The sequence below is a fragment of the Dipteris shenzhenensis genome, chromosome 22 (assembly GCF_047967505.1).
Source record: "Dipteris shenzhenensis isolate YYH24624 ecotype China chromosome 22, Dip_SZ_1.0, whole genome shotgun sequence".
NCBI classification, from domain to species: Eukaryota; Viridiplantae; Streptophyta; class Polypodiopsida; order Gleicheniales; family Dipteridaceae; genus Dipteris; species Dipteris shenzhenensis.
In genome coordinates, this window is record NC_141617.1 from 47,987,910 (window position 1) to 48,132,088 (window position 144,179).

General features: G+C 42.0%; 1 protein-coding gene across 7 annotated transcripts; it reads right to left on the reverse strand.

The window, feature by feature from the left end:
* Positions 1-11,154: 11,154 nt before the first annotated feature.
* On the reverse strand, positions 11,155-109,048 carry LOC147888209 (uncharacterized). Of its 7 annotated transcripts, none has more exons than XM_087393321.1 (13): positions 108,491-109,046; positions 108,076-108,426; positions 107,552-107,660; positions 107,291-107,384; positions 75,472-75,576; positions 71,135-71,222; positions 70,951-71,034; positions 25,475-25,571; positions 25,259-25,346; positions 24,413-24,518; positions 24,219-24,311; positions 12,074-12,479; positions 11,155-11,856 (listed from the first exon to the last, which is right to left on the reverse strand). In XM_087393321.1, exons 1-12 carry the CDS (start codon positions 108,623-108,625, stop codon positions 12,087-12,089), a joined length of 1,743 nt encoding a protein of 580 aa, XP_087249447.1. In that variant the 5' UTR covers positions 108,626-109,046; the 3' UTR covers positions 11,155-11,856; positions 12,074-12,086. The 7 variants fall into 7 exon arrangements, with proteins under 7 accessions (XP_087249447.1, XP_087249446.1, XP_087249445.1 ...); XM_087393320.1 differs by having other exon boundaries at positions 11,158-11,912; XM_087393319.1 differs by having other exon boundaries at positions 11,160-11,944.
* Between the last annotated feature and the right edge of the window lie 35,131 nt (positions 109,049-144,179).

Sequence of the window (144,179 nt, forward strand, 5' to 3'; positions counted from 1 at the left end):
TTTCTCACATACACAATGGGGGAATACACACAAAGGTGGAGGTTGAAAACTGTTTTCCTCTTCTTAGTTGTGAAAGCCAAAAGAACTCTAGTATAAAGAAATAGAAGAACCCTATATGTGGGTCTCAAACCAAACTCAGCTAACTAAGGTGGTATACTAATTGCGCCACGAACTAGAGTATATAAGGATAGCTGTCATCCAGCTATTATTCATGGGCAGTGTACCAACCGCATCTGCAGCTAACAAGTCGGTAACATAAATGCACAACGGTCACCCTGGCATATCACGAGTGGAGCTCGATATCTCTATAGTCCTTGCACACCCTAATATCATAGGGATCCCCAAGGGGGGGGGGGGGGGGCCAAGAGGAGGAGTATTATAGGACTCCTAGTAGCCCACTAGTGAACCCGGTGGTCCTTGCATATCCTAGTATCATCAATTAGGTGCTCCCATTTTTCCAATAATAAGGTATACATGGTGTTCCTTCCAACCCTCATTTCCATGGTGGAAAATGTCAATAATACTACCAAGGGTCATCAAAGTGTTGATGATCAACCACCAAGGGTCCCCATGAGAAGTCTAATTGGATGTCAATTTACATACGCATCTCTAGACTACAAGGATCTCCAAGGGGTGGAGTGTGTGTGTGTGTGTGTGTGTATGTGTGTGTGTGTGTGTGTGTGTGTGTGTGTGTGTGTGTATGCGCACGTGCGTGCGTGTGTGTGCATGTGCACGTGTGCATGTGCAAGCGGACACAAATGGACTCCACACTAGGGCTAGTGGAGTGAATACTTCTTCCACCATGCTTTCAATATATAGATAGAAGAGAGTAACCTCTATGCCATATGTCAAACAATGAAAGCCTCCATGGATTCCAACCAATAGTATGTGGAAGTGGATCTAATCCTCCTACCCTATGGTCCAAACTATATGAATTATGCACACCTACATGTAATAGGAATGTAGTGCAAAACATGGACATATACCTAGCTGGAATCTTACATGGATGGCAAATATGTTAACCTTGGAAATGGGTTAACACATGGTCCTTTCACTCAAAGGGGGAGATTGAATCTAAGGAGTAGATGAAACCCTATAAGAGGAGGAAACTAGTGTAGAACTCCTATAATAATAGGCAACTACGATTATTGTAGAATCCCAAGATGTTGGGAATTGAATGTAGGAATAAGCAGAGAGACTTAGCCAATAACCCTCATCAACATAGCCAATAACCCTCATCAACATAAAGGCAATCAGTAGAGACAATTTGATAATGCCTATGACGAGGATAAATCTCAAAGCTTGTAACCCTCATCAACATAAAGGCAATCACTAGAGATAATCTATGATTATGCCTATGAGGAAGATAAACCTCAAGATTATTATAAACACAAGATCCTTATCTCATAGCATGCTCTTTTCAAGAAGCCACCAACCCAAAGTCAAACTGTCGACACATGGTGGTTTAACTATGGTGTGCAAGCAACCACATGACACCAGAGAGGGAATGGTTCTCATAACTTCACCCTAATAGAAATTCTAGAGAGAACGTTCTGATAGACACAGGACATAAGATAGAAGGGATTGGGAACTTATGTTTGCATAGTGATGCAAGCACCCTTAAGAGAATAAGAGATGCATTCTATGTACCCACAATTGCATGAAATTGACATGAAGGTTGTCTTCAACAATTTTGAATACAAAAATGTGGAAATTTGAAATCTCAACTTCACTACCAAAAATTTAAAAAATATGTAACTTCATGTGCAAGCATCCATTTCACGTACATTTACAATATAATTTTGCATTGTTTAATTTCAACAACAATGGCAGACGACACAAAATTTGCAAAACACATTAAAAAAATATGTATTGCGCTTGGAACATTCTGGTACATACGCTTCAAGGGGCTAGAAACAAAAAGCATTTGTAGTATATTGAGTCTGCGTCAAAGTCTCAACATAGTATCAGCCCAAACAGCTCACAAAATATGGATTGCATTTCGATTGCGTGTTGCATCAACAAGAGGCAAGAACTAGGGAAGCCTCAGCACGGTAGAGATCGTAGATGGAGTCCGTTACAACATGTTCTCTAGCTCTTTTCCAAGGCTATGTGCTGGCTGGCAGTGTGAGCTCTGCACGCTCTCGGTGATTGCATGCGCGTCAGACATTTTGGGGGCCATATTCTCCTTGTTAGGAACTTGCCGCTGGCTGGACTACTAACTCTCCACACTTTTCAGCATAGGACTTTCACTATAGAGAAGCACATCATTGGCATTTTTGTGGCAGTGTTAATCGAAGTACCTTGACAAACGTTCCAGAAGACCTTTGATATGCCTATCGACATGTGGACGGCTTACCTTTTCAGTACTACCGAAGAAAATCAGACTACCATCAGCAGGCGTGATAGATGAAGGCGAGACCATCACCTTCCAAAGGCACTCGGTTCGACTGATCTCCATTCCCTTGCCTTGAAACGGGATGACCCATGTAGCTAAGGGATAGTAGCTCCCAGTTTGGAGCATGTTCAGAAGGCACTTGCTAAGGGTGGCATCGTATCTACACCTGAGTTTGAACTTCCAAAACATAAAAGCACGATCAAAAACATTAGCACTCGTTATGCAAACCCGATGCTTCATCTCATCTGCACCGTATCTAATATAAAGCTCAATCGTTGGTTGCATCTCCTCACGAGAGACACCTTTCACCACGCTCTTGAAATGTGGTTGACCATAATCGTTCATACAATACCCAATCATACCTTCGTAAGTGATCTCTAAGTGATGCAGATTCTTCTGCTTCAACATGCGATACATGATGACTCCTCCGAGAGGCAGATCCACGTCCCACCCGATGTAACTCTGGGTGAGCAAATTCACACTCTGTATGGTGCGTGCAACTATGCAGACAACCATTTGAAAGGGCAAGTGATACAGTGCGCCTCCCCTCTCCACACCATAGTAGCCGGATACGCAAGCGCCTTGAAGAAACTGGTCGAGTTTAGAAAGCAGCCTATCGACTTCCACATCTGCGCCTCCTACACCTACCGTTACACTCAACTCCAAAAGCCTCGAACCATGGTTCCTCTTCATTAGAGTCTTCTGAGGTCTCCCACGCTTCTTATTAATACTACCACAAGCAAGAAACACATTACAACATCAAAAACAACATCAAAGGGACCAAAAAACTATTCTACGCTTACTCTCCGCAGTCCACAGCATCATCCATCATTGTTCCACACCACGTTTCTCCTCGCAGACCGCCTCACACAGAGAACCACGAGCTCTCGCCTTTCTCTTCCCCTTCATGGCATCGACCTTCCTATTCGTTTGACACCCTCGCATACATTGACACCCATCGAAGGACAATGAGATTTAACCGCCTCCAAGCCATCCAGGGAGCTCGTTGTAATGATGCGCAGTATTAACTCTCCACAGAAGCCTTTCGATGCGCCTCTGCTTGTTGATAATTTTACCTCTCTACCTAATAATAAAGGCCCTTGAATGTAACATGTGGCCATGCAGTGCCGCCCATGAGCGTGGCCATGCGTCACATGCATGGGCCTCCATGCATGGCGCCCCCCAACCCACCCCTCCCCCCCAAAAAAAGGACCCCCAAAACATCCAATGCCCTAATGCATTTCTTCATATCATAGCCGCCCGCCCTATTGGTCAAGGTGTCAAAATTGAGAATATGTTAAACTATCTCCACCAATAGTTTTAATCTAGAGAGCCCTAGCATCTCGTCATCAAAAAGGGGATGCTTATCTGAGTACACTGCTAGCATAAGAGGTATGGACACATCAACTTTGAATGGTCTAATATCCTTGAAATTTCCAAATATGTTATAGGGACTTCCATAGATATACTTTCAGAGAAATGTTGGTGAGTCTTGTTACATGGGAAAGCAACGTAGACAACCATTTCCAACATCTTAGTATCAAAATATAGATGTCCTCCAAGTCATACATTCACATATGGAGTTACGCTTCCATATTAAAAAAATTATGTTTCTTCACATTTATGAATGAATACTCAGGAAGACTTGGAGCTACTTCTTGAAACAAAAGTTTGACACACTAAGTGTCTTCAAACACTTCAAAGCCTGGGTAGGAAAGAAAATTGGCAAGCACATCAAGGTCCCCCATTTTAGCAATAGGGGGAATACAAGTCCACAAAGTTCAATGCCCTTTGCACATTGTATGGGTTATGGGATTAAACCAAACATGCATTAAAAATGGAGTCTTTCAATGAAAAAATAGTCATTGTAGTCAACCAGATGTATTCTCAACAAGAAGAACATCTCGAGGAAGTATTGGAAACACAACTATATATCTAGTTAACTGAAGACCCACATCTCTGAGCAAAACATGATTCCAGAAAAGGCATTCATTGGAATCATCCATCTTTCAATTTCTTGAGAGAATTTGTCTCTCTTGCATAGGCACATGTTCCAGATCTGCTAAGGAATAAGCTCGACATCAAGTCAATCAAGTATGTCTTCAGAGGCTATGCAAAAGAATCAAAGGCATACATGTTATATGAACCAATCAAGCGGCGATTGATCATATGTACAGATGTAATCATTCATGAGTCTTTATTGTATTTTGATAATCCTACCACAGTTTTTGTGCAGACTCAACCCTCAATTTAAATGCAAAGAAGGATTTATTTGCCTCTACACCATCAGATATTGCACAATCTATCGTGACCACTTAGAGTAAATGGTCATCACTAACATCCCAGAGAGTCCACCACAAAGATCTACTAGAGATGGAAAGGAACCCAAAAGTTGGACATAAACTTTGCATTCATGGGAAAAGTGATCGAATTCAAGAACCAGCCTCTTTCTAAGAAGTAGTGCAACTTTTAGTGTGGAAAAATGCAATGTATGAAGAGTACAATGCTCTTCTCCTAGACTAGACTTGGACTTTGACAAATCTATCTACACAGAAATAGCCCATAGATTGCAAATGGGTTTACAAAGTCAAGCTTAGCTCAGATGAAGAAGTTGATAACAAAGCCCGATTGGTTGCCACAGGATATGCCCAAGAGCAAGGCATAGATTATCAAAACACATTTGCACCATTGCAAAGATGACCACCATTAGGATAGCCATAGCTCTTGCTTCACACTTTGATTAGCCCATCCATCAGATGGAGGTGATGGATTTTTGGATGAGGAAATTTACATAACATAATCTCCAGGGTATGTTGTCATTCGGATGGAAAAGAAAATGTGTAAGCAGCAAAAACCTCTTTATGGTTTGCCTATTACCTCTTTATGGTTTGAAATAGACACCTCCATTCATGGAATGCAAGGATTTACCATCATTTCCTAGCATCTTTGATTCCACCGCCAAATTCAAACCTTCCCCTCTACAACAAGAAAACTATAGATGACATCCTTCTTGTAGTGCTTTATGATAATGACTTGATCATTACTGCCTCTCATGGACATCTCATTAAAACTTCATTCCACCTCAGAGCTTGACATGAAGTATATGGGAGAAATCCATGATTTTCTTGGGATAGAAATATAAAGAGATCACACAAGCATCATACTTTCTTAGGGGAAAAACACACGGAGGGTACTCAAGCTATTTTATATACATGAATGACAACAAGATACTTCGAAGTCCTATGGAAAGCAATGTCAAATTCTCAATACTTGACATTCCCCATCTTTTCAGATCCTCGTCAATATAGTTGCAAAGTAGTCATAGATTAAATCCACTTTGACCACCCTAATAACATTTAACATTTTAGGACAGCTATGGCTCAAAGGAATGCCACCCTTATAACATTTAACATTTTAGGTCAGCTATGGCTCAAAGGAATGCTACCCAAACTTGTAATTCTAACTCTCGCAACTCTAATACAAATAGCCTAATTTTCAATAAGAAGACCACATTTTTAAATTAGCCTTTCTTTTCTTGGAATCTCTATTTCATGGGATGTAAACCTCATCCATGCCATCCTCAACCTTGGGTTCGCTTCCCCTACTAATATTGGGCCAGCCTTGTCTCAATCCTAACCATTGCCCATCCCTAGGTTAGATCATACCTAAACCTAGATCTATCTAGGTATTAGATTTCAATAACCTTTACCCTAGGTCTTCCAATCAAGGTTGATATTTCATTAGTCCCATCAAGGATGCAATATTCTCTCCTCCTTGTATCAGATTTATGTACTCATAAATTAAGATAAAGAAATAATGCATTGTCAAATTTTATTTGATATTTTCTAGCCATAATCCTCTAAATCAACTAGTATTCTCCTATGCCCTCTCTCTCTCTCTCTCTCTCTCTCTCTCTCTCTCTCTCTCTCTCTCTCTCTCTCTATCTCTCTCTCTCTGGGGAAGAAGATTAGGGTATCCTTGACATGTATAAAATTGTACACAAACTAGCTTTTAAAGAGTGAGAACATTTCTATGAAATATATTCAAGATATACTCTCTTGACCACACCATGTCCATTTGACACATGTCATGTCTATATTCAAAATCTACTCTCACATATGTTAGTTGATAATCGGGTAATATTAAGTCAGTCTGAACATGTGAATAGCCATGGAAGTATATTTTTTATACTATGTTAGCCACATGAAACTAACCACTTTGATCAAACATGGTCTTACATGGCAGTAATCTCAATACATGAAAGCAAGTCTCCTCGCTTCTTATGAAAGTTCCTCTAATGACTATCTCCAAACATCCATTGGATTATATAATGATTCTAGAAGCACATAAATACCATAAAATAAAATTTTCCTTCCACTCATTATTAACATGATACAAGCAACCTTGTACTATGTTTAAATCCACTTGAAAAGCAAGATTCAACTATTATGTACCAAAACCGTTCAAAGAAACAAAATAGGCATTCAAGCTCAAAAGAGAATTTAATTTGTCAAGGAAAAAAACAAAGAGGACAAGCGGCGTAAACAAAAGTAGACTATGCTCATAACAAAATATTGGTTAGACCCAAATGTAGGCATCAAAAGCGTCGCGAAATTTGGTTTGGATGATTGTCAGGATGAAACAAATTTTATTTCACCCAATGACATTATAATGTCATCAAAAATGAATTTTTAAGGACTCGATCGTATGTTCACTTGTATCACTAAGCATAATTTGGTTGTTTCCCAAAACTTTAGTATATAAATAAGCTATTTCTAACAATGATTTAAGAAACTACGAGAAGATGAACTAAAAAAGATGCTAGCAAAGAGTTGTGATCAACTACAAAAAATCAAGTCTACATAAGCTATGATAAAAGTTAAAAATGAACAATGATCTCTACTAGAGTATGCCCAATATTGATGATTTCTAGTATAGGAGGCTAACAAAAAAAAACGATAATTTTTGGGCGGATTATATTTTGAACTCTGAAAAGGTCACAGGCCAACAACAATTGAAGCTCCAAAGCTTGTTTGGTGAGCAAAGCTAGCTACTCTACACCAAATGAATAGCCTCCCTATTTCAAGCTAAAAGCTTATAGCTTCTTAATATTATTTAAAAGCTCTAAAAGAAACTTGACGGTATGATAGAATTTCGTTCGCCTAAAAAGCAAGTCGTCCAATGGATTTAGCTCGTGCTGCTAAATGCCCATAACCTAGTTTTGCCTTTTCATAAGAAGCATTTGCAAATTCAGCTTTTTTCAACCAAATCAAGGCACCCGCTTTTCAAAACCAACCTCCCTAGAGCCAATTATGCACCGGCTATATTGTGATTTCATGATTTCACATAGTGTAAGGCATCCAAGGAGATCAAGGTTTCCCTAATTGAGTGGTTGTGGAAGTATGTTGGCTTCCTTAAAAAGATGCAAGTGTTGCAAAAATAGCTCTCACTCTGTGTTAGAAGGTCCAATTGCACTCGTACTCACTAAGCTTGTTTGAACCTGAACACAAGTTTCCCAACATCCAACATTGGTATGAGATGCCAGTGATTCAACTCTCTATGCCTATGCAAACAATTACCAAGATAACAATCGTTCCTATTCAAGATTAATTGTATACTTATGCACAATAGCCATATTATAGAAAAGTCTCAGATTATTAAACAATCTTGATATTGAGAATGAATCACAATCTCCGCTATTAATATATTCCCTCATTACTCCCACCAAAAACACATTGTTATTTGATTTGCCTAAACAATTGCCACCAACCACAACTATGGCCTAGAAGAGCCGCACTTTCTATAAGATCCATAGTTCGATCTTCTTTTCTTTACTATCACATGTACACTAGCATGCCAAAATACTTCCACCAACCTAGGTAGACTTCCTTTCCTATTGCAATCCTAAATACTACATAAACAATTCCTCCTACCAACACAATTCTTTCATAACAAAATTGCTCCGAGTACCAACTTGCTACTCAAATAGCAATTTTTTGACTTACGCGTCAAATTCAATTATTTGGTTAGCATGCTTCTTGGCCTATTTCAAGTCAAATAAGAATTCTCACTCTACTCCATTTTCAAACAATCTAGAGATTAAAACCCAAATTATTTTTGGTACACCCTGACTATCAAACAATTCAAGAAAACAAGAGTCTCATACAATATTAGGCCCCAAATTATTTTTTATACAACCTGACTATCGAACAATTCAAGTAAACAAGAGTCTCATACAAATATCAGTGATCGTGTGCGCCTATTCAATTAATTACTGAACTTATGTTTCTCCATGGAGGCTTAATTAACCTATGTTTCTCTATGGCTTAGTTTATTTATGAATTAATTAACCTATGTTTCTCTATGGCTTAATTTATTTATGCATTAATTAACCTATGTTTCTCTATGGCTTAATTTATTTACGAATTAATTAACCTATGTTTCTCTATGGCTTAATTTATTTATGCATTAATTAACCTATGTTTCTCCATGGCTTTATTTATTTATGCATTAATTGACCTATGCCTAAGAGGGGCTTCCCCAAATGTTCAAGAAAAGATTCCAACCCAAAACCTTGTTTATCCCACGCATGAGCCCTGCCACTAAGCTATAGAGTGCTATAAGGGCTCCCTTTTGTTATAATAGTATTGTAAATGCTCTCTCATCCCCCTCCCCCTTGGGATGTCGTTTCCTCTTTAATTGCCTTCCCCCTCCCCAATCTCAAGTCCCACTCTCTTTAATGCCCCTCCCCCCTTTACTTAATTTAAACTCTCCCCCTCCTCTCATAAGAGAATAATTAATGTGCCTCCCCCTCCCCCCTTTATCCCTAATATTTTTCCATATACCACTCCCCCCCCACCACACGAGACTAATTAATTAATAGGTGCTTTTTATCGACTAGGGGGCCCTATTTAGGCCCCATACCCAGAGCTATTGAATTGTTGGATCCACCAAAATATAATGAATAGCACACAAACATAGGTAACAAAGTCCGTCAGAGTGCACCAATGAACTCACATCATAGAGGAAGGCCTTGTACCTTGAACTACCATGAGCCTAACGTCTAGACCACTAAGGAACCTAGTCCACAAGGTGGTCAACCACCAAATGTCCTTTTTATCAAGCTACTACTGTCACGGAATAGGTCCATATTAGAGAGCTGCCTCTCCCAAGGTGTCTAGACAATGAGCCCTAGCTCGGCTATCTTAAGCATCTACAAGAGTTATGCCCTAGTACCATACTTTTTTGTAAAAGCCGCATTTTTCCTAAATTGCCCTTGCTTTTCTCCAACTCGTTCCATAAGGTCTAAATCTTATCCACCTTAACTCCAACCCTTCTTCTCTTGGAATACCTCTTTCCATAAAAAGCTAAATTAGCCTACTCTTTGGTCTAATCCCCCTTAGCTCCATCCTTACCCTTAGCCTATTCCTAGCCCTCAATTAGATTGTACCTTAACCCTCACCCTCTACCAATACTAGGGCTCAACCTTTTCTCTTGAAATAACACTTTCCATAATATCCTGGTCTAATCCCCTTAGCTCCATCCTTAACCTTAGGCTATTCCTAGCCCTCGATTAGATTGCGCCTTAACCCTCACCCTTACCAATACTAGGGTAGCCATGTCTCAACCTTGGCTATTGCCAATCCCCAAGTTTAGAGAGTTAGCAAAGTCTATATTTAGACCTTGAATTTCGCTAGTTGAGCCTTGTTTAGTCCCATCGCGGACATAGCAACAAGAATGTGAGAGCAAAGGTGGAGACATGTCAAATGAAGAGTTCGAATTTCCTTGCTCATTTTCCTTCCTTAAAATGAGATGGCCATATCAACTATGCCTTCTATCCAACATAGACATGCATAGGTGTATTTAATCACAGATTTAAAATCCTGATAATTTAATTGTGTGGTGTGGACATGAAAACTCAATTGTTTATTGGTGGTCGGTGACAATGGGTTGTTTCAAAAGGAGCATGTTGGTTGGTGAAGAGTTGTCAAAAAGATTTGGTTGTTCGTTAATTGGGTTATGTCTCAATAAAGAATGACTTGTCATCATGCCCATGCCACACACAATGAAATTTGTATGCAAGGTAGAGAAATGGAGAGGGCATTAACAACTTTCCATATTATCGATTTGTAAATATCCATATACCATCCAACCCATATTCGAAACAACAATTGTAAGTGAAAAGCAAGCCAAACTATACAAGAATAATTGTGACTTCTAAGGAAAATTGAACTCTCTAGGAAAAATAATCTTCATAATCTTTAAAACTATGATACACCTAACTAAAGCTAAAACACTGTAGAAAAGAGCAGGTGTCATGGGCATCTTCAATGCTCATGCAAGCAAAGACCTATGGGAGATTTCTTGTTGGCCCAAGGTGCTGGGACAAACGATCCCCAACAAGACCTTCAAAGAAATCTATGCTAGCCTTCTTTAATATAACATTAATACAAACTTTATAAACCAGTTCACCAGACATGTATTTATAAATTGAGACCTTTGGAACATCTAGATCACGAAGTAATAGATTACAGGAAATTACTGCAAGCACTATGGGCACTAGGAAAAAACAGTCATGGACTGACAGGCATGATGAAGTCCGGCATTTATTGACTCTATAATATTTTTAACTGAACATACTCTATCGAAAAGCTTCATCTAGATTTTGACTGCTGTTTCCAGATTACTACTTTATCATACACGTCATAACTGATCAGAAAATTGGTCGTCGTTCTTTTCTGAGAATTGCATTTTCATATGACCACAGCTGAAAGGGACAAAAGGATATGCATTGTTGTCAAAAAGGCGTCAAAGAATATGCATAGGATTTCGCTAGAAGAGCTGTGCTTGACACAGCAGAACACCAGAAAAAAGTCGATTAAAAATAGGTTCACTACAGCCGTGAGTAAGCGTTTCCCATCACATCTCCAGCAACTGATTTTATGTCATTGAGCATTGCAAACTCAAAAATACCTCAGACTCTTGAGCACAAACATTTACTTGAGTTGTTTTTTATATGGCTCAAACTTCATTGCAAGACACAGAACCTGTCTATTTGTACACATGTTACTATTCCTCTTAAGCTCCTTTTGATTGTTCATGACTTGTGCCGTCTCCTATAAGTGAATAAATTACCAATCCAGAAAATTGGTGAGGAGATGCCCTTTACAACTGGCTGTTCTTTAATGAAACTAACATTTACCTCATCAATTAGAGCAATAAATGCCCGCTCCCACAACACAGTGAGAATTGAAGATATAAAAGTGAGCACATTACATCACTTTCTCAACCTTAACTTCTGGAACAAAAGTTCTCTCGAAACATCTCTGTAGTACTGCCATTCCGTTTGTAAAGAAAACTAAAGCGGACTGTCTCCAATGATAGAGAAGATTGGCACCTGCATCTGAGATGCAGCAGGCTCAATCACACAGGAGTAGCCCGATGAACTGCCAAAAGATCTGGACCACAAGCCCGCTTGTCAAATGTATCTCCATTGTCTGTGGGACAGGTATCCCTATGTCACAACAACAGCAAGAGAGCCGTACCCTGAAAAAGTGCTTACAATTGGAAATGTGTGAGATCGAGCAAGAAAGCCAAACAAAGTAATAAAAAAAAGATTGGTATTGAATGCCACCCTAATTTAGCGTGCAAGCAGGCGATTGGCAACACTCATACCTAGGAACATAGATCATTGTTTTTGATGGCTGCTGCCCATCTTGTGGCTGATCAGAAAGTCGTCTTTAGTATTGCCAACAACTTTATCTTGAATTCTTGTGGGGCTCTCTGGTCTCACCCAAACCTTGACATGCCCTTCATGACAAACAGTTAGGATCGCATCCTTTGTAAAGAGTAATCCTGACAATGGTTCCACATGCACACGATGAGACACAACTGGAGCCAACTTTGGAACTTCACGTCTTACAGGAGCCCCTTGCAGGGCTCCCACTGAATGTGCAGTGTCCCATCGAGCAGACTGCCCACTTCCACTGCTGAATGTGGGTGAACCCCCTAAAGGAGCTAACCTTCTTAGCGGCATGACCACTTCATCCATTGACAGGTCCCATAGAAGCAGTTGTGTATCCTGATCAATGAAAGAATAACCCAATAATGTGGATTATAACCTTATTTGCCTGCTTATTTTATATCGACCCAGTAAAAACATCTAGAACAAAGAACATATATAACAGGTAGGAATGAAATAATCAGACAAAGGCACTCCAGCAATGGGATGGAATTCCCAACATGAGGATGGATGTCTAAAGTGCACTTAAAAGGCGTATCTTCATGTCAAGACCCCTCAGAGAATTGGTAGTAGTTGTAAAAATCCTTCCCAACTCTCATAGAAAAGGCAAAAGGAGGGGGTACTACAACAGGTTACAGCACAGAAGCTGGGTAGATAATCAAGCTGCACTACTCTTAGGCTTCCCAAACATTGCTAGAAGAAACAATGTTCAATTATCAAAGCAGGATGGTTGGGTGTTGTGGATTGTGTAACATGGGAGGCACAAAACAACATAAATGGTGTTGACCATCAGTGTGTTCAGAATTGTATCAACTACAAATTAAACAGGCATCATGCCTAAGATTTCAAGAGGCTGGAAGCCCTTGTACAACTTTATGGCTCCATGAAAGCAAACTTAGATGTGAACCAATGCTTTAACCTACAAAAATAATGATGGCATCTATGATTGTGTTGCTTTAAGGGAGCCTGGGGTGCGAAAAAATCCATGGAAATGTCAGCTTCCATCAAAACAAATTTCATACTAGAACTTTTTGGTCCACAAATATTGCTTTAAGACAAAAGGACATTTTAGCATTAAATGTATGTTTGCCAATTGGGAGACAATAACTAGACTTATTTGAGTAAAGTACTCTAGATTGATGGACTATCAATATCAAGAAACACATTTATATTTAACGACTATTAGTTTCTAGGAGTCAATGGTCTAATGCTTGACATATGAGCATATCTTCCAGTGTTCATAAAGTAGCTTATGCAACCAAGCTACCTCACATGTCGACTGATAGCGTCGGCAACGGGGTTGTTTTTACCAAAAACGTACTCGATCATTCCTCTCAACTACTAGAATATCTAGCTCCACCGTTGCTACCGATTGCTCCATTGTGAACGAGGCATTGTCTGAAGCCACTTAAGGGCTTAGTGATCTAGCTTAACCGTGAAAGTCCGTCCGTATAGGAAAGGCTTCCAATGTTTTAATGCTTGGATGACATCGAGGAACTCTTTATCATAAACTGAATAGTTCTTTTCGGAATCGTTAAGCTTTCTATTGTAATATGCCATGGGCCTATCTTCTTACTATAAAATTGCCCCGATGGCGACATTGCTAGCGTCTGTGATTACCAGAAATGGATCATCCCAAGAGGCGATCTTCATAACTGGTGCTGTCGTGGTCAGCCGTTGCAAGGAGGCCTGCAAAGCTCTACCTATGACTTGAACTTTTTGTCTGCGTTTCTTTACCCCCTTAAGGGATGTCAACTTCAAAAATCCGAACTTGATGGCAGCCACTCTTGAGGTCAATCTTTGAGAAAAAATTTGCACCATTGAGTCGTTCCAAGATGTACTCGATGCGGGGCATAGGAAACTTGTTGCTTACTATAAGCTTGTTGAGTGCTATGTAGTCAACACATAGTCGTGCGGACTTACCCTTCTTTGCCACAAGTAGAATGGGTGCAGCAAAAGGCGAAGAAGAAGGTCTAATAAACCTTGCGCGCAGTAATTGAGATAACTGTTGCTCTAACCCCCCTCCATAGACTTGGAAAGTCGATACGGGAACTTAATTGGAGGTGTCGAGTCCGGAAGTAGATCATTGCGATGGTCTTCTGGTCGGTTGGGAGGAAGCTGGGGTGACAGATCATCGCGGAGCATGATGTCTTGGAACTCTTGGAGTAGATCCACCCTTGCTTGCTCCATCGGAGGAGCGGCTTGAACTACAGCGATTTGGCACTCTTGCGGATGGCGCAACTTGCTTGAATATGCGAGATTAACAAAATCTCTGGTATGCTCCGATCACCACGTACTACTGTGGGCTCATGTAAACCTTCCATAATAGTGAAAGTGTCCTTTCGCCAATCATGCGTCGGAACATGCTCATGGAACCACTGAATCCCGAGGATCATGTCGCACCCCATCAAGGGAGTCAAAATAAAATCCCGCGTAAACATGGCGTTTTGAACTAAAAAAGTGAAATGGATGGCTTTATGCATGATGTGTGTGCGCAAGCCGGACGTGAACCCGTCCACTGCTAGCTCGTGAGGCACCAAGGTCCACCCCATTGTCTTGGCAAGTTGGGAGAGATGGCATCTTCAAAACTTCCCATATCGAACAAGACAATATATTGATGCCCATTAGTTGTACCGTACGCCCGAATGAGCGCCTTCTTTTAATCTAACATGTCACCCTCCTTACCTTGAAAGACCACCATGGGAACGGCGTTCAAAGCAAGGAAGACGACATTCGTAGCTCAGGATGGAGGCGGGACTAGAAGAGCCAATACATTGGCGACGGACGACGTAGGCGATTTCGCAGCCTTTTCGGCAAGCCAATTCGGACAATCCTTCTTGCCATGACCAGCAATGTAATGGCAATGAAAGCTGCGATGTTCTTGGTGGTACCACTTCAGCTCCTCGGACTATAGACAGCCTCCCGTAATACCAACTTTAGCCTTCTCATCCGGAGTTATCTTTGGCTTCGACTCCTCACCAGAAGCCTGGCCATCTTTCTTTTGAAACTGGTTGTCCTTCTTATCCTTACCCACTCTGTTGTTTGATTGCTGCAGGGCTTTGGAATCTTTCTACACCTACTTGGGCTTTCTCCCATTTAGCATCATCTCCTGATTCTGTGTGAGAGTCAGCACCCACTGGTAATCCGACGGGTCGAAGTTCGGAATGGTATAACAGATATTGGTGTCCAATCCTCGGATGAATTGCTTCATCTTGGCATTGTCCGTCGCGCCCAACTGCTATGCCAACGTGATGACCTTGTTATTGTATGTCAACACAGGCAAGCCATTCTCGGAGAGACGAGAAAACTCATCCTCCAGGTTAAGCATATATTGAGGTAGGAGAAAATGAGCTTTGAGGTCGGCCACAAACGTTGCCCAAACGATATTTGTCTTAAACGTTGTTGGATCAGTATGCTTACTAGCCCAATGTTGCCACCAGGTCACTGCCTCACACGTAAGATGAGGGGTTGCCAGGTGGACTTTGTCTTGCTCATCTTGAATCTACGCTAACGGAAAATGAGCTACAAACTGATGAATAAATTGCAAAATTGCTGAATGGTCACACTTACCATCATACTTAACGAAATTTGAACTGGACCGAGTGAGTGGTGTTACCTTTATGGATGACAAAGCTGTGGCAGTGACGGCTACTACGCTCAAACTTCTATATAGCGGCTAGTATTTGTTTGTGTTGAAGAAGCATCACCTCTCGATCTAGCTTTTGTTGCCTCTCTGCCTAGGCGAGCTCTGCATGTCACAGTGCCTCCTCATTTTTGTATTCCTCACACATCGACAAGAGCAGTTTTTCTAAATCTCTGGTTTCTCTTTCTTCCAGTGGCTTTTCTACTTCTTTTTCCTTCAGACGTTGTTTTGTGTGGTCCAGCTGTCTTCTGCTTTCTTCTAGCTGGGATGAATGTTCTTCCAGTTCCTGTAGGAGGACCCGATTTTGCTCTAGAAGGTTCGCCATCACTTCTTCAGCACTTGCCGGAAGCGGATCTTGTTGGTAGTTTTTCTCCTCTTCAAAGTCTTCAAGGGTGACTCCTTTTTCTGACCCTTCCATGGCGCTTGATCGTGTGACCTCTCCGGATATCGACGCAATCATACACTCGCAGTAGTCACACTGGATAGAGACCGAAGCTCTGATACCAATGTAACATGCAACGGTAATCTAATCGTGTAATTCACAGCAAGACCTTTAAACCTTTAGCGAGAAATTAGTGTAATCCACCATAGAGGGAGATGAGGGTAGAGAGAGAATAGAGTCGACAACCGATTGGGTCCATGTACTCACTGATGGTCCCCTCCCCCAATCAAGGGAGAATTTGCTTTATACTTGGAGAACTGAGAAATACAAAGAACACTCTTCAAGAGAGCATGGAAAACGCGCTTCTAAAGAGCTCACTGTGCACACGTATAGAAGACCCAAAGACCTGAGAGGCAACACCGACCAATACCGAGACTTGATGCTGTCCACACTAACGATGTAAGATGCTTCTGCAAGGCAAGGGAGAGGTTTATGCTAGCCTCGCCATTGCTTGTTAGCCACAACCAGCCTTGCAATAGGCCTTCCAATTCACAATCCTACTTACCAATCGCGCCATCTGTTGTACCATTGCGCCAACCATCTCGAGGTGCATCAAACATGCAAGTAAAAGCCGACGACCAGGACAAACCATTCTGACCTGCCAGCCCAGCCCAACCCAGATGATCTCGGATCTGTACCTGGAGATCCGCCGCGACGCCCATGAGCCCGCCGCCCCACCTACATCGTCGTCGTAAGTCCTTGGATGTAACATGCAACGGTAATTTGATTGTGTAATTCACAGCAAGACCTTCTTTAAACCTTTAGCGAGAAATTAGCGTACCATAGAGAGAGAAAGGAGATGAGGGTTGAGAGAGAATAGAGTCGACAACCAATTGGGTCCCTGTACCCACTGAGGGCCCCCTCCCCCAATCAAGGGAGAATTTGCTTTATACTTGGAGAACTGAGAAATACAAAGAACACTCTTCGAGAGAGCACGAAAGCGTGCTTCTGAAGAGCTCACTGTGCACACATGTATCTGAAGAGCTCACTGTGCACAAGTATAGAAGACCCAAAGACCTGAGAGGCAACGCCGACCAATACCGAGACCTTAAAACTGTCCACACTGACGATGTAGGACACTTCTGCAAAGCAGGGAGAGGTTTGTGCTGTCCACCGGAATGCAGGGTTACTACATGAGTGAGAGAGTGAAATATAGGAGTAATAGATCCTAAAAGAGAGCTGAGAGATGAATGAAGTATAGAGCTGAGAGTGAGCTGTGTAAGACTGAATAAGATAACTGAAAAGAGCTGCTGAAACAGACCCCAAACCTTACTCCGCTCGCTGTCCCGACTCCCCAGCCGTCCGATGCGCTGTGTGAACTGATGCCAAAGGATGAGGCTGGTCAAAGGGCCACTGTGGGTGAGTGTCAAGCTGTCCAGAGGGGGCTGAGGAGGAGCTGTAGGAGGCTGAAGATATGAGGGAGCTGAATGAGGAAGGAGGGAAGGGGCTCCCCCTTAAATAGGGGGCTGGGGCTGAGCCAACCTCATATATTGTTACTGTTTCCAAGTAGTGTGAACCTCTTCTTGGGATTGCTTTGGAAAGAACTCTACTAAGATAGATTCCATTCGCTGCACAAGTGCTCCCAATTCTCAAGGTCTTCTTCCTACCAAACACTTACCGTGCTGGTCAGACATAAACTAACTTTCCAAAAGGATATATAACTGACAGATAACTGTAAAACTATGTCAATTTAGCCATAATAATCCATGAGAAACCGTAAGAATTCTTGTATAGAACAAATCCCAATGGAAATTATTGAATAACAAAATCCTGAATAAACTACTGGGTCAATAATGACCATAAAATGCTGCCATATTGAGAGCTGGTACTTGAGCATGTCATGCTCTATAAGAAAACAACAAAACTGAATATCATAACTGAAACTCCTCTGGAACTGAGATAATATAACTTGAAACTGAAATACTTGGTCAATAATGACCACATGGAATTCTGCCAGGATACTTGATCATCTCATCCTCCATAAGAACATAACTGATTATCATGACTAGTTATCATAACTCAATTCCCTAGTTGAAGATCATAAAATCAGGTGCATGACTATCAACTTGCCAACTTTGAACATACTATCCTCAAATAGGGTCTGATCTTGAATCTGTCATCGATCTAAGTCTTCAATTCATAAAAGATGTACAAGTAGTCTCTCACACTTCCCCTCTTTGGCATAAGCTGCTCAAACCCATAAACTGGATATAATAACTTTGAGAGTCTTATGTCCTAGTACTATGTATACAAAAGTCTGATGAGACCAAACAAATAGTCCATAGCCTAGACCACATATAGGTCACAGAAAATTGGTTCCATTATAGAGACTATATCACTCGTGTACAATAACTTGGAATCCTCCAAAACTGAAATATAACTCTAAATAACTAGCTTGTCCCATCAAGGAATATTTTAGGACCACATATGTATGTATAAGAAATTATGTGTGCTTTTGATTCCTGAAACAATCAAGGAAACAACACACTTCTTTCCTTGTAATAATATACAAGGGTTAGATCTTTAAATAAAGATAAATCAAACTTCAAAATCATGAAAGAAATACTTAGCTTTAGATTTCCCATAACATCTCTGAAAGCACTTAATCCAACGACAAGCTTTCACTAAGAAGTGTTCTTTCTTGCTTTTGCCCATTCAGCCAATAGTTCTCGATAGGAATCCTCCCCTTCATGTTGCAATCTTGCTTAGGCGCTTGTACTTGTGAGGGCTGAGAGGCCGCGACCATGTTGAGAAAAACGAATAGCAACTGCTGCTTTTCATTGCTTTTTTTTTCTTTTACTACTTTTACGCCGTTTTGCATAAAAGAAGGCCGCGTGTGCACAAAAAGTGGTTGCTTTTTGTGAAAAGCGGGTGCTTTTTTGGGAGAAACATATGCTTTTTTTTTGCTAGGAGAATGTTGAGCAAGAGATTGGAAGCACATCACCAAAGATGACGATAGGATGAACGCCTTTCCCACTTGATAGATCACAAAAAAGAGAACAGCCCAAGAGATAGGGCGATAGAGAGAGAAGAGACATCTGGCGGCCAAGACGAATTTGTGCCTCCTGAAAGATGCACCTCAGCTCCTCCTAGTGTCACAACGAGCCTCCAAACACGAGTGCCCCACGTTCCTCAATGTGTATTACTTCACAAACAAGAGCGCCCCACCTTCTCAAGCAAGAATCAGGGCACAATTGGTGCACCTCACCTTGATTCACAGCTCTGTGCTAGCCTTGGACGTTTCCAGCAAGGAACGTGAAAATCGTATGCTCTAATACCACTATAACCAAAGTTTAAGATAATTGAAAATACTTTAGCAATAAAATCACTGCTAATGACACTTTTGAGCAGTTTGCAACACACAACAGCTTCTAGAACAAATCGCAATATGACTCTACTCCCTGGAATAGCTTGTAGAGGATCCCCCCTAGACCAAATCGCAGCAGTGCTAGGCTCCTTGGAATCAATTCGCAGCGGGTCTGGGTGCTTTGGAGTCAATTCGCAGCATCTTTGGGCACCACGTAGGCCTGGAAACCCTAATCGCAGCAAGTAGATGATCTTCCAGAAGGGCTGGGAACTGGATTGCTGCAGCTGCACTCTTTCCAGGCACTTGTACGCCTCAGAGAGTGGAAGATATGATGCTGGAATGAATCGCAACTCAGCCTAGGAGGAGTGAAACTGAATCGCAGCAATAGAAAGAGGGGTCTGGGAGAGAGAAAGAATACAAGACACCACACTAGGGCCCAGAAATAAGGGCTGGACCCCCCGAAGGTCTTTATTGCAATAGAATAATCTTTGTACAACTGTCTCATGAAAGAGCATCAAAGTACAATCTTGAATGAAACTGGGAGGTCAGGGGCCTTTCTTTTATAGACTAGGCCTAGCAAAAAGCTAGAGCCTGCTTTCTAAAAGCTACTTTCACCAAAAAAAAACCAAGCTTTTAGGATTTCTTTTTTAAATCCGGTGCTTTTGGTGCCTTTTTAATCTCGTGGGCCCTCCTTTCAAAGAGGCGCCCCCCTTGTCTGCTTTTAGGCCTTATGGGACCTGCTTTTTGTGCTTTTCTCCCCACTCTTGGTTTCTTTTTGCACTCTCTTAGGTCCTACACATTGCACAAACAAGTTCCAACACTTTAACACATTAGAGGTTAGCAAAATGCATGCATTCCTAGTTCTTGGACTAATCCTAGTCCCTTGTGGGCGTCCCCACAGTTCTCTTTTACCAATGCAAAGCAAAAGTAAAAACAGTAAACTTATTCTAGTTAACCAAAGTCAACTTTCTTGACCATCGCCAATGCAATAAAGATTCCTCTTTATGTCTTGGGAGAAGTACCAATTTGGTGATACCTCTCCATCACTTTTTCAGCTGTGAGAAAGGCAGGAATTGACAGAAATTCAAATCACGTGCATGCATTTGGCACAATGGGACAGCAAGAAAGCTTTATCACTATCCCGTATGGAGCTTGCTCTAACGGTTTTCTTTAATACTTAATAGAAGTCTCTTTTTGGAAAAAAAAAAAAGAAAGCTTTATCACATACCATGGGTGAGTCAAATGCATATGGAGGAAGTTTTGGGCAGCTTACTCTACAGGTTGCAAAAGGCATAGGGCACTTGTAGGATGATTCATAGCCAAATGGAATACTTTTGATAACCAACCACAATATGTTGTACCCCATTACATTGGATGTGTTGCATCATGTATTCTCTCCTTTTGGGCATCAGATTTGCCTCGCAGGCTAGTGCATTGCAAGCACAAAACACCTTGCATAGTCAGGATATATGTGACGGTGGTTCTACCTTACATATTCAACCGTTAGAACTGAAAGAGATGGGAAGCCATCAAGTTGAAATGCACTTTGCCTCACAGGCTAGTGCATTGCAAGCACAAAACACCTTGCATAGTCAGGATATATGTGACGGTGGTTTTACCTTACATATTCAACCGTTAGAACTGAAAGAGATGGGAAGCCATCACGCAGCCAACTACTGTTAAAGCTATGATGCCTAGAGCAATTATGAGACACTCAGAAGGCCTATGAAAATATATGCCAAACTACCAAGGAAAATGCATTTCTACCAATACTTGTAAGGAAGTCCAGCCATGTTATGCCACTCCCTGGAATGTAGCCAAACCATGCTTCAGAGCCATTGATGATGCCTTTGGATGCAGGACCATATTTTTGTGGTTGCCTAGTGATTCCATCTACAACTAGGATGATTCTCCTACACACTAGCCACCCTGTGTTTTCTCAATTCCTATAGAAGGCCAATAGCATTTGCCAACCAACCCCATCCCTTGGTTGTGAGTAATTCCCATGGACAACATGAGATTCTGGCCGGTGGACAACATGAGATTCTGGCCACCTTATAGTAGCAATACATCACGGCACCAAGGGGAGGCGTTGAGAGTTGTGGTGCCATAAGCACAAGAATAGATCCAAGGCATGAGTAAAGGTATGAAGAAAGAGCATGCAGCCACATGACAAGGAGAAAAGCAATGCAGTTATGTACTCCATTCCTATAACAGGGAAGGGAAGTCATTTTCATGCAATAAAAAGCAAGTCTCTTTATGAGTATAAGTCTAAATCTTGTAACCTAATCCACAATGACCAAAAAATGTGTGTTTCGTCAGATTGAAACACAACAAAACATTTATAGCAAACAAGTTTCTATGAAACGTGAGAAATGTGGCACTTCCAGAAAAAATGTTAGTTACAACATGCATTCTTTGTGTGTGTGCTGTGTTTCGTCAGATCAAAACGCAACAAAACATGACTATGAAACATGCAAATGTGGCACTTCTAGACAAAACGTCATTTTTGTAATTTAAAAACATGCATTTTTCTATAGGCTTTTCTTTGTTGGCTTTTTGTTTCGTTCGTTCGTTCGTGCGTGCGTGCATGCGCGCGCGCGCGCGTGTGTGTGTGTGAGTGCTGTGTTTTCCTCTCCCCTTGCTGTTCAACATCCCATCAAAGCTTACAATCTTATGAAAATGGGTATCCGGTTCATTGATGACGTGGTAGATATGCAAGGAAATCTCCCTTTTCCAGTAGCATGTCGACAATACAATCTGGGCATGCATCATAGACCCATTTGGAAAGCTATTGCTGATCTCTTACTCCCTCTGGTTCCGATTCCGACATTGAATGTCAGAGACAGGCTTCAAGATTGGCACCTTCAGTCTTCAAATACAAGCATATCCTCAAGGCCTTTGCATTTATTGACTTCTATACAGGCTTATCGATTGATATTACCTCCTCCCTGGATTGCCCATCATGCTAATTCTCTATGGCATATGAACAAGTCATTAGCCTGGTGGAAAGGAAAAGTGCAATTGATATGGAAGTTGAAAATGCCATTGAAGCAACAACTCTTTTTATGGAGATGTCTTGTTGGTATTCTTCCAATAGGGGTGAAATTGGCTCAAAGACGGATAGCTTCACCAATTTGTCCAAGATGTCACCTTTCATCTGAGAGTATTCCGCATTTACTGTGGTTTTGTTCATATTCCAGAGACCTTCTAGACAAAATCTCCTATTTCTTATCTCTCAGATTTCCAGCACACAGATTCTACAGGTTTTTCTGGATGCATGGCAAACTATCAGCTTCTTTGTCACAGTATTCTCTTTTCTTCCACTGGATCAGATACTAGGCCTTATGGACCCTCTGGCTGCAGCGCAATCAAGCATATCTGAATTCTCCCCTTCAGCATCCATATGAGTTCTTCCGAGCCTCATTGCGGCAGTCTTTATATGATGCCTTACATGAGGAAGATTTGGATGTTTCTTCTATTCAGCTTTTCTTTTACTGCTTCTGATGGATAGGGCTTTGGCTCTCTTTTGAGCTCTGCCCAGATGTAAATGAATGTTTCATAATATAAGTATATTGGTTTCACCAAAAAAAAAAAAGTGTGTGTGTGAGAGAGAGAGAGGGATCTATTTTTCATGTGGGTTTGTTATTGGTCACTCTGCACTATATGGAAGGACAGAAACCATGCAATCTTTCAAGAGTCTCCTTCTATGTTTTGCTTTTTCCGGATGTCACTTAGGCAATCTTTTTATGATTGCATGTCTTGGATTATACTGTCTATTTGTCCTATAATGAAATTTTCTCATCTTGTAATTGCTGTTCTCCATTTATGTATCAAATATTTTATGTACTTTATATATTAAGTATTTTCAATATATGACTAGAGTGTGTTTCTAGGCGAACCTGGAATCTAAATCTTGAAACACTTCTAAATAAAACGTACCAAATGCGTTTCTCAAACCGTTTCTGGTAACACTGACCTAATTGAACTTGAGTTTATGCTTATCTAGTCTAGCTCTTCATCATGTGTGCACTTAGGATTCATCCACCATGATTAGTCTAAGCATTCTATAGATACATTTCAAATGGAACGAAGTGCCTAAGAATTCACAGTTACATAGACCTTTTATGTACTTAGCATAGTGTAGGCTAATGTGCCATAAATGCCACACATCTTCGTGTCACTAGATTTTTTCTTAACAAACTACAAAGGATGTTTTCTTTGTCTTTACTTATTCCACATTTGGGAATAAAAAGAATACACTTGCCACATACTATTTCTAGGATTTCATGGTCTAACTCTAAAAGATAAATTTACAGATAGATAGTCCCACTAGATAGCCCCATCCCTATCAATCAAAGTTGAAAGGTCCAACATTACAATGGAAAGTAACTTTCTAGGATAGCTTTGACCTGTCCCATAAATCATAATGGGCAACCATATAGGAAGCTGAAGATCCACGTTTTGTGTTCATTCCAACAATTGGACATTAAGCAATTCAATGGAGCACTCTTCCATCTCAACTTGTGCTGTATAATTTTAGGGCTTTTTTAATCCAAACTAAACACTTAGTGAACGTAAAATTTAGTGCATGATCATTTCAATGCTTCACTAAAAAATATGCTTAGTGTTTCTTCTAGTTTCTAGCACACTATATTGCATCAATAACATTGAATCACCCAATACCTGTCCAACAGATCCAAATCGATATGTTACAGTGTCTCCAGTGTCGTCCGAAGTAGGAGGCATCCAAAAAGGATCAAATGCAACGCCACTTACCTGCCATAAACAAAACGTTGAATGCTCATATTTTTTAGCATTCAAAGAAACTATATATGAGCATTCAGGTTGTACAAATAAAAAGCTGGCAGAATTCTCACCCAAGAATTATGCCCTTCACCCCATGCTACAACCGCACGATCCTCCATACTCCAAACTTGGACAAGGTCATCCTCACCTCCAGTCAAGACATATTTACTGTCCGGACTGAACAAACAAATCCATGAAAACCATTTGAGTCGTGAGCATGAAACAATTTGCAAATCTCTACTTTCTTACCAAAAAAAAAAAGGCAAACCACCATGTTTTCCCCCATCTCAAAGAGGGTTACCAATGCAAATGAAAGGAGTATCCCAATGTTAAAAAAATGGTGTTAATCTTGTTTTGATTCAAACTCTATATGGGCTAAGAAATAGCAATAGTAGAATAGATCGTTTTGCAATTCATCTTGCACTGCACTTAATAAAGTTGTCCACAATTAGAGAACTATGAATATGGATATTTAAACCATTGGATACTTGAACATGTGACATCACTTATCTTTCAAAGTTTCTCAACACCGGTCAAATGTTTGCACCAAAACTTATAAAAGGTATGCTCTCATCATATGTGCATGTGTTCGAGTACATGCAAGTGCGTGTGTGTGTGCGTCCGTGCCTGTGTGCGCACACGCACGCGCGCGCGCGTGTGTGTGTTATGCCTACGTGCGTCTGTGTGTTATGCCTGCATGTGCTATACATGATCAGAGTTCTCAAACTTGCTATTGCGTATTGCCAAAGTTGATTGAGTCACATTTTCAGAAACTAGAGAATCCTTGACCTATATGAGCTTCTCAAAAATGTATGTGCATGCATGCACATGTTTGCATGTATGCATGTGTGCAATGTTATACAACTTAAGAGATGTTGCTAAGAAGCATCAAAACTATAGAAGAAAGAAAAACATACCTCCATGAACAACAAAGAAGAGCACCAAAGTAGCTTTTGCCTCCACAGATCAGTTGTTCACTTTTGAAGTCAAAAATCCTGAGATAACCTATCAAATTGAAAGCAGTCAAAGATGTTATTCCTCTTCTCTTAATGCATCCGTCCCATACAAAAGCCCAAAAAATTATCTCTAATAGCCAAGAAGTAATGAGCATAAACATTAGATAGCCCCCCCACCATCCCTTCCAACAGTTGCAAGGTATAATCCATCCATCGAAAAGGCAAGGCCATTGATAGAGCCTTGACATATATGCCACCTTGCCAAAGGATTACTCTGCATCAAAAGGATTTCTTCAAAGTTATTAAGCACCATTGGAAGAAGCTGCAATTTTGCCAAAAAGACAACTCATTTTCCTTAATATATATTGCAGTCGTATAGCGAATCCTCCCCCCCCCCCCCCCCCCTCTCTCTCTCTCTCTCTCTCTCTCTCTCTCTCTCTCTCTCTCTCAACAGGTATGAAATGCAGAAATACCTTGGGGATGATATATCACTGTTGAAAAGGCATTTAATGAAATCTTTCTTGAACTAAGGCACAGCTTCAATATTCAATTCACAGCAAATCTGAGCACTTAGCACTTCAACATATGGGCAAGCATGCAGGGATCCTCCAAAGCAGCCACTGCCAAGAGAAATACTTTTTTCAGAGTTTGGAGAGGATCTCCTTTCTTCTCTGAGTCTCCCTCAGGGTTGAGGTGGCATTTTCAGCCTCCGCCTTGGTTTTTATCAGCTCCTTTTGAGCTGTTTTTTTCCTCGTGCATTGCATGATGTACTCCTGCATTTGAGCTTGCTCTCGCGGTTTCCATTCATACTTAATGATGTAATTTTCTTGTGGGGAAAAAAAAAACAGCTTCGAATTCTGGCTGGAAACTCTGTACAGCAAGAAAAACTTAACAATGGGGCTGGGACTTGAATAGAAATAGACAGGATGTATTATTGCCTCTACAGGAGGCCTCGCGGGCCGATGAGCAATCCTAGAGATAACTATACAAGCCATTATGGGCTGACGCTAAGGGCTCGCTAAGGCCCTTGCTAGATGCGATGCTACAAAAACTCAAACTCAAAAACTAGTACTCCAAGCTAGTACTTAGAAACTAGTGCTCAAAAAGTAGTACTCAAAACTAGTACTTAAAAGATATAACCAAGTGTGTGCCATGGTGGCTCTCCTATGGGCTGCGAAATGTCCTGAATCTGTGTCTGTCGGGTTGCCTCTCGCTGTGGTCTCCATGGGCCATGTCAAGAGTGACACCTCAGCTTAGAAGGTCCCCTCTGAGTAGGGCTGGACCTCCATCATGCTTGCTTTGGTCGACCTCTGCATCATGTGTGGCTTTGTAAGTCCCTTGCTCTACTACTCCACACTAGGGGCAAAAAATAAGGGCTTCCCTCCCCCCAACCAAAAAAAAAAAAAAGTCTTTATTGCAATAGAAAAACTGTCACAAAGCTTGCTCACAGGAGAGCATGAATCTGTCACAACTTGAATTCTCATCCATCCAAAGAGCAAGATTGCTCTCTAATTTATAAGCTTGGCACGCAACCACTAAGCTAGGCTTTCCCAAAAAGTTCGGGCCTGCTGCTTTTAGCCAAATAGGCCGACTTATCCTAGAAAGCAATAGCATTCTTCTTCAAATAGTGATTTCCTTGCTTTTAGCCCAGTAATCCCTCTTTAGGCTGCTCACCCCCTTGTCATGTCCTTTCTCCCCAAAATTGGGCGCCTTCTTTTCTCTTGCAAGGCATGCTTCTTATGATTTTCTTATTAAAACAAGGGCCTTTTTGCACTCTCCAAGGTCCTACCAAAAATAAAACAATTTTCAACACACCTTAACCCATTAGAGGTCAACTAATGCATGCATTCTAGTTCTTGGACCAATCCTAGTCCCTTGTGGGCATCCCCGCTGAGCTTACGAACCAATGTAAAACAAAGGAAAGTAAACTTGCTCTCGTTTACCAAAGTCAATTTTCCTTGACCGGAGTCATTAATAAAAAGATTTCTCTTTATTTCTTGGGAGAAGTGTGATTTATAGGCATCCCCTCAACTTCTAATCATTTGTCCTCAACTGAAAACATTCTTGCCTATAAAACTCCTCATCCACCTTCTAGTGCCAAGTAGTTCTTGAGCTTGAACAAGGTACATGCTGCTAACCTCGTCTCTGAGCTCTTTCTTCTCTATGTTGTACAAAGTCTGTTCTTTCTTGGTAAATCCATGGCCTTCTTTCTTGGGAAATCCATACTTTTCTTTCTTGACAAATGCATGCCTTTCTCCTTGGCAAATATATGCCCTTCTTTTTCTTTCCTATGGAGTTGACTGCTGCTTCTTTGGCTTACACAAGCCTTGCCTCTTGCAATTATGCAATTATCTATACCCTGATCACCAATTGCACATTAGACAGCGCACTACAACCGTAATTGTTGGTTTCACTTTGGATAGATTCTGATAATTCTAGCTCAAGTTATAGACTTAGCAAGCCTAGGGTACAATTAAGGCCTTATTGTGCATGGGTAGAGGGATCATGGGGTAAATTTGTCACGGGGGCGTGAAATTCTAAGTACTTTAATGTACTACAAGACCGTGACAACTTTGGTTTTAAAAGTCCAAGCGTGGGCTTAATAATGTGTAATTAAACCCGGCATGGTGCCTAGCACATAAGCGTAATTAATCCCTAGGCCCAAAGGCATTCCAAGGAATTAAAAGAGTGGTTGTTGGGAAATGATGATGTGGCATTTTTGATGGGCCCCCTAGAGGGCCATGTACCTTCAGTGGCCCCCCTAGAGTTCCAGGTGGCTCTAGTGCCTTCTACATGCTCCTTTGCCATTCCTGGACCTTCCTGGGCCTTCTAAACTTTACATGTGTGGTTTTCTCTCTCATCTTCTCCCTTTGTTGAGATTTTGGACTGGTTTTTCAGCCTCCTTCAGCTGAATTCCGTTTTTCTTCATAACTCCTCACCCGTTTGGATTCCTCGACTTCCGTTTGGCCCGATGGCTTCCCCTCTGCCTCCCCTTCGTAGTGATATGCTTTTCCCTCCGTGCGTTTGGTAGAACGGGCAGAGCTAAGCACTTCTTTTGCTGGTCGAATTTGCAAAAGTGGCTTTTTCTGGACCTTTTTTCTTCTACCGCCTCCTGGGCCTCTCCTCTTGCAAAGCTACAGCTTTCTGTTGAATTTCGAGTGGTCCGACGCGCTGGTTGACTGGTTTTTCTCAGTTTTGGAGGACTTTCCAGCGATGAAACTTCTCCAAAACCTTCTCAATGCATTCCTCTCTGAAGCACGCTTCTTTTGAGCCCAAGAACTCCCACTTCTTCGCGACAGAAGTGCTTCTTTTCGCATTTTTCAGTGGAATTCTTGCTGGTCCGCTCTTGTAAATGCTCTTTCTTCATGCCTTTGCACTCCTCTTTGGCTGAGAATGCAATTGGGCATTGGCTACTATGTCCTCTTGGCGATTGAGGACTTGGTTCGAGTTTTCAGGGCTTGGTGAGTTGTGATTTTGCTACTGCAATTTCTTTTTGCCATAAGCTATTGGTTGGCCTCGTGTGCCGCCTCTTTCTTGGCTCACAGGTGCCCAGGCAGTGCTACATGAGTCATTCTTTGGTTGGGTACTTTGCTGACTTTATTTTGGAGCTTTGAAAAGCTTTGTGAATGCCATCTGGAAACCACTCAAAGAGAGTGCAGCTGGGGTGCAGTGTGATTGCATCTGGACAGCCAATGGAATTGCACTCGGAAAAGAGAATGCCTTTGGGTTGAGCCTATGGGTTAAGTGCACTTATGTGATGGTGTTCTATGCTTGAAAGCCTTGCGAAGGCTTAGTGAATTGGGGCTGCGTGCTCAGTTGCAGGAAAGGTCTCCCACATGCAACTTGTAATCATTTCACTGTGAAATATAAAGAAATACCGAAAGGGGCGCCACGGTGTTTGGGGCCAATCGGGTGCACTTGTCTATGTCGTTGAGCAGGGGCATTCTAGCCTCCATCCCTTTTTCAGTGGTTTTGTTTGTGAATAAATGGGTAAATGCCAAATGGTGATCATGCAATGGTTAATGGTTGTGATATATGCTTTGTGAGCTGTAAATAAGTGCTGAAGTGATTAAAGGTTTAGTTCCACTGCCCTCTGAGTGATTAGAGGCCGGTTTCATTGGTTCCGTTGCCGGGACACCACACACTCTTTCTCAAGAGGTGGGCCTCGGTAGTTTGGTGGAAGGATATCTTTGCTGCACTTTTTGACAGCTGAATATTACAACCATAAACATGGTGAGTACCCATGAGCAAGAGAGCTCCACAACTCCTCAAAGGAGAAGGCAGGAAAGCCTTAATGATCCACCTAGTGTACAGCTGCAGGGAGCACAACAAATGCCTTTTGAGCAGGCCACACATGAAGCTACAACTGAGCTCAACGGTGATACTAGTTCTAGCAGTGAGTCAGATGATGCTACTATGTTGAATGCACAGCTTGCAAGTGCAGTGATTGCTTTGACTCAGCTGGCTCAAAATTTGGCTCAGATTGCTTCTCATGGCGGACCGCACACTCATGCATCAGTTTTCCATGAGGGACAGCCATCAAAAATGACTCAGAAAGTGACTTCCAAGAGAGATGAATCTCCCAAAAGAGCACTTGAGAAAGAGGTACAAAAAGTACATCCAGTGCAACAGTATGAGCAGCCAGCACAAGGCCTTGGTTTGGGTATTTCTACTCCTCAAAATAATAATGTGCAGTCCATAAATGTGGCTCAACCACCTCAGCCATATTTGAGGCAGCAACCTGAATATTTTGGTACAGATTCTATCTTTGATGCTATGTTGATTTCACCGCCAATTGGGCATAGAAAGCAAGCCATGTATGACAATGTGGGAATGCAGCCAGGCATGCAAGCCACAGCATATGCTCCCATGCCTAATGTTCAGCCAAGCATGGCTCTCCCTAGTGAAGGGAATGCTGCAAATATACAGCCATCTTTGGGACAGCCAATATCAAATGTATATAAAGAATTTAAGGATGGTGGTTCTCATGTCAAGTTTGATACATATAATGGAGTACAGGACAGGTACAAAGCCCTCACATTCCTTCAACAATTTGATGCTGCATTTCTTGGGGGTTTGTTTACATAAGCATCCAAGATGAGGAAGGTTGCCACATTTTTGAAAGGCAATGCACTTAAGTGGTACACTAACCTTATGCTTCATGGAGATGCACCTGCTACTTGACTGGAATTTAAGCAAGTGTTCTCTTCTACTTGGCTTACTCCAACTTTTGAAGTTGAAGTACTTTCACACTGGCATGACTTGTCATACAAACTTTGCAAGAATCTTGATTATTACACCCAGAGGTTTTGGGATGTTTTGCTGCCATTGAGCTCTTACAGGCATGTTTCTTTGAAAGAGCAAATAGAGAGGTACTGTTGTGGATTGCCTAGTGATCTACGTGATTATTGCATCAAAACCAAGGTGGGTTCTATGACTCAATTAATTGAGAATGCAAGGACAGCATATGCATGGATGCAAAAGAAGAATTTGGGCTTTATGGACAGCAAGAAAGAAGACAACAAACGGGCTGCCAATCTGAAAATAAAAATTATGGCAAACGACCGTTTCAAAAGGGAGGAAAAGCCCACTTCAAAGCTGGTCAAAGGGTGGACAGCCTAATAAACAGCCCCGTACCAAGTTATCTAATGAAGAGAAAAAGTCACTCATGGAGCAAAACAAATGTTTTATATGCAAAGGAGAGGGACACCGCTCTTATGATTGCCCATTCAAGAAAAGAGACAGGTCAGATGATGATAAGAATGGTGATAAACAGGCTGATCGGAAGGGCAAAAAGCCTAAACCTTCTGCAGGACTTCTTCCAGATGTGACTGGGAGTTTGCCACATGCACATGATGAAGAGGAAATGAAAAAGACTGAGATGTGCAGAGCATGGGGAAAAATCAGAAATCAGAATTGTTTGTTTTCCTTTGATTCGGGGCAAAGGCAAATTTCATAACTCCTGATATGGCAGGAAGGCTTGGCATCGAGCCTGGGGAAATGGGGCCATCCGGCATGTGTGATATGGCCAACCCTGAACTCAACACACCTGTCACTCCTATCATTGGCAAGTTGAGGATGCATATCCAGGGATATCAGGATGCAGAGGACTTCTACATTATGCCACCTGATGCGAAATGGATGGAGGAAGATGAACTGGCAGATTCACCTGGGATATTGCAGCTTTACCTTGATGCTTTCCAATTAGAGCCGACTGCGGTCCAGGCTCCTACAGGCAGTTCAGCAGAGCGAGCGTCTGGAGCATTACCTAATGTTCGAGAGGGGCGTAGCACCTCCACTCCCTCAGTAGAGACGGGCTCACTGTGATTTCATAAGGTCGCTTGATGACACTGTATGTTTCATCCGAGATACTGAGCTGACAGTATTTCTGCTGTGAGACTTCATGATATTGATGCATCTTGACTATTGATCGCCGAGGATCGCATAGATTTTGAGCAGTATATATGGATGGATGCATGCCTCTCCTAGCCATATTTTCAGTGTCTCTGTATACTATAGCTGCGGCTTTCTTGTATACTCTTTTATGCTATATTTCATGCTCGCTCCTGTGTTTTGGGGCAGCAAACTCTGGTTTGCTGTTTCAAGAGAGGAGTATGTCACGGGGGCGTGAAATTCTAAGTACTTTAATGTACTACAAGACCGTGACAACTTTGGTTTTAAAAGTCCAAGCGTGGGCTTAATAATGTGCAATTAAACGCGGCATGATGCCTAGCACATAAGCGTAATTAATCCCTAGGCCCAAAGGCATTCCAAGGAATTAAAAGAGTGGTTGTTGGAAAATGATGATGTGGCATTTTTAATGGACCCCCTAGAGGGCCATGTACCTTCAGTGGCCCCCCTAGAGTTCCAGGTGGCTCTAGTGCCTTCTACATGCTCCTTTGCCATTCCTGGACCTTCCTGGGCCTTCTAAACTTCACATGTGTGGTTTTCTCTCTCATCTTCTCCCTTTGTTGAGATTTTGGACTGGTTTTTCAGCCTCCTTCAGCTGAATTCCGTTTTTCTTCATAACTCCTCACCCGTTTGGATTCCTCGACTTCCGTTTGGCCCGATGGCTTCCCCTCTGCCTCCCCTTCGTAGTGATATGCTTTTCCCTCCGTGCGTTTGGTAGAACGGGCAGAGCTGAGCACTTCTTTTGCTGGTCGAATTTGCAAAAGTGGCTTTTTCTGGACCTTTTTTCTTCTACCGCCTCCTGGGCCTCTCCTCTTGCAAAGCTACAGCTTTCTGTTGAATTTCGAGTGGTCCGACGCGCTGGTTGACTGGTTTTTCTCAGTTTTGGAGGACTTTCCGGCGATGAAACTTCTCCAAAACCTTCTCAATGCATTCCTCTCTGAAGCACGCTTCTTTTGAGCCCAAGAACTCCCACTTCTTCGCGACAGAAGTGCTTCTTTTCGCATTTTTCAGTGGAATTCTTGCTGGTCCGCTCTTGTAAATGCTCTTTCTTCATGCCTTTGCACTCCTCTTTGGCTGAGAATGCAATTGGGCATTGGCTACTATGTCCTCTTGGCGATTGAGGACTTGGTTCGAGTTTTCAGGGCTTGGTGAGTTGTGATTTTGCTACTGCAATTTCTTTTTTCCATAAGCTATTGGTTGGCCTCGTGTGCCGCCTCTTTCTTGGCTCACAGGTGCCCAGGCAGTGCTACATGAGTCATTCTTTGGTTGGGTACTTTGCTGATTTTATTTTGGAGCTTTGAAAAGCTTTGTGAATGCCATCTGGAAACCACTCAAAGAGAGTGCAGCTGGGGTGCAGTGTGATTGCATCTGGACAGCCAATGGAATTGCACTCGGAAAAGAGAATGCCTTTGGGTTGAGCCTATGGGTTAAGTGCACTTATGTGATGGTGTTCTATGCTTGAAAGCCTTGCGAAGGCTTAGTGAATTGGGGCTGCGTGCTCAGTTGCAGGGAAGGTCTCCCACATGCAACTTGTAATCATTTCACTGTGAAATATAAAGAAATACCGAAAGGGGCGCCACGGTGTTTGGGGCCAATCGAGTGCACTTGTCTATGTCTGTCGAGCAGGGGCATTCTAGCCTCCATCCCTTTTTCAGTGGTTTTGTTTGTGAATAAATGGGTAAATGCCAAATGGTGATCATGCAATGGTTAATGGTTGTGATATATGCTTTGTGAGCTGTAAATAAGTGCTGAAGTGATTAAAGGTTTAGTTCCACTGCCCTCTGAGTGATTAGAGGCCGGTTTCAAAAACATCTATTTGACTACATTATTAGAGATATTTCCCACTATTTAGATTAGGAATATTTGGTTGAATTAATGTATTTATATTTAAATTGACCTATATAGTTTCATTTTTTAGCTGCTTTTTAACAAATTTTTATCAGTTTTAAGAGTTAGAACCAGCCATATGAAGCGTCAGTTGCTTTTCTTGCCTTATTGTTGCATTGCTTGCTGTTGAGATCTTGGTTTTGAAGCTGCTGCACCAAAACAGCAAACTTGCTTTGAATTCCAGCTTCCTGCTTACCTCTTGGCTCTAGTGTCCTAACCTAGGCATCTCTATGGTTGAATTTCTAGCCTTTTACTGCTGTTTGGTGCCTGAATTCACCACAAACTGGAAGCAAACTTGTTGGACCTTGCCTGCATGCTGAAAGCCTGCTCCAGCGCAGATTGCAATTCGATCTAGGAGCTTCTTTGGTTGCCAATTCTTCAAATTCTACACTTTCCATGTTTCCTATTCCAGGTTAGGATCTTTCACGCAATTCGGAATCAATTCGCTTTTGTTTTTGACACCCGGAAAAGGAAAACTGAGACCCGGAATCAATTTCTCTTTTGTTTTTGACACCTGGAAAAGGAAAACTGAGACTCCAACCGATTGCCAAGCACCTAGCGCTTCCTTTAGGCACGAAATTCACAGAAATAGCATTTGGGAAGATTGTGATTTGCTAGAGATACACCCACCCAAATCAATTGTGATTTGAACCAAGGCTCTGTTTCTCATTTCTGATCAATTCCAAGCTCCATCTGGTGTTGCGATTTGGCAGATTCCACCTTTTTGATTGACGTTTTTCACTTTCGAGAGAGAGATTGATGTTCCTAAGTTGACGATTTTATGTTGGAACACTTTCTGGGCTAGTGTCACAAGAAACATTTCTAGGTTTTGACAAGCGTTTCGCCTAAAAACGTTGTAGAAAATGCATTTTTTTGTAACTTATATATATTGTATAAATATTTACCTCCAGATTCTCTCTCTCTCTCTCAAAAGCGCTTTCAAATACACTGTTACAGCCTACAAGTGACAGGTGGAGGCCTACAGTCTACTCAGTGCTGCCTACATCCTACAACGCCATACTACATAGGCCAAGAGGGTTTAAAATTTAAAGTTTAAACAGCCTATGCATAATTTATATAATTTAAGCTTTAAACTTTATAATTCAAGAATCAAAATCAAGATTCATCATTCAAGAATTTTCAATCAACTTTAAATTTTAATATTCAATGCCCATGAATGAGATGCAATGACTCAAGACTCAAGAGTCAATCATCGATTCAAAAGAGAACAAAATGAAATACATGTCATAATATTCCACTAGTTAGTGACTCAGTGCCCAGTCACAAGTGGTAACTGCATACATAATCCATGATCCATGAAACAATCTAGTCTCTAGTGACTAGTCTGTAGAGCTAGAGCCTAGGGCCCTGGCCCCTCTCCAAGATCCTCCGCCTCATCACAGTGATCACCTAATGAATGTGCATCCTCTAAAGAGGAAGAGGAAGTACCACCCTCAAGCCAACCCATTCCTCGCAGCTGATCTGAGTCCTATAAGTCTGTAGTGTATGCCAATGTCTCCTCCTCCTGCTCTAGTTCATCTCTGCCTCAACGTCCTCGGGATGAAGATGCAGTAGCAGTAACAGATACACGTGATCCCCCTCATGAGGCTCCGGCTCGTGCTCAACGCTGATAACCACGCATCTGAGGAGAGGCCTATTGTGACAATCCCAAGCCCATGGCAGGTGTCATTGTATCCTCTGTAGCAACAGTAGGTAGTCGTGGTGTCCGAGCTCGAGTCTGCAAACGTGTCTGACGTCCAAATCGGAGCATATTCAATAGTAGGAAGTCGTGGACATCATTGTTCTCTCGACTTTGCTGAATGATTGACATATCGATAGCAGGCTTCAACTTTATTTTATCAAGATCGACTTGCTTTGGCGTCCACTCAATGCTACCAGTAGCATATTTCAGACCTGTACTTCTCAAGCAGGTGTAGGTTGGCATTTACATATATCAACCTCTTGAGCTACTCCACGCTCAACTTGACACAACTTATAAATATAAAGAAGTCAATTCTCACATCTGAAGAATTATTTTTTGAAATGTCATAAGCTATACATAACTTATAAGTTATACAATATATTTACTCCCTAAGTAGCTAAAACTTAAGAACTTACTTGTTTCTCTTCCTGGTGTGTATGTCTGCACATATACTCTGTATCCTCTCAGCCGGACCCGATGTGCAATCTTGGGAGAGGATGCGAAGAGCTATGAGGGATTTAAAATCTCAAATTTCTTCCACCAAGTAAGAGCCAACAGCCTGTTGTCTCTTTCCTTGGCAATTGCACGGGAGAAAAGACCCATGTCATTGCAAAACTCCACTATGTCCTCTTCAATTCTATTGCATTTTGCAAATTGCAATACAAAAAAGACAATATAAACAATTAGACATTAATAAACATTAAATATAAAGCAATTAGCTGTGAGCGGGCTGCATTAATTTACTCTATGACCTCACCTATTCTGGACCGATGAGTCCTAAACTTTCTCCAAGTACTAGGTCCATCCGCTCACAAGCATTTGATCATTCCATTTAGCAGGGTCTTTCCATAGGGGATGGAGCATATGTGCCACGGTGTGGATTGGCCTACCAATCCCATCTCTTCCTCCAAATTCCTAGTATGTCATCTTTTTAGAAAATTTATCAAAAGGAATCGACTTTCAAATTAGAGCTAAGACTTAAGAGCACTTAGTATACATAATACAATATACTATATTACAACTTGCAAGTTGGAACTTGAAACTTGCGAGTTACAAGACTTTTATTCATACCCTCTCTACTCCAATATAGATTGTGGGCAATCCTCCGTTGCTTTCCGAAGCTTCAGCATAAACTCATAGAGCAGGCCCATAGTACAACCCTCATGATCAAAGTGTTGAAGCACAAAGTACAAGGGCTCTATGGCCATCTGGATGGAAAGCTTCATACCCTCTCTACTCCAGTATAGATTGTGGGCAATCCTTCATTGCTTTCCGAAGCTAGCATAAACTCATAGAGCAGGCCCATAGTACAACCCTCATGATCAAAGTGTCGAAGCACAAAGTACAAGGGCTCTATGGCCATCTGGATGGAAAGCGCTTCCTGCCAAAAGTGATTGTCGAAGACAATCCCCTCAACATTTTGTCCAGCAGGTAATGGGGATCCCAATGGGATTTGATGTCACAATGAAACAGAGGTGGGACTGGGGATTGGACAGATTCCAGAAGAGAAAGCCTCCAGTGGATCATTTCAGAGTTTTTGGTTGTGTTGCATATGCGCATGTGTCTGTGGAGTTTAGACACAAATTGTCAGATAAGGCACTTAAATGCATTTTTGTGGGTTATAGTTCACAAAGCAAAGGCTATCGTCTCTACAATTCTGCTTCACGTAAGATTTTTGTGAGTAGAGATGTTATATTCTCTGAAAATTCAGCACATACACATGCTGAATTTTAGATTCCAGCTTCTTCTGATGATGTTTTTGAGTGGATGTTTCCTATAGCATTTGGTTCCCCCGCTGAGGTTCATGCTGAAAATCAGAATTTACAGCAACCTCCTCCTAATCCACATGCCCCGATTCAGCCACTGGTTGATTTTGTATCTCCACAGGGTATAGATGAAGTTGTCAGGCAAGAGATTCAAGAGACACACGCAGCCAAAACAGTCCCGAATTGGTTGCTACAGACTCTCAGGAAGAGTAGGCTTGCCTGGCAGGACTCATAGTGCAGTAAGGCACGTAGGGGGGGCTCTTTTAATCAAGTCATTCCAGTCCAACCAATCTGAACTGGTCATCATGCGATGGAGGCTTTCTTTGGTCTTAACCAGCCTATGAGAATGAAGCGGCAAGCCCTTCATGAGTACATGGACAAGAGAAACATTCCAAGAGAGAAAAGATAAACAAATTCAAACAATTAATAATTCGATGAATCATGAATTAAATGATGAATCATGATTCTTGAATCTTACCTGCTACGAACCAAGAAAATGTAGCCAAACCATGTCTTCGATGGTCTCACAAGCTCCCACTTGCACACCCTTCTAAACAGGGCCAGTGCATGTGGCTTACGAGTGATATAAGTCACTAATTGCATGGCTTTATCAACCACATCAGACACCCAAGGAAACTTCCCAATATCCTTAATCATTAGGTCAAGAGAGTGTGAAGCACAAGGGGTCCACACTATCTTAGGATACTTCTCCTAAAGGAGACTTTCCATTCTTTTGCAATTGGAGCAATTGTCAGTGATGACCTACACCACATTCTCTTCACCAACCTCCTTGATGGTTGCCTCAATATGGCTCCATATCCAATCTCCGATGATGTGAAGACCACCATGTGAAGCATCAACCACCTTGAGGAAGATACTTCTAACACAAGAACTAACGAAGATGTTAATCATGTGTCTCCTCTTCGTGTCACTCCATCCATCGGAGACTATAGTGCATCCATACCGACTCCAAGCTTCCTTGAGTGCCTCCATGTCTTTCTTGATTAATCCCACCTGCTTCTTCAATTTTGTGGTGCGGAAAGTCTCAAAACTAGCAGGTGAAAGGGATGATGCTCCTGCTCTACCAACTGCTACAAGTGTAAGGTAAAACTTTTTGTAGGCACAAGTCCTTGCAACATTGAAGGGAATATTGCAAGAGTAGAAAAATTGCTCCTCTACAATTTCTGCCTCTTGCCTCAAGCGTAGTGCCCAAGCAGCCTATATAGGAGTAACTCTCAGAGTGACAGCTGCCGGACCACTACATTGGCTTGGCAAGGACCTCTACATTGGCTTTCCTCCCATAAAAAATGTGCTGGTCGGATCCCGTCACTGTCTAACCACAAAACTTGCATACTAACCTCCTTGTGCCAGATGACCCATATCTCTTTATAAAAAAGGTATCCTGCCTTGGAATCACACCGGCACCACGACTCAAGGCCATGGTATAGATAATGGGAATCGGGATGAAGAAGAGCTTAGAAGTGTTGAAGAGGGAAGGCAAGTGCAAGGGATTGGCAAGGCTATAGGCTAGAGCAAGGGTTGGAGAGGATACAGAGAAATAGAGAGGCTGGAGAGGGTAGAGCAATGGAGAGGCTGAAGAGAGTCCGAGCGACTATACCAGCTATGGTAGAAGGAAGGGCAAGTAGAGGATTCAGCAAGGGAGGGTAGAGAAAAGAGTGTAGGGAGTGATTTGCAAGAAAAACATGGAGCAGGAGCAGCAAATCGACGGCCAAAACGATGCAAAAGAGCATCCGAAATCACGTACGGCTTTTTATACCAGGTCATTTTTCCCAATACACCACGTTTCGGGTGTTTCGCTGAAACGTTTCTAGGCGAAACGTTTCGGGGCTTTTTTTTTTTTGGTTACACTGTTCTAGACTTAGTTGGCTTGATAAACTTGGGCTTTGACACTCTTTAACATCTCTTTCGGTGATGACTTGTCTTCATGGTAGGAGGTAAAAAAACATAAGGACTTCGATTTCAGCCTGCTCCTTTGGCTGAGTTTTTGGCATACGATAGAGATCCCGTGGATATCACTACGCTTGGCTACATATGAAGCATTGTAACTCCCTCCTATTTTCATAAAGGAGTGGTTCTTAGATATATGTCCTCCTAGGACTCTAGAGGTTCTGTCCTAAATTCTAAGATACTATTCTATTGAGGACTCACCATTTTTGGAATACATAAATATGCCAACTGCTTGAACTCCAGCACAGGGTGATCCTCATTCACACCCCACGGCCTCGATGTTTTTTGTGTTCCATGGAAGTGACACTTTCTGCTTTTGTTGCTTACTACATTAGGGGAGTTCTTGGAACACATGGGATGTCTCTTTTTTGCATGGTAACTTCCGTGAACTTTTGGCATGTACTTGATATCTGAATTAAATAATTCTGAATTGTTCATGTCCAGGGTCGATAAACATCTCTATTTTCTATTGATGGGTGTAGTACAATAGTTCATGAGATGTAGTTACAAACTCTTTCATGTATGGGAAGGAAGTATTTTCTCATGGGCACAACCAAACTGCTCACATCTCATATACACAGTTGATAGTTCTGGATCTGTTAGACTTGTTTAGAAGTTAAATACCAGTAATGCACGTACATATTATGGATATGACATGCTTTGATTTTATACTAAGCTCTAGACAGCAATAACAAGCAGGATGGGTTGTTTATGCCTGCAGTCCAAAGAGAACATATGGTTCATAGTTGGTTTTGAGTGGATGCACGTACCACATCCACCCTTGAAGCATTCGCAGAAATCTGGGTTTCTTTTTAAATTGACATGTATATTTTTTATATGTAATTTTTTGAGATACTGTGGACAAAAGTGTGCACCAAGAATTTTTTACTTCTACAAAAACTCATTAATATCTTTCTGAAGAATAGATACAAGGAATACATTTTTATTTGTTGGAATATGTGCTGTGGAAAGTAAGGTACCTATTTAAGCCGAGAAGTGTCATCTAATAGGAGTCGAAACACATACACTTTTACAGCTTCTATCATGTAGAAGGGATAGATACAAGTCCTTTATAGTACATACCGTCAATATGCCATAAGTTGATTATGACGGCAGCTTTGGATTCCTAAACAAACAGTTCAAGCAAAGCTTGAATAGCATTCTATCCCACTTGTATTAATATTGTATTCTTCTTCGAATGATATTTTGGTTTCTAAGGATGTCATCAAACTGGTCTCAAACTTTGAAAGGAATGGGTTCAATACGTATGTGCGTACGCGCGCACGCACACAAACACACACACATACACTTTTTTTTGGGATGAAAATTTTTGGGACTTTATATTACAGAGTCGCTATCCCAAAATGGGTGTGCCAAAGTACATCAGCAGAAGATCTCACTATATGACAAGTATACATCCGAGTCTATGTAATGAGTTTGCAGACAATCAAAGAGAGATTGGTGCAAGGAGCACCTGAAAAAGGAGAAAGTAGAGAAAATAGGATCACAAAAGCCTCTATGATTTCTATCCTTCCATAGAGTCCAGAGTGCCCAGTATCGAACCCAAGTGAAAAATAGGTCAAACTCTTGTCTGGGTTGGTGAATCCCAAAAAGCTAGAAAAAGTTTCCAAAGGTAGCATTAGAGGTTGTTGAAGTGATCCGGAGCCTTCTCCTTCGGCCCTTCCCTTCTCATTTGGCTTACCTTTGCCTCAGGCTGCGAGTACCCCTCCATTGGATCACTCTCTCCTCATTTTCAAGTGTTCTCCTCCTCATGGGAGCACTTTCTTATGCTGTAATTCTGATTTTCAGCCCTCTATTGGCATTTCACATTGCCATTTGCTCTCATTTTCACCTCTCCTTCAAGGATGAAACTCTCTGCTCGCATTCAGAGCTTTGTCATTGCTGTCCTTTCGGGCTGCATCGTTGGGTAAGCCGTTGTTGCATTGGTTCTTTCCAATTTCTGCTTCATTTGCATTTTGGAAAGGCCTCGTGATGCCTTTTGAAGATTTTTATTGCAACAGGTACACCTTGGGACAGCAGAGTCTTTTGCAGGAATAAGCTTTGAAGCTTGAGCAAAATTTTGTCACTTAATTGTGAGAGGTTGCCTTTCTTCTAGGCCATCTTCTCCCGGTTGTATTGATGCCCTCTGGGCCCTGGTATGTGCCATGTAGCTTTAGTTATTGGCACTTAGGTCACCTAGCACTTTTAGTGTCTTATGACACCTAGTACTAGTGGTACCACTAGGACACTAGGTCCTAGGGTTCTCTTTTATAGTACTTTGTAGTTTCATTTTCATTCTTCTAGTTGATGTGACCGCTTCCACTTCTTGCTCCACTCTTGTGCATCCAATTTGCTTCCGTGAACCTACAGTGGTATCAGAGCACTTCCTTCCCGGACATGCTCCCTACTCCTAGCTTCCTACTTCCAACTCCAGCTCCCGCACTTCAGCTCCATCGTCAAGCTCAACTACTGGACGTCCCACACAGCTCCGACGCAACCCCGCGACCTGCTGTCCGTACGATTTTCGTACAGTTAGTATGGATTTTCCGTACTGCACGTCAGGAAAATCTGTCCACACAGTTCTGTACGGCCATCCGTACACTTCTGTACGACCGTCTATACACTCCGTACTGCGCGTCAAAAATCTGTCCGTTCAGTTCCGTACAGCATCTGTACAATCCATACTTCTGCATCAAATTTGACCAGTCAATTCCGTCCGTAGTGTTTTGTACTTGCAAGATTCATTTGCAGGCTCAGCTGTGTATTCAGCCATTGTTTGGCTTCAATTTTGGGAGTAGACATTGCAGTAAATCTGCAATTTTTAGTGACATTTGGGGCTTTTGCATTCGGACAACGATTTTGCAGGTAGATTGCAGATTTGCAGACAATTTGGGGCTTTTCCTGAATTTGCTCCATTTTTGGCTCAGTTTTGCTCTACAAATTGGAACTTTTGGGTCTATTGCGGGCAGATGGCACGATACTTTCAGATTTGCAGTGAAATTGGAAAGAAATTGCAGGCCATTTGATCACATTTACAAATTACAGCTTATTTTGGGGCTTTTCAAGATTTGGACAGCAAGTCCTATTTTCTTGCAGTTGCAAGGCTTCAAGCTATCTTTTGGGTCACTTTGTCTATTCGCAATGGCTGGCAACAATCATGATTTATTTGGCATTCTTCGTGAAGATAACTAAGTTGGATGGCACCAACTATCCGATGTGGTCTTATCTCATGAAACATTCTTTATGGAATTGATCTGAGGCCAACCAATGCTACAGTGGCTGCCTCTAATGCTGGTCCCTCTCCAGAGGGGACTCCTCCTGATGCTTTATCCTCTAGCACTCCTGTTGCTGCTCCTCCACCTCAGGAACAAACAAGATGGGATGCAAGAGATGCAAAGGCACATTCCTATATTGCTTTATCATGCAAGAGAATCATTATCCCACACATCCGGTCATGCAGGACAACAAAGGATGCTTGGGACAAATTGGCTTCTCTTTATCAAATTCGCAATGAGGCACGTGTTGCATATTTAAGAAGGAAATTGCAGAAGTCAGCATGAATAAAGGTGATTCTATGGATGCATACTTGACCAAGGTCAAGGATCTCATGGAACAACTTGCCAATATTGATGAGGTGGTGCCAAATTCTCAGCTTGTCAGTACCACATTAAATGGGCTGCCAGATACATATCAAGGGTTTGCTACAACCCTCCGACTAGTGGCCATGGGCAATCCAAACCACTACTCCTTTGATCAGTTAGTCACTTTGCTTTTGCAGGAAGAGCAAAGTCGTGCGAATAGGCAAGCTACTATTCCTGATCATGCATTTGCTTCACAGCAGACAGGAAAAGACAAGGCTTTCAAGCCTATGGGCAAGCCTAAATATGCGCCTAACAGTGGCAATTCCTCCAATGCATCTCAAAATACAGCAGATAAGTCAAAGAAGAAAAGATGCAACTATTGTCGCAAGCCTAGGCATGAAATTTTAGAATGCAGGAAGCGCATTGCTTCGGAGAAAAAGGAAGCAAGATTGACAGTCAATGCCACACATGCAATTGAATCCCACGAGCCAGCAGATGTCTCACATGCATATGCTCTCCAGGATGATTGGGCATGGGCTTTCCATTGCTCCTTTGATCCCTCCAAAGTTGATGCATTCTTTACTGCTAATGATGCTCAATCTTGGTATTTTGATAGTGGTGCTTCCAAGCACGTACATCTTGCAGACAGTTGTTTTATTCCTTAGCTAATGCACCTCGAGGGGAGATTGTCACATGTGCTAATAATGCTTCGTATGCTGTAAAAGAAATTGGAGATGTGCAGCTCACATCCATTTCAAGCCATCCTGTCACTTTGACAAATGTTCTTTTTGTGCTTGGAATTGAAGTCAACTTGATTTCAATTTCAGTAATTGCCACTTCAGGTTTCAAAGTGATTTTTGATGGATACAGATGCCTAGTATATGATCTTCATGATGACAATGCCATACTTCTCACTGGCACTTTGCAAAAGGGTCTTTATTACCTTCATCATCTCTCAGCTCCACTTTCTATTGAAGCATTTGCTATTTCAGATTCATAGCTTGCTGAAACTCATCTTTGGCATGAGAGAATGGGTCATCTCAATTATAGAGCTCTTGCACGGTTACATTCACAACGCATGGCAAATGATGTTCCTGATGGATTTTTGACGAGGTGAACATCACCGATTGAAGTAAAATGTAGGTGCCCTTTATCCCCCACCCTCTTTGGACTTTACATGAATGAGTCGGCCCCTTTTCTGAAGACTTTGGGTGGACAATAAAGGAAACTAGAATAGAACTCAGCCCCATTTTACTCTATCCTCATGACATAGTACTGATCTCAAACACAACAAAGGGATTATAGATGCATTAAATAACTTTACAAGCTTTTTATGAGAGCCTGGATATAAAAGTCAACCTAGGTAAAATCAAGGTTATTATTTTTCATATCAATGAAGCTCATCTTCAATGTGAGTCATTCACCAATGTAGAAGAGACAATTGAGATAGTCAAGTCCTATGTGTGTTCCAGATGCATTTTCAAGTTCACAACGGAACTCACAATGCATGCACACTTGACTAGAAAACATGCACCAATAGCAAGATTTGAGCAACAACATTTCCACGCATACTTCCAACATATCAATACAAAGTTCCTTCTCTTTGAATCCAATCAGCAGCTCTAGAGATTACAAATTGCGATGCTCTCCCGCATGATTTGAGGGAGGAGGTATACTCCACATGCATAGGCTCCAAAAAAGGCAGAGCATGAGATTGCAAGCACATAGCAATGCAAATACCTAAGATTATGCACTCTATGTAATGTGACAAAATGGAAATTATTGATGAGGTGCCCTAGATACTAATAGATTAGAGGAGGATTGCATTGCCTATTTACTCACACGCACCAAAATATGAGCTAGGTATTGACTGCCATGATCAGTGGTGCACTACGCTCTTTGAACATGATCACTAGACTCCAATCCAAGCTCACGAAAGACATGGGCCCAGCAGTAAGAGATCACAAACCGCTCACAAGAGAAGACTCCATGGTGACCAGGAGGTCAAGTTGGTGCCTAAAAGGCACTAACACTACAAGTGCCTATACTTATGCCTACAAGGCACATACCATGGCCTATAGGGCATCACCAGAACCATCAGAAGATGGCCTACAAACCCCCCTCCATGGGATGGGCTGAAGTACTCTGGAAACGTCTCAGAATACCTGGTATTTTCTGGTCATGGTGGCACATGTTCATCCAAAAGGATATAGCCACCTATGAATGTACAAGGGATGTAAGATCATGTAACAAAGGGAAACAAGTGTAAAGCCTGACGGAAGACTTCGAACTTGGGACGAGGAAGTGCCTTTGTAAACATATCTGCTATGTTGTCCTCTGTGGGAAGATAGGACAACCCTATGTCTCCTGCTGACAACCGCTCCCGAACATAATGATAGTGAACTTCAATATGCTTGGTACACGCATGAAACACTAGGTTACGCGCAATGGCCAAAGCACTCAAGCTGTCAGTGTAGACAATAGTGGAGGATGTCTGGCAAATACCACGATCTGTAAGTAAATGTCAAAGCCAAACACACTCTACTATAGCAGTGAAAGATGCCTTGTACTCAGCCTCACAGCTAGACGTGGCAACTATTGGTTGCTTCTTGCTGAGCCAAGAGATACATGAATTGCCAAGCAAAAAACAATTGCCAGTATGTGACACTCTGGTGTCGGAACATCCTGCCCAGTCACTATCCGTGCAAGCATGCATCGTAAGTGAACCCTGATCACCATAGAAGAGGGCTAAATCCTGAGTGCCTCTGAGATATCTGAAGACTCTCTTCACTGCCTGCCAATGCTGTGAACTGGGCATGTGCATGAATCTGCTGAGCTGAGATACTGCATACTGCAAGTCAGGTCTGGTGTGACATAAATAAATAAGGCATCCAACAGCCTGCTGATAAAGAGTGATATCACATGGTGGGCTCCCATCATGAGCTGAGAATTTGAAGCCAACGTCCACTGGAGTAGAGATTGGCTTGCAATCCTCAAACTGAAAACGATCAAGGAGCTGTCCAATATACTTGGACTGAGACATCATGATACCCCCCTCAACATGAGCAAACTGAATACCCAAATAATAATGGAGCTGTCCCATGTCTGACATGTCAAAAATCTGCTGCAAATCAGCCTTGAAAGCTGCAATTTGCTGAGTATCTAGGCCCGTGATGAGCATATCATCCACATATAAAATCAGGACTTAAAAATCAGATCCACTCCCACGGACATAAAGAGGGGTTCTGTGGGACTATTCTGAAAACCAAGGGATAGTAAGTGTGCATGAATTTTGGCATACCATGCCCTGGGTGCCTGCTTCAAACCATAAAGGGCTTTTCTAAGCCGGCATACCTTATTTTCAGAATTAACAACCTCAAAGCCAGGAGGTTGTGTGACATAGACTTCTTTCTGCACATCCCCATGAAGAAAAGCAATCCTGATGTCAAGTTGGTGCACTTGCCAATGATGATGGGCTGCAATGGCAATGACACATCTAATGGTAGTAATCCTGGATGTGGGAGCAAATGTCTCCTCAAAGTCAATGCCTTGTTGTTGGGCATACCCTTTTGCAACAAGACGGGCTTTGTATCGATCTATGCTGCCATCAGATTTCCTTTTTAATTTGTAGACCCACCGCGTTCCAATGGCATGCTTGCCGGGAGGGAGATCTACTAATTCCCATGTGTCATTTTTGGCAATAGATTGTAACTCAGCTCTCATTGCATCCATCCACTCTTTGCTGTTAAAAGCATCTTTATGGCACAGAGGCGCTTCATTGCAAGCTGTAGCAAGGAGTGCAAACTCAAGAAAGTGACCATGCTGTCTATTCCCTGATCTTGTCCGGGCAGCAAAAGGCTGATCTTGTTTGCTGTCCCTCAATGTATCAAGAAGCCATCTGGGAACTTGTTTTTGCTGTCTATTGACAGCTCTTTCTTCAATGACTGCATCATGAATAATGGGATCATTTTTTCCTGGAAGAGAAACCTGCAAATCAGCATGAGGTAGTGGCTGATTATTGCTTGGTGGAGGGCCTGCAAGAGGCTCATGTTGCTGGTCAAAATCCTCTTCTAATGATGGCAGAGGTAACCAAGATTCAAAGGCATCAAACATGTCAACATCTGGCTTTGCTTTGCAGTCCACAAGAGGAGAAGCTGAATGTTCAGCAAAGGTCACATCTCTACTGACAATAATCTTCCCAGTATTTGGTTGATATAACCGATACCCTCTGCTCTCCTAACTGTAACCAATATATATGCATTTGATTGCCTTGTCATCAAGCTTATGTCTCAGCTGAGATGGTACATGAACATATGCAAGAGCACGTGATGGTTTTAATGCTACTTCTAGACCACCTGCAGCTATAGGTGCTTTGCCTCCTACACAAAAGTAGATTCAGTGAGATGGTCATGATGCCAAAGCAAAAAGAAGAGATGTAGCTATTGCAAGAAACCTAGTCATGATATTTATGAATGCACGAAGTGGATTGCATTTGAAAAGAAGAAGAAAGAGTCTGGTCTTGCAATATTTGATTCTTCTAGTACAAAAGATCTACATGAGTCCGCTAATTTTGCACAAGACCAGCATTGTGTTGAAAAAGGGGAGAGGGTGAGAGACACATGATTGGAGACAAGAGCTGAGGCACAATAGCTGATGTTGATAGTTGGTTGAATCATAGCAAGTACATGGCCTCATTTATAGGCTAGGCAAGCCTTATCTTCCCAAACTGATACCTCATAGATGAGGTCACACACAAGAGAATCTAGATCTTATAATCTAGGGGAGGAATCACACCTACCACATGAGGTGGCACAAGTTGCCTCAAGACTCTTCACACTCACACAACTGTAGGACATGGCCTAGGACTCTAGGACCACACACACTAGGACTCCGATTCCAACAAACCCCCCTTCGAAGCTAGGGTGAGAAACTATGACATCATCCAGACTGTGCATCCCAGGCAATCTCAGAGGCTAACAGCTGAGCATAATTCAGAGGTTGAACCAAGCACTCTCATGGCTTAGGTGTCAACGTGATCAGAGACTCAAATCTGAGCATGGATGCATGACCAACTCATAGGTCTAGGGAGTACACCAACATCCTGGAACTCGGCCAGGCCTGATAAAGGAAAGACATAACAACCCCCCTGTCTCCTAACTGGGTACATGGAAATAAGTGGAGCCTCTTATAGGACAAGGCACACAAAAAATGACAAATTATTACATCATTTTAGGGGGACTACCCAAGGCAGAGTACCTAACACACATGACTCTAGAAAGCCCACTCTTCATCTATCACCCCATGGAGGGATAGACCAGAAATAGCAGCAGTGCAGGCTTGTTCCTCAGGTCTAGAAGGTGTAGCTTCATCGTCTTCATCCTCACTCTGCTCCGCAACCACATTGGCATGTTCTTTGGCTTGTACCTTTGCCATTTTCTTGAAGCAACGATCCTCTGGATGGCCAAGTTTCTGACAGTAATTACATTTAAGAGGTTTTCCGTTCTTCTTAGGCTTTCTCTTGAGAAAGAATGCTTTGCCGGATTCGAAGGAAGATTCTGCTTTCTCTGTAAGCCTACGGTCCTCATCAATGAGATGAGAGAGAAGTACAGCAACTTGATCATCATCTTCAACAATGGCTCGGATGGCAGATAATTGTTGGAGAATTGACCCAAGATTGCTCAAGTGTTCATTGAGGGTTTTAGTTTCCTTCATCTTGAGCTTGAAGAGTTTTTGTTTGAGAAATACTTTGAAATTATTGATCTTACCTCCAAACAAATTCTCTAACTTTTCCCAAACGTCGTTTGTTGTCTTATCAAAATCCACATGGTGGATAAGGTTGTCAGCTAAAGCTAGGCCAATGATAGCCATTGCTTTATCATTTTGGTTCTCCCACCAACTGATTCTAGCATTATCACCTTGGGGTTTTGGCTCCTTGCCATTGGTGATATTCCATATGCCTTCTTGCATAAGAAGATTTTGTCTGCCAAGTTGGGAAATTGCTCCCTGAGAATTTCTCGATGAACGAGTTTTTTATGTTATCCATTGGTGGGAAGGTCTTAGCTGTTATTACAGCCAGTGTCTAAATCCCTTACAATGTTTACTCATATTTCAAAAAAGGCCCAAATTTTACATGGTAGAAGCTTCAATTATGCCAAAGTAAGACATAGAACAGAAAAGCCCTAAATTTTAGGGTTAGGGTTGCTGCAAAATTAGGGTTTGCAAAAAATCGGGGCTTTTCTAAATTTCTGACAGAAGAGTTCTCGTTCAACGGTTGGGAACACTCACATCATGAAAACACCCTAAAAATTCGAGAAGTTGAGCATAAATTGTAAAGGGACGAAAATTAGGGTTTTGGGCAGGAAATTGGTCACGAACAGGACCTGTGTCAGTCGAAATGACGACTGAATTGCTGCAGCATTATCTTCATATGTTGGTGAAGAGGAATCAATTGGAGATCTTCAGAATAGCGAGCTTTGACACAGATAGAGCAGGGTTCAAGTCGGTCTGAATAGAGATAGAGCAGGGCTGCTACTGCATCAAGGCATCCTCAAGAGACAGGGAGGCAGCAAGGAATCAATGAGCCGAATCATGGACAAAAGATCGTGAGGTTTATGGACCCACCACGCTTCCGCTGCGTTGACGTGCGAGTCGATGGCCACGGCCCTCGGGTCGTCAGTCGCTGATCGCCGGTACATACGAGATGCCACCAAGTCATCGCCTTGTTACAAGACCGGAGCTGTCGCAGGTCTAGCTACGTGTGCGTACGGGCACTCAGCAGGCTCAAGCAAGTAGAAGCTCCGCAGGATGGCGGGCAGAATGGCACAAGCGCAAGGCGTGAGCAGATTGCGAGGGAGGCCGACTCAGATCTGGTGGTGCATGCAGCGTAAGTAGAGGCAGCAAAAGAGTGGCGCAGGTGTGGCAGCGAAAGATGGGCAGGACGCTTCAAGTTGGCTCTGATACCAACTGTTGAAAATGGGGAGAGGGTGAGAGACACATGATTGGAGACAAGAGCTGAGGCACAATAGCTGATGTTGATAGTTGGTTGAATCATAGTAAGTACATGGCCTCATTTATAGGCTGGGCAAGCCTTATCTTCCCACACTGATACCTCATAGATGAGGTCACACACAAGAGAATCTAGATTCTATAATCTAGGGGAGGAATCACACCTACCACATGAGGTGGCACAAGTTGCCTCAAGACTCTTCACACTCACACAACTGTAGGACATGGCCTAGGACTCTAGGACCACACACACTAGGACCACACACACTAGGACTCCGATTCCAACACATTGGGCTTTCTTAATTACATGTCAAAATAATCATGCTGTTCATGATGCTTGCATGGCAGTTTCAAATGTTCATGATGCCTGGCTATTTGATAGTGGTGCTAGCAAGCACATCACTTCCTGCAGGAAGTTATTCAACTCATTAGATGCACATGTCTTTGCTCTTAATTCTACCATGGCAGATACTCATTTGTGGCATGAGAGGTTTGGACAGCTCAACTTTGGAGCTTTGGTGAAGTTATATAAGGATGGTATGGTTGTTGATCTTCCCAAAATGCATATATATGCCTTCAAAGCATGTTTGTGAACCATGCTTGCTTGGTAAGATGCAACGTGCTGCGTTTCCCAAGGATGGAAAAGTTGGTACCTCACACAAGCTTTATCTGGGTCATAGTGATGTTAGCCCTATTTTGGCTCATTCGGGCCCCGTTTCGAAGCTTCTTCGACGACCTTTCTTTCGAGCCTCTCCATCGACCTTTTCATGGTTCCACACACTATCTAAGGTGCTCATTATAGCAGGGAATTGCTGTCCATTTCTCTTTGCCTACATTCGAGCTCCTCCCTCCAAGGCCAGTCACCATGCCACCGAAGCCTACCCCTCCTAATATATTGCATGACAGTGATGAGGCTGCTCAGTATGAGCAAGTGCCTGGGTTGCCACAGTGGTTGCATCCACTAGTGGTACAGAGGTTCCTACCACTCAACCTCTCTCTCTTGCATCCCGAGAAGCGCAAGCAACGCAGACACAGGTTTTGGATGCCCTTTCCTCTGTGGTCCAGGGTGCTTTCCGCCAGATAGGACAGGAGTTCAACCAGCAACTTACCACAGCCATGGCTATGCAGGATAGCGCTCTTGCCGAGATGATTGGTCAGCCGATCACAACTGCCATTGCTATGCAAGATAAGGGTAAGCAGCCCGCACCCCAGCATGGGAATCAGTCAGATAGCCATGATAAGTTCTCAGGCCCACGGAGAGGGTTTATGGCTGATGCACGCCGTGCCTATGACCATGTACCCCGGCATGGGGCTTACATTGATTTGGGTGATGCTTCTTTTGTGCCGCAGAGCACTTTCTTGACAGATACCGGGCCACCTTTTGGCTCACAGTTTCCTGCTTCTACGCAGGTTGGGCCATCTATACTGAGCCGACCTTTAAGTATGCCTTCATTCAGTATTGCACCTGTGAGCGTGCTTGAATCTGGTTTTGGGTTACAGGCAGCTAGGAAAGAGGTCAGTCCTCTTCTTAGGCTTTTACCACCATCTTTTCAGAGGGATGCCTTCGGAAGGCAGACTCATCAGCCAGGGCTGCATGTTTGTATGGCTTCGTCAGTGAACACCTGTGGTCAGACACAGCCCGTGCATTAGGTTGGTGGTGTTACTACGCAGCAGAATGCTGTAAATGGGCACCAAGTGACCACAGATGATATGCTCTTACAGAGCCTTGCCTGAGGAAGTGTGGGATGAGATGCCCTTTCCTCAGTCTGTGAGCCTTAAGTGTGAGGATGCCCGACATTCTAGTGGGTACAATAAGCAGTATGCAGCCAAGGGTGTGCATATGTTTAAAGGGGACACTCGCACTCCCAATGAGTTGGAGGGGTGGCTCATGAAGCTGAAAGACTATTTCCACTTCTACCCCAAGTCTGAAGAGGAGCGCAACATTTTTGCAGGTATGCATATGCAGGACTATGCCCACACATGGTGGCGATACATGAGGGATTCGCCTCAGAGACCAAGCACCTAGAGGGGTTTCAAAGAATTGATGGTCCCTACATTCGTATCCCCACTCGTCTTGGATCAATACTTCGCTGAATTCTATGCCTTGTCGCAGACCGGTCCAAGAGTATTTGCAACACTTCTGGAGGCTTTCCCTGTTTGTGCAGGACGTATCTTATGGTAGGACTGTTCACATGCTTGTGGACAACGGTAGCAATTATAGTTTCATCGATTCTAAGACCTTAGGGAAGGTGGGACTGATTGCTAATGAGATTGACCATGGGCTGAGAGTAGAGGTGGCAAATGGACAGCATTTGGTCATTAAATTTTGTTGCCAAGATGCAAGGATCAAGCTCTCTGAGGACTATGATTTTGATGGGGATCTCTTGGAATTGGATATGGGCCCAATCGATGTTGTCCTGGGCTGTGATTGGCTGAAATCCTTGGGCAAAATCAGCATGGACTTAAATGCCTTGTCACTCAGCTTTGTTCACAGGGGAAGATCTATAACATTGCATGGTATTGCAACCCCTAAATTGCAGGTCATTTCAGTGAAACAGCTGGCCAAAGAACTCAAGAGGGAGTGTGCCATCTATGCACTGAATGTGTCAGCTTCTCAGGAGGGTAGCATTTCCCTTGTTGATTGTGATATGCAGAAATTGCTCTCAGAATTTTTGCTGATATGCCTTCACAGTTGCCTCCACGAAGAGATGTTGATCATGCCAAAGTGCTTGAGCCTGGTAGCAAGCCAATTAATAAGGCTCCGTACCGCCACTCAAAGGTAGAACGAGAAAAAGTGGGCACGCAGGTGTGAGAATTGCTTGAGAAGAATTTTCTCTCATAGCACTTCTCCTTTTACATCCCCAATGCTCCTGGTGAAGAAGAAGGACGGTTCATACCACATGTGCATTGACTACAGAGACTTGAATAAGGCTACTATCAGGACATTTCTGATCCCTAGGATAGATGACCTGTTGGATGAACCCAAGGGTGCTCGATTTTTCACTAAGATTGATTTGAGGTCAGGCTATCATTAAATCAAAATGAGAGAAGGAGATGAGCACAAGACAGCCTTTCGCACAGAAAGAGGTTTATATGAGTTCGGATTTATGCCTTTTGGATTGACCAATGCACCGGCTACTTTTCAGACACTCATGAATAAGATTTTGCAGCCTCTTCTTTACATGTATGTGCTGGTTTTTTTTTTTGACATCCTCATTTATAACAAGGACAAGCAGGAACATATCAAACATGTCAAACAAGTCTTGGAAATCTTGAGATTGAATCAGCTTTATGCTAAAGCCAGCAAATGCACCTTCATGGCAGAAGAGGTTGAATATCTTGGCCATATTGTGAGCAAGGATGGAATTCGGCTGAATCCAGCCAAGGTAAAATGCATAAGGGACTGGCCACAACCGCAAAATCCCACCCAACTCGGAGGCTTTTTGGGTCTAGCTTCTTTCTACAAGAGATTTATTACACATTTTGCCAAGAGGGCAGCCCTTCTCTGTTGAAAAAGGATGCTTTCAAATGGTCAAGAGAAGCACAACTCAGTTTTGAGGACCTCAAACATGCCTTGAGTAATGCACATGTATTAGTGTGCCCTGATTTTTCACGCCCTTTCATTGTAGAGATGCATGCAAGTGGCGAAGGACTGGGGGCTGTTATGAGACAGCAACACGGAATTATAGCTTTTGAGAGCAGAAAATTTACAGCCGAGGAATCGGACTATCATATTTATGATCAGGAAATGCTGGCCATACTACATGCTTTCAAGGAAGGACACCACTACCTGTACGGTAGCCAGATTAAGGTTAAGACGGATCATAGGACACTCAAGTACTTCCTTACGCAGCGCAATTTATCCATGAAGCAGAAGAGGTGGTTGGCTGCAGTCCAGTCTTACAATTTTGACACAGAGTACAGGAAGGGAAAAGAAAATGTGGTTGCCGATGCTTTGTCTAGAATCTGGGCTTGCAGTCTGTCTGCCGTTTCCACAATCTATCAAGATTGGATTCATGGGATTCAGGAACAGTATATGCAGGATTCAAAGGCAGCTCCCATATTTCTGGAGTTACAGGGGCCTTCAAACCAAGGACATGCTGAATTTAAGCTTCATAATGGGCTGTTGTAATGCAACAACAGAGTTTATCTTGTGCCAGATTCAAAGTATAAACGGCTGGTTTTGCAGGAAATGCACTCTTCTCTTGCACTAGGACATGCTGGTATCACTAAGACATATGAAAGAATCGGATAGAGTTTCCTCTAGAATGGCATGTGGCGGGATGTGGTTAAATATGTCACTGAATGCTTGCCTTGCCAATGGAATAAGGTGGACAGCTAGCTACCCGCAAGTCTCTTACAGCCTCTCCCTATTCCAAATCGCTATGGATTTCATCACACGGTTGCCTTCTACAGAGAAGCGATGGGATAACATTTATGTGGTGGTGGACAGAATGACAAAACAAGCTCATTTCATACCCACTAAGACCCGGTATTCAGCATCACAGGTTGCTTGGCAATTTATTGAGCATGTTTTTAAGCATCATGGCTTCCTCAAGAAATTGTCAGTGACAAAGATGCAAAGTTTATGGGTCACTTTTTGCCATAATTTTGCATGGCGATGGGTACTCTCCTCACACCTAGCACTGCTTACCACCCAGAGACGGATGGACAATCAGAGAGGGTGGACAAATGGGTGGAGGAATACTTGGGGCACTTTTGTCATGATACACAGAAGTCCTGGGATAAGTGGCTGGCTTTGGCTGAATTTTGCTACAACAGTACCAAACACCTTTCCATTGGCATGAACCCTTTTGAAGCAATGTATGGATGCAAGGCTGGGGTGCCGCCTTTAATGGCAGACATAGCTATGAAAAATCAGCAAGCAAGGAGTGACTTGGAAAGAATAGATGCCCTTCTACAATTGGCTAAGAAAAATATGCAGAATGCCCAAGCCAAGCAGAAGTATGCGAAGGAACACATGAGAATTTTGTCTATTGAAGAAGGGGATTATGTGCATTTATGCCTCCATAAGAACCGTTATGCCTCACTGAAAGGTAACACCAATACGAAGCTTGCTCACAAGTATTATATGAGTTGGAGCTACCTAGCACCTCCAAGATTTGCAATGTTTTCCATGTGTCCTTGCTGAAGCCGCATGTAGGACAACATGTCCAAGCTCTTCCTGAGCTACAACCCTATGGATGAGGAGGGTCACATCCTCTATGCCCCGGAGCGCATCATGGGTTTCAAAGACCATGTGCTCAGAAACAAGATCTACGTAGAGTATCTTATCAAATGGCAAGGTCTCCCTAAGGATGAAAATTCATGGCAGCCAGAAAGCATTGTCTAGAAGTACCCCTATCTCCTTCAGGGCTGATTAGTAGTTGCTGTTTGCTGGACCGTTTGGACAGCCAAGATGTAAAATTTTGTGGGCGAAATTCTATGGGAAGGGATGGCTGTAATGAAGGGGGAAAATGGGCTGATTTAGAGGCCCTTTAGGGGGATTTTAGGTGGGACATATGGAGGGACTATATAAGTCTCCATCCACCACTCATTGAAGCACCTTTTGATGTGACATCTAATCCTATCAATCCCACCTCCTTCCTCCTACGTGCTGCCTACACTCTCTCTCCCTCTCTCTCTTCCTCTCCCTCTACCCCTTTCCCTCCTATCTCTCTCTCTCCTCTTTCTTCTCCCCTCTCCTACCATCTCTGGCCTTCACCAATTCAGCCCCTATCCCCTTCATTGCAGAACCAAAGGGAAGCACTGATTCAACCTCAGACAATATGTGTGCACACGAAACAAACCATAAGCACTTATACCTAGAGTAACGGACAGCAATAGACAACAAAAACATCTCAAGATGTATTCCTCAAAACTGAGCCAAAAAACTCTTACAGATAGCTCCCACAAAGGCCTGTCACCATGCAGCAGTGTGCTGCCCTGGATGCTCTGTGGCACTCCTTAGGTTGGCTGTGCCTCAATGAACTTCTGTGACCTTGGGCTGGTTCCTCTTGCACGCATGTGCTCTCCTACTGGCTGTAGGTGTGCACCAAGTGGTGCCCCATATGGATAAGGGATGCTCCACAATCTGAACCCCACATGGGGCCTTTTATAAGGGAAGTCCCACCTCCAAACTGGTCAGCTGGGCAAGTAGGGCAGCCGACCAGAAACGGGGCCAACTCGCTTATTTGAAGAACCGACTGAGTCTGCTGCCAATGTGCCTCTGCCGACCTCAAGTCAACCTGCATCAGGTCCCACCAGAGCCAACTGGCTGTCCTTTTCTGCCTACAAATAGGCCCTCCATATTGCCACCTTTAAGCACTGACCACGGCAGCCCATGTGAAATGAAGGATCTGTTGCTGCTTCGCAGCTTCTTTCAGTTCCTGCTAAGGTCTCAGTTCCCCTTTCCCTCCTCACATGGGGGCTCACAGCTGGGGGGTTGACCTCTACTTTCCAACAACTTAGTGTTTGAATTTGTGATAGGAAAAGATGACTTTTTCTCTCTCTCTCAAGCACCTAGCAGTAGGAACCTTTCCCAGATACCTTCATCCAGCCTCCCATGTGTGAAGCCATGTGAGGCCATTCCGCAGACAAGAGGAGATATGGTCATCTATTTGATAGTTAGCGCTCTAGTCCATCTCGTTTATGGGTCTAGGTCTCCACACTCTACGTGCATGCTTTGAGAATCCCTCGTCCTAAGAGGAGGAAGTGAAGTTTTGCTGGAGATCTCATCATCTCCAGATGAGGTTGGGATATATAATTATTTGATGAAGTTGGACAAAGGATTCAAAGCCATTGCAGGAATAATAGTAAAACTTACAGCAAGCAAAGCCTCTTCTCTCACATTGGGGTCCTGACTCAATCCATAGCCTATTAAAAGTCCTCAATAGGTGTAGGCCATCTTCTCCCGGTTCTAGTGATGGCCTATGGGCCCTGGTATGTGCCTTGTAGGCATAGTTATAGGCACTTTAGTGTTTTAGTGCCTTTTATGCCACATAGGACATTTAGTCCTCACACCTAGGACACTCAGTCCTAGGGTCTACCTTCAAGTACCTTGTGCTTTCATTTCTATTATCTAGTTGGCGTGACGGTTCATCTCCCTCGACTCTTGTACTTGCTCTCATGCTCATCGCCCCTACAGTGGTATCAGAGCACTACTGGACCTGTTCCCTCGTCCTCGGACCTGCATTGCTCTCTGCTCTCAGATCTACCTGCGCCTCCATCCGTACAATCCGTACGATTGTATGGATGTCCGTACAAACAACGTGCAAATAGCACGCCCTGCCGTACAGCTGTGTACCTGCGCCGTACAAAAGTACATGCCTCGTACAATCGTAACTACAATGTACCTACGCCGTACAACAGTACCTATGCCGTACCTGCATTGTACAACTGTACTTGCACAACAGTTGTTCCGTATACATACTTCGTACAATTGTACGTACATACATACAGGTCTTCCGTACACATTCCATACTGGTCACCTGCACCGTACAGATTCCGTACAAGATACATGCTCTCTGTACGATCTTCCGTATAGGTATACCTGCAGTGCTGACCGTACAGCTTGTACTTTCTCGGGGTGTTCCGTAAAATTTCGCACGTGCGAATCTATCTACAGGTTCCGCACTTGTTTTGGCATTGGCTGTAAACCAAGTTCTTGGTTCTTGCTTGCTATACCTTTTCTAGGTCTCACTGCAGTCATCTACAAATATTTGCAGTGTTGGGGCTTTTGCGGGACATTGGCAAATTTGGGGCTTTAAGTTCTTTTCACCTCCTTTGGTTGCAATTTCTTGCAAGAACATTGGAGTTTTGAGATTTGGTCTGCGATTTCTTGTTTAGATTGCAGTACATTGGGTCAGATTGCAAGACATTGAGTCACATTTGCAGGACATTGGGTCAAATTGCAATACATTGGGTCACATTTGCAAAAATCTCAGCAAAATTTGGGGCTTTTCTGTATTTGCCCTCTTTTTGGCCTATTTGCCCTCATTAAATTTGGGGCTTTTGCCAGATTTGCTGTTTTTGCCAGTAAACATTGCCTGACACAATCACATTCGAGTCAAATTTGCATTTGCCTTTTGATTTGGGCTGGAAATTTGCATAACATTTACTTACAGACATTTGCTGTCATTTTTGGACAGCCAGCTCTTTGAAGTGATAGCCTTGAGGCTTTTGTGTTTTCAGGTCTCTTCTTTTCAAGGTAACCCATTTGCAATGGATGGCAACAATCATGATCTATTTGGCATTCTTCGTGAAGATGATAAGTTGGATGGCACTAACTATTCGATGTGGTCTTATCTCATGAAACATATTCTTGTTGCAAGGCATTTTTGAAACATTGTTTCTGGGATTGATCTAAGGCCAGCCAATGCTACAGTGGCTGCCCCTACTGCTGGTCCCTCTGCAGAGGGTACTCCTCCTGATGCCTTATCCTCTAGCACCCCTGCTGCTGCTCCTCCAACCCAGGAACAATCAAGATGGGATGCAAGAGATGCAAATGCACATTCCTGTACTGCTTTATCATGCAAGAGAATCATTATTCCACAAATCCGGTCTTGCAGGAGAGCAAAGGATGCTTCGGACAAATTGGCTTCTCTTTATCAGATTTGCAATGAGACACGTGTTGCATATTTAAGAAGGCAATTGCAGGAAGTCAATATGAATGGAGGTGATTCTATGGATGCATAGCTGACAAAGGTCAAGGACCTCATGGAACAACTTGCCAATATTGATGAGGTGGTGCCAAATTCTCAGCTTGTCAATACCACATTGAATGGACTGCCAGAAACATATCAACGGTTTGTTACAACCCTTCGATTAGTAGCCATGGGTAATCCAGACCACTACTCTTTTGATCAGCTAGTCACTTTGCTTTTGCAGAAAGAGCAAAGTCGTGCTAATAGACAAGCTATTACTCCTGATCATGCATTTGCTTCACAGCAGACATGAAGAAGCAAAGCTTCCAAGCCTATGGGCAAGCCTAAATATGCGCCTAACAATGGCAATTCCTCCAATGCATCTAAAAATACAGCAAATAAGTCAAAGAAGAAAAGATGCAACTATTGTCACAAGCCTGGGCATGAAATTTCAGAATGCAGGAAGCGCATTGCTTCAAAGAAAAAAAAGCAGGATTGACAGTTAATGCCTCACATGCAATTGAATCCCACGAGCCAGCAGATGCCTCACATGCACATGCTCTCCAAGATGATTGGGCATGGGCTGTCCAGTGCTCCTTTGATCCCTTCCAAGTTGATGCATTCTTTACTGCTAATGATGCTCAGTCTTGGTATTTTGATAGTGGTGCTTCCAAGCACATCACATCTTGCAGAAAAATGTTTCATTCCTTTGCTAATGCACCTCGTGGGGGAGCTGTCACATGCACTAATAATGCCTCCTATGCTGTAAAAGGAATTATGTGCAGCTCACATCCATTTCAAGCCATCCTGTCACTCTGACTAATGTTATTTTTGTGCCTGGAATTGAAGTCAACTTGATTTCAATTTCAGTAATTGCCACTTCAAGTTTCAGAGTGATTTTTGATGCATACAGATGCCAAGTACATGATCTTCGTGATGACGATGCCATAGTTCTCACTGGCACTGTGAAAATGGGGCTTTATGACCTTGATGATCACTCAGCTGCACTCTCTATTGAAGCATTTCCTATTTCAGATTCACAGCTTGCTGAAACTCATCTTTGGCATGAGAGAATGGGTCATCTCAATTATAGAGCTCTTGCCAAGTTACATTCAGAGGACATGGCAAATGATGTACCTCAAATTCACACAGTTTCCAAACATGTGTGTGAGGGTTGTCTTTTGGGTAAGATGAATCGGTTTCCTTTTCAAAAGAATTGTCCAAAACTCTCACAAAGGAAATTGCAGCTAGTGCACAGTGATGTCTGTGGCCCAATGAGGACAAATGCCATTGGTGGGTACATATATTTCATGACTCTCATTGATGACTTCACAAGATATTGCTGGGCATATGCTTTAAAAGCCAAATCTGAAGTGTTCTCATGCTTTCAGAGGTGGCTGAACATGGTTGAGAATGAATCAGGATGCAAGCTTGTCACCCTCAACACAGATAGGGGGCGAGAGTATATGTCAAAAGAGTTTGATGCATTTTTGTTTTCGCGGGGCATTGTTCACTCATGCACTACTCCTTACACTCCTCAGCATAATCATGTTCCTAAAAGGAAGAACAGGTCCACTATGGAGATGGCTAGATGCATGCTTAAGGCCAAGTCCTTGCCCAATAAATTTTGGCTTGATGCAATGATGTGTGCCAACTATATGCTGAATAGATCACCTACAAGGGCATTGAGGACTGTTACACCTTATGAAGCATGGAAAGGCAAGAAGCCTTCACTTTCACACATGACAATTGTTGGGTCTCTTGCATATATGTTCATGTACCATCTCAGCTGAGACATAAGCTTGATGACAAGGCAATCAAATGCATATTTATTGTTTACAGCCAGAAGAGCACAGGGTATCGGTTATACCAACCAAATACGAGGAAGATTATTGTCAGTAGAGATGTAATCTTTGCTGAACATTCGGCTTCTCCTCTTGTGGATTGCAAAGCTAAGCCAGAAGTTGACATGTTTGATGCCTTTGACTCTTGGTTACCTCTGCCTTCCTCAGAGGGGGACTTTGACCAGCAACATGAACCTCCTGCAGGCCCTCCAACAAGCAATGATCAGCCAGTACCCCATGCTGATTTGCAGGTTTCTCTTCCAGCACAAAATGATCCCACTATTCATGATGCACTGATTGAAGAAAGAGCTGTCAATAGACAGAAAAGGCAAGTTCCCAGATGGCTTCTTGATACATTGAGGGACAACAAACAAGATCAACCTCTTGCTCCCTGGACAAGATCAGGGAATAGACAAATGCATGGTCACTTTCTTGAGTTTGCACTCCTTGCTACAGCTTGCAATGAAGAGCCTTTGTGCCATAAAGATGCTTTTGACAGCAAAGAGTGGATGGATGCAATGAGAGTTGAATTACAATCCAGTGCCAAAAATGACACATGGGAATTAGTAGATCTCCCTCCCGGCAAGCATGCCATTGGTACCCAGTGGGTCTACAAATTAAAAAGGAAATCTGATGGCAGCATAGATCGACACAAAGCCCGTCTTGTTGCAAAAGGGTATGCCCAACAACAAGGCAACAACAAGGCATTGACTTTGAGGAGACCTTTGCTCCCACATCCAGGATTACTACTATTAGATGTGTCATTGCCATTGCAGCCCATCACCATTGGCAAGTGCACTAGCTTGACATCAAGACTGCCTTTCTTCATGGGGATCTGCAAGAAGAAGTTTATTTGACACAACCTCCTGGCTTTGAGGTTGTTAATTCTGAAAACAAGGTATGCCGGCTTAGAAAAGCCCTTTATGGTTTGAAGCAGGCACCCAACTATCCCTTGGTTTTCAGAATAGCCCCACAGAGCCCACTCTTTATGTCTGTAGGAGTGGATCTGATTTTTTAGTGCTGATTTTATATGTGGATGATATGCTAATCACGGGTCCGGATACTCAGCATATTGCAACTTTCAAGGGTGATTTGCAGCAAGCTTTTGAAATGTCAGACATGGGACGGCTACACTATTATTTGGGCATTCAGTTTGCTCATGTTGAGGGAGGATCATGATGTCACAGTCCAAGTATATTGGACAACTCCTCGATCGTTTCAGTTTGAGGATTGCAAGCCAATCTCTACTCCAGTGGACCCTGGCTTCAAATTTTCAGCTCTTGATGGGAGTCCACCATGTGATGTCACTCTTTACCAGCAAGCTGTTGGATGTCTCATTTACTTATGTCACACCAGACCTGACTTACAGTATGCAGTATGCCACCTCCCGCCCATTGCACTCCTACTGTGCATCCTTGCTGCTCTCTCCACCTTCTCTAAACTCTCTCCATCCCTCCATCCTTTGCTCTTGGACTCTCCATCCCGTTTTCCTCGAACCTCCATCCTTCTCTCTCCATCCTCTTCATCCTTCTCTCCATCTTCTCCATCCTGCAAGCTGCAGCTTGGCAGCCTGCTCTCCATGTTAGAATTATTGCTATAATTTAGCAGTGACCAATGTGATGTAATAAGTAGGTTAGGGGCACTTTTCCCTCACTTAGAGGTTTTTCCCCCTAACCACAGTTAGTTCACTAACTATGGTTAGTGAAGTGATAAGGTTTTGTCACTTAGACAAAACCCATCACTCCATTCAGTTGTAACACACTCATCTGATAGCAACTACGTTTTTCAGCTCTCACACTCTCCTGCTCTTGTTCTCACCTTTGCTCTCTCTCCCATTCTCACATTTGGTATCAGAGCAGGTTGACCATGCTCCCTGCTCCTTGCCCGAAAGCTTCAGCCTGCTCCTTGTCCGTACAGTCCGTACATTGTACGGATTGCTTCCGTACAACCTTCGTCAAGAGTCCATATATTTTTGTGCCTGCTCCGTACAGCTACTTCCGCAGCTCCCGTCCATACTACACCAGTGCCATACTGCCGTACGCCGTACAACTGACAGCAGCGCCATACGCCGTACAAAGTCTTAGCTCCCGCCCGTACTGTACCTTCTGCATCGCCATACAACCTGCGTCGACTGATTCCGTACTAGCCTGTACTGTACCTGCACCGTACCTGTCTGTACCAGCTCTTCGTCCGTGGATGCCTTCCGTACAAGACGTACGGACTATTCTGTACAGTCTTCGTACATTCCGTACCTTCAGCGTACAGCTTGACCGTACATTCCGTACTGTTTTTTCGTACAGCCTGCAGCACACAGCTCGTCCATACAGTACGGTCATCCGTACTTCTGTCGTGCAGTCACCCTACCAGCAGGGCCTTCTTGCTTCGTGCATCAGTCGTTTTCATTGTAGAGCCTTCTTCAGCAGAGGATTCTTTGCAAGGGCCACTTTGCAGGTGTAGTTTGCACTTTGCATTTTGTGGATTGGACAAGTATTGCAGGCAGATTGCAAATTTATCAAGGTTTTGGAGCTTTTGTAAAAATTTTGGCACACATTGCAAGCAAATTGCAAAGATTGGCCAAGAAATTGCGGCTTTTGCAGGAGATTAACTATTTGGGTGAAATTTGGCTCAATTTCAACTCCGAATTTCGGGCTTTTGTTCAGAAATTGCAGATTTGGGGCTTTTGGTAAATTTGCCTCTTTTTTGGTTGCAATTTCAAGCCACAAATTGGGGCTTTTGTGTTGGGAGAGCAATTTTGCAGGTTTCAATTCACACTGCCTTTCTGTGAGTGCTTTGAAGCGCTTTTGGCAGGTTTTGGGAGAGATTGGATGCTCTGGCAGATTTCTGACAGAGACATTACAGAGATTTCAGTTGCATTTTTAGCCAGTGTTTGGCTGTGTTTTTTTGGGATTTGTGCACTCCATTCCCAGCAAGGGAATTCAGATTTGCATTTGCTGTATTTTCTTTCTCAGACATGGCCCAGCAAAATCAGAATGATTTCAGTTTCAGTGGTCTCTCACAAGAGGATAAGCTGGATGGTACCAACTACTCCCTCTGGAGTTTTATGGTACGCAATATTCTGATTTCTCGTAATTTGTGGGACTATGTAAGTGGGGATGAGTTCCAGCCAGCAAATGTGGCACCTAATACCCCTCCCCAACAAGGAGGAGGCAGAGGTCGTGCACAGGGTACAGCTGCAGCACAAGTTATTGATGCAGTTATACCTACCACTCCAGAGCAGAAGAGATGGGATTCACGTGATGCTTTAGCTTTGTCGTGAATTTCTCTTTCAGTGAAAAGATTCATCATTCCACATATCCGGTCGTGTAAGACCTCAAAGGCAGCATGGGATATTTTGGAGAGCATGTATTCAGCTCGGAATGATGCCACGGTGTCTTTTTTGAAAAGAGAATTGTCTCATACACATATGGAAGAGGGTGACTCCATGTCAGTGCACCTCACAAAGCTACAGGATTTACGAGAGCAGTTGCTCAACATTGATGAGATCATTCCTGATTCAGAGATGATTACCACTACTCTGAATTCTCTTCCTGAGTCTTATCTCAGCTTTCATACCTCGCTGAATTTGTCGTTGAGGGGGGGTGCAAATCCTCTCACTTTTCACGAGTTGATAGGACTTCTGCTGCAGGAAGAGCACACCAGGAAAAACATGGCTTCACGAGCAGGTGAACATGCCATGCTCTCAAAATTCAAGCCTAAAGTAAAGGGACAGGCAAAGACTTCAGCAAATCAGCCTTCCAGTGGTTCAGGACAGCCTTCTCAAAAGGCTTAGGGTGATGCAGGTAAGCCCAAGAAGAAGGGAATATGTCATTACTGCAAAAAGCCAGGTCACTACATTGGAGAATGCAAGAAAAGGCTTGCAAAAGAAAAGAAAAACAGCTCCGGTATGGCTGTCTCAGATTCAGCTCCTCATGCATCTGACAATGAGCAAGCTACAGCCAACTTTGTGGAGCACGACTATGCCTTCTTGTCTTGCATTTCAGACTCTCAGTTGGCTGCTCAGGATAGTACAGCCACTTGTAATGATGACACTTATGCTTTTCTGACATGCAGTGATGATTCTTCCAAGGACGCATCAGCTTTCACTGTCAATGAGACACATAATACATGGTATTTTGACAGCGGTGCCTCAAAGCATATCACTTCCAGGAAGTGTCTCTTCACATCTCTGCATCCACCACCTGTTGGTAAAAAGGTCACATGTGCCAACAACTCCTCCTATTCAGTCCGTGGTACAGGAGAAGTTGAACTTACAGCCATTGATGGCTCAACATTCAGAATTTCTAATGTCTTGTATGTGCCTAGTATCACAAAAAATCTACTTTCAGTGTCCACTCTTAACAAAGCTGGATTTCAGGTCATTTTTGAAGATGACAAGTGTGCAGTCCGTGATAGAGAGCATGACTATGCCTTGAGATTGTCTGGCACTCTGTTGCGTGGTCTTTTTCAGCTTGACATGTATGAGAAAAGACCAGCACATGCTCTTACAGTTTCCACTCCTACTGCTGCTATGCAGAATGCGGAGTTATGGCACGCAAGATATGGACACATGCATTATGGCAGCTTGATGACGCTTCAAAAACATGCCATGGTTGATGCATTGCCTCCTCTTGAAACACCTCCTCCACATTCTTGTGAAGGGTGCATTCTTGGTAAAATGCACAGATCTCCTTTTAAGAAGGATGGATCAGTTAAAGCTGTTCGAAAAATACAGCTTATACATAGTGATGTCTGTGGTCCCATGAGGACTCCATCATTGGGTGGTCATCTTTACTTTGTCACTTTTATAGATGACTACTCCAACTACACTTGGGTTTATGGGCTGAAACGCAAATCAGAAGTGTTTATGGTCTTCAAACACTTTGCAGCCATGGTTGAGAATGAATCCGGACTCAAGATACAGACATTACGCTCTGATAGAGGAGGGGAGTACTTGTCTGTAGATTTTGATGCTTTTCTGAAAGACAAGGGCATTGTACATCAGCTTACAGTGAGGCTAACTCCTCAGCAAAATGGGAAAGCTGAGAGAAAAAATCGTACTCTTATGGAGATGGACAGATGTATGCTGAAAAGCAAAAAATTGCCTCACAAATTTTGGCTTGAAGGTCTCATGTGTGCCAATTATGTTTTAAATCGGGCACCCACAAAAGCTTTGAAGACCAAGACTCCCTATGAAGTTTGGCAAGGGAGAAAACCTTCTGTGGATCATTTCCGTGTCTTTGGATGCCTTGCATATGCTCATGTGCCTGTTGAGTTCCGGCATAAATTGTCTGATAAGGCAATCAAATGCATTTTTGTTGGGTACAGTGCAGAAAGCAAGGGGTACCGTCTCTACAATCCTGTCACACGCAACATCATTGTCAGTAGAGATGAAATATTTTCAGAAAATTCAGCTCACACTCAAGCTGAATTTGATATGCCTTCTTCTTCCGGTGATGTCTTTGAGGGGTTACTACCCATTGCCTTGGGTTCCCCTGCTGATATATATGATGAAAATCAGAATTTTCAGATACCTCCACATGCTCCGATTCAGCCACAAGATGTCATACCACCTCCACAAGCCATGGAAGAGGTTGTTCAGCAAGAAATTGCAGATATACATGCAGCAAAAACAGTCCCAAATTGGCTGTTACAGACTCTCAGGGAGAGTAAAATTGATGCTCCATTACCTGGCAGAACTCGGAGTACAGTAAGGCATGGGGGAGGTGCTCTTTCAGTTGAATCAGCTTATGCAGGTACTCTTCTTAATGAAGAGGAACCTGAAACATTTGAAGAGGCACAGGATAATGTGCATTGGATGAATGCCATGCACGATGAGTTGCAATCCATTAAGAAAAATCAGACATGGGAAGTTGTCGATTTGCCACCAAGTAAACATGCCATAGGTACACGGTGGGTTTTCAAAGTTAAAAGAAAGCCAGATGGCACCATTGACAAGTACAAGGCAAGGCTGGTCGCAAAAGGATATGCAGAAAAAGGGCATAGACTATGAGGAGACTTTTGCTCCTACATCCAGAATGACAACCATGCGGTCAGTCATAGCAATGGCTGCCAATTTTCAGTGGAATGTTCATCAGTTGGACATAAAAACAGCCTTCCTTAATGGAGACTTGTTGGAAGAGGTTTATGTCAAACAACCTCCAGGCTTTGAAATTGCAGGTAAAGCACTTCAGGTATGCAAGCTGAATAAAGCTTTGTATGGGCTGAAACAGGCCCCACGTGCATGGTATGCAAAGATTCATGCCTTTCTGACTAGCAAGGGGCTGCACAACAGTCCAACTGAAAGCACCCTCTACATCAAGAAGGATGGGGGGGATATTTTAGTCATCATTCTTTATGTAGATGACTTACTGCTCACATGGTCAAATAAAGATAATATTGCAGATTTTAAAGCTGAATTGCAGACCACTTTTGACATGTCAGATTTGGGGCTGCTACACTTTTATTTGGGGATCCAGTTCACTCAAGAGCAAAGTGGCATCGGTATGTCTCAATCCAAGTATGTGCAAAAACTCTTGGACAGATTCAACATGCAGGATTGTAAGCCCATAGCTACTCCCATGGAGCCAGGGCTGAAGCTTACAATGCATGAAGCACGTGAATCATTTGATGTCACACTCTACAGTCACGCCTGATATTCAGTTTGCAGTTTCTCAGGTGAGCAGATATATGCACAGCCCAAAGACTATGCATTGGCAGGCTGTAAAACGCATCTTCCGTTATTTGCAAGGTACCAAGTCTTTTGGCTTGATGTTCCCCAGGGGGGGTGACTTGCAGATGCATGCCTACAGTGACTCAGATTGGGCTGGAGATTATGACACTAGGCAGTCCACAAGTGGCAATTGTTTCTTTTTGGGCAAAGCTTGTATTTCTTGGTTGAGCAAGAAACAATCTACAATGGCTACCTCTTCATGTGAAGCTGAGTACAGGGCAGCTTTCACAGCGACAGTTGAATGTGTTTGGCTGCGTCGTTTATTTGCTGATCTTCATCTTTCATTGGAGGGTCCTTCTCCAATTCTCACAGATAGTCAGAGTGCTATTACAGTGGCAAAGAATCCTGTGTTTCATGCTCGCACGAAGCACATTGAGGTTCACTATCACTACGTCAGAGAGAAGTTGCATGCAGGAGAGATCAGCATGATCTATGTGTCAACACATGACAATGTTACAAACATTTTCACCAAAGCACTTCCACATGAAAAGTTTGAGTCATTTCACAGTGCCCTGAACTTATCTCCTTTTGGTGATTGATCATTTCCTTGTACATGACATTGGCACTGCAGGGGGGGTGTTAGAATTATTGCTATAATTTAGCAGTGACCAATGTAATGTAATAAGTAGGTTAGGGGCACTTTTCCCTCACTTAGAGGTTTTTCCCCCTAACCACACTTGGTTCACTAAATATGGTTAGTAAAGTGATAAGGTTTTGTAACTTAGACAAAACCCATCACTCCATTCAGTTGTAACACACTCATCTAATAGCAACTACGTTTTTCAGCTCTCACACTCTCCTACTCAAGTTCTCACCTTTGCTCTCTCTCCCATTCTCACACTCCATCCCTCCATCCTTCTTCTCTCCACCATCCTCTCTTTAATCTTACATGTAACCTCTCCATCCTCCTTCACTTCTACCTCTGATCCTCTAGGCTCCTTCCACCTCTCCATCCTCTTTTACCTCTGAGCTCTCCATCCTCCTTCTACCTCTCCATCCTTTCTCACTTGTGACCTCTCCATCCTCCTTCTCACCTCTCCATCCTCCGCAATGCCGAGAGATGCTTATTGGGTCCATGTCTCCCTCCTGGATAGTTATAAAGGAGGCGGTGGCTCCAAGAAGTGGAGATGCAACTATTGCGGCATAAGCAAAACGGGGTCTGTCACACGAGTGAAAGACCATCTAGCAGGTGTTCCCAGCAAGGATGTAGAACCTTGTGAGTTCGTGCCTACTCCAGTGAAAGGTGGCCTAACAGAATGGAAGCGTGTGCGTATGGCAGCCTTGGCTGCAAAAAGTGGAGGGCAAGGGCTGCAAGATGAAGAAGAGGCTGCTGACACTAAGCCATTGGATTATGCCAGCACATTGGAGAAGCAAAGAGAAGTAGAGGGGCATCAACTACATCGAGCGCGGGTCCTAGTGCTACAAGAACACCCTTGCCACATGGATCAATTAGTGTGGATGCTAGTGCGGGAAAAAGAGGATCACTGCAAAGGTCCAGCATTCAAGCACGCTTGCAAAGCAAGCAGTGAAGGAGGCCACTAGTGAGCTCACAAAGCTCTTCATACAGTGTGCAATACCCTTTCATGTGGCGAAGACTACACGATGGAGAAAGGCCATGAGAAAGAAAGAAAGAAAGTTTATTAAAGTCTTCAGGAGACCGTGAAGGTCTATGAGACTAAAGATAACTGATACAATGAGCATAACGGTGGCGGTCTCAAAACGGGCCAGCCAAACGTTTCTACAAAAAAAGAGGTTATGAAGGACGGTGTGTCTAGTCCTGATACAAAAAAATATGTGTCTACCTCCAAATGATACAAAAAAGAAGGGGGGAGCACCAAAAATGGGACAGAGGGGAGAGATACAATATATATGTGCAGGTGGTGATCGTCAAAGACCAATCATAGAGGGGCCGTCAAATGGGAGGCCGGGAAAAACCATGCGATAGATGATTGGCCTCTGACGTCACGCGGCCTAGTCGAGCTCGATCGTCGGGGGCGGCGGGTGGCCCTGTGGATGAGGGCAACGGTAAACCCGGTGGGGCGGGCAGAGAGCAGAGACGAGATGTCATGGACCCGGATGTGTGAGTCTGTCCGCTGGCGCAGCTATCGTGGCTCTAGCTCTAGCTCTCGCTCACGTCCGCGTCGTCGGCTAGATTGAGGAGAGGTATCCTATGACTGGAAGAAATCAGTGATGGGCCGCTAGGTGTCCTCACGCTGTGTGTGCTGCACGTGTCGCCATGCTCGGAGAGAGGTATCTCGGTGGTGAGTCATCTCATGTAAGAAAGCGGCTAGGCATCGCTGATCCGGGAACTACAGCATGTGTGGGAGGGGGCCAAATCCATCGCGGAAGAGGCAGTGGTGCCGGCCTCGAATGGCATAATAGATAGGACATCTGAAAGCAAAGTGCTCCTCCGACTCGATCTCCTGCAAGTCGCAAAGTGGGCATGTGGAAGACCAAATGAAGCCCTTGAAAGAGACTTGGAAAAAATATGGATGCACACTCTTATGCGATGGATGGTCAGATGCACGCAGGAGGAATGTGTACAATATTTTAGTGTCTTTTTGCAAGGGAGCCATGTTCTTGAGAGCCATAGACGCTTCCACTGCAGGTACAGTGATTACAGGGTTGTATATTTGGGAGCATTTACGGGCAGCCATTATGGAGATAGGTGTTGAGCATGTGGTGCAGGTGGTGACAGATAATGGCAGCAATTGTGTGTCAATGGGTGCCATGTTAGAAGATGAGTTCCCTAAGATTGTGTGGACACCCTGTGCCTCACATTGCCTTGATCTTTTGATCAAGGACCTAGGGAAGATACCTTGGATTGATGCCATCTTCTCCACAGCCCACAGTATCGTGAAGTTTGTCACGAAGAGACCCAAAGTCCTCAGCATCTATCGGGCTTACAGTGACCTTGAGCTATTGAAACCTCCAGCCACAAGGTTTGCTTACATGTTCATAGTGGTGGAGAGTTAGTCCTATGTGACACCTAGGACACTTAGTCCTAGGGTCTACCTTCAAATACTTTGTACTTTCATTTCTATTATCTAGTTGACGTGACAGTTCATCTCCCTCGACTCTTGTACTTGCTCTCATGCTCATCGCCCCTACAATAGGGACATTGTACATAGTGTGTGCACGCTACCTTCAAATACCTAGTCTGTGTGTGTCTTAGATCTATTTGCTAGATACCCTCATGATAGTCCATGTCTCGATACCCTCATGATTCCTATATATACCTTTGTAAGACTAGAATAAGTCCAATCATACAAATTTAGATTTTTTGTAGTCCAATCGTACAAATTTAGATTTACCCTCATGGTTCCTAGCCTAACCATTACACAGCTTGAGAATAGCATCTCTTACATTACCTGCATCAAACGAGATCCGGTATAGGTCTGAGCATCAGTGAGTTTGAAGATGGACACTAGGTTCCATACACTAGCATGCAACTCTGGTTTTTACACTGTTGGGTACTCAAAATAGACATAGAGAGTGCCTACATGCTAGCTTCAGATACCTCAGTCTGTGAGAGGTTAAGGGAGATTTCCTTTCCAGAATTTCAGCCAGATTTCCTTTCAGTCTTTGCAAATCTCTCCTTTCAGCATACTAATCTCCTCTTCTACTCTGTTTTGGTTGGCTATGAGCAGCCTTTCAGCCTCCTTCTGAAGCAGCTTATGCCCCAGAGTTTACTGGAAGATCCCCTGTGGGGGTTATTTGTGGATTTGGCTGAAAGAAAGAGCAATCATGCAGCTGTGTGCAGAGCTCATGTCAGAACTGGATTTAGCTTCTAGCAGGTCTGGCGCATGAACATCTGAAATATGGGAATTTGCAGTATGGTTAATGCTCTTTGGATGACATGCTTTCTTTCTTCTCACAAGGTTATTTTGGTAGAACTTGCATTAACCTTCCAGTGAGCATGACAAAATCCTGGTGTTGCAAACTGTGCTTTGCTCCACCTCCAACATCAACCTAAGCCTAAACTCATCAATGTAGTAACCCACACAGGCGGGCAGCCCTAGTTAAAGGGATAGTTAACCTTTAGTCTTAGAACCTTGCCTCTGCCCTAAAATTCACAAAGACCAAAAGAAATGCAAAATCAAATGGACAAAACCTTGCTGGATCTTGCATGAACAACAAGAAACTGGGTTGTATCCTTCACTGGAGGAAAAGATGCATCACCACTTCCATCCTTGCTCTACACATCGATCACAAAATGTTAAAGTCTTTAGAAAGGACATGAAGCAATGGCGTGGGCAATTAGAATGGTAAAGTAACAGTAATGAAAAGAGCCGTACTTTATCATACATAAAAAGATTTCCATCAGCATGAGCCACAACGAAGCGGCCTTCTCCTTGAGGAACCCAAGCCACTGCTGTGCACCGACTTGTAAGAAAAAAAACACACAAACAAGAAAAATTGTTTACATCAATGGAATCACTCATTGTAGGATAAAGACCATAATCAGTCTTACATACAAAACGTTGAGCTGAAGCATGGCAAAAAAAGACAACAGAACCAGCATTTTGGGATTCGTAAGTCAGATACTAGAGTACAAGACATAACAATCCAAATAGCTCCTGCCTCAAAATATCAACAGCAGCCACGTGAGACACACCTTCCCAAGAGCTTTCCAAAGATGGTCACAATTTCCAATGCATACTTTCCACATTACCATTGACTTCAGATATTCAGACAAGTTAATGGTGAAAAAAAGAAGCAGGGTACATTGATCATATAACCAGACAAAGCGGCTAAGATAGAAATAATGACCACGATTGTATAAGGATGCTATTAGAGGTAGGAGTCAAAGGTATGTTGTAATGGTTTTCTTATAAAATATTATAGAGCACTTGTAACTTTTAGCATAAGCTTGTGCAAGTTCTATGTCCTGAAAGGTCTAATGGGCCTAGTGAGCAGCTTTGAAAGAACCCAATGACGGGATCACCTCAGGATAGTACAAATGGGATCAACTTCCATTCAAATAATAAAAGGGTGGTAGCAAACATTGTGATAACTTGCAACACACCTCATCCTCTCCAATGATGTAAAAGTCTCTCTAGAAACAATTACTCATTTCAAGGAAGTTCTTTATTTGAGAGGCATATGCTATGTCGTTCTTCTTCCATACACTGACGAATTCATACACAATGTGTATGCTTAATATATGTCATCGGCAATATATGTGTTGATGTTGCAAGCTGGGACAATCATTGTAAAGGGAGGGTTCGCTTAGCAGCAACAAGTATTCCCACACTCTATCATTGAAAGCTATTTGAAAATCCATTACCCATAATGTGTTAGCATACTTAACAGTAATTTGGTAAAAGGACAGAAAATGGTCTTAGGACACTTTTATGTCCTGTTAACTTAGCCACTTCCTAAAATTATACTAAGGCATTGAGAAAGTATTTGGGGTTTTGATTATTGACCATAATAGCTTATATGCAAACAAAAACTTAGAACTCGTATGGGACTAGAACTCACACCTATGACTTTTAGTTTTACCAAAAAAAATAACATTGAGTTGTCACCAAAATTTCAAGTTGTTTTCTCACTTTTAGATAAAATGGACACACTTCATGATTAAAATGACTTCTTTCATAGTTTTTAAATCCCATAGTCTAATAATAGCTATAACACGCATGTTAATTGCTTTTGGAGCTAGGCAATCATACTATGATTTAGGGACTCGGAATTAAATTTTGTGAATACTGATATTTAGGCAAAGTTTGATCTTTTCACATTATTTGACATGTATAACAAGTTCCAAACTCAAGCATACTTTCTATATGTCTTCAATATGACATTATGGAGTACCATGAGTTTTAAGGGGACCTAATATGATGTAAAACATCAAATCAACTTCAAACGTTATTTTGATTGTTGGTTATGCTGCAATTTATGCTGATTTCGAGATACAAGGATTAAAGGAACCTTCAAAGGTCTAGATTAAACTTATAGAGTAACATGATAGCAATAGAAAATTCTTATATGTAGAACGCTTATGCATACTTCGAAACTATAAAAGCAAGATTTGCTGTGAAACTTATTCTGAATGTTGGTTGGGTAAAAAACAGTGTTTTTAATTTTCGTGGGCACTTTGTAACCATGTGAACTGCTTTTTTATGTTCCTTATATTTTTTAAAAATAATCTTATGAGTCTACCTTAAGCTCAAGAGAGGGAATCCTTAAAAAATGTGTCAAGGTTAAGCTGTGAGTTTTTTGCCAAAACATCAAAAGGACACCTTTATGTCATGTTTTGCTACCAAACTAGTGTTAATCATGGTCACACGTATTGCATTGTTAGCAGCCTTGACATTCTTTATCATAGCATTGATGTTTTTGGAATCTTTATTTGAAAAATGCAATACATTACACTTTAGCATTCTTAATCCTATTCATGAGTGTGAAATGCATGAACTTGTATGGTTCTCTTATACATTAGAGGAAAAAAAAATTTATATATCTTTGTAAGACTAGAATAAGTCCAATCATACAAATTTAGATTTTTTATTGTTCTAAAGACAAAAAATATACACTGAAAATAAAAGAGAAAATGAAAGAGAAGAAAAAAGAGGTAAACAAAAACTTTAATGAAAAACAAAAGGAAGACATACTTAGCAAGCAAAGCAACACTTATTCGTCATCAGTGACCAAGCATAAGCAGCTATACTGGGTTTCTAAAGACCCGCGGAGTCTCTTAGTGCTTACTAAAATACGTCAAATGAACAAAAGAGAAAGAAAACAAGAAATAAAGAAGAAAGGAAGAAGGTGACTAAGCAAAAATAAACAAGCAAGTCAAGAAACAAAATCTTCCAAAAAACTGGAATTAAACCTCTCTCTCTCTCTCTCTCTCTCTCTCTCTCTCACACACACACACACACACAACACACACACTCTCACTCTCACTCTTATTTAAAACATAAAAGGCTGAAAGGACCCTTTACACTTGTGTATCGCTTCCTACAAAGAGGCAAAATTACAATCCTGACTTAGAAAGCACAAGCATACTCAATCAAACTCTCTTTTGAAACTAAAAGAAAAACAGGCTATTCAGCTCTCCACTTAATGTTTCCAGCATTCTAAACATACCTAAGGCCGATACACCATAGATAAAAGACTTTATGCATACTTTTTTCATTATTTTCCTTGGATTATACCTCGTGTGTAATAGTAAAGTGATCAAATTACTACAATGAGTGGTAATAGACTCCTTAGTTGTACAAAGGTGGGAAAATCTATGGAATTGGGAAGAAATGACTCCATATTTTGCCAAATCAGAAATGTTTGTGAGTCAATGTGAGGCATTTTTATAATGTGTAAACCACTATATTCAGGTTGTTCGCGTTAATCGTAAATATCAACCTCTAATCCTATGGTAGATTGAGAAAGTCTCAGATCTAAGAAAACACAAGTATCCCCTCTTGAAGTGTAGTTCAATTCACAAGAGTCACGAGGATAGATTCTTTCTCCAAAAGCACAAGCGTATTTGTACATAAAGTCTTGAAAGTTAGGAACATCTAGAACAAATAAATCATCTATAAAACGCCTAACTTGGCTAAGCTTATGTAAAATGATAGGGCAACTGAAAAGATAAGAGTTTGCTAAAAAGACTGCACAATTAGTGCCCATGGGGATCCCTATAATTTGTTGAGACAAAGAATCACCTATTGTGATGTAAAGATTATCTAAAAGAAAATCTATCCAAGAGCAAACATCTTCAACACTTACTACCTTTTTGTACCTTTTCTTTTTAGAACCAATGTCATGATCTTTATTTTTTAGCCACAAAAAGTCAAAGCATAAGGCTGTTTTCTCAACTTTTAGCACTTTGCATCTATCTTTGTCAAATCTCAGCTTGAAAACTTCAGCCACTAGCTTTTTTATTCTAAACTTCAGGTCTTCTAGCTTGATCTTTGTGTAAAGCGTGGTAAAATCAAAGGTTTGAAGGAGAATAGGAGACTCTTTTTCCTGATTGCTTCGAGAGGAATTAAAAAATTTTACAACAGGAATCACTACTACAGAGTCATTTAAAATCCAGCTTGAGTGCGAGGGGACATCTGAAAATTGTTGCTTTCCTTCGTTATACAAAACAGTGATCTAAAAGCACTAGAACCCTTATAAATCAGAGAACCCTTGCTCAGGATTGAGAGAAAATATAACAACTAAAGGAAGATAATTTGCATATCTGAAATTTGAAGTTTATACGTAGCTGAAATTATACTGCCTTGTCAATAACCAGTTTATATATACTCATAATAACTTAGCAAACTAAGTACCCGGCCTTCTTGATCAATTGAGTGTTCCTGTGGGGTAAATGCATGGGTGTGAGAGGTGTCATATGAGAGGTGCCAGATGAGTACCATAACTTGAAGACATCGGTACATATATATCAAATGGTAAGCACTTGACATTGTGGAATAGAAAAGGGCTTCATATAAATGAGAACTGCAAATCAAGCTCAAAAACACAGAATTGACAGAATGTAATACATTGAAACAAAGGAGACCTCATATGAGGGCCAAAGGGGGACCCCCATCCAGAGAAACACAATCTTAAATATACTCCAGTAAATTCTCAGGACACCATTGGCCACTTCCCTCATGCACACTTCACATTTGGTTGCAGATACCTCATCAATGTCGCTTCAACCTTGCTCCCTTTCACAAATGAGTGAAAGATTAGCTGTAATGTGGCTGTTTTGCTTATTACAGCAGCAGAAACTCCTTGAATAAGGCTGCAAACGGCGAGCAAAGCCGATACAACGATTAGATAGTAAGGGCACACCTACGGGTCCCATGCAGGCCAAAACTTCACCAAACAACAAGTTTCAGTTGGCCATAAACACAAGCTGATAGCTTCACGAATGGCATGCAGTACACAAAGAAATTTTATCCTTTCAGAAGAGGAGGCAGTAAATGATGTTAAAGCACTAAAACAACCCAGACAAAGATGCAAACACATAAAAGAGAGAGGGCAGGTGAGTTTGTTGTGAACGGAGGAGGACTATTAATAGCAAAGGGGTTGCAAAACCGCCAGCCCAGTGGATCCAAAGAGTCAAATAAAAATAAAACAAGACAAAAGCAGAACTCCGTGTGCAGACACTCACCAATCCTTGCTCTAAATGTAAGGAATTATGGAATGAGTCTTTGCAAGTAGTGCCACAAAGAGATGAAGCTCCAATGCTGAATTACGAGCTAGCAATGCCAAAGATGACAACACTCAACGGAGCTGCCTTTGGGCGCCAAGGGATAATAAAGCGAGGGAACAGAGAGCGACAGTGTGCCTTTCTATAAAGACTTGAGCCAGTTTAAAGCAGCTCTTCCTTGTTTATACAAATGTCCTTGAGAAAGGATGTAGGGAGAATTAAGCCGTCCCCTCCAAATAGTGCCATTATGTTCCAATAGGGATGTGGCTTGTGTTAGAATGGAAGAGAGAAAAGGCGAGAGAATGAAGCTGAAGCACAGCAACACAAATGAACTACAAAGCTAGGGTAGTCATAGAGACAAAACCCTAGGATGGACTCTAACTGGGGTCGAAAGATGTGTGGTGACTTAACTCACCCAACAAACTCAACCTCAAACTGAGGTTAGGGGTTTAAAACTTTAATAAGTCCCCCTAGCCTCTTATTACATAACACTCGCCACTACCTTGGGAAACATAAATTATTCTTACATCCCCCTGACGTGACTATCATGATGTACAAGGTAAACATCAATCACCAAACGGACTTTGAAAGCTTTGAAAAAGCCTCAAACTTCGGACACGGTAATGCTTCAATGAAGAGATCCGCCACATTCTGATGTGTAGGGCAAAAGACCAAGCTGATGTCCCGTGCATGTAGAAGCTCCCTGACATAGTGATAATGAATTTCGATGTGTTTGGTACGCGCATTAAACTCAAGATTCCGCACCACAGCAATGGCACTATAACTGTCAACGAGAGTAGGCTCCTCCAACGATGCATAAAGAACACCTAGCCTCTTATTACATAACATTCGCCACTGCCTTAAGAAACATAAGTATTTCTTACATCCCCTTGCAGTGACTATCATGATGTACAAGGTAAACATCAAACACCAAACGGATATAAGTTTAAAGCTTCGAAAAAGCCTCAAACTTTGGACTCCGTAACACTTCAATGAAGAGATCCGCCACATTCTGTTGTGTAGGGCAGAAGACCAAGCTGATGTCCCGTGCATGTAGAAGCTCCCTAACATAGTGATAATGAATTTCAATGTGTTTTGTACAAGCATTAAACTCAAGATTCCTCACCACAGCAATGGCACTTTAACTGTCAAAATGAGAAGGCTCCTCCAATGATGCATGAAGATCACCCAAGAAATGCCACAGTCAAATACACTCAATTGTGGTTGTGAAGGCTGCCCTATACTCAGCCTCACATGATGAGGTAGCCACTGTACTGGGTCTAGCTTAACCAAAAAATGCACGAGTGTCCAAGAAAGAAACAGTTACTACTAGTGGATTTCCGAGTATCAAAATCACCAAACCCAATCACTATAAGCATGTAAGTGAACGTCACCCCCTGGGAAAGAGCAAACCAAGAGAGCGGGTGTCCTACAAATATTCAAACACATGCTTCACAACCTGCCAATGTAAAGTCTTTGGGCTGTGCAGAAACCTCTTAGCTGAGACCCTACATACTGAATGTCAGGACGTGTGTTGCATAAATAAATGAGGCATCCCACAGCCTGGCTGTAAACAGAGGCATCAAAAGATTCATTGGCATCATGAATGGAATGGACATCTTAAGACCCGGCTCTATAGCAGTAGAGATTGGCTTGCAATTTTGAGGTATGAACCATCCAAGGGCTTACCAATATACTTGGACTGTGATAGGTCATAACCCAATACCTAAGGTTCACGGGCATCATGAACGGATAGCTTAAGCCCCAGCTCCATAGTAGTAGAAATGGGCTTGCAATTTTGAGTCCAAACCGTTCCGGAAGCTTACCAATATACATGGGCTGCGACGGCCCAATACCTCTATCATCCTATATATACTGGATGCCCAAATAGTAGTGAAGCAACCCCAAATCTGACATCTCAAATCTTTGATGTGATTCGGCCTTAAGATCAGCAATTTTTTGCGACATTAGTACTAGTGAGCAGCATGTCATCGACATAGAGAAGAATGATGAGCAAATCCCCCCTTCCTTCCTAACATAGAGGGTGCTCTCATGTGGACTATTATGCATTCTCTAGCTGGTCAAAAGGTCATCTATCCTTGCATGCCAAGCTCGAGGAGCTTGCTTCAAACCATACAATGCCTTTCTTAACTTGCATACTTTGGCTTCCTTACCAAGTTCCACAAATCCAATGGGCTAAGAAAATAGACCTCCTCCTAAAGGTCCCCATTCAAGAACGCAGTTTTGATGTCCAACTAATTGACCTTTCATGCATGAAATGCTGCCAATGCAGCCACACCTAATGATGGTCATAAGAGAAGCAGGGGCAAATATTTCATCATAACCTATGCCTTTCTGTTGTGCATAGCCCTTGGCCACGAGACGAGCCTTGTACCTATCTATGGAACCATCTGATTTTCTTTTGAGCTTGTGCAACCTACTTCATGCCAATTGCCTTCTTGCTAGTAAGCAAGTCCTCCAACTCCCGAGTGTGGTTTTTCTTAATGGAGTCAATCTCCGCTTGCATTACATCATCCACTGCACATTGTCTCGTGCATCAACAAAACTGTTAGGCTCGTCTGCCTCAAGTATGATGCGACCCATGCAGGCTAATAGTAATGGGCACCCTCGGTGTCTCTAGTGCCACTACGTGTACGGCTAGGAAGTGGTGCAGAGAGCTTGATGTTCTCAAGGGTGCGGAGCAACCAACGAGGTATTGATCTTGCTTCTTGCACTATTGTACTCACGTGCTACGGCATCATCAATTTCTTCTTGAGAAACAAGTTCAGCAATAGACTGAACTCAGGCACCACTCGTTGGAGTATCTTGTTGCAAAGTCTTCTTTATTGGCTACCGTAGTGAAACAAAGGGTACAGATTGTATAATCTTGTGACCTAGAAGGTTGTCACTAGTTAGGATGTTAAAATGCAGATCTGCCCTTTGCTAGTTTTGACAGAAATTGGAGTCCTTCTGAATGCTCTGATAGGCTGCTGCCCATTTTCTTTGATGCTGTACCCGATATGCCAGTGGAAACTCTGCACTTTTTGGCCTTGTCATCAAGTTTGCTATGCAATTCTTGAGGCACATGTGCATATGCTACACAATCAAACGTACGGAAATAGCTACACAATCAACCACGGCCACAATGATCACATTACAAACTTAAAATTTATGCTTGAGAGAAAAGACCCAGGTAAAACACGTGAAGCCCTCTATGAATGTAACAAAATAAAGACGAGTGCAAGAGACAAATTGCGCATGGATCCACAAACATCAATATGGACGAGCTGTAATAAACGTGTAGCCCGGACTACATGTAAATCACAAAATGCAGTTTATTCAAAATACAACCCTCACATATGTTGTTTGGAGGGGTCACCAAACGAACTAAGGCACCAATCATCTTAAGCTTCTCCAATAACATGAGGCTGCCATCATTTACATGCCCAAACCTGACGTTCCATAACTCTGCATCTTGCATGGCAGAGGTAGAAGGCGCAAAAGTTTAGCATGCTCTTGTCTCATATGCAGCAAGCAAGCATATCCCATGACATTATGTACCAATGAAGACCAAGGCATAATCTCTCTCTGTAACAAACCATACTCGTGCTGGCGTCAACAGCGGCGGTTGTCCAACATAGTATTTCATTGGGGATTTGAGTTATAGCATAGCGTTGTCATTAGGCAACACATACGTCAACCAAGCGACAAACGGCCAGAGTAGGGTTATATGTGGAACGTCTTAGTTTTCTATGGCAATTTAGTGGTAAAATTGATCGATGATATCATTCAATGACGTATGGGCGATGATTTTGTATATGCATAACATAATCAGTACCAATGGAAAAGGAGTTGTTTTGTTAGGGTTAACTTTAATTTAAATGAACTAGTTATGTTAAGTTTACTAACATAATATAATAAGCATGGCATTGTGGGAAGATTGCATTTCGGTCACAAATGCGGCACGCTTTAAAGGAACAGTAGAAAATGTTTGAGAAGGCTTATTAGGTATGTGTGCACATTAGTTATGTTAGAGAGAGCATTTCTTGTATACATTGTTAAAGGAGGAATGCACACCTTTTCTCCTTCATGAGCGTGGGCTGCATAATAGTAGAGCCATCTGTGAAAGGGAGGTTTTCTACATTGAAGAAAGAGAATGCATCTCTTTAGAACTTGTAAAAGTCTAAATGGAGATGTGGATGACTTACATGCATGGATGTTGATGGCGTGTGTAGAAGTATTTGTTAGCAACTACTTTTTAATTAGCCTTCTCTTTTAGTGCTAGCCTTTACCACAGCTGAGTCTGCCCTTCACCTCCGGAGTGTTGACATAAACTTCTATACGAGACCTTTGAATAAATGGATGCTTAAGTATGTGTGGGTGTGCGGATGTGTATGTGCGACCGCATTTGTTTATACTATGGTCTACACCAACGGTTGGACGCTGATGACGTCGGTGGGAATTTCATAGCTCGCGAGATAGAGTTTACGGTTTTCAACCTTGCGAATGATTGTCATGAGATTGAAACTCCACTGTGTTGTGTTTTTAGAGGATGAGTTTGGGCATGTTAGATATATATAATGATTTAGGATTCCCTTGCTATTGTACGTAATTAAATGCGTTGGAATTGTTATTTTGCTCATGGTGATAAGGTGATATAACTTAAGAATGGTGTTGAAGGCTTGCTTATGCTATGTGGATTAAGGCATAGGCATTTTTGTGTTAGGGTAATAGTGCAAGAACATGCTTATCAAGAGGACTTATTGAAGGAGAATAAACCATAGGCATTAAAGCAAATCACTTAAGTAAAGGGTTTAAAGGCATCTAAGGGTTGTAAGGTGCTAAGGAGGATACACTTAAGAACCCAAAGGCTCAAGATGGAGCTATGAGGTTTTCTATTGAGGGCATGGTGGAGAGGAGATCTATATCTTCTTTCCAAAAGGATCCTGAAACTATGAAAGAAAACGAACATGTGCAAGGTGTGATTCAAATGTTCAAATCGTCAAAATATTATTGATATATTCATATCTCCTAAGGCAATGGCCAAAGTTATGTGATAGGAGCTAGGGGCACTCCCTTTATTGAGTTTTTTTCCCCATAGCTTAGTTAGAGGCTGAATTTGTGGGTGAGTTAGTCACCGCACATGTTTTGACCCTAGTTAAGGTCCTTCCTAGGGTTTTGTCGGTATGACTAACCCTAGTCTTCTACTTCATTCTTGTTGCTGCAATTTCAGTTTAGCTTCCTTCAGCTTCATTCTCTCACATTCTCTCGATTCCCTTTCTGTACATATGCTATCAGAGCAGGTGCCCCTTGCTCCCCAGCACCTCCCCCACACCCCTAGAGCTGTTCTATCACGAGAACTCTCATTTTTGTCGCAAAAACTTGTAGCGTCCATTTCGTCTTCAAGGGCATCCTGCAGTTGGGATCTATCCAAGGTATAGCGAGTTCACAAGAGGCTGATTCCAGCCTGGGCAACTCAGCTGCAGCAAATTTCGTAAGGTTTTGGAGCTGTTTTCTAGCATTTTGACTTGTTTTCCAAATCTAATACTATGCACCTGTTTCTGAAGCCTTCTGGAGCTATTTAAGAGCTGGGCAACTAATTCTAGAGCAGTTTTTCTCTCTTTGGGGCCGTATTTCCTGCTGGTTGGCTATTTCTGCACTGTTTTGGGCAGTTTTGCTGTTCAAAACAGGCGCCTGCTAGGCGACTTGATTCCTAGCCCTGTTTCAGCTCTTTGGCACAGATTTCTCTATGGGCGACGGTATTTTTGGCACTTCTAAAGCTGTTTTCTCTATCCCAGACAGGTCGATCTGTTCTTTTGCAGATTTTTCATCTTTGCCAGGTTTCTACAGCAGGGTGACTCTTCTTGGAGGAGGTTTTGCTTGCTGTTTTTAGAATTTTGGACTTGCGACTTGCTGGTCAAACCTGTTTTGTGTTTCAAGGTTATTCTTGAGACTGCTTTGCTCTTTACTAGCAGGTGGACTCATCCGGTGACCATATTTGTGCTTTTGGAGCTGTCATTTTACTGCTTCGGACCTGTTTCAAGCAATTTTGTGAAAGGACAGCTCATTTGTTGCAGTACCGAACCCGGACGATTGGTTTGACAGTTTTAGACTTGGTCGCACGTACATTGCTGTTTTGAATATTCTTGGAACTGTTTTGCTCTTTACCAGCAGGTGGACTCATTTGGTGACTGTTTTTGGGCTCTTGGAGCTCTCATTTTACCACTTTGGACCTGTTTCAAGCAGTTTTGTAAAAGAGCAATTCTCATTTGTTGCATCCCTTAACCTCGAACGATTGAACCCCGGACAATTGGTTGAACCATATAACCAAAAGACACTCCCACCCTTACTTCATCGTACAGCCAGCTCACATCTTCGCCCGTAAAGTGTTTATTTCCTTCAAAGGAATTTGGGCTCTGTAATTGGCTGTTTGGTTTAGGACAGAGGTTTTTCAGTGGGTTTATGCTTTGTTGTGCCAAGCATTGGCTCACATCCTGAAATTGCAGTACAAATCCCGATAAGGGAGTTTCCTTGCAGTTTTGAGGTGCATCCTCGAGCCAAGTATTGGCTTTGAAAGTGTTTTCTTGCTTGAGCAAGGTGTTCACAGCACGTGAACTCTCCTAAGTTTTCTTGCCTCCTTTTACTTTGCTCAAATGGCACCAAAAAATACAAATGATATTTTGCCCAAGGAGATAGGTCAACTATTCTCTTTGGAGCTTTATGATTCGTAGTCTTTTGGTTGCCAAGGGCCTATGGGACTATGTCACACGAGATGAAGCCCATCCAAGTGTCACCAAGTTGTAAATATCCTAAGTCAAAGTATTGAGTTGACCATTTATTTGATCATAGTTAAAGAGTTTTCCATTTGTGTTAATTATTGTCAAAGAGTCCCTTTAATGGTCAAAGAATTGACTTCAATCAAAGAACCTAACTTCGGTTAGGAAGACTCAGGTATAAGAAAGGTTCTAGACTTGGGCATTGCGGAGCCCCGCGACCTATTAGGAGCTATTCGTGTGACCAAGTGCTAAGAAGACCCAGAAGACCTTACCCATGGACATGGGATTAGATCTAGGCTTGAAATTAGAGAAGTGGCAACTTGCCAAATGAATGAGCCATGGGCTCTTGTAAAACAATTCACGTTTCAAATTTCTGTAACACAACTCTGTAACACAGCTCTACGCAACACTTTGTATTTAGATTCTCTTTCATGAATAAAGACCTTCGAGGGGGTCCAGCCCGACATGTTGTCCTAGGCCCTAATGTTTTGCAGAGAGAGGAAGAGAGAGAGAGAGAGAGAGAGTTGTTTGAGAGATGATTGAAAATTGGTTGCAATTGGTATCAGAGCTGAAGATAAGGATTGCCTTCTATGACGATTCCGATCAAAGAAGCGCTGCATATGAATGACGAAAATCCTCTACGTGAGCGTGGTTGTAGGCGTCAATAGCCGATGCTCCCATGTAGGGCACGTGAGACCCTGAAGACACTAGTTACAGTCATTCAATCAAGGCAACTAATGTTGAGGTGTCAACGAAGACTAGCTACGGGATTGTGATTCCGTCAAAATTTTTTGACATTGATAGCAGCAAAGCTTTGACCGGCTGAAAGCCTACGAAGGGTTAGATGCTGCAAAACAAGGGGGCCAAGTAGATGGTTTACACTCACAACACTTCTGTCGGTGGCCATGAAAGTTGGGCGTGGAGGCTGGTTGGGTGGATCTACCCTCATGGACCTTGAAAACTCGACATTTTGGCACTATAAGGTGAGCAGAGGAAATTAGCGCCCGATGGAAGTCTTACGAAACTTTGTAATCGCTAGCACCCAAGAGAAACGAGGAAGGGATTTCGACGGGGCAGATGCTGTGTAGGTGCGAAAACGGGTGCCGGCCGTGAGGTTTCCTTGTATCCGGCGTGTTTCTTCCAATGGCAAATCCAGAATTCTCCCGTGAACTTGGCTGGGTGTTCATTTGTGTGCGCGTGATGCTTGACGACGACCTTTGTGTTGAAGCTTCACGAAAGTGTTGAGAGCTCTACTCAAGCACTTACATGTGGAAGAGCAAATAGGCTGACATGGCAAACAATTGTAGGTTGCTGACGTGGCATGCAAGCCTGAGGGGTGCTGACGTGGCTGGCAGCCAGCTCAGATGCGTGACGTGGCAGTGACACGTGGCACATAATGACTTGGGAGCTTGCTGATGTGTCAGTTGAAGTGGCTAACCCGTGGTTAGTGTAACCCTGGTCAAGTTAACTACATTTAGTTAACTCTGGTAAGTTGAACCAATACTCAATAAGTTCAATCCTGGTTCATTAGCCTGGCCTAACCAGACCAGTCTGATTGGTGTAACCAAACTGTGACCAATCCAATTAGTCCAGTTACAAACTAACCAGACCAAAGCCAATTAGTCTGGTTAGTGTAACCAGCCAGTTACTCATCTGGTTACTGTTCATCAAAAAAAAAAAGAGGGAAAATTTCTGTCATTTTTCTTTGTCTGTCAGAGACAGTCTATACTGTCAGAAAATCAGCAGAAACACAGTAAAAATCAGAGATTTGCAGAAAAAGAATATGCATGCCTTTGAGCAGTAAAAAAGGGGAAAACAGATGCATTTTAAATGTCATTTGCAGTAGCTAGAAAAGGGGCACACAGGTTTGAGTTCATGCCTTGAGTTGATAGCATGTACTGGCACAAGTTGTGGGTGCAATACACCTCTTGTTGAGGTATTTTTCTCTTTGATAAGCAAAGGCTGAGTGCATCAGCTGCATACACACTGTGTGTGAGAGCTTGCAGATCTCAGACAAGTTGTAGAAAGATGGCTCAATCACCTATCTAGTGGGATTCACAAAATAGGGATGCACATCCAAGAAAATGAATTGTCTGTCAGAGACAATCTATACTGTCAGAAAATCAGCAGAAACACAGTAAAAATCAGAGATTTGCAGAAAAAGAATATGCATGCCTTTGAGCAGTGAAAAGGGGGAAAACAGATGCATTTTGAATGTCATTTGCAGTAGCCATAAAAGGGGCACACAGGTTTGAGTTCATGCCTTGAGTTGATAGCCTATACTGGCACAAGTTGTCGGTGCAATACACCTCTTGTTGAGGTATTTTTCTCTTTGATAAGCAAAGTCTGAGTGCATCAGCTGCATACACAGTGTGTGTGAGAGCTTGCAGATCTCAGACAAGTTGTAGAAATATGGCTCAATCACCTATCTAGTGGAATTCACGAAATAGGGATGCACATCCAACAAAAAGAATTGTGCAGCAAACTCAGTAAGAGTTTAGTAGATGGTACGCATTCGTATGCAAGAGATGGAAAAACTCAGAAGAGATCCAAGAGCTCAGCATCTGTTTCAAGCAGAAACTATGCCTAGTGCAACTTATGATGTGCCAATGCCAGAGGCACACTCTCGTGCACAACCCAAGAGAGAGGGATCTCATAGGAGACGGTCTCATAGCAGGAAGAGATCGAGGCATCATCACCGATCTCCAAGCCCTTCACCGTCTACTTCAAGCTCAGCTTCTGTATCTTCTTCTTCATTAGATAAACCATCCAGGAAAAGAAGGAAACACAAGAGGTCTAGGAAGAGCAAGTCTTCCAAGACCAAGAAGTTCAAAGATGGAGGTAAATCTGTCAGGTTTATTACCTTTAATGGTCAATATGGTCATACAGAGAAGGCAATGCAGTTCATTAGGCAGTTTGATGCTGCATTTGGTGCAGAAAATTTTTCAGAATCCTCCAAGTTGAGAATGGTCAGCTTGCACTTGACACGGACACCTAGTGCATGGTGGAGTGCACAAACCACACATGGGTCAGCCCCAAAGAGGTGGAAGAGCTTAAAGAAAGCCTTCTACCAGTAGTTCATGCCTAAATAGTTCAGGGATCATGTCCTTCAAGGTTGGGACAGTTAACATATGGATGCAGGAGATACATTGAAGGTGTACAATCAAAAGTTTTGGGATGCTTATTTGCAGGTTGCACCTTTCAAAAAGATCTCCAAAAGAACCCAACTGAGAAAGTACAGGGCAGGTCTCAATTCAAAAATTCAGGCACTGGTGAATACTCAGAGGTTAAAGAGCATTCAAGACATTATGCATTCAACTTCAGTAGCCAGTCTCATGTATATGCAAGATCCAGCCACAGTGCCATCCTTGCAAGCAAGAGGTACTGACAGGAAGAAACCTGATTTTTCAAAATCAAAAAAGAAAGAGTATCCCAAGGTTGAGAAGAAAGGGTTTCAGCCTCAGAAGCCGAGGGGTACTTAGTTTTCAAAGACATATAAAGGCAAATCCCAATTCACTCTCCTGAACAGATAGCTGAATTCCGCAGAGATGGGAAATGCTTCAGATGTGGGAAAGAGGGGTATATGGCTGCCCGGTGCCCTGAGAAGCCTTCGGGTTCTAAGGAGCAAAAAAAGCCACAAGTACCACCAAGACCAATGGTGGGAGCAGTCTCAAATGTTTAAGATAGTACCTCAGACCCAAAGGAAAAAGAGCTTTTGCTATCATGAGGAAAGGTAAGAGATCAGCAAGCATTAATCCTATTTGATCCAGGGTCTACAGACAATTTCATATTTGAAGACTTAGCCCTGAGATTAGGGATTAAAATTGAAGAGCTAGGCAGAGCTCTTGATGCTGATCAAATGTTCCATGGGGATCCAGTGCAAGTCACTCCTTTGATTGGAAAGCTTCGTGTCCATGTACAAAGATATATAGATCAAGAGGACTTCTTAATTTCTCCTCTCAAGCAGCATGATGTTGTACTTGGTACACCGTGGTTCCATCAAAAGGAAGTAAAGATAAAATACCCTGAGAGGATGCTGAGTTTTATCCATAGAGGGAAAAACCAGCGTTTAGTTGCTAGGAATAAAGGGGAAACTATTCCCATTGCATCTGATGTTACATGTGGTAAAGCAATAAAGTCTGCAATTTTCGCATATATGGTTTTTGTAAAAGGAAAAGAAAATGATATGCATGCTGAAATGAATGATGCAGAAAATGATAAATTTCAGTTTCTTGTGAACTTTAAAGATAGTTTTTCAGATGCTTTGCCAGGGGAGTTACCCCCAAAGAGACCAAAAGATCATCAGATAAGAGTTAATGCCTAAAGTGAGCCACCAAATAGACCACCTTATAGAGTCAATGTGACTCCGAGAGAGGAGATTATGGCTCAGGTGCAGGACTTGCTGTCCAAAGGGTTGATTCAGCCCAGCTCATCTCCTTTTTGCTCACCGGTACTTTTAGTACAGAAGAAAGAGGGTTCTTTTCGAATGTGTGTTGATTACGCGCATTAAAAAAGATGACCATCAAGAATAGATTTCCGATACCACGCATAGATGATGTGCTTGACCAGCTCAAAGGAGCAACAATTTTCAGCAAAATAGACTTGAACAATGGTTATCATCAAGTCAGAATACAACCACAAGATGTGCTTATAGACAGCTTTTCGCACTACATTTGGGTTGTATGAATACTTAGTGATGCCTTTTGGATTAACAAATGCTCCAACCACATTCAATAGAATGATGAATCACATCTTCTAAAAGTACAGGCACTTCACAGGTACTTTCTTTGATAATATCTTAGTCTTCTCAAAGACAGAAGAAGAGCACAGAGAAAATCTTGCTTTGGTGTTTCAAGAACTTCGAAATCATCAGCTTTTTGCCAACAGCTAGAAAAGTGAATTCTTTTTGGTAGAGATCCATTATCTGGGGTACATAATATCCAAGAATGGGATACAGATGGATCCTGCAAAGATCCGAGCCAGCCAAGAATGGCCAGAGCTGAAAACTGTGCATGAAGTCCGTAGCTTTTTGGGACTCTGCTCCTATTACAGGAGATTCATCAGGCATTTTGCTGATATTGCAGCTCCACTACATGATCTTACCAAGAAAAATGCAGCCTTCACATGGGGAATGTCACAAAAGAAAGCATTCAATACACTCAAGGAGAAGTTGACTACAAAGCCTATTCTTGTAGTCTTGGATCTTTATCAACCTTTTGATGTTGATTGCGATGCTTGTGGAGAGTGTGTTGGGGCTGCATTGCATTAGAATGGACATGTAGTAGCGATTGCGTGATGCCGAGAGATACTTGGGAATCTATGAAAAAGAATTGTTGGCTGTAGTTCATGCTGTGAATACATGGAACCATTATCTTTTGGGTGCAGATTTTACTGTCAAAACTAATCACCCAAGTCTAAGATATTTCTTATCACAAACTATTATTGATAGATTCAGTAAGCAAGCCCATTTTATTCTAGTGCGCAAAACCATAAAGGCTGATCACATGGCCAAGCTCTTTTTGGCATAGATTTTCAAGCATTATGGTATTCGTAAATCCATTGTCAGTGATCGAGACCCCAGGATGACTAGTTTATTCTACAGAGCTTTATTTGATAATATGGGGACAAAACTGAATTTTTCCTCTTCTTTTCATCCCCAAACAGATGGTCAGAGTGAAGTGGCAAATTCAACAGTTTGGGATCTGCTGAAATGCTACGTGGCTGAGCAGAAATCAGATTGGGAAAAGTATCTCCCACTAGTGGAGTTTGCATATAATAATACAGTTCACAGCTCCACTTGAGGTCATTTATGGGAAGGTGGTTCTTCCACCCATACTCAGGACCAAAGATGAGATATTTGCAGCTGATGAGTATGTAAGAGACCTTGAAACAACTTTCAGCCAGGTTCGGACAGCCATTGAAAGATCTCACGAAAAGCACAAGAAGGCTACAGATAAGCACAAAAGGCAGATGGATCTCAAAGAAGGAGACTCGGTACTCCTAAAGTTTGAGAAAGCAAGGCTCAGGAAGCTCAAGGGTAAAGAAAAAATTTATGTTAAGCTATCTCCCAGGTACTATGGACCTTTTCAGGTTACAAAAGAGATAAATGAGGTGGCTTTCAGATTGGACTTACCACAGCATTGAAAAATTCACAATGCTTTTCATATAAGTCTTCTCAAGAAATTCCAGGGACCCGAGCCTTCAGAATCAATAATGGAATATCCACCAGAGGTGGAAGAGCTAGAGGAAATCCTTCAGCCAGAACAGATTGTGTATCATACGGTACGCAAAGGACCTCATGGCAAGGAATTTTACAGATTTCTTGTAAAATTCAAGAACTATTCGGCATTGAATGCCAAGTGGATGGATGAAGACATGTTGTCTGATCATGCACAGCTTTTAGATGTTTACATGAATAGAAGCCGAAGCAATGTCACCAAGCTGTAAATATCCTAAGTCAAAGTATTGAGTTGACCATTTATTTGATCATAATTGAAGAGTTTTCCATTTGTGTTAAGTATGGTCAAAGAGTCCCTTTAATGGTCAAAGAATTGACTTCAGTCAAAGAACCTAACTTCGGTTAGGAAGACTTGGTTCAATTAACCAAGATGTGCCAACTTCGGTTAGAGAGACTCGGCATTAATTAAAGTGCTTTGATGATAATGTTGATGTGTTGATGAAGACTAGCTTCATCGAGATTGTGATTCCGTCAAAAAAAATTTGACCTTGATAGCAGCAAAACAAGGGGATTAAGTAGATGGTTTGCGCTCACAGCACTTCCGTCGGTGGCCATGAAAGTTGGGTGTAGAGGCTGGGTGGGTGGATGTACCCTCACAGACCTTGAAGACTCGACGTTTTGGCAGTATAAGGTGAGCAGAGGAAATTCGCACCTAATGGAAGTCTTACGAAACTTAGTAATTACTAGCATCAAAGAGAAACAAGGAAGGATTTCAACGGGGCAGATGCCGTGTAGGTGCGAAAATGGGTGCCGGCCGTGAGGTTTCCTGGTACCCGGCGTGTTTCTTCCGATGGCGAAAACAGAATTCGGGGGGGTCCAACCCAACATGTTGTCTTGGCCCTTATGTTTTGCAGAGAGAGGAAGTGAGAGAGAGAGAGAGAGACAGAGACAGAGACACAGAGAGAGAGAGAGAGACACAGAGAGAGAGAGAGACACAGAGAGAGACACACACAGAGAGAGAGAGAGAGAGAAAAAAAGAGAGAGTTGTTTGAGAGATGATTGCACCAAGTCCTATTGCGCCACGTACTCCTCTACAGTAAAAGGAGGTAAGAAAACTTAGGAAAGTTCACCTGCTGTGAACACCTTGCTCAAATGGCACCAAATAATCCAAATGATCTCTTTCAAATGCTTGCCCGAGGAGGATAGGTTGAATATTCTCTTTGGAGCTTTATGATTCTTAGTCTTTTGGTTGCTAAGGGCCTATAGGACTATGTCACACGAGATGAAGCCCATCCTAGTCATATTGCACCACATACTCCTCTACAGCAAGGGGGTCTGTAGGATCGATAGGCAAAGAGAGAGTGCAGGTTACAAAGAGTCGATAGAGTCTGTCACGTCAAATCTTAGATAATGAAAAAATCTAAGTACAAGGTACTTGTACCTAGACCTAGGACTAAGTGTCCTAGGTGTCACATAGGACTAAGTGTCCTATGTGGCCTAAAAGGCACTAACACTACAACTGCCTACACTTATGCCTACAAGGCACATACCATGGCCTATAGGGCATCACTAGAACCACCAGAAGATGGCCTACAAAGCCCCCTCTATGGGATGGGCTGAAGTACTCTAGAAACGTCTCAGAATACCTGGTATTTTCTGGTCATGGTGGCACATGTTCATCCAAAAGGATATAGCCACCTATGAATGTACAAGGGATGTCAGATCATGTAACAAAGGGAACCAAGTGTAAAGCATGTCGAAAGACTTCGAACTTGGAACGAGGAAGTGCCTTTGTAAACATATCTGCTATGTTGTCCTCTGTGGGAAGATAGGACAACTCTATGCCTCCTGCTGACAACCGCTCCCAAACATAATGATAGTGAACTTCAATATGCTTGGTACGCGCATGAAACACTGGGTTACACGCAATGGCGGCTCCCATCATGAGCTGAAAATTTGAAGCCAGGGTCCACTGGAGTAGAGATTGGCTTGCGATTCTCAAACTGAAAACGATCAAGGAGCTGTCCAATATACTTGGACTGAGACATCATGATACCCCCCTCAACATGAGCAAACTGAATGCCCAAATAATAATGGAGCCGTCCCATGTCTGACATATCAAAATTCTGCTGCAAATCAGCCTTGAAAGCTGCAATTTGCTGAGTCTCTGGGCCCGTGATGAGCATATCATCCACATATAAAATCAGCACTAAAAAATCAGATCCACTCCCACGGACAAAAAGAGTGGGTTCTGTGGGACTATTCTGAAAACCAAGGGATAGTAAGTGTGCATGAATTTGGGCATACCATGCCCGGGGTGCCTGCTTCAAACCATAAAGGGCTTTTCTAAGCCGGCATACCTTATTTTCAGAATTAACAACCTCAAAGCCAGGAGGTTGTTTGAGATAGACTTCTTCCTGCAGATCCCCATGAAGAAAAGCGGTCTTGATGTCAAGTTGGTGCACTTGCCAATGATGATGGGCTGCAATGGCAATGACACATCTAATGGTAGTAATCCTGGATAAGGGAGCAAATGTCTCCTCAAAGTCAATGACTTGTTGTTGGGCATACCCTTTTGCAACAAGACGGGCTTTGTATCGATCTATGCTACCATCAGATTTCCTTTTTAATTTGTAGACCCACCGCATTCCAATGGCATGCTTGCCAGGAGAGAGATCTACTAATTCCCATGTGTCATTTTTGGCATCTTTGTGGCACAAAGGCTCTTCATTGCAAGCTGTAGCAAGGAGTGCAAACTCAAGAAAGTGACCATGCTGTTTGTTCCCTGATCTTGTCCGGGCAGCAAAAGGCTGATTTTGTTTGCTGTCCCTCAATGTATCAAGAAGCCATCTGGGAACTTGCCTTTGCTGTCTATTGACAGCTCTTTCTTCCATGACTGCATCATGAGTAGTGGGATCATTTTGTGCCGAATGGTAGTAATCCTGGATAAGGGAGCAAATGTCTCCTCAAAGTCAATGCCTTGTTGTTGGGCATACCCTTTTGCAACAAGACGGGCTTTGTATCGATCTATGCTACCATCAGATTTCCTTTTTAATTTGTAGACCCACCGCGTTCCAATGGCATGCTTGCCAGGAGAGAGATCTACTAATTCCCATGTGTCATTTTTGGCATCTTTGTGGCACAAAGGCTCTTCATTGCAAGCTGTAGCAAGGAGTGCAAACTCAAGAAAGTGACCATGCTGTTTGTTCCCTGATCTTGTCCGAGCAGCAAAAGGCTGATTTTGTTTGCTGTCCTTCAATGTATCAAGAAGCCATTTGGGAACTTGCCTTTGCTGTCTATTGACAGCTCTTTCTTCCATGACTGCATCATGAGTAGTGGGATCATTTTGTGCCGGAAGAGCAGCCTGCAAATCAGCATGAGGTTGTGGCTGATTATTGCTTAGTGGAGGGCCTGCAGGAGGCTCATGTTGCTGGTCGAAATCCTCTTCTAATGATGGCAGAGGTAACCAAGATTCAAAGGCATCAAACATGTCAACATCTGGCTTTGCTTTGCAGTCCACAAGAGAAGAAGCTGAATGTTCAGCAAAGATCACATCTCTACTGACAATACTCTTCCTAGTATTTGGTTGATATAACCGATACCCTCTGCTCTCCTGGCTGTAACCAATAAATATGCATTTGATTGCCTTGTCATCAAGCTTATGTCTCAGCTGAGATGGTACATGAACATATGCAAGAGACCCAAAAACTCTCATGTGTGAAAGTGAAGGCTTCCTGCCTTTCCATGCTTCATAAGGTGTAACAATCCTCAATGCCCTTGTGGGTGATCTATTAAGCACATAGTTGGCACACATCACTGCATCAAGCCAAAATTTATTGGGCAAGGACTTGGCCTTAAGCATGCATCTGGCCATCTCCATAGTGGACCTGTTCTTCCTTTCAAGAACAGGATTATGCTGAGTGTAAGGAGTAGTGCATGAGTGAACAATGCCCCATGAAGACAAAAATGCATCAAACTCCTTTGACATATACTCTCCCCCCTATCTGTGTTGAGGGTGACAAGCTTGCATCCTAATTCATTCTCAACCATATTCAGCCACCTCTGAAAGCATGAGAACACTTCAGATTTGGCTTTTAAAGCATATACCCAACAATATCTTGTGAAGTCATAAAATATTTATACCCTTCGGCTTTTAAAGCATATACCCAGCAATATCTTGTGAAGTCATCAATTAGAGTCATAAAATATTTGTACCCTCCAATGGCATTTGTCCTCATTGGGTCACGGACATCACTGTGTACTAGCTGCAATTTCCTTTGTGAGAGTTTTGGACAATTCTTTTGAAAAGGAAACCGATGCATCTTACCCAAAAGACGACCCTCACACACATGTTTGGAAACTGTGCAAGTTTCAGGTACAGCATTTGCCATGCCCTACGAAGGATTGACAGTCAATGCCTCACATGCAATTGAATCCCACGAGCTAGCAGATGTCTCACATGCATATGCTCTCCAGGATGATTGGGCATGGGCTCCAAAGTTGATGCATTCTTTACTGCTAATGATGCTCAGTCTTGGTATTTTGATAGTGGTGCTTCCAAGCACGTACATCTTGCAGACAGTTGTTTCATTGCTTAGCTAATGCACCTCGAGGGGGGACTGTCACATGTACTAATAATGCTTCCTATGCTGTAAAAGGAATTGGAGATGTGCAGCTCACATCCATTTCAAGCCATCCTGTTACTTTGGCAAATGTTCTTTTTGTGCCTGGAATTGAAGTCAACTTGATTTCAATTTCAATAATTGCCACTTCAGGTTTCAGAGTGATTTTTTATGGATACAAATGCCTAGTATATGATCTTCGTGATGACAATGCCATAGTTCTCACTGGCACTTTGCAAAAGGGGCTTTATCACCTTGATCATCACTCAACTGCACTTTCTATTCAAGCATTTGGTATTTCAACCTAGCGCAGAACCTAAAGTCTTGTGCACCTCCGTTGGGATCAATCACTCCTTCCTCCACTGCCTCCTTAGTCACCCCTCCTTTATTTGACTTATCTGCTGTATTTTGAGATGCAATGGAGGAATTGCCACTGTTAAGCGCATATTTAGGCTTGCCCATAGGCTTGGAAGCCTTGCCTTTTCCTGTCTGCTGTGAAGCAATTGCATGATCAGGAATAGTAGCTTGCCTATTAGCACGACTTTGCTCTTCCTGCAAAAGCAAAGTGACTAAGGAGTAGCGGTCTGGTTTACCCATGGCCACTAGTCGAAGGGTTGTAGCAAACCCTTGATATGTATCTGGCAGCCCATTTAATGTGGTACTGACAAGCTGAGAATTTGGCACCACCTCATCAATATTGGCAAGTTGTTCCATGAGGTCCTTGACCTTGGTCAAGTATGCATCCATAGAATCACCTTCATTCATGCTGACTTCTTGCAACTACCTTCTTAAATATGCAACACGTGCCTCATTGCGAATCTGATAAAGAGAAGCCAATTTGTCCCAAGCATCCTTTGTTGTCTTGCCTGACCGGATGTGTGGGATAATGATTCTCTTGCAAGATAAAGCAATACAGGAATGTGCATTTGCATCTCTTGCATCCCATCTTGTTTGTTCCTGAGTTGGAGGAGCAGCAACAGGAGTGCTAGAGGATAAAGCATCAGGAGGAGTCCCCTCTGCAGAGGGACCAGCATTAGAGGCAGCCACTGTAGCATTGGCTGGCCTCAGATCAATCCCAGAAACAATGTTCCAAAAATGCCTTGCAACAAGAATATGTTTCATGAGATAAGACCACATCGGATAGTTCGTGCCATCCAACTTATCATCTTCACGAAGAATGCCAAATAAATCATGATTGTTGCCAACCATTGCAAATAGGACAAGTTAAAAATGCACTGACAAAGTGACCTAAAAGATAGCCTGAAGCCTTGCAACTGCAAGAAAATAGGACTTGCTATCCAAATCTTGAAAAGCCCCAAAATAAGCTGTAATTTGTAAATGTGATCAAATGGCCTGCAATTTCTTTCCAATTTCACTGCAAATCTGAAAGTATCGTGCAATATGCCTGCAATAGACCCAAAAGCCCCAATTTGTAGAGCAAAACTAAGCCAAAAATCGAGCAAATTCAGGAAAAGCCCCAAATTGTCTGCAAATCTGTAATCTACCTGCAAAATCGTAGCCCGAATGCAAAAGCCCCAAATGTCACCAAAATTTGCAGATTTACTGCAATGTCTGCTCCCAAAATCGAAGCCAAACAATGGCTGAATGCACAGCTGAGCCTGCAAATGAATCTTGCAAGTACAAAATGATACGGACGGAACTGTACGATCAAATCTGACACAGAAGTACAGACTGTACGAACGTCGTACGGAACTGTACGGACACCATACGCGTAGTACAGGCTGTACCAACGGCCGTACAGAACTGTACGGGCAGATTTTTCTGACGCGGAGTACAGAAAAGCCATACAAATTGTACAGACGAGCTGACCCGCCGTATGGAAATCCGTACGATTGTATGAAAATCATACGGACAGCAAGTCACGGGGTCGCATCGGAGCTATGCGGGACATCCGATAGCTGAGCTTGACGATGGAGCTGAAGTGCGGGAGCTGGAGCTGGAGCTAGAAGTAGGTAGCTAGGAGTAGGGAGCAGGTTCTAGAAGTAGGATGCTGGATGTAGGAAGCTAGGAGTATGCATCCATAGTCACCTTCATTTGGTCCTCTGTCCTGCAGTGACTGTCATCACGAAACTCTAGAAACTGCGAGGTAGCTTATGTAGAGTCAGCAAAACTAGATGACTTGAGTCTACCTTCTGACCAACTGCTATGAGCTGATCCCTCACCACCTTGACTTTCGTCAGATACATTGTCCCCCTCACTCATATCCAGATTGTATAATTGATGCGGTGAGTGAGGATGCGAGACGTGTTATCTGTTTCGTACAAATCCTTCAAGATGGCCCACACCTCAACAAACGTCTCTGCCATCTGAATGTGGGGAATTATTGCATCTGCCGTCGTCCCTATCAGCCAAGGCTTGGCATATCTTTCTTCCCATGCTGCAAGATCATCTGCATCTGTTGGAATTAAAATTCTCTCTTTCTTGTCCAGAACATCCTCCGGCCTCTCTTCCACACCCGTCACGCGCTTCCATAACTTTCGGGCCACAAGATGGCTCCGGATATTCACCTTGCATATGGGATAGTTCGTCCCATCCAACTTCCCGAACTCGCCAAAGTTAGGGATGAATGAAGAAGGAAGATGAGAAAAGGAGGAGCAACGGCAAACATGGGATGAAGAGGCTATAGATGGTTCCTTCTCTGCCATCTCTGCTGTAATGGCAAACAACAAACTGAAAATGAACTTGCAGTAGAGAGCTTGCAAACCTGAGTGTCGATTGGAGTTGCCTTCTTGCTGAGGAACTCTCTTCTAGAGCTGCAAACCCTACTCTAATACCATGTGAGGATATAATCTCTCACACTTCTCACTCCGATCGCAGCTCATACAACACTCAATAGACTATGTAGATGATCACACTCATACACGAAACCTTCCTCAAAAGAGATAGAGAGAGAGAGAGACCAAAACTCAGATATGTTCTTCCATAAGATGTGGGCTGACAAAAGCTCAAAGATGAGCAGAGAAGACAGCAAAAGGTTGCTGTCACAAAAGGACTGAGCACTCTCCTCTCTTCCTAGCACGCTTGCCTGGTGCAAGGCTATCAGTGTAGGCTGATGAGGAATGAGGGGGATTAGGGGGGGCTTTATATAGGAGGGCCAGAGCCCCTCAAAGTGACCAACCAGAGAGTCGGCTCCCTGATCTATGCACCGACCCGGTAGGGCCCCTAACCGATCTGATCTGGTCGGTTATAAGGGGCCGTAGGTGGCCGACCAGACCTGGCTGGTCTGGCCTATAAATAGGCCCCTTTGTGGGCCTTGTGAGCTGTTGCTGCCAGGCCCAAATCTGCCCTGCATCCCTCTCCAGCCCCCCTTGTTTGCTGGCTCATTTTACCACGCAGGGTGATGTCTCAGATCCAGTACAGATCTGCCTCCGAAATAGCCAGATATGAACCTTCCTTCCCCCTATTGTCTTCTGCCCCCTTTTCCCCTCAAATCGGGGGCTCACAGGTAGGGACAGTGACATTCTAACAGATTATCCAAGATGTAGTCTCTGATTTCTTTTGCAGAATATATGAGTCTCTGAGTGGTGTATTATCTTTTTCCCTTCACGAGAGAACTTGACTTTGCTCATATCTTTGTGAACTAGAATCTGATCTCTTTTCTACAATATTGGTCCAAGGCATCAAAGGGGTTAAAACTGGTCAGACCTGTAGCTATTGTAGGCTCGTAGTCACGGTCTACCAGAGCCAAGTCTCGATGTCTTCTCCACCACTCGCATAGCACATCGAGCTGCTGGTTTGGGGTCTATATCTCCAAGGCAGTAATCCACTTCTTGCTTGTCCCACTCTTTGCTTTCTGCCCCAAAATATAGGTTGATCTACCATGAGCTCTTCCTTGGGCATGTCCCAGTTCTGTTATAAGACAGCAATCTGCTCTTTGAAGAGGATAACCTCTAGGGACTCAGTGGAATTTCCCTGGGCCAGGTCTACCAGAAGCGTCATGTACTGGCTTGCAATCCTCAAACTCAAAACATTGCAAAAGCTGTCCAATGTACTTGATTGTGACATCAAAATACCCCCCTCACTGCTAGCAAATTGAATGCCCAGATAATAATGCAAAGGACCAAGATTTGACATAGCAAATGACTTCTTCAAGGCAATCTTATATGCTGCAATTTGCTCAGTATGTGTCCCAGTAACAAGCATGTCATCCACATAGAGTACTAAAATCAGCAAATCTGTCCCGCTCTTGCGGATGTAAAGTGTAGCCTTTGTAGGGCTGTTCTGAAATCCAAGACTTAGTAAATGAGCATGTATCCTTGCATACCAAGCCCGAGGTGCCTGTTTCAATCCATAAAGGTCTTTCTTCAACCAGCATACCTTCCCTTCAGAACCTACAACCTCAAAGCCAGGAGGTTTGGTAACATAGACTTCCTCTCACAAGTGCACATGAAGAAATGTTGGTCTTAAAATCAAGCTGATGTACCTCCCAATGAAAGTGGGCAGCAAAGGCAATAACAATCCTGATAGTGGTGATCCTGGAAGTGGGGGAAAAAGTTTCTTCAAAGTCAATGCCTTGTTGCTTTGCATAGCCCTTTGCAACAAGACGGGCTTTGTAACGGTCCACTGAACCATCAGCTTTCCGTTTAATCATGTATACCCACTTAGTTCGAATGGCATTCTTGCCAAAAGGCACAATTCCCAAGTGTCATTTTGATATATTGAATCCAATTCAGGTTGCATGGCCTGCAACCAGCAATCATTTTCAAAGGCATCCTTATGGCATAGTGGCTCTTCATTGCATGCTATAGCAACCAATGCAGAAGCAACCAAATTAGTAACAACTGCTCTAGTACGGGCTGGCAAAGGAGCATCTTGTTTGCTGTCTTTAAGAGTGTCAAACAGCCAACGGGGAAAACTTTTGGGCTCCTGAATTTCAGCTCTCTCTTGGTCAATTGCCCTGTGCATAATATCCTGATCAATCGGAGGCATATCATGCTGTAAATTTTGCTGATTTTCAGACTGCACAAGTGGCTGTAAATGACCATTAGAAGCAGGAGGAACCTCAGATGTAGCATCATCATGGGGGTTTGATTGAAACAAAGGCATTAAGCTATCGAAAATATCTGATGCATCAATTGTGGGCTAGAACAAAGATGGTTCATTTTGTATTTGCATTGACTACAGCGCACTAAACAAGATGACCATCAAGAATAGATTCCCAATTCCGCGCATCGATGATGTGCAGGACCAGCTCAATGGAGCCTCAGTTTTCAGCAGGATAGATTTCAAGAGTGGTTATCATCAAGCTAGAATACAACCATACGATGTGCACAAGATAGCGTTCCGCACCCGCACTACATTTGGGCTGTATGAGTATCGGGTGATGCCTTTTGGATTAAATGCCCCCGCTACCTTCAACAAAATGATGGATCATATCTTCCGTCCTTATAGATAGTTCACAGGTACCTCAGGTACCTTCTCTGATGACATAATCGTCTTCTCAAAGTCCGAAAAAGAGCACAAAAATAATCTTGCTACTGTTCTCCAACAGCTACAAAATCATCAGCTCTATGCAAACATCAAGAAAAGTGAATTTTTCTTGGAAGAGATCCACTACTTGGGGCACATAATTTCCCTGACCCTAACTTCGCTGGGGACAAGCCAAGCTGAAAATACGCGGAACCACCATGAGCGAGCCAAGGATTCATGCCCTGAGGTCCCATCTACTCATCCATCATTTGGTAAATATGATGCTCCATCATCATGTCGAAGAGCTTTGGAGTCCACTACTCCACCCCTGTGGAGGCAAAACAGAGGATCGGGTTCGGATCCTACCACGCTAATGCCTCCTTTTCGGGCCTGCAGAATCAAAATGGTCAGCTCCAAGGGCATGGGGTATGTATCAGGAATCTCCAAATAGTTCCAAGGTCCCAACCGCCAAGACTCCCTCAGCAAAGGTATCCCAGCCCGCATGCGAAGGCCTAAGGACTCAGCCTCGGAACCCCTCTCCTTGGAAGTGCGAGGATGAAGCTGAATCCTACATGCCCAAAGTGATGATCTGCTGCTGAATCCTACATGCCCAAAGTGCTGATCTGCTGCTGAGAAGAGGTCGGCGCGGAAGCCTTTGCCTTGCCCTTACTCGCTGATGAGGGATCTACTGCCAAAATTGTTGGCATGCGCGAGGAAGAGGCCTCGGATGAGGCTGGTGCTATCTGAGGGGAAAGAGAGGCGCAGGGGGGGGGAGGGGGGGTGTGAAGGTAATCACCTAGGGAGGAGTGGTTGCGGAGGTGGGGGTGGGAGAGATGCAAAAGAGGGCTGGGGAGAGGGGGCTGGCGGGTCCAGGGGAGACAAAGAAGGTGATTGTGCGAGATCTGCCGCTATCGCAAAGGAGGGCTGGGGAGAGGGGGCTGGCGGGTCCAGGGGAGACAAAGAAGGTGGTTGTGCGAGATCTGCCGCTATCGCAAAGGAGGTCATTGTGGCAGTGGCACCTGCAGCCTATGAGGCTTCCTCTGAACTTTGAGGAGGGTCAGGGGGTCAGGGGGGCCATGGTTGTCGGTGCTCTGGGAGTCTCTGGAGCCAGCTCCTACTGCGATGAGGTATCCTGTGGTGGGCAAGAAGTTTCTCTGGCGAGGGGCCTACAGAATGTCCCAAGGTCAAGGGCCCACTCTCCGGATCTCGTGGTACGCCTATCTGTGTGCCATCAACCTGATTTGCATGTGACTGCACAGCTGCCTGTGCTCGTCTCTTACGGTTGGTACATTGTCATTGGTTTTTCCTAGCCTATTTACTTCGCTTCTTTTTCCCAACCTTGGTCCACCTTCCCTCCGTAAGCTCAACCCAGGGGTTCTGGGAGTGTTGTCGTTAGAAGTGATGTTGTGTCTGGCTGGGTGGCCTCTGAGTTCCATGTCACTATGATGTCCCTATGACTCCTGTGGGGATGGGTGCACCCTGTTCAGGCCTCTCGTACAATCTCTAGCGAGGTGCCCCTTCTGCTTGCACCTCAAGCACTGAGTTGGCAAGCCTGAAACCTCAAAAGAGTGCGTCCCTCCAATATCGCCAAGAGAATCACCTCTATGAGGGTCTCCGAGCTCTCTACCCCATGTCCTCCACCGTGAATCCATGATACCAAGGGATAAAATACACCAAATGAGGGCCCAGGAGAATGGGGCTTCTCTCCACGAGAGCCAGATCACTGGAGGAGGAAAACACCGTGTCCATAGATAGTGACCTCTTGGATGAGGTCACCATCTAGTGCCAAGCTGGCCTAGATCCAGTCCCTAATCTGTCTCCTCGAGGGAGTGAGGCCGACTATCCTGCCCTCTCCTGTAAGAGATTCATTGCCTGCTGTACATGTTACTTATCTGCTGGCAAATGGATGACTTTGACAGTTGTGGGAGTCAAGGGTGTTGCCATAGAGCCCCTCTGGCCAGACCGAAGGTCCCCACCAAAAGTCCCCATCACTTGTAATGAGCAATAAATTGCACCACCTACAAAAGGCGGGAACTAAAAGAAGAAGAAGAAGGAAGAAAAGGAAAACGTCCGCGAGAGGAAAGAACGCCAAGAAACTCATCCCTACCACATAAGAAAACAACCCCAAAGTTCTTTCGCAAGCAAGCTCCCAATCCTAGGGCAGAGAGTAGAATGCACAAAGTGAAGCTGTCGAGAAGAAGAGAGATCCACTAGAAGACTTTGAAGCGCTCCCCGGACTCGAGACAATCTTCAACTCTTCTTGAGGGGGCTGACCAACCTTTCAAAGTAGAGACTTGAGGGCTTGAAGGTTCACCACACAATGCCAGCCCCTAAAAACGAGCTGCCTGGAGTACAATGAGATGCAGTTAGAGTCGTGCCTGCTCTATGGTGGCTGCTATGGAAGAGGGCTAACGTTGGCACTGGCTAAACACGAGGCCACGGGCAGAGGGAGTGAGAGCGAGCTGTAGCAGGCCTGCTGCTACCTAAGCAGAGCAGGGAATGGCAGTACGGGGACCACAGCCCGTACAGTGGGCTGTAGTGACGCACAACGTGAAGAGGGTCACAACCCCCTCGTGGAGATCCTGCACACAAAGCGCCTATGCGGAGGCTGTTAGAAATGAATCACTCAAACCTCCACCCAAGATCTCTCCAACTCTTACACACACTCAACTCAGATAGATGACCACACTCCAACATTCTCTCAGAAATAAATATGGACGGAGAGAGAAAGAGAGTATATTCATCCACCAGATGGTGGGCAGAAAAATAGCTCCAAGGGAGCAGTACAAAACACAGCAAAGTGCTAGAGAATATTGATGGACTCTCTCTCTCACCAACTGCTCCAGATCTGAGTGCTGAACACAACCTTGGAGAGGGGCTTTCAGTCTTGCACTGGATGCTGGAATGAATGGAGGAGTAGGCCTTTTATAGGCACTGCCCAGGCCCCTTGAGTTGACCGACCAGCAGGGTCGGTACCCTGTCTGGTGGCCGACCACATGGGCCCTGGAAAACCAACCAGGGTTGGCCCTGGTTGGGCCGACTTGGCCAGCCACAGGCCCTTATTTAAGGGCGCCCTGGGCAGCCAGTCAATGCTGCTCCTGGTGCCTCTGTGTGAGGCCTAGAGTCCCTTTATTCCTGCTGTTGCAGACTGCAACCAGCCCGTGTGCTGGTTGCCTATGATGCCGGCCTGAGTCTCTCTCTCTCCCCAGCCCTCCTACCTTTCACTGCCCCTTGTCCCCTCAAATTTGAAGCTCACAGGTGGGCACAGTGAGTTTCTAACAGAGGCAAGGCGGCTAGCGACAACAATCACCAACGGGTGGGGGAGGCTGGTTCAGCTCGCAGGTACAGAGGCCGTGTAGACATTCTGGGAGCATATTCCACAAAAGAAAGCATTTACTACACTCAAAGAGAAGATGACTATAGACCAATTCTAATAGTTAATGATCTGTATCAGGCTTTTGATGTGGAAAGTGTGTTGGGGCTGCATTGCATCAGAATGGTCATGTAGTGGCTTATGAAAGCGGGAGACTACGAGATGCCGAGAGATACTTGGGGATCTATGAAAAAGAATTGCTAGCTGTAATTCATGCCATTAATACATGGAAACACTATCTCTTGGGTGCAGATTTTACTGTAAAGACTGACCACCAAAGTTTGAAATACTTCTTGACTCAAACTAAGCTCTCCGAGAAGCATATGAAATGGGCAATATGCTGTCCATGTTTCATTTTCAGATTTGTCCATACTCCGGGAGCACAAAATAGAGCGGTTGATGCTTTGTCTTGAAGACCCCAAGTCAATAATGTAGCAATTGCTTATCATAGGGATCTCGAAGACATGAGGGAGCACGATGCCACTAATGCAGACTTCGGTGAGATATTGCAGCAAATGCAAGCGGGGCATTCTTCAAGTCAGTATTCCATGAAAGACGGGTATTTAATGAAGGATGACTGTTTATATGAGGCAAAAGATTCTGGAGGAATGCCATGCACCTCCATATGTTGGGCATAGACGAATTGCAGCTACCACTCAAATTTTAGAGAGGTATTTTTATTAGCCAGCTATGCGTAAAGATATACACCAATTCGTTATAGAATGCCTTACTTGTCAAAAGGTCGAATATGACAAGCGGAAGGCACCTAGCGGCTAGCCTACTTATGCCTCTTCGTGCCTCACGCACCATGGGAAAGTATTGCAATAGACTTCATTTTTTATTTGCCAAGATCAAAATCAGGAAATGATGGGATTTGGACTATCATTGATAGATTCAGCAAGCAAGCTCATTTCATTCTAGCACGCAAAACTATAAAGGCAGATCATATGGCCAAGGTTTTTATGGCATAGATCTTTAAGCATCATGGAATGCCAAAGTCCATTGTTAGTAACCGAGACCCCAGAATGACCAGCCTATTCTAGAGAGCCTTATTTGATAATATGGGGATGAATCTGAAATTTTCTTCTTCTTTTCACCCCCATACAAATGCTCAAGTGAAGTCGCAAATTCAACAGAGTTAGATCTTTTGAAATGCTACGTGGCTGACCAAAAATTAGATTGGGAAAAGTACCCTCCACTGGTGGAGTTTGCATATAACAATACAATTCACAGCTCCAAAGGCAAAGTCCCCTTTGAGGTCATTTATGAAAAGGTGATACTACCACCTATCTTGAGGACCAAAGATGATATTTTCGCAGCCAATCAATATTACAAGGAAGCTTTTCAGTTGAGGTCAATTGAATAGAAGCCGAGGGGATGTCACCAAGTTGTAAAAAAGTTCTAGTTAACAAATAATTTAATCATAATTAAAGAGTTCTTCATTTATTTAATCATGTTCAAAGAGTTATCTTTAATTGGTCAAAGTATAGACTAAGATACTTAACTCCCGTTAAGTGAGCCTAACTCCGGTTAGGGAGACCTGGCTTAGCCCAAGAGGGTTAACTATAGTTAACCAGAGCATTACAAAGCAGACTTCAGGTAGAGAGTGTCGACTTTGGTCAACAAGACTTGGCTTAGGCCAAGCCTAACTCCACTTAGGGAGACTTGGCTTAGGCCAAGAGGGTTAACTACAGTTAACCAGAGCATTACAGAGCAAACTTCAAGTAGAGAGTGTTGACTTTAGTCAACAAGACTTGGCTTAGGCCAAGATGTGCCAATTATAGTTAGAGAGATTTTCCAACTTCGGTTGGAGAGACTTGGCCCTTAATTATGGTCAAGAGGGTTGACCTCGGTCAACTAGAGAATTAACTGGTTATGTGCACATGTTTGCTTGGTGGGGACACCCACAGTGACTAGGATTAGTCCACACATTATTATTTGCATGCAAAGCGCTAACAATTAATGGGTGCCATGATTGTGCAATTTAGTTAACTGTTGCAGGTCACCTGAGCAGTGATCGTTTCCTTTACTGTGGACACCAGCTAGTGCAACACTTCTTGAATAATTTACTGCTTTCCTTTCCCTTCCATATCATTGTTTATCCTTTCTAGAGCTGCAATTCTAAGCTTGAGCTCACGAATTTCTTACTGCCAATAATAATATGGTCTATCATGCTCACCATTTTCTTGTGCTATAGAAATGTATTTGCATACGGAGAGGGAATCTTTGAGATAAGGGTTGGTTTTTTTTTTTTTTTTTTTGGTGGGGGGGAAGCTGCAATATCAGAGTATGAGGGCTTGCTTGGGGTCGTGGCAAACATCTTCACCTTAGGAAACTCCATAGTTTTGACATGTGCAGCTCTAAGAAACCCTTCTGCTAAAACTAACCCCCAAGTTGGGCCAAGGGTTGAATCTCCAAGTTTATTGATGCTAACACTCTAGGAGCACTCTAGTTGTACTTGCAGTTCCTTTTCTTGATCCTTCCATTGCTTGGGACTTTTTGGTTCTTATCATCATGTGAGCAGCTCGAGAAGTTGTTCGATTTGCTGTTACATCTTACCCCTCTACTGCAGAATGAGGTTGAATGTATTAGATCCCTTGCTCATCAGCTTAGCCTAGACTTCGGTAAGCTTTTCTTTGGAAATGAGGACTCTATCTTGGGCTGTTTCTACTTGTGCATAAAGGATGTCAAAATGGGTCCTCAACTCAATATTTTCATGGGCATCCTTTGTTTGGTTCTGTCTTTGATTATTTTGTTGTTTTATCTCCTTATTCCCTCTTAACTGCACTCTTCCATTACCTTTGCTAATTTGGCTTGCCACCCATTCTGGTCCTCGTCAAAGGTCATGCACGTTGTTCTCAAGATTTTATTTTCTTCTTCTAATCACCTCACTTTGTAGTCAAAAAACCCTCTATAGAGGCAAGAAGTTTTCTGCTACATGGTAAATCAGGTTGATTGATTGCCAAATTGAAAGGCCAAAGGCATCGCAGTAGTTTGTGAGCTCCCCTAGTGTACAATTGGTAAAATCAATTTGAGGTAGAGGGAAATCGGGAGTTCATATGGTAGCCATTTATCAATGGGAAATATTGAAGGGTCTTGCTTCTATGGCTTCAATTGATGATTGCTGCTCTGATGGGCCTGCTTTGCTCCAGGGCTTGGCTGATTGGATTCTACTGGCCCTTTTCCTTTATCGTCAGGGTTTGGTTGCTAGGATGTCTCGTGTAGGTGGGACATCTTTGCTTCATGGCTATTCAACCCTTGGTTTGGTTCGCAGGGGGTGGCTACTCGCTCGTCTCCTCAAACAACTCCTTTAGGCTGTTTGTTGGCATGAGTGGCAGCTAGCCACACTCGCCCTGAATTCTACCTCTAGCACTTCAACCTTGTGACTTGATCACTTAATTGTGGTAGTCAACTTTGCCTAGTTGAGTTTCGCTCCCCCGCCGCCTTTTTGTCCACACCTATCTAGAATTTTGAGTTGGATTTTCTCAAAGAAGTACTAGTGCTACATCCTTGACCTTACTAGTAAGACAGCCTTTCCCTTGCAACCATTCATCTTTGTTAAATAGTGCATCGCAGTCAATTGCGTTGCGACAAGGCCGATAGAGTCATCGTCCATGTTAGGGAGCTTTAGTACTTTGGCCACCTTGATGGTCATCATTCATCCCTGCACTCAAAAGGTAGCTATGTTCTGGTCGAAGGCCTCGCTCCATGGAAGTCCATAGAGGTCATTGAGCTAGGTGTGATGCAACCAGTTGGTGGGAAATAGGACCTACATAGTCCCCTCATTACCTCCTTTTGGCCCTCTCAACTCCCTAGACCTTACCCCTAACTAGGCCTCTATTTCCCCTTTATCACATCGAATGCCTGTATGTGATATGTTAACGGCAGGGTACAGGTTGTGGTGTGTCCCACAGATCATTATACCCCATTTCGGAACTCAGTGCAGACTGGCATGGGAAATTACAGCTGAGGACATCTCATTTGCTGTTCGAGGTGGCGTTATGGTTCGAGGATCCAGGCCATGCTCTCTGAGGTGAATCCAGTAGGTGCACTGCTGGAGGGTTCATGGTGGGTGCATGTTCATTGGCTTGCTTCTTCAGATTATTGTGCTCACCATGAGCTGCAGAGAGGGTGTTAGAGTATGGTATCTCATAGTGAACGAGGGCTTTCATTGTGGGTATGCTCGCCTGGAGAGGATAGGTTAGGATAGGCATAGATAGGCTAGTTTAGTGGGCAGTAGGGCTGAGTTGGAATCCCAAACTCCTTTCTAATTGAGTTGCCCTAGCAGCTATCTTTTCTAAGCTAATTTGCTCAGAAGTGCTCGTACTAAATGAAATACTTATGTCTTCACATGTTGTAGCTTGAATGGATGTGGACCACTTTTTAATAGTGATTGCCTTTCCCACAGCTCAGTTAGCCCTCCAACTCTGAAGTGACCCCATGCAAAATTCCATCTACATAGACTGTCACAAAGCAGCTCTCACGGTTCTGCTCTCATTATACAAAATGTTTGACACTTACACAAAAACAAAATGTAAGTTTGACAGCGCTCAAGGAGACCACAGCATTGGGGGGGGGAAAACAGTCCATCTACATAGACTGTCACAAAGCAGCTCTCACGGTTCTGCTCTCATTATACAAAATGTTTGACACTTACACAAAAACAAAATGTAAGTTTGACAGCGCTCAAGGAGACCACAGCATAACAGTCCCACAAAGATCTTATGCAACTAAGAAATATACATATTTATTCCAATCCCTTGATAGAAAAAATGAAACCTTTTGCGCGCATGAGAACCTGCTATCCAAAGCATTAGGTACCCTGGCTAACCCTGTACATGAGCCTTCTAGGTACCTAACCCTGTGCATAAGCCTTCTAGGTAAGACCTCTTTTGCATCAATCAGGGATCATTTCTATAAATACCTGCCGTTAATGGATCCATCTTTGTTGTAATGCATTGCTCCCAAAAGCTTTTTCCCAGGGTCCTGTAGCTGTTGCCTCAATGAGACAGAATACACTGCAGCAAGTTGAAAGCACATTTCAATCTGGGTCCCCAAGAATATGATAATCATCCAAGGACACACGAAGCCAGCCACAAGGGAATGGAAAGGGCTTTGAATGACTCCAAAGTGATGAGCGTGTATTGATGAAGGTAATCACAATATTATAATGCATAATACACACCATCTCCAGAGCTAAGCCCGATAAGCAGGTCATGCCCATCCTTGGCCTCTGAATCAAAAGCATGACAAATTGGATTCGCATTATTGAAATGGATAGCCTTGATTGGGTCCTGGCGTATGTCGGCAAAGAGAGAAGATATTCAACCTGAATCAGCGTCTTGTGAAAAAACCTACAACAAGACAGTCTCTACAAGACAATCTGGATTTAGAAGTCACGTTCTAAGACTCGCAAACTACAACTTTGAGATGCTTCTCAATTCTACCTGACAGAAATTGGCCAGGCGCTTCGAATTCAAAATTTCTAATGTTTCGTTGTAAAAAAAACTTTGAACAGGGTACGTCCATTCGCGTCGTTTTTGCAAAAAGATATGGGCGCTGAAGTTGGAGTAGTCCAAAAAATATGGAGAACTATAATTCGTTCTTATTTCTCCTGAATAACCTATAACTATAACATATACCTTGTTTACTTGCATCAGTTCAAAGCTAGGATAAAGTCTTTTGTAGACTAGAGGTGCCCATACTTGCCTTTTCATGTGAGTTGTGGTCGCTAATAAACAGGGTATCGCCAACGTTGAATATGATGTAAGTGCCCTCTCCGTCGTAATTTGGCACTGCTGGCCCATTGCTCGCACCTCCACCAATATTCGTTGTTGCGGCAAACTTACTGTTGCCGACACTAGCTTTCGTGGAGCCGTTGCCTCCACCAAAACCTAGAGCTCTAGTTCCGTTTCCAGAACCAAGGAGTCTTTGAGTTACCATCTTTACACTGCTGCTGGTGCTGGAGCTACTATTTATTAAGGGCATTGAAACAGGCTTGTCCTTCAAATGTGCCAGGGTAACCTGCATACTCAGAAGGCCCATCGAAACAAAGGATCGCTGAAACGGATGGCAGATCAGCAAACACCTAAAGCATGTCCTTTCAGAAAAATTCGGGACAAACCTGCGTGACAGCTTTAGAATGGCCATAGTGAAGGAGGCCGGGAAAATGCGTCTTCTCATGTGATAGCTTGTATCGTCCTTCTGGCGTCTTGAAATTTGTCTTCACACCAGGTGATTGGGCGTTTGATGCTGCCATAATTTTCAATTACAGAAAGCCGCGCAATAGGGAACCATGTGAGCTGCATACCATCTGCGTGATGCGCTCTACCTGTCCCTTCGGATTTTACCAAAAATCCAGTCTAAGCTTGATCAAAGATCCATCTCTGGAGTGAATTGCGATCCCTACTCTAAGCATCGACAATAGGCCTGCCCTGGCTCGTGCGAAGTCCTACAATTTGCAATTGCCAGAGGAGAGAGATCTCGGAGGGCAATTAGATGGCGCGGCTATATTGGCTTGAACCTGCTCGTGGCGAGAGATATTTGTTATATAGCAAGGGGTGGGGTGCGTTTGCAGGTGCTGTGATACTAATTCATTCTCGATGTGCATGGGGAAGACTTTCCACGCAGCGCCGATGACTCTTAGCACTTTTAGTGTGGGGCTCCTCTTACTGGTTGGGGAAAACTATTTCAGACGTTGAGGTGAGGGCAATGCTTTAGTGGGCGACTTGATAGGGATTATGCCTTAGTAGACATTGTGTGAATTTCCATCTTTTGGCATGCCCTTGGGGTATCCCTAGTGTCTTTGCAGAATTTAGAAAGTGTTATATGGATTATTGGGGTGCTGCTTTCTTATTCTCCCATGTGGGTGTTGTTGTGCTAATGCATGGTTGTGTTTTGTTAATGTGTTAATGCATGGCTGTTGGACGGTTTTTCCTACATGGTCCTTCTAAGATCGTTTTATGGGCAAGCTCCAAGCCTTGGCTGTGGATTTGATGCGCCAGGTAAGTGGTTTCATACCTCTGCCATCGTTTTATGCGCAAGCTCCAAGCATTGGCTATGGATTGATGCGCAATGGAGATTCGTTGTCATCTGAGTGGCTGAATTAGTGGCTACGTCCAAAGCCTTTCATGCTGGAAAGCATGATTAGTGGAGGAGAGAATGAATGTTGATTTACGATCGCAAGTAAGTGGTTTGATTAATTTTGTTTGTGTTCAACCTTGGTTCAGAGGATTTGCTCGGCACGTTTGTCCGTGTGCATTGATCGCGAATATTGCGAAGTCATATCGTGGGAGGTTTGAAGATTTGTTATGATGTTCAGATATTTTCTGTGTCTAGCCTATAAATTGAGAACTCGTGAGCATAGTATTGCACTTCATTTGTTTTGTGGTTGGTTAGAAAGAGTGTTTCAATGGAAGGATCCACGGAATTCATGGAGATTGATAGCGGCATGTTCATCAAAGGTCTTCTGTTTTATGGTTTCTCTTCTTGATATTGTCCTTTCGTTCTTTCTTTTACAAAATCTTTCATCGTTCTCTGACTTAATCTGTGGTTGCAGGCCTTGCCAAAGTTTGCCCATATGCAATTCCATATCCTTTTACGCCAACCTCTGCCAAACTCATGCGGATGGAGGATATGAAAGCTGAGAGTGGCGAAAGCAAGCAAACACATGGTAATGGTCTCTATTGATATTGTTTTTCTCACTCGCGTCGTGCTACTTCTATCAAAAATGATTTCTCATTTATTGTTTAGCTTGGGACCATTTAGGAACGACTTTTTGTCATTCGTGTCTTGCTACTTCTATCAGAAACGATGTTTGGCTAGCGTTTGTAATGATATCACAATGTTCGTCAATATTCACGAACCGTTTAGGAACGGCTTTGCTTGAATGCCCTTCAAACGACTTTCACGTTGTATGCGATATTTACGAACAATTTATCTTTGTGTGGCATTTAAACGAATCTGTGGTTCCATTCGTGGTAAGATTTTTGGTTGCATGCAACCGAGAGCAATGTTTAACTGTGAAAAATGGCAAACTCTTCTCTCTGCAAGCATGATTAATGGAAGAATTTGCTCTTCGTCACTGATGGCGATTCTTTTTGTTTGTTGTTTGGCGACTCTGTTGTGTTTGATTTAAATTTCTTTTTTCTGGTCTTCACTGCGCCATTAACAACTAAGAATTGTTATTCGGATGAAGTGTATGCTCTACTTACTGTGGTTTTTTCGTATCTTTACAAAAACTATATGTTACAGTAATGTTTAGGTTCTCTACTTATTTTATTTCTTTACCCTCAACTTTTTTGGATTAGAATTGTATAAAGAGTTTGTTAAATTATTTGTAGGAGGTCCTACTGTTTCTGCCTGTTCTTACATGCAAAATAGTGTTTCTCCACCTAGTCCCAAGCCAAATGCATTCGTAGTTGCTTCTTCAAGCAAGCCAACGAAAGAAAATTTGTTGAAGAACTCTCCCATCAAGAAAACAGCTCACCATACATTGAAGAATTATTTCAAGGAGGTTGCGGAGGAACCTTATGCTCAAGGTCAGTTGGTCCCTTGAAATTGTTTGTGTTGGATGATAACTCCTCAATTTTGACTAGTTTCACGTTTTCCCTTTTGGTAGTCAGCAAAGAAGCTCATACGAGAATACTCAGAGTACGTAAACTTTAAATCCACAATCACTATACACATTCAACATTCAAGTAAATCGACCCATGTGCGTGATACAATCGAGAAATTATGCTCACCTAGAGGGGATGTTGTTGACATAAGTAATATTGACTCCGACTAAGTCAAACATTGAACCACGTTTGTGGTCATTATTTCAAAGTGGATTTTACTTTGGAAGTCTATTGTCAAGTGCAAGTAAATTGTGAATTTTTCTATTTTGGAAGATGTTTCTTGCCTCAAGTGTTAGCATTGTATGTTTACTATCATTTCATAATAACAAGATACCAAGTTAAATTTTTTATTTTGTGTTTGTAATATAAATCCATAAGTTAATGATAAAATTAATCCTATATGCTTCTTCTCATAAAAAACATTTAATACATTCCCATCCCAACATTAATGTATGACTTAGATACCCTAGCTCTTACATAATCTCAAACAAGTTTTCCAAAATACATTTTTATTGTTTGGTATTCTACAACCTTAGTGTACTTGATATTTGTCTTTGTAGCAAGCAAGCAACTCACACCAAATGAAGCAAATGACAAAGTAAATTCTTATAATGGTCCTAATGATGTAAAGAGTTTCCAACCATCTTCCCATAATTTTGCATCCATTGCAAAAGCAATAATTCCCTCAAAAGAACATTTTGTGGGGGGGGGAATTCATTAGTTTTGTTAAGCATTACACAGCTATCAGATTTCATTCCTCATAGATTTTTTTAAAAGGGGAAATTGCTTTGCAAGTACGTTACATACAAGGTCATAAATCCCAAATATCCAACCTTCCTAAAAGGTGACTTTACGGACAAGTTTTGTTCACACACGATCACGTTGCTCGTTCCCTCTACATATATTCATCAATCTGTAAATTTCTTACAAATTGGTGAGTTTTATAGAATTGAGGGAGCAACTGTGGTGCAAAGAGGAACAACAGAAATGGGACTTCAAAGTTTTCTCTACTTGTTGATGCAACAACATGCATCATTTGAGGAGAACCTTTCAAAGGAAACCTTTGGTTGTTGCCTGACCATCCTATCTGCACCTACATTCCTTGGGCTGCAGAGATGCTTAACTTTGGGAAATTCGCATTGATTATAGACATTCTCCAGTGTTTCCATTCCACTTTTGGTACTCCCTTTGCCTTGATGTGCTACAATGGCATTAAAATGTCCTAAAAAATCACAATAGGTAAAACTAAAGGAAAGCTTGTAAATGCTTCTTTTTTGGAAGAATCTACTAGCATTTCTACAATCACCCCATTGATACATTTATAAGGCAAATGCACATACTAAGGATGGTCCATGCTAGATGAAGCAAAACTACTTCAAATCAATTCAAACTTAGCAGCAAAAGAAGTTGCCTCTCTTTTCTTTGATTGTTCTTTGGAACATACATACAAACAAGATATACAAAATGTGAAGAACTGTTATTGTGCCAAATAATAACCTTCATATGTTATCTCCATGAACAACAACATCAACCTTAGGAGACGAACTTTGTTCAAAATAAGGGAAAAACACTAGTTTGTCATTCAAAGAAAGCTATCAAAAGAAAATATTGGATACTCCAAGCTTCCCTTGTATATGTTGTGCATCACTGAAGTTATTCTCAAAGATAAGGATATTAAAAGAGAACATGGCAATTTTCTTGCATGCAAAATGGCATTAACATAATAACCTCAGAAACAAAAGCAAGTTACTTGTGTTCACTTTGTTGTAAAGATGTCAAAAACAACAAACTGCCAACGGTATGCTCAAAAAATATGAGAATGGATGAGAAAAAAACTTACACATGCCATCTCAACGATATTGAAGCACGCTTGGTATCGATTAGAATCCCTTTTGCACATATTCGAGAGTTAAGATATGAGGGTCAATATGGGCTTCACGGAAGTTTTATCAACGTACTTGCTGATGTAGGGAGAGCAAAATGATTGTTGCCTCGTTTTTTGGGAGAACACGACACATTAATCAAATAAAAACTATCATACAAATATAGTTACGAGTGGATCGGTGCCACCAACATTCACTATGATGGCACTCATAGAATTGTTGAAATCACCACTATACAAGCAATATGACGTCAACATAAATCCTCTTTGGGAAAACCACATCAAAATGTTGTAAAAAGAGCAACAACTTCAAGATGACCTTCAACAAGTAAATGAAGGCACCAATGACAAATATTTTAACAGTAATACCTTAGTCCATGGGCTATATAGCAGCCAACAAGTTGTTGATTCGAAGACAAAACAATTACAATTTCTCCATCTGAAAGGTTCTCCCCCTTAAGTATGTTTAAAGACAAACATTGCGAAGAACTAGCATCCCTAGACTATTCTTTGGCAAACAACGACAATACAATATTCCAAACACTATCTCATACCAAACCATCGCACATTGGGAGCTAACAAATATCGATCGTCAATTTTCTCTTTCAATTGATAACCTTTTCTTCAAAATAATGAAGATTCTAGTGTGTTTACTGTCGTCATCATGGGTAAGAATGCGCAAAGCTCAAACAAGGGGACACACAATACTAGCCAAGCATGCACTATTAGATAAAAACTTGGAAAAAATCCTACAGATGAAGATAAGTTATCGTGACTTCACACCTTCTAACATCTGCCGATTACAAATACTGCCTCAAAAAAACCCTCTTCGCCACGTTGCAACAATTAGGACCTTCGAGTTTTTTTGTCACGTTATCTGTAGCTACTGTTGAAAAACTATGGCCACCATTGATACATTGCCTTCAAAAAATGAATTCGTCCATGGTTACTCCAACAAGTCCAAACTACAACAGAGATTTGGGACAATTAATTCAATCGGACCCTATTACTACTGCTCAATACTACGTTCATAGATTCCAAGCACTCAAAACCTTGCTGCAAAAAGATCCTAGCATTTTAGGCAATGTAGTGGACTTCTTCTTTGTCACACTGAGTTCCAAAATAGAGGTAGACAACACGATCATGGCCTACTTTGGGTGGAATATGCACCAACATATGGTGTATCTTCAAATGAAGAAATTGAGGCTTTTGTAGATACCTACATTTGTGTAGATATTTCAAAGTTTCCATTGCACGAAAAAGACATACAAACCCACAAACATCGTAAAACAAGTTTCAAGGAGAAAACAAAGTGCAAATTCGGATTTCCACGACCACCTATGGCATCCACAAAAGTGGTGTTGCCAATACAAGTAGGTTCAAAAGACAATAGTCTTTAAAAAAACATGAATTTTTTTTTTTTCCTAATGGAAGATAACACATTGGCAATAGACTACACAACATTCTTAACCTCCCTTAAAATAAGTGAAGAAGAATACATCCTTGCTCTCAAATCATCTATCTCACAACCAACGGCGTTCCTTAGAAGATAGCCAAAAGATGCATACACAACCATTTCAACCTAACTATGTCAAACCTTTGGGGAGCAAACATAGATGTCCAATTCATATTAAATCCGCATGGATTAGCATCATATTGCACATCATACATGACTAAAATAAACAAGGAAACAACAGATGTTGTCAAAGCCACAATGACACAAAGAATATCCGCAAATGCACCTCCAAATGAACGCATTCGCAGAGTAGGCAATGTAATTTTAAATACCCATCATATAAGTTCCCAACAAGCAGTATACCTAGCTCTATCTTTGCCCCACTGTCAACCTCCACAAGACAATTTCAATACATTAACACAAATCCTCTTGAAAAAAGAACACTTCTATTAAAGAGACGTGAACAACTACAACAACTACATAAAAAAAGCACGAACATCTTCTTCAATGACATTATCACAAAGTACTTGAAATGCCACAAAAAACCTAAACATTTGCTTGGCAACGTTCGCAAGTGAATACACATTCTCTGGCACATACTCAAAGTAAAGAAAAAAACCTCGCCTCATCTGATTCAACAACTTTAGTGAGATAAACGACCCAAAAAACTACTAGAGAGAATTGTGTACATTGTTTTTGCCATATCACAAGCAAGAACCGTCACTTGACGAGAATACAAGTTTATGGCATGACATGTATTATGAAAACAAACATATAATTGACCCAAACAAACAAAAATACAACAAAGTTATTCCAAAAATTCATTCGAAATCAACAACAACATCCAATACAACTACACCAATCAAACAATGTTGAACAATAAAGACACATATGAAATTGGAGTAGATATGTGCATTGCAAGTAAAACAAACCAATTTGGCAATGAATATTTACTTGCATACAAAATAGTACTCAACAATGAATACTACCATACATTTCATAACTTGAATCCAGAACAACTACTAATAGTTGAAGATGTTATGCTAGAAAAAAGAATTGAGCCTTCCAAACCATTCCACCTTTTCATAACTGGAAACACGGGAACTGGCAAAACACACACACACTAATGACAATCGTGCAAGCACTACTGAGATACTACTCCCACAAAGGAAAGACTGACATAGACCTTCCTAGAGTCCTGCTACTAGCTTACACAGGGAAGGCGGCATACAATATAGGAGGAACAACAATCCACTCGGCTCTACATTTACCCCTTATGGCATCACACTATACAAGTTTGTCTCCCGAATAATTGCAAGAAGTGTACAAAGACCTTGAGTTAGTTGTGTTCGACGAAGTGTCGCTGATTGGCCATAGCACGTGCAACAAACATGCGATTTTGAGAGATTAAATATAATCTCATGTAACCATTTGGAGGAGTAGATGTCCTCTTGTGTGGAGATCTATGCCAAGCTAGCCCGACAAAAGACTCTTGGCTTTTCATGGAAGAATCATCAAACACATCCACAAAAACATATTTTTGGAAGAACAATGTAATGATGTATGAACTTAACATTCCTATGTGACAAACAAACAATGAGTTTTTAGAACTACTAAACAAAATAAGAGTAGGCAAGCAAACAATAAAAGACATCTCCAACATAAACCAATAATATTGTCGAAGACCCTTGCAAAAACAAAACATTCCACACCTCTTCTACACCAATGCGGCAAAAGACATCCACAACAAGGAACTTTTTTATTTGCTAGAAGATAATCCACATACTCTTCATGCTATTGACAAAAAACACAAAACATGCAACAAACAATAACACCACCATCCAATGCAAAAAACATTGCAGGCTTACACAAAACATTGCTCCTAAAATGGGGAATGATAGTAGAAATATGCTCACGCAACTTAGACATTATTGATGGTTTGGTCAATGGTGTAGATAGTGTATTCAAACATTCACAAGTTTCATAAGAAAGCCAAGTCATTTGGATCATGTTTAATGACAAAAACAACAGAAAACAAGCTCGCCTTAAACACTCAAACTTGTACAATCCCACTATTCCATTTGCTTGGACACCTATACGCCCAATAACAAGAGAAATTCAAATAGGGAAGAACTGCTTGAACACAGTCTCAAGACGTCAATTCCCAATTCAACCTGCAACAGCAAGAAGAAAACATCGTTCCCAAGGACTCTCTAGGGATTCGATGGCTTTTGATAAACATTGATTAAGTCACACGAGCTAACTATCACATGTACAAAACCCTGAAAAATTTGTACATTATCAACTCGCTACAACAAAAACATATCAAGGTGGACCAAAACATTCTGAAAGAGATTGAACGTTTGCAAACAGAGCATCAATGGATTTTTAGTCAAAAAAACTTATCATCAATCCATAACATACATCCATATCATGGTTGCACATATTCGCCCAACATGGATGTAGCACCATATGATAGTACAGGGAGATCAAATCATGTAATAGATGGTGCCTAATGTAAAGAATGTCAAAAAACCTCAAACTTGGGTTGTGGTAGAGCCTTCCTAAAGAGATATGCTAAGTTATCCTCCATGAGAAAGTAGGACAGTTGTATATCTCCAACTAACAAGCACTCTTGAACATAATAATAGTGCACCTCAATGTGCTTGGTATGCGCATGGAAGACATGATTGTGTGCAATGGCCAAAGCACTTTAGCTATCGGTGCAAATGACTGTAGAAGTGTCTTGGCTAACATGAAGATCTAGGAGTAACGTATGGAGCCAAACACATTCTACTGTAGGTGTGAAGGTTGCCATCAGCTTCACAACTAGAATTGGCAATTGTCGGCTGCTTCTTGTTGAACCAAGAGATGCACGAAGAGCCAAGCATGAAAGAGTTACCACTATGTGACATGTGGTGTCATAAGAGTCTACCCAATCATTGCCTGTGAATGCATGCAAAATCAAGTGAAAACTAATCCCTATAGAACAGCCGTAAATGCTGTGTTGCCGTCAAGTAATGGAAGACTCAATTCACTACCTGCCAATGCTGTGTGCTTGGCTTGAGCATGTACCTATGTAATTGGGAAATGGCATATTGCAAATCAGGCCGGGCATGACATAAGCAATGTAAATAAGGCAACCCAGAACCTGTTGATAAAGAGTGGCATCAAATGGGGTACTCCCATTTTTAGAGGAGAAATGGAAGCCAGGTTCCAATGGAGTAGAAATCAGCTTGCAATCCTTGAATTTGAAAGCGTTGCAAGAGCTATCCAATATATTTGGATCGAGTCCCCCTCAACATTAACAAATTGGATGCATAAATAGTAGTGGAACCAGCCCATATCTGACATTGCAACAATGATTTTTTGCAAATCTACCTTGAAATTTGCAATTTTTTGAGTGTCTAGCCCAGTGATGAGGTTAACCACATAAAGAATTAAAATAAAAAATTCTAATTCACCCTTCCAAACATAAAGAGTGGCCTTTGTAGGGCTATTTTGAAATCCAAGTCATAGTAAAAAGAAATGTATCTTTGCATACCATGATGCCTTCTTCAAATGATAGAGGGCCTTTTTCAGCCTACATACCTCATTTTCAAAACCTTCAACCTCTAAGCCTACATATTGGGTGACATGGACCTCTTCCAGTAAATCCCCATGAAGTAAAGTGGCCTTAATATCCACCAGCATCTAGTGGACCTCCCAAATTCTAGTGGGATGGCTGCTAGGCATAGCCTGCCACAACAAGGCAAGCTTGTAAAAGTCAACACTACCATCAACTTTTGGCTTCAATTTGTAGGCCCAGTAAGTGCCTATGGAATGCTTGCTTGTCGGCAAGTCGCACAACTCCCATTGCCATTTGCATGAATGGAATCAAGTTCAGCTTTCATGGCATCCATCCGTTCTCTCCCATGTGACATTTGCATGAATGGAATCAAGTTCATCTTTCATGGCATCCATCCATTCTCTGCTATCAAATGTATCCCTATGAATGGAAGAGAATGGAAGAGAATAGTTTGGCTGAGCTTGCTCGCTGTCCCGTAGAGTATGCAAGAGCCACCTTGGAACTTGTTTTTATTGCCTAATGACAACTCGTTCCTCTGTAACTACCTATTCAATAGCATGATCATCCTATGGCTGCAAATCAAGTTGAATATGGGCAACAACAGGAGGCTATAAGCTATTAGAAGCATTTGGAGTCAGACCATAAAGTATCATCTGAATATGTAAAGGGCGGTATGGCACCAATGAAAATGCATTTGATAGCCTTATCATCAAGCTCATGCCTCAGCTAAGAGGGTACATGTGCATATGCAAGAGATCCAAACACTCACATGTGTGAAAGTACATGCTTACGGCCTGTCCATGCTTCATAAGGGGCCATGGTCTTCAATGCCTGAGTGGGGGTGCTCGATTGAGCACAGAGTTGGCACACATAATAGCATCCAACTAGAATTTATTGGGGGCAAAGACTTCCCCTTATGCATGAACCTGCCCATTTCCATTTTTGTTTGATTTTCCACTTTGCAAGTCCATTTTGCAGTCCAATAGAGTTGCAATGCACTTGATGGCATCTACCTTGAAAGGGATTTTTGAGCAATACAATAAGTAGATGTCTTAGAAGGTGACTTTTCTACAAGAGAAAGCCACTGATGCAGCAAAGGTAGTGCAACTTAAGAAAATTCTCAGGGAAGGTGCAAAAGCCAAGGTAGAGGAGGCACAAGTGAGGGCCTTGCAGGCACAAGAGTAAGCTAAGGCCATTGCAAAAATGTGGAACTAGCCCCTTGAAGGAGTCCTTGAGATGCAATCTGAAGGAAAGGAGTCATTGATATGTAATTGCAGAGGGTATGAGCACCATGAATTGATGTATGATACCCGGGTGGTTGAAAAATCAAAAAAATCTTGGGATAAGTACTCACTTCTCTTGTCAGTGTAGAGGGTGAAGAGTGTTTCCCAACTCTCATTCTCTGCTAAGGCAAGAAAATGCTTGAAGCTAGAGAAGTCATCTGACTCCAATTTCATAAGATAAATCCAAGTTGACCTGGTGAAGTCATCGACAAAAGTAACAAAGTAATAGTAGCCTCCAAGTGATGCTATTCGCATTAGCCCATATACATCACCATGTATGAGGTGCAACTTCCCAGATGCACCAAGGGTCCCGTCTTTTGGAAATGGGAACCGATGCATTTTTTCCAACAAGCAGCCCTCACATGCACTTTCACCATGTACTTTGAGTGCATTTTCACCAAACTATTAAAGTTTAGATGCCCCAATCTCTCATGCCATAAGTGAGTATAAAAAATCATAGATTCAACAATGGCATTAGCTTCTTCTTTTAGAGGTATCGAGGGTGATATAGATCATTGTCAAGTGTCCCAATGAGTACAATACAATTATTATACTGGTTATCATACATGGCATATGGATGACACTTAAAAGAGCTCTAAAGTCTATTTGTGGATATGGTTGAAATAGAAATGAGATACTTCTTGATACTTGGAACATGTAAAACAACCAAAAGGGTCACTATATAGCTTGACATTGATATGACCAGCACTTCACCAATCCCTTTCATGAGTGACAATGCCCCAATGTGGAGCATCACTTAAGGATTAAAATAGAGATTTACAAGAGATATTGTGTTTAGAAGCATCGCTATCACAATACCAGGTTGATGTTGAGTTTGAAACAGACAAATCTAAAGTATGTAGCTCTAGACTATGGTGGCAGGTCAGAACAAATGTCCACTCATCTTGAGCCAAGTTTGTTGCCTCATGAGGATGATTGTGTGGCCAACGGGAGCATTTGCAACTACAAGGCCTTGTTGTTGTTTTTTCTTCTGCGAAGCAACGCGCTTGCAACATTTAGAGATGTCCTGGCCAGGCTTCCTACAATAAGCGCTTCTTCTTCATCCTGTTAATAGGAGAAGAAGATGATGAGGTACCACATGAAGTTTGGGCTTGCTCTAATTTTTCCTCCCTTTGCCTTTGCTCGGTGATTCGTGGCAAAGGCTTGATTAGCATGAACAAAATTAGCCTTCTTTTGATGACTCTGCTCCTCATGTAGTAGAAGGGCAACAAGTTGATTGAAGCTATAGTGGTTGGGTTACCATCGCTCCTAACCTCATTGTAGCAAATCCCTGGTATGAGTCAACAGGGAGCCCATCAAGTGCCGTAGACACAACTTGTGAATCTGGGACAAACTCATCAACATTGACGAGCTCCTCTCTAAAATCCTTAATATTGGTAAGATAGGCATCCATGTTGTCACCTTACTTCATCTTCACATTATCAAGCTGCTTGCATAAATAGGCAACTTGGGCCTCATTAAATTCATTTAGGTGTTGGAGGGTCCATGGCAGGCACTATGATAGTAGTGGAAGTGGCTGTGGTGGCAGTAGGTGCCTATGGTGGAGAGATAGGTCTAGTCTCTAATCCATTGACAATATCTCAAAAATGTTGGGATACCAGTTTGACTACATGGGATCATTAAGCTTGTCTTCATGGGAAAGCATTCCAAGAGATTGATGGTGTGCCATTGCAAATGAAAATCTCCAAAGAAAAGAGTGCCCCTCAGTAAATGTGAAAGCCTCAAGACTATATGCAATGAGTTGATTGCTCTAGAGTTGACTGCAAATCTACAAATGCCAACCCAAAAAATAATAGCAAATGCTTTGCAACTGTAAATGCCATGTAGGTTGCTCAAATGCTAAACAAAAATGCACAATTTGCCCTAAAATTTGTGGCAAGAATCTATCCAAGAAACATTGGCCTACCAACACAAATCAAAGTGCAAATACCTGCAAATATGAGTATAATGTGCCTGCAAATAATGGCTAAATATCCTTGCAATGTAACTCTTGGGGCACAAGAGCCACGAGGAGTGCACCGAGGGCAAAAGCACCAAATTTCGAAGACAAAGTGAATGCAAATTAAATCTTAATTTGGCCATATCAAGAAAGATCATTGCAAATAACAACAACTCTTCAAAAGCTCCAAAATTTGAAAGGAAAAAATTGCCAAAAAGAGGCAATAAATCCCCAAAATAAGTGGTAATTTTGCAAATATGACCAAATCTAATGCACTTTTTGCCAATGCTAGTGAAAAACCCAAAATTTCACATCAAAGCAGCCAAATGTCACAACAATGAATGCAAATGTGATAAAATAACCTACAAATCTACAAGTAGCTTGTAATTTGCTTTCAATACATTGAAAAAGTCCCAATTTTGAAGTTCCAAAAGGGCAAGTACTGCAAAATCCCCAAAATGTAACCAAAGGAGCAAATGCCATTGGCAAATGTGACAAATACAATGTTGAACTGACGTCAACCAAAAGCATTAAATTGGTGTCAAGCGCACTGATTTTCAATTGTAAGGATGATTTGCAAAATGGATGTTCACTTGTATGCATCTTTTGCAAATTGTATGACAAATTTGCAGATTTCAAGATAAATGGTACAATTGTACATCAGATTGCATGCCCTCTTTGTAGACTATGATTATATGTGTACTTTGTAGATTGTGCGATTATAAGATCACTAGAAGATTATATGATTGATTGTACAGGACAAAAGCAAAAAATTATAGGAACAAGTTTTGAAGATGTTGATAATCGTACGTTGTACGGTCAATTTGCTCATTTGTACCAATGATATCCAAACTATATTGACAATTTGTAAACAGCTTATAGGAGCAATTATGTACAGATCTAGTACATCATATGGCTAGTGGGATAACAACATACAACAGGCATGTGTGAAAATCATGCAATTGTATGGTGATGTAGGGGCAACATAGGTACTTGTAGCGATTTACCTAATAGGGAGCATGTTAACATGTCTATTTTGGCTTCTATTGTTAATTTATAAAAGAAAATATTTATTTATTTTTGAAATTGATTCAATTTAAAGAAGGGGAGGTAACTATTCTTAAGCTTTTATTGGATTGAGGGATGTAAGAATAAGTCATTGGGGAGGGATGTAAAACATGGGTTGCGAGATGGAAGAAGAGTTCAAGAGTAAGGTTGCGGGCGAGATGGAAGGAGGAGTAAGCTTGAGGATAGGAGGAAGATAATGAGAGCAAAGCGGAAGAAGAGTTTGAAAGTAAAGCTGCATCGAGCGAGATGGAAGGAGTAAGGTTGAGGATAGGAGAATAGCAATGACAGCAATACTCTGAGGTGAGATAGAAGACGAATGACTAGAGAGGGATCTATAGAAGTGCAGACTCATAATGTGAGATGAAATATTTAGAATAAATAATTGGGAGAGGTTGAGATGTCGCTATCATGATGGTTGGAGAACGCTCAACTACTAGATTGTGTGAAGTAACAGATGCAAAACTATAATGCGAGACATGTGAGATGATAGATTTTGAATACATTGAAATCTATAAATTAAAGTGATCGAAGACAAGAATGAGATAATTATTAGGTTCTTATCATGAGATAGTTATTGTATGTAATAAATTATACTTCGAATAAAGTGAAACTGGTTAGATAAATTAAGAGAGGATGAGTTGTCAATTGTGTCAAGTAGTCTATACTTCCATGAGTGGACTCCATTCTGATGCTTTGGGTGTAGACTCATTGAGCGTATGTTGAATCTCTACTTTCACTCGTGGACTCGATTGTGATGCTTCAGGAGTAGACTGCTTTAAAGGTTGTCATGCATTGGGAGTATATTAAGTCTCTACTTCCTCGAGAGCCTTTGATGCAAATTTGGGTGTCTTGTTTACTTGAATTGGAGATTAAACAATTACATATCGAATGGTATGAGCCACAAATGTATATAGTTCTACATCAAAATATGTTGACATTGAGGATTGTGAGCCCTTCGCATCAAATATTTCATCGAGGAGGAACTTGTAGTTATAGCACACTCTCCACCCACAACTGTGTATATCATTTTGCTCTACAACCTCACATCTTTGATGTAGACCTGTCCCATCATAACATACAAGGGAATGAATGCATGCATTGCAAAAGATACATACCATGAAAGTTACAATGCATTAAGAGTACACTTATGCTAACACATTGCCATGATATGTTGCCATTGAATTGGTGAAATAACATTTCTTGGCCTGAAGGTCCAAAGTCACCAAACTCCAATGTTTCCTGCATGGCCAATTAAGAATCTTTATTATTTGACTACACCTTACCTCTGGCAAAAGTAAATATGAGGTTGCGATGTCACTTACTCCTCGTAATATGGTTAAATGATAACTTGTGCATTGTCCATATTGAAAGATTGCATCCAGGTGCAAATATCTTCTATTGACTTATTATTATCGAGCCATGTAGAAAGTAGGTAATCTATGACATATACACACTTTCCACAAACTACAGGAAACCAAGATATAATTGTACTGCACCAAAAAATAAATGAACATTAGCTCATTAGATTTAATCAAAATATTAATATTAATCCAAGATAAAGTTTGTATAAAACTTGAGGGTGGCCATTATAACTTTATCATTTACCTCTTTCTTACGATATCAGAGGATTTGAATCTCTTCTTAACCAAATGAGAAATATTGAGATTGTTGTCTAATGAGAACCTGAACATCAAACTTGGTTCATAATATCTCCCAATTGATGGTAGAGTTTGCTGATTTGAAATTGCATTTGGTTCATGCACGACAACCTAGAGCACCAAAGAGTGAAGATAGGCCTCAAGATAAGAGTGGGATCACTTGCTCTATGAATGTAATGAAAAAGGTCACTATCGCCCCGAGTGTCCTGGATTGAGAAAGAAAGAAGAAAAACAAGTATCCTTGTTAGAAGCTTCTTCAAGGGATGAGGAAAGAGAGGTAATGATGGCTAAACGGGGGCGTGGTAAAGCAAAAGAAGAAGAAGAAAGCAAGGAAGAAGTAGATGAGGAACATCAGGAAGAGGAATGCCGTATTAAGAAAAAGAGGGCATCTAGAAGGAGAATTAGCTAGTCAGACTTTCCTTTAGGACAAGGCATTGGCAGCTATGACTTGTTGTCCGACCTTAAAGAAAAGGAAGCTCATATCACCTTTGGTCAATTATTGCTTTGTCTCCAAAACTACGGAAGGAATGGGGAAAGCTAGTAAGCACACGAGTGTCAAAAAAGAAAAAGAAGAAAAGTGCCATTCCTCTTGTTCAAAATGTAGATATAGATGTTGGTAATGATGTACTTGTGGTTGATGTGATCATTGATAGTCAAGTGATTTCTAATGTGTACATTGATGGAGGTGCATCGATTAATGTCATGAGTGAGAAGACCATAATAGATGTTAATCTAAAATACTCTAGTACTACCTCTCCTTATCGTATCAAACTGGCTGACAACACTACCTCCTCCTTCCTCCCTCCTCCTTCCTCCTCCTCCAAAAACACATCGTGTCGCGGCCCCAAAATGGGCTCGAAAAAAGTTTCGCAATTGGCTACACCCAAGCTAACGTTGACTCTTATAGTAATCTCTAGAATAGTGCAATTTACACTATGCTTAACATGAGATAGACAAGCATGGGCATACATCACTACATGTAGTAGAAATGGTGAAGATCACAAGACAGGCAACAACTCACTATGTCCACCATAAGATACAGACAAGAAAATCACCCACATAGTGCTCTCAACATATAAAGCATAGCTATGAAACAACACACACACACACACACACACACACACACACACACACACATCCATGCAAGCCATAAGTAAAGACATAGATTATCTCCATTTTTAGCTACACTAGTTATATAACATTTATGTAGTAATGTACACACCCATCAATGGTAAAACAAACAACCCATAAGAGATAAATAGCATGCAATCATAATACACATACATGTAGCACATAACAAAGCTCATAAGACACAACAATAACAAGCACGCAGGGGGGTGTATGCATATAGGATGATGCCATTTGGTTTAACTAATGCACCAGCAACTTTCCAATGTTTCATGAGCCAGGTATTTGCACCCTACTTGGGAAAGTTCTTAAGAGTGTTTTTGGATGATTTTTGCATTTATTCAAGTCATGTGGATCACTTGGAAAAGTTGAGGATTGCATTGAAAAGTATTGATGATGCAAAAGGTTGCCTTGAATTAACTCAGCCCATTTGACTTTTCTACCTTTAAGCTCTAGCTGATTACAAATCCACTTAATGCTCTCCTGATCAAAGATGATCTCAAATTTTGCACCATATAAATAGTGCCTCCACTTTTTTAAAGCATAGACTATAGCATATAGTTCCTTCTCATATGCCGAGTAATTTCGTTGGGCACGATCTAAGTTTTTGCTTTCAAAAGCCACTAGTCAACCTTTTTGTATAAGTACCGCCCCAACAACAAAATCACTAGCGTTTGTCTCAACCACGAATGGTTCATTCGGATCTACTACTTTTAGACAGGCGCTGCCACTATAGCTACCTTTAATTTTTCAAAACTTTTATTTTGAGGTTCATCCCATATGAAGGTGCTTCCCTTCCCCTTAAGATGGTATGTTATCAGAATAGCAATCTTAGCATAATCTTGGATGAAACTCCTATAGTTGTGGATGCACGCCTATCTGCTCCAACAACAACACCATGGCTCCATCTCAACCAAAAGACCTTACAGCCAATACAACTCGACTATCCATAGATAGTGCCAGCAAGCAACGACGTCCAGTGGCTCCAATGATCATCATTACTGATTTCACGACTTTGACCTCAACAAAAAGACCACGGCTCCCAAGGCATCTCGATCGACCCAGCTCATGGGCAAACGAAGCCTGCCATCCATGTAGCAAAGCTCCAAGGCAAGTCCAACCAACATCGCCTTCTACGACCATCGCGCATGCAAGGCGCTCCCTGCTTCATGGAATTCTTCAACAAGATGACCAATGATAGGACGAGCCGATGGGCTATAGCGTGGTAATGTAGCCTCTCCCACAATGAAGCAAATGACATGCCCAAGCAGCCTTCACAAGACAACAACTCCAACAAAGGCTTTAGCCTCCACCACCACGAGCTGTGCGACACCCAACCGGCTCAGCCCAAGGCTCCACCAACTTCACGAGTAGCGGCTCTTGGCAGTCAGCCAACCTCTAATAGTACATGCACAATGACCAGAAGCTCCATGGCTTATTCTCCACGATGAGCCACAAGCTCTTGGCGACTCCTTAATAGCAACTGAGCTTCAACAAGATCCTAACTCCATTGGCTGCTACCCCAACACTCAACAACTCCTTCAATGAGCAGAGTCGAATAATAGAGACTCCAACTACACCCGGCTACCGCATAGCCTTGCTAGAGCCAACATTAATGACGCCTACATGACGCCTCAAATGACTTCTTCACAACAAGCTTCTTCACAAGCATCGATGCATGCACCGAGAAGGACAACGGGATTCAAGTCCATCAATGGAATCTATAGATTTCATCGGGATCTTTGTAGATTTTGGTTTATATGAAAACACCACATGGCAAGATAAGAGCACGTGGCAGATTGGAAACCTCAGCATTTTGGATAACCTTATCACCTAGGGATAGCAAGGCATGCTAGTGTGCTGATGTGGCGTACCTCTGCCTTGGTAGACTTACCACATGGCAAATTCTAGCCAGTTTATCCCACCACATCACTCGAGTTTGGTTAACAATGGGTTAGCCATGTTATATGACCTAGGGTTATGCCACATCATTATCAAGGGTCACATGTGTCATGTCATCAATGCCTAGTCAGCACATCCAATCGGGATCCAATCATCCTGCCATGTAAGCTCAACATCAACCTCAACTACCACATGTCACAACCCTTGCTAGGCACTATACCCTCTCCATAGGCACACAATGAATTTAGCATGTGACCTTATCTTGCCATCTCACCACAGGCCACATCATCATTTTTGGGCCTTCTTGGGATCAAAATTTGGCCAATCCTTCTGGGAGCTGTATCTTTTGATCTAGAGGGAATTTCATAGTGCTCCAAAAGGCAAAATTGCTCACTTGCTCGTGCTCTACATGTTAAGCACCTCAAATTTCACATATGACATTCCCACAGGTCAACATAATCAAATCTTTGTTGAGAGTTGTGGTGCCATGAGCACTTGTAGAGCAAAGGTATGAGCAAAGGGTAAGCTGCCACATGGCATGGAGGACATATCCCACATGTGAGCAAGCAAATGGATGTAAGTACCCTTACCTATAAAAGGGAGGTTCATTTGAAGTAATATCAATCAAGCACTTTGCACTATCTCAAGATTCTCTTTATGAGTCCAAGCTAATCTATCTTGGAACCTAATTGACTTGAGATACATGTCATGAGCACTCTCTTCATCATGTTTCCACATAGGTTCCATCCACCTTAGAGTGCTCCATAGATCCTGAGGCACACATGTTTTGTCCATGAAGAATTTGGACACGCTCCAAAAGGGAAAAGTGATCGCCTTTTTGAGCTCTACGCGCCTGTCAGATCAGAATCATTGTATGCAATTAGACACTGCCAATATTGAAAGAAATCAATTGGTAAGACCTTTGCAACAAATGGAAAATCAAAGCATGAATGCACACATAATTGTCATAAGCATGCCAAAAGCACAAGTGCATGAGATGACCATAGCAGGAAGCATGGCATCCACACACAAAGCATCAAGGCACATGGAAGAACAAAGCATCATGCATGAAGCTACACCAAGCAAAGAAGCAAATGAGTCGTCATCAAGCCATGAGCCAAAAGGTGACATCAATGGAATGTATTGAGAAACCAAAACCTTGCCAACCTTGCCTATGTTTTGTAAATCAAGCCTGACCACCTGAGAGTAGCTATGAAAGCACCCAGGGGAGGTATTGACATGTAAAAGCCACACTTGACCACCTTAAGTAGCAATGCATGCACTAAGGGGAGGTGATGGATTTGTAACTCACATCTGACCACCTTGCAGTAGCCAAAGGGTTATGGCACCAAGGGGAGGTGTTGAGAGTTGTGGTGCCATGAGCACTTGTAGAGCAAAGGTATGAGCAAAGGGTAAGCTGCCACATGGCATGGAGGACATATCCCACATGTGAGCAAGCAAATGGATGTAAGTACCCTCACCTATAAAAGGGAGGTTCATTTGAAGTAATATCAATCAAGCACTTTGCACTATCTCAAGATTCTCTTTATGAGTCCAAGCTAATCTATCTTGGAACCTAATTGACTTGAGATACATGTCATGAGCACTCTCTTCATCATGTTTCCACATAGGTTCCATCCACCTTAGAGTGCTCCATAGATCCTGAGGCACACATGTTTTGTCAATCTTCATCATCAAAACCACCTCTTGATCCTTTGTAGTACACCTAGTACTTAAAATGAATTAAATAAAATTCATTTGCTGCATTTTGTGCTTCGACGTGTAGTCTAACTATAGACTAGCACCACAATAGAGGAGATTGAACTCCATCAATCCAAGTTAGCCATTTCCACATCACTCGATTAGTTCCCAGTGATGTCAATCCCTTCAATTCTATCATCGGTATACACATTTACACACTGACACCAGCTCAGTCCCTTAGCACTTGATGATTGGACATAAGACTACATTAGGGACCACGGGTTTCTTGCCATCCACCAAAGCCTTGAATATTTGCATAGCATAACATATATCTAGATTCCTGTTGTTGGTAAAAATAGTTGCTAACTCCACATCTCGAGCATTCACAGCATAGGGCTTCTGTATCAACCTCTTGATCTAAATCTTCTTCCTCTTTCTCCTATCTATCATGTTCTTCTTTTACCTATAGTTTTTGAGCGGAGGAATGCTGTCTTTTTTTGAAAGTAGCCTTTGGAATTATGGCCCTTCTAGTATAAATCTTTTCTATTTTGCATCTTTCTTTGCCTTTGATAGGTTACACCAACATCGTCGTGGCTTGTCCTTAAGGTTTCTTCTTTTATCTTTTTTACTTCTTTCGCACGCAATAGTCGTGTTGCTTCTTCATTTTTCTATTCGAACATAGCATCTACTTTTGTTTCTATCTCAAAGAGTTTGTGTGCAGACCCTTGATGTGGGGCTTCTTGTCTAGGCTACTTTTGAGCTATGATCTTACTTGTGCCCTCTTTGTTTTTGTACCAAACTAGCATCCCTCTGATCCTTCTCATGCTCTCTCTATTTCTGAGCCAAACTAGAATCCCTCTAATCCTGCTTGGCCCCTCTCTGCTCTTGACCAAATTCATTCTCTAGCTCGCGTGAAGATGTCTTAAAGTACTCAATCATAATCTTTTGATGGAACCTGCTTGCCTCTGCACTCAGAAATATACTCCATTCATCCATGAGAGCCTCTAATGGAGCTTGTAATTCTATAAAGTTTGATGGTGGAGGAGGTGGCATTGTGAACCTATTTAGACCTCTTGATAAGATGAAATGATAGCCCCAAATATGAGGTTGTGAACACTTCACAAAAATATCTAAGTATGGTTTCTTTGGCTACATCGTGATTCCCACAACCATGCTAGAAGTTATATCTTTCTTAGAGAAGCTTGCATTCCATGACTTCTTATTTTGCTCCATATCTTTCCTCGACATCATGAGATGTAGCTTAGTTTGAATAAGAAACCAAACTTTTCTTCCCATGTGTATGTCAGTCCACTTCCCTTGAAAGTTATTAGGGACATCCTCTTTCCCATTTAAATGTAAGGACATACTCTTTCCCATTTAAAGTTATTAGGGACAAACTCTTTCCCATTTAAATGTAAGGTGGGGCTAGAGACAAATGTTGCATATCTTAAGAGTGCTCCATAATAATTGAAAATCCTACATGAAAATTGATTCAGAAGACTTTAGATAGATACATTGCTTCAACAAAAATAACCAATAAGGCTTTAAAGTATAAATTGAAAGACAATGCATTTTGCCCATATCATATTATAATGCGCCCAAGTTGTAATGTCACTGGTACAATTGTCTATGTGTCCATTTAACAAAATCTTTGAAAACTCTATAATGGATGATCGAAAAATAGCCTTAAAGTCTTTACAAGGCTCAATATATGTACATAAATTGAAAAATGATAGCCAATAAGGCTTTACAATGGCATGCAAAAAGAAAAAGAGTATGACCTGTCTATGATTAACAATTGCACTGTCTCCACTGAAACTCTGCTCATTGATCTTTCAACTAAAACTTTGCTCATAGGGTTATGTTATGAGTGTGAAACCGCATGTGAGCATAGGACTGACTCCGATTAAAAAATAGTCAGAAATTTTCGAGCATGGCTTTGATTCATTATTTTGGAGTTCTCTCCTCTATGGATAAACTAATCTATGCTAATCCAAGCTATACCAACCGTCGAAGCAAAGAAAAAGCAAGACATAATTCCTTTTTATGCTCTTTTTAATAGGTTACCTGCAAGAGACAAGGGAGATCTTATATTCAAATTTTAATCATTTTATATATATATATATAGTATATTTAATTTAGCAAAATATTTAAAAGTAAATTAAATATATTTAATTTACTTTTAAATATTTTGCTAAATTAAATATGCTTTAAATATATATTTATACTAAAAGTAATTCAAAATTAAAATTATAAATTTAATTAATTTAAATATAAATTCAAAAACACAAAACAATTAAAAAGTAAATTCAGTTAACCAGTATAGATTAAAAGATTTACATTTGATTTAAATTAAAAGATATATACAAACTAATAAATTCAACTTTGTTTAAAAACATAAACTATAAACTAATTTTCACTATAAACGATATTTAATTAAATCAACTAGTTTTTTAAATATTAACAACTATAAACTATATTTAATTAAATCAACTAGTTTTTTACATACTAACAAAAATATATTAACAAATATTTAATATTATAATATATCGTGAAGGAAAGGAGTTCTCCCCCTTCCCCTTACCCCTCGGCAGCCGTAGCCGTCGAAAGGGGGTTCTCCCTCCTCCCCTTACCCCCCAATGGCCTCGACTGCCTGGGGGTAAGGGGAGGGGTAATCCCCTCTTATAAGGGATTGCAAGGGAGATGACGATGGAGGAAGAGCAAAGGGAGGCAAAAGAGTGGATCGGCAAGGAGTACGAGAGGTCCAATGGGCGGGTAGCGATGGATGAGACAAGAGACGGATGATGATGGAGGAAATGCAAGAGATGGATTTGTGAGATGGCATATAGGAAGAGGTAGACAACGATGGAGGAAAAGGAAGAGATGGATTTGTGAGAGAGAATATAGGAAAAGGTAGATTAGTAAAAGAAAATGAGAGAGTCAGAGGCTTACCAAAACGAGATTGGAAAGTAGAGAATCAAAATGAGAGAAAAGGAAAACGGAAAGAGAAAAGATAAGGGAGTGAGAATAGATTCAAATATAGTGCAGGTAGATTCAAATTTAAAAAGTGAGTGGGAGAAGATTTGCCTGGGAGATTCAAATTTGAACTTACAAAATAAAAGTGCAGGATGGTTTGAATTTCAATTAAAAACAAAAAGTGCAGACATTCTCCTAAACATTCCTTCACCTTATGACATTCTCTCAATTTGTCTTCATTCCTTCCTCACTAAATGATACACAACATTCTCTTTCACGACGATGATCTTTCTTTGCTTCCCACACATGAAACACTTTTCGGCAATAATACATGGGTAAGTTTTACTCCTTTAGACACTGTTTATTCTATTTCGTTGTACTTTTCAAGCACTCCTTTGTCTTCATTCCATTCCCTCTCACATTTTTGCTTCTCTCCCTCCATTTCTTTTGTTTTTCTTTGTTCCCCTCTCCTCTCTTTAGTTGTTTGTCTATTGCTACTCCCCATCATTCATTTCTCTTTTTTGCCATCTCTCTGTCATCGCCCGCCCTCTCTTCGCCTGCCTTTTGCCCTCTCTCCTCCCCTCTTGCTTCTCCTTATCCGTCGTCCACCCTCTCTTGCTCCTCCATCTCCGCGCTCTCTCTCTCTCTCTCTGTGTTTGTTGTTTGTCATCTATTGTCCCCCTCGCCTACCCATCGTCACCTGTCCATCATCGTCATCATCAAGCATTTGCTGTTGGCCCCATTTTTCATCACCACCACCCGTCATCGCCATCTTGCCATTGTCATCTCATCACCCATCATGGCCATCCATCACCGCCTTTCGTTGCCACTAGCCATAAGGGGGATTATCTCCTCCCCTTATTTCCTATGGCCGCCAGGGAATAAGGGAGGGGGTTAATATCCCCTCCTCTCACCTACCTTGTATCTCCATCGTTAGGGAATAAGGGAGGGGGTTGAGGGGAGGGTATCCCCTCCTCTCACCCTACCTCATATCTTTGTCATCCTCCCATTGCCCTACCTCATATCTCTATCACCCGCCATCCTACCTTCTGCTACCCTACCTCCCATCCCTCTCGCCTTCCTATCCTCCATCGTCGTTGCTGTCCTGCCTCCTATGTCCCTCCTTCTCTCCTCCTCTTTCTTCTTTTTTCCTGTGGCCACATCCGCGCTCTCTTCTTCCCTTTCTCCCTGAGCGTTTATGAAAAGCAGACAAGCACATTCAATCTCAGAGATACAAATAATAAAGAAGAGTTGATTGATTGGTTTTCGTTAAAGTGGAAGGCAGTTATGAGTTCAAAGAGGGAAGCATTCAATGCCAGTTCTTCAAAAGAATGTGTCAATCCCACAGGATTGAAAATGCCATCTTTGTTTTTTCTTGAGAAGCAACAGATTCATGTACAAGAGAAAGATTATGTGCTGGGTGAAGGCTCATATGGAAGAGTGGTGAAAGGTAACATCATTGGTGTAGACTGCTTTGATCCAAAAGAGACCTTTGCCATTAAGAAACTTAAGGTATCTTAAAATCCAAGTGAAAGGGAAGAGAGAAGGTCCATGCGAGAGTTAATGGCAAATATGGAAACAATGCAAGCCCAATTACCTCATAAAGGACTTGTTCGCACGATTGCTCGTGTGATAAATCCTCCAAGATTGGTATACCAATATTGGAATGGGGAGACATTGGACAAATGGTCAAGGTTAAATGCTATGAACTCAGTCTATGTGGGAGAGGAGCTAGACCATTTATCTCGTATCCGTACTCATGCCATAAATCTAGTTGGTACTTTGATGGGGACGTTAAAATACATGCATGGAAAAGACCTTTTGCATAATGACTTGCATCCTTCGAACATTATGCTTCACTTTGATAGTGAGTCTGATAAGGTCTTCATAGGAATTATCGATTGGGGATTAAGCAAGAGTGATAAATATGTCAATGATGGCAAGGATCGATGTGACCCTCAATTCAAAGAGCGATGCATGTGAAGAAAGTGGTTGGCTCCTGAGTTGTATACTTTTCCATATGCAAAGTTTTCCAAGGAAACTGATATTTATGCTACAGCCTTTTCATTGGAAAAGTTGTATCGGCTAGCTTACAAGTACTTTGTTCACATCCAAGATACAACTAAGTTAGATCACTTAAAGCGTTGGTGGAAGAGAATAGAGGAAATGAGAAATCCTATTTCTAAAGCTAGACCTACTGCAACAGATGTTACTCATACATTTGAAGTTATATTCAAAGTCACATGTGAAAGTGCATTACGACATGATGCATTGTAACCTTTTGTAGCACTACAGTTTCTAAATAATATTCCAAAGATTGATGGTTTTCTTTCTAGTACATGATCTATTTATGTATATAAAAAACATTTCAACTTTTTTGTTTTGATATAGCGTTTGTGAAATACTTTATTTTTCTCTCCTCTTAAGCTAAAATATTGATCTTCAATAAATATCAATAGTGTTTTAGACTATGGCATACCATTTAGAATTTAAAAGTTATAAGTTTATTTATATTTTTCTCTTATTTTGATTAGGTATACTATTGATCATATCATGGCTTCAAAGACTCACATAAAGGTGTTTGACTATGGATCATCTGAGAAGAAGCTTTTGGGATATGTTAGAGTGCTTGGTGACTCTACCTATAGCATGATACGTAAGGAGATTATGCAAGATGGAATCATTTATGTTCCTTTTCACTTTGTTATCAAAGATGACAATGATGATGAAGGTTGCATACTAAATACAATACAAGAAGAACGTTGGAATGTTGAAGAGGATAGGTGTGTTGGTATAAAGAGGTCTCTAAGTACGATTGTCGATGAGATCACACCATCAAAACGTGTTTGCAGAACATCAGATAATATTCATAAAGAAGTTGATATTGTAAATGTTGATGAAAGACATGAGCATGTTTGTTGTAGTCATGGTTTAAACATGCACAAAAGTAAACTTTTAGCAACGTCTATTCTTGAAGATTGGGATAGTCATTGTGAAAAAGTTCGCAAAAAATTGAGGCAGCGTAAGACACCTAGAGATGATAAATTTGAGCTCCTCACAGAGGATCTTAATGGAAAGCCTAAAGTTCGAATTTGGTGTGTTGAATGTGGAATGCCGTATGGATCAGGGTCCATTGAAGGCAAGCAGTCAGCTTACACTTGCTTGTCTAATTTTCTAAGAACCCATATTCTAGAAAGCCAGAAACATCAAAAAATATATGCTGCCAATCGAGGATTTATCACTGAAGAAGCATGTCTTCGAAAAGATAGCATGAAGGACGCTCAGGACGATGTTGATGATGCAACAATAATTCTTGATGCTATTGAGGAAATGCACACTTTCAATAATTCTCATGAAGGTAATCTCCACTAGAAGCATGTAGAGATGACAAAAATCTTTCTTTTGTTAAAATTTTCATAAATAGGGTCAAAAAAATATTCTTCTGAAATTTTTCATTATCGAGTATGTTGCAGGAGCAAAGTTTGAGATAGTTGAAGCAACTTTGAATGACTACAAGGATAAAAATGCTATAAGAGTGGCATGTGGATATGATGGAAAATGGTTGTTTTTGTGCCCTCGAGGTTCAGATCTACAAACAATTTTATCAGAACATATCAAAGGAAAAGCTCACATCACTTCTTCCAGCAAGAAATCAATGGAGCCATGTCCAGTATTATCAAGGGTTGTTGGCCGACCTAGGAAGCATTTTGACAAAGATCCATGACAAACATCGTTGGGAAGGTTCCTTGTACAAACAAAGGAGTTTAAAGTGTTGCAATCAAAATGTGGTGAGACAGAATCTCTTTCTGATTCCTTGACTGAGTCATTCTTATCTTCATCATCAAATATAAATTTGTTATGTTGGGGATTATGGCAAGCTAATGTTCATGTCAATGGTTGTGAAATTAATATTAAGTCATTTTTGATGGATCAAAAGATGGGGCATGAATGGTTTTGTGAACCATATACAAAGGCCACTTTACATGATGGGAATATGGAATACAAGATAGATGGATGCTTCAGGCACATAAATTGTCTTCGTATATCAATCATTGGAGTTCCATTTCAAGGTTTCTCATGTGAACACTGTAAGAAAATTTCAGGTTGTTCTGATTTTCGTATGAGATTATATAGGGAGAATCTTGCCGTTCAGAAGAGAGGAACCAGGAAAAGAGGCAAAGGAAGGTGGGTAGACTACCTAACAATTGAAGAGCTAAAAAATGCCACTTTTGAGTGTAGGAAAAGTTTGAATGAAGAAAAAAGAACGCTGTGGTGGGCAACATAAAAAATTGTAATGCTGTCAGTCAGAGTCAAAACTTTGAAAGAATCAAGTTTTGAATGTATAAATAGGAAAGATGTTCGACGCTTTTGTAACAACATAATTGAAGCTCATAGACAAGGAAAGTTTGGTGGAAAATCAGCCTTGTGGGAGTTTTTTCAAGAAGTGGCACAGAACATGTTACGGTCAAAGCAAGGACACAGGTTTAGTGACTCTACAAAAATCATATATGAAGTTATTAAGCTATGGGGTGGTCCAAGACTACATGAGTTCTTGAGTATAAACCTTGGAGGTCCATCTTTGTCTACCACCAGAAGGCAAGGAAGAAAAGAAATTGAATTTATTTGTGGTGAGCACGAATACATATTCAATGCTGTTGGGAAGATCTATATGGATGCAAAAAAAAGATATGGAGTCATTTCTATAGTTCCAGTTATCATAGTGGAAGATGAGACAACCATTAAGCGTCGAATAAGATAATTTTAGCTCTCTATGCATTCTACTTTTATCTATATCATCAAGATATTTATAATTGCTATGTTTGGAAATCTCTCAAAAAGATGAGGAAGTTATTAAACTCTATAATTGTGTTGTGTAGATGGAATGCAAAAGATGACACTCTTATTGGGTTTTGTGGAAAGAAAGGAGAATATCATCAATGCTCATCAAATGACTCCATTGTTGTTGGTGAAGGCTCACAAGGATACTCGAATATTATAGATGCTTTTCAAAATCATATCATAGGTCATTATGCTAGACTTTTGATTGTTAATCCTCTTCATGATCTTCTTCCACGTTTGGCTTTGATTGTGCATTGCACATGCAATCGTTTTGATAGTGATTTTGTAAGGAACCAATGGAATCTTTTGGAGACCATGTGGAATGCAAACCTGAAAGATAAAGTTGGACCCATAATTGGACATGCTTCAGATGGAGATAGTAGAAGACAAAAGTTGATGCTTGAAGACTATTTGGAGAAAAGCGAACAACCTTTTGCTATCAATTGGTGTGGATGGAATATGAGAGCAAAAATTGTAGGAGGAAATGTGTATGGCCTTCATGATCAAGACTTTGTACACTGTGGAAAGAAACTTACAAGCCCACTTGATAGTCCTACTCGACAACTAGCAATTGGATGTGCTTGGATCACACTAAATCATGTATCTATCTTTTTAAATTGAGGAGCACAAGCTACGAGATGGAGATATTCAAAGGAATGATCGACAAAATTGGGGAGCAACTCAAAGGATTGCAAGTAGACAAGTACAGAAATGTTTGCGAAAACTTCAAAAAAAAGAAAGAAGTATGAAGGGGACTGAGGCCTATTTGATGATTGTTGCTGATTATATTGATATTTTCTTGTCACCATATTTGATCTTGAAGGAGCATGTGGTGCTTGCAGCCAAGGTAGTCTTCTTTTTCAAAATTTGGCGACTATGGATTCATCACCATCCAACCTACACCTTGAAGAAAAATTTCATCAGTAAGGAGGCTTATACGGACTGCATACTTTCTTGTCATTTTGTTGTATTGCTCATAAAGATGTTTCGAGATTTTTATCCTAATCTGAAGTGTCCACTACATCTTACCGGTTCTGATGCTGCTGAAATCTATTTTAGTAAAGTTGGAGGCATGATTGGGCAAGAAAGAGCATTTGATCTTGGAGATCTTCTACATAGCATTGGTAGCTTGAATAAAATTGCCATGCATGAGTGTGCTCAAAATGGTCTAACTTTCTCTAGGGCTCATAAAAAGCAAGAGCATATATGGAAACATTTGAATAAACAAGAAGGGATGATTGAAGAAAATCTAGGTGACTATGAGAGTGTTTCTTCTGATGAAAAGATGATTGATGCATTGAAGGAGGGCTTACAACAAGCTCACATACTATGCGAGTCTTTGGATTTGAAACCTAGCAAGGCTGAAGACTTGAAATGGTGGCTGGATGCAGGGTCTACATGGTGTAAGCTAGATGCTGAAATGGGAGAAGCTGATGAGAATGATGACTTTGTGGAGCCATGTGGTGAAGAAGAATCTATGGACGAGAATAGCAATGAAAGTGAAGAGGTTATTGCACTTAGTGAGATTAGACATGAAATTGATGACATTTTGAAGGAAACAAGAAACATGCCCCCTAAGAAAAACATTAGCCCCATTGTAGAGGTGAACAGAAAGTTTATTTTCAAGTCAACATTGGTGAGCCAACTCAATGGATGTCCAACCTTGTCAAAAGATAGACTCACAAGGGTAAAGCAAGGTGTTTACTTCAACCATGAAGCAAAAGCACAATCATCAAATGGAAATTTATTTGGCATAGGTTGTGACTGTGCTGTATACTTTCATGATGACACAAAAGGACAAGGAAATCAACACATGAAAAGAAATGGCAAAGCTACAAACACGAGGAAGATGGATGCAACTCATGGTACATGGTACTTAGGAAGAGTTCAAAAGATGAGGAAGAAAGTCGGAGGGAGGTACGTGGATTATAATTATGGCTTTGATTTAGCAGATAGGCCCCAAGGTTTGGAAGTTCAGCTTGGATGGTATCAAAGGGCAAAAGGAGCACAAATGTTTACTTATGATTTGACAGACTTAAACATGGTGGACATTGAAACAATTATTGCATTAGCAAATTTGACATATATTGTAAGAACAGACAAGTATCAGCTAGATGAGAATGACTACAAAGTTTTTAATGACTTTTTGAAAAGTGCTAGGTAAGTTTACTTTGCATTTTTCATGCAAGGTAAAACTTTACAAAATGTTTTATAATGAGCTACATCATCTAAGGATCATCCTTGGCTAATTTTGGTTTCAGATAATGATATGTCACATGTATCGCATAAGGAGTTGGGCTAGTTCTTGAGGCAAAATTCTACATTTTTTTGTAAGTCAAATACCTTAAGATAAACTTGAATACAAACTTTTCTTCAGATATAATTCTATATTTTTTGTAAGTCAAGTAATTTAGATAAACTTGAGTGCAAACGTTTTCTAGCTATATCTAACATTAATCATGCAAAATTCTTGATTCTTATTGGTGAATAAACAGGGCAATACTGGATGGAGGGTCAAATTTGGAAGCCAAGTGGCCTGTTTTAGGGCCCTCCCTTGGCTATAATCTTTACACTATAAACAAGACAATTCCACATCCTCCGTGTTATCCAGCTAAGGTTATTCAAGGATCCATCGATGAGGAGGAGAAGTCTGTGTAACAACCTTTAGTCTAGCTATCTCTAGCTGATTTTTTGCCACGTCTAAGTCTAAGGTTTTGAATAAACTCTTGATGACAAGTCTTGGTTGTAACTTGTATCTATTTTAAAATATCAATATGCTTGTACTTTGGATTCAACTCTACCTTTTCATTTGGTGCTTTTGATGAAATTTGGCTATAGCTTGCACTACATCAACATAATGCTACTACATGCATCATATTTAATATAAAAACTCCCATTAGATTAACACAAGGTTAAAGTTTAAGCCATCTTCTTATAAGTTTGTGCCATTTTATTCATAGTTCAATTCAAGTAACTTCATGCAAATCTCTAGTAGGTAGTGACAATTTTGGAGCATGCAAGAGAAACAAAATTGGATAAGGTGGAGTAAATACATGAGAATTTGAGAATTGAAAAGATCAAAAGTTGAAAATACGTTCTATTAGGTACTAGTATGGATGTAAAGCATGCATCTAGGCGACATACAATTAAAATGGTTTTATTCAATTATACAATATATTAACACAAGGTTAAAGTTTAAGCCATCTTCTTATAAGTTTGTGCCATTTTATTAATTGTTCAATTCAAGTTACTTCATGCAAATCTCTAGTAGGTAGTGATAGTTTCGGAGCATGCAAGGGAAACAAAATTGGATAAGGTCAAGTAAATACATGAGAATTTGAGAATTGAAAAGATCAAAAGTTGAAAATACGTTCTATTAGGTACTAGTATGGATGTAAAGCATGCATCTCAGCGACATACAATTTAAATGGTTTTATTCAATTATACAATACAATTTCTCAGAAGTAGCGTTTGTTTCAACTTACACTGAAATGTACAAGAGGAGGGCAAAAAATATAGGCTTCTTAAATTTTGAATTTATTGAAGGGATATAATTATTGATCCAAAAATTCATAGTAGGGGTATATAAATAGATAAAATGTGGTTACAGAGGGGTTTTTTAAATACCTTTCGAACGCACGTTGTATAGCTGGCTTATGTAAGGTGGACCCCCCGAGATGTTGGATCAGCAGACGGAGTTGTATCTCAAGTTTATGGATCAGAATCCAAACATTTCAATTGGGCAGAGGAGCTTTGAGCATTGTAAGCCATGGTATGTCTGGAAACTCAAAGACATGAATGTTTGTTGTATCAAAACACACATAGACTTTGATCTGCTAACCCGGTAAGCTATGAGTGACTTGAGATCTGGTCGTGTTGGAGCATTACTCCATGGGGATCGATGCCCATGCCTCCCCAATGAATGCACAGTCTGTAGGCCATCTGGATCCTCATTATGTGTTGCAAGGGAGGGCAGGTTTTGTAGCCTAAGGTCTCTGTGGGAGCTAATGGTTTGTCCAAAGGGAGACCGTGCATGAGTGGCATAGGATTGAATGCATTTGCAGCACATGCAAGCATTGCAGTTTAAAGCTGAAGAAGAAGACATTCAATGTCTTTCCAAGTAAAATGAGGGATGACAACCATGTTGCTCTAAAATGGAGGAGATTTGAAAATGTCAATGTTGAAGGATCCCATAAAAAGAGATGGCTACTGTTATATAAGAGCACTCAGCCAAGGGAGCTTATAGGTCACATGGTTCAATCCATCCCAAAATTTGTGGTTCACAATTTTATGGCCAGCTAGTAGGATAAAGCAGTTCAAGACGTGCCATGCCACTTTTCCTCATGACACTATTGTCTCTGTCATAGATTTTGCACAAAATTATTCTTTTCAAGAACAAGATGAGATATAAAGTGCTCACTGGTATAACAAGTAGATAAAAATTCTTGTGCATATCACATACAGTCATTTGCTTGATTCTTCCACGCCTGATGCCAATCTACTTGCTGACTCACAAGAGTCCAAGTCAGTGCAATGCATGTACCATTTCTACATTTCAGATGATAGGGAACATGACACCTTATTTATGTAGCATGCTTTTCTACTGCATCGGGAATGGCTGAAAAAGGAAAATCCCCATGCAGAAAATATAAAATAGCATTGGGTGTGCTCAGATGGTGCTACCTCTTAATTTAAATCAGTACGTGGATTGTACTTCATCTCAAGGTTCAAATCCCTGATTGGTCTAGACATCATGTGGAATTTCTTTGGGTCTAGCCATGGAAAGGGTGAACATGATGCATGCGATGCTGTTATTAAGCAAGCTTTTCTCACAATCGTTATGATCCTCTATGATGCACGCACTACAGAAACAAGAAAGTTTTCTTGTTTTAATCAGTCGGTTGTTTGAAAAGCCCAATATGCTGTGCACGAACTCCTTTAATTTTCTCGCAATCGTGTTGGCTTGTCCTTTGCACTTCATCCACTTTCACTTCATGGAACACTCTGCGTACTACAATATTCTTAAGGCTTTGTTTATTGTATGTTGAATTCGTGCCTGTGGAGAGGTTGGCTGTAAGCCATGTTACAGCATCATGGGCATCATTGAGTTTTTCTGAATATTGGAACTGTGAAGACATGGGAGCAAGTTTAAGTTTTCCCTCTACGTTCAGATGGAGTGACAAACAATGGAGAGACAAACGACTTGCCACAGTTTGATGCCCATGATGCTGTAACATGGCTTACAGCCAACCTCTATATAGGCGTGCATTCAACATAAAGTAAGCAAAGCCTTAAGAATACTGTGGTACGTAGAGTGTTTGTGGGAATTACTTCCTGATGCTGGTGGCTGTCATCAGTCATGTTTGTCGTGGCTATGATTCCACCGTGCCACTGCTCACCTACCACCGTGCTTAAGCATGCATGATCACTACGAGTGCACAAAAATTACCAGTCATCGAGCTCACATGCTCAGTAGAGTGCTAGAGTGCATGGTAACAAATGATTACATCCATATCTTTCATGGCTACAATTCCACTGGGCTAGCAGTTAAAATTACCAATCCACACCCACCACCGGACTTAAGCATGCGTGATCACTACGAGTGCAGTAAAAATTACCAGTCACTACACTCGCATGCTCAATAGAGAACTAGAGTGCATGGTAATGAGTGATTAGAGGTTCATGATTTACCTTTGTGGGAATTACTACCCGGTGGTGGTGGCTCTCATCAGCCACATCTATCATGGCTAAGATTCCACCGGGCTGGTAGTTAATTATCAGCCACCATCGGAGTGGCACCACATGGTGTCTTCTTCATGATTACCAACCCATCTAGGGTGGTGCCTGAGATTCCACCGTGGTGGCCTACAATTAATATGGATGGAACCCCGGGCTCCACCAAGGTGGCTCAAACTTTATAATATATATAAGATCCGTGGCATTTGGCATTTTACTACGTTGCTCAAATCCACCCATGCTCTACCACTTTGCTCCACACGCTTTGCTACTTTGCTCTACACCTCTCCTCTAGCTCTTTTTCGCCCCTACTCTACTTTGCTCCATGCTCCCTCTAACTCTCGTCACTCATCTGCTGCTCACCCACTCATCTTCATGATGTCGACTACCACCCTGCTCGATGCTCTATGATCCCAATGTTATCTGCCTTCTCATATAAGGTGATTATGTTGCACTCACCTAGATTAGAAATGCTAGCACTAGTGGAGTCCCTTCATTTCCACAGTTGATTCCCGACACATCTGCATGTCACTACCTTAGATGACATGCTCATAGAGGGCCTCTTTATGGCTGTGCTATATGACTTTTCTCTAGATGTCGACGAAGGCCTAAGTATTTTCAGAGTAGAGTACTCTCGACTTATTAAGGGGGCCGTAATCTGAGTCCTAGCATGATCTTCGGCCTCTCCATTGTATCCTCCTTTGGCTTCCTAAATTCTTTTAATGCAACAAGCTAGACTGGTGGAAAACTGAGTTGTACAAATTTCCTCTTGCTCACATGAGGCTCTCAGCAATGGCTAGATGTAATCTTTTGGCCTCTAAGGCTCTCAATGATCTCTTGGCTCACTGGATGTAATGTTTTCGTCTCTAAGGCATTTATGTAATCTCTTTTTGTTCAATTTGAGGCTCTCAGTATGCACTGTTGTTAACTTTTATATTTGAATGGTTATGGCTGCTACTTGTAATCTTTTGGCCTTTAAGGCTCTCAGCAATTGCCGAGTTTTTTTAAATGCAAGATCCTCTGTTCAATTGTTGCTCGGTATAAGTTGATAATTTTTATATAACCTATTATTGGACGTAGATATACATTGTAATCTCTTTTGCTCAATTTTCACTCGATAAATTATACTTTTACTCTCATTTATATTTATTATAACAAGGACTAAAATACTAGGAAAGAAGGACTACAATTTCCTTGGTTTATGACCAAAATAGCGCTAAAATAACTCCAACGGCCCCACCGTTGTCGTTGCATGGAGATACATCTAAAAAAATATAATTAAACTTTCAGAAATTGCAATTGACGATATGTACCTTGAGGGGTCCCCTCTAGGGGAAAGGGCCATATTGACGTGCATTATACAATATCAAGGATGCCACTGGACATAAATGGCATGCCGATATGGCCCTTGCTCCTAGAGGGGACCCCTCAAGGCCCATATCGTCAATTGCATTTTTCTTGGTTGTACAACGGAAGACATTTTCCTTGGTACACAAATATATAACTCAAAGAACCAATGCGATGGCTTTCATAGATCTCTGTGCCAACGCGCTGATCATCATAGACCTCCTCTTGTAATATGTAAAAATAGGTAACGAAGCTATAACTCCAAGACCAGCGCGGTAGTCTCTCCAAGACAACCTTGAATTCTGAGCAATGACAGATCGTCAGGCCAGAGACTATGCTGAGGCGATGCTCATAATGATAGATTGCATCTCATTGTTATGCCAAAAATCAGTGCGGTGGTCTCTCCAAGCCAACCTATGATTTGCATGGGCTACACGCAAAGATGCGACAAAAGGTTGCACGATGACAGGTGGTCAGGTCAGAGATTGCGTTGCGGTAGTGTTTAGAATGATAGATTGCATCTAATTATTACGCCAAGAACCAGCGCGGTGGTCTCTCCAAGCCAACCTTCAATTTCAATGATCTACATAGGTGCGGTGAGTGACATGTGGCAAAGCTGCAGCAAAAGACTGCGTGATGATAAATGATCAGGCGGCATAGGCTAGAGACTGCACTGTGCGAAGCAGTGTAG

Coding starts and splice junctions, on each gene's coding strand:
- LOC147888209 (XM_087393321.1), bottom strand. CDS start 108,625: ATGGCAGCATCAAACGCCCAATCACCTGGTGTGAAGACAAATTTCAAG. Junction 25,347..25,474: donor TGCAACTGTTGGAAGGGATG/GTGGGGGGGCTA, acceptor TCAATTTGATAG/GTTATCTCAGGATTTTTGAC. Junction 24,312..24,412: donor GTGAAGGGCATAATTCTTGG/GTGAGAATTCTG, acceptor TGTTTATGGCAG/GTAAGTGGCGTTGCATTTGA.